The sequence below is a fragment of the Gobius niger genome (genome assembly GCF_951799975.1).
Source record: "Gobius niger genome assembly, chromosome: 12".
Taxonomy (NCBI): domain Eukaryota; kingdom Metazoa; phylum Chordata; class Actinopteri; order Gobiiformes; family Gobiidae; genus Gobius; species Gobius niger.
The window spans coordinates 29,287,322-29,431,500 of record NC_136863.1 but is presented as its reverse complement, the minus strand read 5'-3'; the positions used below and the strand labels follow the sequence as shown (position 1 = coordinate 29,431,500).

At 42.0% G+C, this 144,179-nt stretch overlaps 1 protein-coding gene across 1 annotated transcript; it reads left to right on the top strand.

Moving 5' to 3' along the window:
* Positions 1–34,089: 34,089 nt before the first annotated feature.
* sema3d (sema domain, immunoglobulin domain (Ig), short basic domain, secreted, (semaphorin) 3D) lies at positions 34,090–129,884 on the top strand (the record flags this gene model as incomplete). Its single annotated transcript, XM_079567812.1, has 17 exons — positions 34,090–34,266; positions 43,777–43,937; positions 66,291–66,353; positions 66,434–66,553; positions 66,734–66,827; positions 68,582–68,710; positions 75,728–75,864; positions 85,984–86,098; positions 86,370–86,439; positions 86,517–86,661; positions 90,219–90,441; positions 92,943–93,031; positions 94,398–94,439; positions 96,434–96,591; positions 98,372–98,436; positions 98,845–98,984; positions 129,468–129,884. Exons 1-17 carry the CDS (start codon positions 34,125–34,127, stop codon positions 129,882–129,884), a joined length of 2,310 nt encoding a protein of 769 aa, XP_079423938.1. The 5' UTR covers positions 34,090–34,124.
* Positions 129,885–144,179: the final 14,295 nt, after the last annotated feature.

Here is a 144,179-nt window from a genome sequence, read left to right as displayed (position 1 = left end):
AACATCAACAGCTTGGGACTCGATACCTAAGTTTCTATAGAAAGTCTATAGAAATGCATCAAGCCTTTATGTATTTGGAAAGAGTTACTGAGTGCCAAGCTATGGGTTGGAGAGACACGTTCGGAGGGCATTTTCACCACCTCAGGATATTTTATACTGGCTTCATAGCTCTGGAAGAAATCATTTGAGTGCAAAAACTGAAGCCAAGACAAGATAAAGATCTAGATATTGGTATTGGATATTGGAGCCGATACAGAATAATAAATACAAATTCGGAAATCAGCGTGAAGTATATGGCCTAACACTGGGCAGATGGGTTTTGTTATCGGAAGCAAAGAAGCTGGATAGGCGCATCTCTAAAGATGACACCTAAAGTGACCTTCTTCGGTGGTCTTTATCTGTCTCTGTATGATGTAATGTGGGAGTCTTACATGAAGCCATCAGCCCGTCCAAACCATTACTGTACACTTAAGTCGTCTTTGTGCTCAGACTGGGAGCACACAGTCCACAGATGTTCCATATCGCTCCCACACAGAGACCACGCGCTCACGGGAGGAGCTTGTTAAATGGATACTGTTGAAAGGAGTGCTGCCCTTCGGCTTTCACATGAAAATATACTCTCGCCAATCGGTGTCCTACTCCTAACAAGGACATCCGGGTACGACAGACTTTTAACCACCTTTTATTTGTTGGATAGGAGGATAAGACTTTCTAGCCTGGCTAACACCAGACTAAAATCACAAGTGATATTTAGTCTGGGGACCACCAATTCATTTTCTCGTAGGAGAGGTGTGGTTTACGATCATCCATAGTCGTTTATTGGGCGCTACGAATGTCTATCATGCGTCTGCACGTAGCCATAGCCAATCGTATCATCGTATCCGATGACGTATGACGTACCCGCCGTAAACTTTTGAGATAAATAATTTAGTACACGGCCTAAAGCTTGAGCGAAAAATACCATCGCGTCTGCTGCTGTCATGTTTGATCCGTAAATAAACGTTGTCTTTTTTATCCGTAAATAAACTACAAGCTTCCGAATAGGGCGTCATCCTCTTGCCATCCCTCCTCGTTCTGTGATTGGTTCCCAAATCCACGCGAAAATTTCGGCCATGGTCCCCAGGCTGTTGTGCAGTTCGAAATGATTCGAGCGCACACAGCAGCATGGCGTTAGCCAGGTTAAAGACATTCAGTTTTCAAGCAGATTCACACAGGAAATGTCTTGTTGTCACCAGTTGGGGGCCAGGATTTGAACCGCTCATCAATTTTCAAACTCTTTGACCATCATTTCAAAAAGCACCTCACAGTTGACAGCAGAGGCCACCTCACTCCATATCATCATATAATACTTTTATTGATATGACACACAATATCAATGCTACAGGTCACAATACAGTGTCACAGGTTCAGGGTGAAACAGACAGTTATTTGCCTTGGATGGAAAAGCAAGGCCAGACAGGAAAGGTGGGACAATATACTGTATTTCACACACACCAAAAAAAGTTAGATAGGATTTTGGTTACACCCATTACTTGTCCTCAAAATAATATTTATTTAATCAATTTTGGGACTGGCAATTTCCGAAGATGGGTGTTCCCTCCTCTGCTATGACCTAAACTGAACTCATCTTTGCACATTTTCTATGCAACCACAAACATTGTCAGTAATAGTTTTTTAGTTTTTGACTTACAGTCTTAAAATGCTGAGAAAAAACTAAGATTGACTTCACAAGACAAAATCACAATAGCCACCACAAGTTTGACCAGGGTGCCACTTTACGGTTTACAGGCAAATATCTTGTGCATTTGACCTTTCCTTTGGTGCTGTTGGATTAGCCTATTGTCCATGTTTTGGGTAAATCCATGAAACAAGTGCACCTAGACGCTGTTTCAGATATTTTGGTCGGGTTTGTCTGCCGAGACTTGGCAACTCTGCAGAAAGAAAATCCAAGTCTGGACCTTTCCTGTTTTGAGTACCAAGCACACAGTCCGTCATCTACGATTAATATGTTATTTGGCCACTCTATTCAATTTCTCACTTCTTTTTTATGAGCCAGCAATAACTAATGTTTTTGAAAGTGTCCATTTTTGTTTGCATCTTCTTACTCCTTGCAGTAGCTAGAAGCGCTAACACCAAGCTAATTGTTTCAAAATAAACAAATGCTTATGCCTCAACGCTTATCTTTCTAACAAATCCGAGTCATAAATAAACAGTTTGATTCACCTCTCAGCGCCGAGTGTTTCTTCCGCAGCTTCTCCGTGTAATGAGGCGACATGATTGGTGTTTACCACTAGCGTAGCCGCGGTGTTTAGTGTTTATCCTTTAGCGTAGCCGCGGTGGGGAGTGTGGGGGAGCTGATGTGGGTGGACTTGCTCTGAAGTTTAGACTGAGTGGTTATGACGTCTGGTTCTGGGGCAAACATTTAGCTAGGTGCAATAACAACAATAGTTTGACAGTCGAATCTGGGAAACTGGCAGACAACATTTGAATGAGATCAAGTTTGAATGTGATCAAAAGAAAGGAAAAATATTGAGTTTCAAAAAGTAAGTTCTTCAGCCCCCAAAAAACAGATTGGCGCTCAGATATTATCAACTGTTATGTCTAAAAAAAAATCAGGAAGGGACAATCTCATTTGTGCTGCACTTCTTACATGACACAAGCCACCCAAAGCGCTTCCTTTTAGGGATGGGCGGATCAATACCATAGTATCGATATATCGATACCATAGTATCGATATATCGATACCAAACGGCTACTTTTTAACTATCGATATTGGGCAAAAAGTATCGATACTAATTTGCATATGTAAAAGGAAGGCGAGGCAGCAATTATCAACACAAAAGGATGATTTGTTTCTTTGTTCTAAGCCAAAACAGTCCACAACAGCAAAGGATTGAACTGAGCCAGTCATATCATTCTGGTTTAGGTTCTGTTTGTCATTTAAGTATTAATTTTAAATGTTGTTTATGTATTTAATTCCACATTAACATTGTTTAATTAAATTAATATAATTTTAATTGACCAATTAATTAATAAAACAACCAGTTTTAGAAATGTATATTGATTGAAATACATTCACCCATATGAAATGACCAGTATCGCTATCGGTATCGACAAAAAAGACCCTAAAAGTATCGGTATCGTATCGATTCCAAAAAATGTGGTATCGCCCATCCCTACTTCCTTTTTCTCAGTCACTCCACACTCATGCCACTCCACCAAACCCCTGGTAGTCCGTCTCGGGGACACTAACCAGGCCCGAGATCAGACTACAAGATCTCCACCATTCACAAGGCGGTACGGCCACCACCAGCATATGTGAATGCGGGACCCATCTCCAGATCTTAAGCCAAGTTCATAGTCAGGAATATCTGAATTAACCTGTTATGCATGTTTTAGTTTTATTTAGTTTTTCTTGGGAAGATGAGACAAAAGAAGCTGCAAAATGAGGCAAGCTTCATACTTTGATTGTACATTTCCAGACTATTCATGCACTCTTGAGTGTTCTTAAAGGAACAGGCCACCGTTTTTCCATGCTGGGATATGTTCTTACCTGAGATTAGACGAGTTGATACGTACCTGTCTGGTCTGTGTGTGTGCCCGTGGAAGAGCTTGGTCGCTTCCAACTTCACCCCCGTTTGGAGCCATAGGAATATACTGGGAGAGGCCAAATGCTAACAACATCTTTCGTCGTTTTGCGTGACTGAGGGCACGCACTTCTTTCATACTGTGATATGTTCTTACCTGAGCTTAGACGAGTTGATACGTACCTGTCTGGTCTTTGTGCCCATGGAAGAGCGTGGTCGCTTCCAACTTCACCCCCGTTTGGAGCTATAGGAATACATTAGAGAGGCCAAATGGTCTTTGTGCGTGCGACAGGATATGTTCTCACCTGAGCTTAGACGAGTTGATGCGTACCTGTCGCACGCACAAAGACCATTTGGCCTCTCCCAATGTATTCCGATAGCTCCAAACGGGGGTGAAGTTGAAGCAACCAAGCCCTTCCACAGGCACAAAGACCAGGCAGGTACGTATCAACTCGTCTAAGCTCAGGTAAGAACATATCTCAGTGTGGAAAAACGGTGGCCTGTTCCTTTAAGATACCAAAATCTGAAGTTCCATTTGTTGAAGCTGGAAAATATCGCGATAAATGGTATTATTGAAGATCTTTCTCTTAAAATATTCTAGAATAAATTGCAAAAAAATGCAAATGTACAGAGGATGGGTCTTAAGGCCAAACATGTATTGTTTATCTGTTATTTACTGAATTTAAGTTGATGATTATCATGACAGCCCTAGTTGTAACAAGTGCATTTCTCCATTGTGAGATCAAAAAAGGCAAAAACAACTCAAGAATCTTGAGTTGCCTGTGAGGCAACAGCACTACACCACTGTATAGACCATATTTCTCAGTCAGGATTATCATAACAATCTGTTCTGCTTTTCTTATTAGTCAAAGTCATCAGACATTAATTCTACTTATATTCACAGCTGCCTCGGGACTGACTGATGGAAATGTGGCTGACTCCATGCAGCCACAAGACAACCCACCCGAGTTTTCCCAAAGTTTGTGCATCCAAAATAATCGAAAACCCACTTCATTCCCATGCCACTCTCCATCACGCGCTATATTTTCCAGCTTGTTGTCTTGCTGCGTCGTAATTACCGATCCTTATCCCTTAATCACAGCGACCGCCATTTATAACCTCATTATCCCTCTCCCCGCCAACTCTCAGCTCTCCCCGCGGTGGCCTTTGTTATCAGGCTAAAATCAGCTAATCAGTTCACGTCCAGCGCTGCTAGAAGGCCCACATTGACGTGATAGCGATGCTAGCGTTAGCCTCCGTGTGGGTGTTCCGATAGGAGTGGGAGGTCACGCAACTATTTTTACCATAACAGCTTCAAATTACTCACAGATTGCTTTGAGCTGCGCGTCGTAACTTTGGCCAGTGTTGCGCGATCGTGTCCAAGAATGCCATTTCCTTTTCCAAACAGCTAGCGTTAGCGGCCTTGCTAATGGAACCGTAATGTCCGACGTCCCTGAGTGAATATTGCAGCTCTAAAGTGTTGCAGCTCGCCGCAAACCATAACTCAGGCCTTTTATGTTGGGGCCACCTCTTTATGTTTGGAGAAGCCCAGACGGTGGACCTGATGGATTGGCCGTTTAACCGCCCCAAACGTATAATAAAGTGGGGAAAGTGTTTTGAGCTAATCCTTGGGAAAAAAATAAATAAAAAAAAGCGTTGTGTTTCCGTGTCGCCGTGACAAATTCCCCCACCTGCGCTATCATTGCCATCTTCTACTTACTCAGTGGAGATAGTGGAGTGCCATTATCAAGAAAATAAAACACTTTTTCAGCTTCCCGCCTCGTATGCTTTCATCATATGATAAAATATGATCAAAACGACGACGATGGGATATCCGTTGTTTCGCTTTTTGCTACATTTGTGCATTTCACAGGCGTGCTATATATCACAGAGTATAGATCAAGGTTAAGTGGATAACCAGGATGACGCACGAGGAGAAGAGAAGGTTCTGCAAAGCAATGGTTTTTGCACTTGAACTACTTGGTAATGGATTTCGGGGGGAAAAAATGACACAGTGTCTGGGTTTGTCATGCATATTTCATGAACTCTCTGTATCTACCCAGGTTAACATGTTTCAATCAAATATGAGCGGGACAAGAACAGACTGAACAAGCTGGTCAAGAGTCTGCAGAGGAGGTGAGGGACAGGAGGGTGTTAGCCAAGCTCACCTCCATCATGGACAACACCTCCCACCCATTTCACGGGACTGTAGAGGAGCTGAGCAGCTCTTTCAGTGGAAGACTGAGACACCCTCAGTGCAGGAAGGAGCGCTACCGCAGGTCTTTCATCCCCACTGCTGTCAGCCTGTACCACACTACTGTAAAGTAACTTATGTGCAATAACTACTATGCTAAACTATGTGCAATAATCTCTGTATGAGCGTCACTTTATCAAGCACCTGCACTATGACTAAACTTAACACTGCCAATGCAGACGCTGTGATAGTCTACATTTTTATAATCTGTCCTCATTTTTATTATTTATACTTTCTGCCCCTTAAAGATTTGTATTCATTGTATATAGGATACTTCCATCTACGATTTAATTGCTTGCACACTACCCTGTCTTGATTGCACAATTTGCCTGTCTATTCCTGTCGAGTGTTTCTTAGGAGCTGATGTAACAAGTACATTTCTTCATGGTGAGATCAATACAGGGTTATCTTATCTTTTCTTAAAAAAGTAGGAACTTTTTCAATCTTCAAGCATACGCTTCGATCAAAGCTTTACCATTAATGTTAAGTGTGGGAAAACTATTTCACAGTGACAACACTCTGTGTGTGGATGAGGTTTGACCTTGTGACCCAAACATTGATGGGTATAGGTTTAACATAAGATGCTTTCGAGGGCCTCTGAAGCGCTATTACCCCCAACGTGAGAAACAGGACACTGTCACTAGATCATGTATCTTCTGTTTGTTTGTGTGTTCCAGAAGTTTTCCGCCTGAACACGAGCGGAGCCAGCAGGCAAGGAGGACCCTCACTGACCCCTGACCCAAGCCTAAATCCTCTCAGACCCGTCGCATCAACTGTCAATCAACTGCACCATGCTAAGGAAGCGGCAACACTCAATACAGATCATATGTTATGCCCTATGAGCCATTTCTTTACTAGTTTTTATTCTTTGTACAGGTGTGAGAGTGTGGACCCCTCAAATCAGCAACATAGGATAAATGAACTGTTCTGTGGTTCAAAGCAGTGCAGTGTCTCACCTGCATTACTGCCCTATCGTGTGGTCAAATGCTTCACAAAAGCATCTACAGCAACTTCTAATGTGCTCAGACTCCACTGTCCTGCTCAAAGTAATGTCTGTGAGATGCACAAGAAATTGTCCTGGTTAACGATAAAGCCAACATTACAGGCAAGTAATAGATAGATAGATAGATAGATAGATAGATAGATAGATAGATAGATAGATAGATAGATAGATAGATAGATAGATAGATAGATAGATAGATAGATAGATAGATAGATAGATAACTTTATTACAGACTCATGGTCCAGATCAACACAGACAAAAAACATACAATAAACTTTTAAGAGGCAGTCATACCAGTGTTTCCACAGCTGCGACGTGTAACGTACAGCACTGCACACACTGGACAACAAAACAATCACAATATTCTTGGAATCATTCAGGTGACATATAAACTTCAGGTTCCTCAAGACAGCTCGCAAAGTGTTCACTCGATTTGACACAAAGAGTTCACTGGCACTTGTCCATCGGGGCTTTTTTAATAAAATTCTCAATGCATCCTTGTATGCAACTGTGAGTTTCTGGAAACTCGACTTTTTATAATTCACCCACAGATGTGCGGTGTACAGAGGTGAGCAGTAGGCTCGAAACAGAGCCAAGTTCACTTGTACAGAGCAGAAGGAGAATTTCCTCTACTTACTCTAATCTGACTGCTTTTTTCAGTAACGAGTAATCTAACATATTTTTTTCCAGACCAGTGTCAGATTAAAGTTACTTTTCCAAGTCTCAGACGTAACGTCTGTGACAAGTCACTTATTCAGCATGAAGAAAACTCACGGCATAAACGTGGACTATAAAAGAGGGCACACCACACCACAGATTGTCCAAAGTGACAGAACAATTGTAATGTGTCATTTGGAAATGTGCTTTATAAAACAGATGTTGTCGTTTTATATGTCAATTATTAAAAGTTACGTTAAGTTATACTTTATTAATTCCCCTAGGCAAATCCGTGCTCTGCATTCCCCCCTCCTTAGTGCCACTGGGGTGACCTGTAGGAGCAGTGAGCAGCTAGTGTTGGCCGACACTTGGGGACCCATCTCCAGATGTGGAGCCAGGCTGGTGGTCAGAAACACCTGGCTGGAGGATTAACCTTGGAGTACCCAGATGAAACCTACACAGACACAGGGCGAACATGCAAACTCCACACAGAAAGGCCCCGTCCAGAAGGGAATTGAACCGGGACACTCTAGCAGTGGAGCACGAGTGCTAACTGCTGCGCTACAATGCTGCTTTTGAATTGTCTTTTCCCTCTTGACCTCTCTCATGTGTCCACCCTTAAGTGAACATGACCCCTGTGTTACTGATGGCTCTGAGCCGCTGCGTTTGCCAGGACTCGGAAATACTTGTGCATTGGACTGAGTTTGTTTAGACATGAGTAAGAGCGCCACAGACGGCATGTTTACTGCGAGAGAAAAGAGCAGGGCTGTGCACATGACCGCGAGTCTCAGCACAACACAGAGACGACATATATAGGCCTAAAGTCACTCGTGCTTCGTCAAATCCACACAACATAAGTTTCACACGTTTCCCCGTAAGACTACAGACACACAAATCAAACACACTCTCACTCCAAGCCCCGTCAGAAACTGGCGTATGGTCAGTGCACTTCTCTGGCAGTATGTGTCTAAGCCTGTGGGAGCTGCTATAACGGTACCAAAACTCCAGTAGAGCCCCACTGGAAGCATGATATAATCATTACGCACACATGGGCGGACAAATGGGGTAAAGCAGGCCAAAACCTGCAGCAGAACACAGTAAGGGAGTCTTGTCCCATACACTTCAGATGCGCGTGCTCTGTTCATAAAGTAGCCCACAACTACACTGACTGCTACTCGCACACCACTCACATCAGCTGTGTGGAGATGTTTTACACATGCCTCACCATCTCGTCTGACAGCTTCATGCACACATATACAGTAAAGTCGATGTTTCGAGAAGCGGCGGTAAACTGGCGAAATATAATACTACCAACCTTCTAAAGCATCTGGGAACACACCCCGTGACATGCAGAGCATGCAGAGTTTGTGCAACTTGACAAAACAGCTAACGCTGGATGTTTTGTTGTTGAGAACATTGGATTTTACCTCCTGCTTGACCACTTGGAATTGAAGTACAACATGCCATCACATAAATATATTTTTATAGTTCCACAACTATATACATGAAGACCTATTAGATCAACTTAAAGACTCTAAACATTTGAGCTTTACTACCGATATCTGGATGTCGGATGTGTCACCCATATCATTATTAAGCCGAACTGCACATTAGAATGACACCAGTTGTAATCACCACAGCACAATGCTAGGAGCATAAAACCTTTCCGACACATACACTTGACTTCATTGAAAATGCGCTAATGGACTAAGTCAGTGCAAAATCCCACCTGAGAAAGTGCACGTTGTGTTGCGTGATAATGCTGCTAACAAGAAAAACGGAAAAACGGATACCCTGGGGTGTGTAGCTTGGGCTGTTTTGCACACTCTTTTGTTGTAAATGACTGTTGTCCCAGCCAAGTATCAGTGATGCCCTGGCAAAATGTCGGCAGATTGTGGGACATTTCAAGCATTCTCAGTTGTCCTATTCAGGTCTGCATGACATCCAAATCCAAATGCAAGCACAGCCAAAACGCCTCATGCAAGATGTAAAGACACGGTGGAACAGCACCTGTTACATGATCGAGAGCCTCCTGGAGCAAAAACGACTCCTCAGTGCCTATTGGCTGACCACGACCTGTCTGCAACACAGACCGCTCTGCAGTGGGTGTTGGGTTCTGGCTCCATTTGAAGAGCTAAAAAGAAAGATCATCTCCTCTTCTGCTTCATCTGCTGATGTCGTTCCAGCTATCACAGTCCTCAAACGTCTTTTGGCTAAAGAAAGTGAGGCAGACACAGGGATTAAAACCATGAAAGCAACTCTTCTTCAAGCCATAAACACCCGCTTCAGTTCTGTTGAGGATGAACCACTCTATGACCTGGCAACTTTACTGGACCCACACTATAAAGACGGGTATGATTATAAAAGTACTATTTAAATAAAATGTATTATTCTTTATACGCAGTTTATACTACTTACAAATTTACAATGGGATTTAAATCTAATTCTGTTTAGAGTTTATGATATATAATTGCTAATGCACAAACCTTTCCTTCTGTTTCAGATATTTCACTGATTCTGCAAGGAAGGCAAAAGATGAACTGATCAGAGAACTCGAAGAAGAGGAGGGAAGCGCCATCTGTGAAGAGGAGTCAGAGCCGCCGGAGAAGGTGACTCGTGTGGAACCAGCCGCTGCAGAATCAGCAAAACGTAAAAGCAGCTTCTTATTGGGGTTTGAGCACATTCTGGAAGAGAGTGAGGATCCAGAAGCTCCAAGCAGCTCAAGCTCAGCTGTCCAAATACAGACCTTAATATAAATAACTGTTAATCCAATAGATGACCCATATACAAGTACTGGGGAGTTAACAAGCAAAAGTTTTGTGACCTCGCTGATGCAGCCACAAAGTACTTGTGTACTCCCTGCACCAGCGCTGAAAGCGAGACTCTTCAGGACTGTGAACAACATCTTGAACGAAAAGAGAAATAGACTGACTGCAGAAAAGGTGCCTTGCCTTCTTAAACAAGACCTTGCTGTTACTGCTTAAGTGAGAGGAGACATTAGTATATGGGGTTGTTTGCTTTACTGTATTATCAGGTCAGTGAGTGTTTTGAATACTATTTACGGGAGTATTTTGAATGTTATTTACTTTTACTTAATGCAGATTTTATTTTTGTTCGGATTGTTTGTGATTTGCACTGTTGGAGGTTAATTTGATCTGTATCACTTTCTCAGGGAATGCTCCAGCTGCTACATTTTACATGGCTTTGTAAGCACATTATGTTTGAGATTTATTTGTGCAAACTTAATCAGAATAGTAAAAGTGAATATTTATTATGATCAAGTTGGTCCTTTTTACATAGAAGCTTTTTACAGATGCATGTTTATGGTTTGAACATTGCATGTTTGAAAAGGTAAATAATGAATGCTGCTGTTTTATATGCATACAAATGTTTACAGTGTTTGAAAGTTTAAGATGAACATTCAGCAGCACAGTAATGTTTGATACTTTTGATTTGTATTGCTTGCACTATAGTTTATCGGATGCTGTTGCAGTTACTTGAATTATAAATCATTCAGAAAGGTTACACATCAGTTTTGATATCGGAAAATGATAAACACTCAAACCCCTGGTATTGAAAGCAAAAAAGCTGGATCATCTCTAACGGTGACTTCAGCGCTGTCCTGAATCTAAAGAAACGTCCATGGGGTTGTCAGAGTCCGCATGTGTCTCATGAAGTCACCGTGAGCCCCGGGGCAATTTTGAGTTATTTTGTTTCACTACATTAGAAGAAAAATGCGATGTTTTTGGCATCTTTCGACTGAACACGGCTCTACTGTGCACGCCATGGTCTATGTGCTCGCATTGTCACGTATCGACTCTACTGCACGCTTGTGTTTCCACTACACAACACAACCACAGTTGTTGTGGGCGGCGCCTCCACAGATGTAAACATAATAAACGTTTTGTAAGCCGCGATGCGAACAAATGTGGACAAATGCTGCCTTCGGGTGGGGGTTATGGAATCATTCAGAGGTGCCAAGGCTAATTCAACCTGAAAAGACTCACAGAAACGGAATGACGGTATGAGTGTTTTGTTAACGAACATGAATCATTATTGGGGCTCAGACCCCGGCGGAAGACTGAACCAACGAAATGGAATGCATGGCTTTGACAAATGATAGCCATGACCTTCCCCGGAGCCTGGAGCCTGGTGGTGGTGGAAGAGACCTGGGTTGGCCACTTGATGAGCGGAGCCGAGGAGGAGCCAGCCGGAGAAAGGGGTGGAGGAGGGTCGTAGCACGGCTGGCAAGCGGCTGAATGATTGACCAGGGAGCTTAAAAAGGGGATCCTGAGTGATGAACGGCTGCTGAGGGGATGAGCAGCTGCGGTGATTGGCTGTTGTGAAGGTGCGGCTTGAGCGGGGTCCGTGATTGGATGATTGGAGTGCGCTGCCGGTGATGAGGTGATGAATGAATGCAGCTGGTAGGTCTTCCAGGTTGAATTTGCGCATAAGCTTCATTACTACAGGAAAGAAGCAGCTAAAAGACGAACTATGAAGGTAAGCAACATGCAAATGTCATGCTAACACCAGCTAAAGTTGCGTTAACAACGGCTAAATGCAAATAGAGTTCAGGAATGTGACGTCATGTCGCTAAGCATCATGGGATTAGCAGAAATCATAAACTAATGGAGAAGTTAAAATACTGTTATTGTTCACATTAAAACACTTGGACAGGGAGTTAGGTGTTATATACCAGCAGTCACTCAGCAGCTAACGGAGTCGTTCCATGGCTTTTTTCTCCACTTTTTATACTGTTTTTAGCTAATGTTAGTCTATGGAAAATGTATCCTAACAGCTGCAAACATAGAACAGCCGTATGATGTTGTGAAGTATGAAATCCGTATGACCTGCTTGTTAATAGAGCTGTCCTGTCTTTCGATTGTTTTGGATTTTAATTCAAATTGTAAAATGTATGTAATGTATGTATGTAATGTCACAAACCTGTCACCCTTTACTTTCTCTTTACCTTTATCTCTGGTAAAGATGAGTACCACAATTCTGCTGCATATGTCCTTAGCTAACAAAAAAAAACACTTCCTCTTTTTGCCTTCGTTAGTTTTATTACTCTGCCTCAGGTCTTCTCAGTTACGTCGCATATTATTCCATCTCGTCTCCCTCCGTCGTGGCACGGGCTGATGCGCCCTCGGCCCCTCCCCTTTCGCCTCTACAGTCGGCAACAGGCTGCACGAGGAGCGGCTGCCCCGCTCTCCCGCGCGCACGCACAACCACCACTTGAATCCGGAGTGCACGTAGAGTTCAGAGCGCGCCCACAGCCCGTATCGGAGCGGACTTACCAAGTCACCGTGTCTGAGGCGCAGGCTCACCTGACTTCATCCATGCTCACTGCGCGCTCCGGACGTGTGGAACTTTCCCTCCGTGCGTAAAGAGCGACCCTGGAGCGACTGTCAGCCACGGCGTGTGCGCACAGGTAAGACAATAATGGATAGAAATACTTCAGCTACGTTTTTAAATCAGCTGTGTGCCGCTGCTGTGGAGACACTGGAAGATAAACAAGTTAAGTGCAGTGCTGCGAAAACTTCTTATGTTGATTCTAATTTTGTGGTGTTCTATTTGGCTCGATGTTGTTTTTGTAGAGAGGGCTTGGTTGCGCGTTTGGCAAGTGCTGACGAAGAAATTGGCGTTACAGATTTGTTTGTTTGTTTATTTGAGCAACAGATGCATACAAGTATAGTATACGTGTAACATACAGAATTCTTCACAACATAAGAGGTTACTGCTGCTCAAAGGGAGTAGGAAGAAGTTAGTTATAACTTATAAGGCCCTACCCCTCCTTTCAGACTTACACAACTTAAACTACTGCTCACGGCACAATATTTTTAATGTATAATTAGGCTTTAACCATGAGATCTATGCGGCAATTCCAGACTGAGGAATTGCCTTAGTAGCGAATTAAATCAACAAAAAATTTAATTCGCTACTACTGATTATGTTTCACTAGAAACATAATCAGATAATTCCAAATTCATTAACCGTCTTGAATTGCGATGTTTCACTAAACCTTTACATTCAGTAGTGGATAAAGTAGGATTGTCTTTAAGTTTTCTGTTACATCAGTAAAACACAGAAGGAAAGTAAATGTATCAGATGAACTCAAAGTTATCAGGCAACTGAATGTGCCACTGGCGACGGCTTTTCAGATGTTTCTGAGCAATAAATCAACTGGAAAGTATCTCAGGAAATACTAAAGCGTGGGTATGAAGGGTGGAAGTAACTCTGATTAAAGGGAATGTGATAAAAGTACAGCGTCTTTATCTGTTCAATTCATCTTTATCAAATCACAGTTGCGTTTATCAAAAGGACATCATGCACTGATGGGTCAAAGAAACACATTTTTTTTGATAAAAGTATGTCTGATTTGAAAACTGACACATGCAAAACGACTCATACTGATAATAAAACATGCTATTTTGACTCGATGAAGATGACTTTGTGAATTGATGAAAAGACAACTTGTTTTTTAACAATATGAGTCATTTTGCATTCACGTTTATCTGAGATTTTTTGTTACTTCCTCCCTTCACATGGGCAGACCTGGGCTGGTTGTCCCACTTGTTTTTTTTGTAGCGTCCACTGATCAACACAACAATCCACCAGAGCCACACTTACAATGAAAGATTGCAGTGCACAGGGCGCGCTTCTCCTGAGGTGAGGTCGTGAAATAGTTTAACACAAGTGACTGTACTTCTACAACGCAGTCCTAGTTTAAACACGGATAAGTGACCAGGGCCGCTGTGAGCCATTTTGGTGCCCTAAGCAGAAATGTTTGATGGTGTCCCCCGGGAACCCCTTAATTTTGGTTTAGTACCGACATAAGCAGTAAAAATCTTCAAATTAGGCCTTAATGAGGAAAAAGCCCCGAACCAACTTCACCAGACACCTGCAGAACGCTTTAGGCTTCCATTACTTACAACTCCAAACATACATTTGGTGGAGGGGTGAAAAACTTTTGACACAGTAATATGGAGCCTCAGCTTTGACTGCACGGCCGATTTGGATGAATGCCCCGAACAGATATAAAAGCGGAACTCTGCGACTTGTTTCCGTGCCGTTATTGGCTCATGTGTTTGGGATTTCCGAGATAAGCCCGACCGCTAATACTGACTGCAACTGACTTCTCGTTTACTCTGCGAATCAACAAATGTTCTTTTATTAGGTCACTCTGCCACACAGATAAAAAAAAAAGAAGAAAAGAATCAGGATGCAACACTCCTGTGGCAATACACAAGGTTTTTGGGATGGTGTATTTGTGCCCCTCATACTTGCAAGTGTCTTATTTGTAAAGATGTAAGAGTTTGAATATTTTCTTACAGACTTACACTCAAACATTTGCCAGTGGAGTTAGACAGTTTCACACACCACTTATTATGTTGCAGCCTGGTGCTAAACGTTCTGTCTTCTCATCCCTTGTCTATCAGTAAAAATTGCATTGATTACCTGGCAAAAATGTGACACATTTCAATGGGAAATAAAATGATACATTTAGACACATCAATACAAAACTTACTGACATGAATATAAATTGACACAGCATGGCATTTCAGAAGTGATGGGCGAGGGAAGCCTTGTAACACTTTGAAGCTTTCCAACAAAAAAGTGTCGAAGTTCTGTTTGCACACTGGCGTCTTGTGGACAAACTGTATTATATTGTGACTTCTCATAAACACGACTGAAGAACCAACACAATCATGTGAAAGAGAAGTTTCAAACAGACGTGTGGAGGTTTTATTATTTGCAGCCTGATATTGAGGTTTGAATGATCAAATAAATCAGAGGCCGATAAATTAGAGTCATTTTCTTTGTAACGTGGGTCTGAGCTTCACGGAGCTCCAGTGGGCGGGGCCTCAGTCACCTGCTGCTCTGCTGCTAAAGGCAGGACATCAATGCGCGATATTTTTACTTCATTCAGTCAGAGCTCATTTCAGCACTATTTGCTGTAGATGGCGCTCCTTACGTTTCCATCGCCTGATCAGCTCCACGCCTGCTTTTGTATCTGTTCAAAAGCAGGACTTTGTAAAGAATAAGGAAATATACAACATATAAAATGTATTCTGGCCCACAGCCACTTTCTCCACATGAATGCGGTTAAATGGGTGAAACACAGCACATTTATTTATCTATCACTAATGATTTACATCGCTATATGGATGTCGTTTAGCGCCTCGCAGCGAAAAGCAGCTCAGTGAGACGCTCTGAGCCGATGACCCGATTTAAGACACGATACGCAACTCACAGAATGAAGCAGTTTTCGAGACAGTCACGTGACCAGGTGTTACTGAGAGAGGCTCTGACGCAGTGTTTCGAAGCAATCTGCTTCAGGACGAGCGATACGAGTGTTTTGGCCATCACTACATACGTTGTGTATTTAATAGAGGTTGACCGATGCCGATATGCACCGTCGATATTACTGGCCGATTGAAAAAAATGTCTTGTCTTGTACTAGGATTCTAAACTGTAAAATATGCCAGTGTTGCCTGTGACGGCAGGGGGCGCTGTAAGAGAGGCATAGGGATGATTAATCAATCAATCAAATTTTATTTATAGAGCCCTTTACAACACTCAAGGCAACCAAAGTGCTTTACAATAAAACCACATAAAATCCATCCAGGACATTCATGTGTAGTACAGTCGGTACTTCAGATTCCAGATGCAACTTCCAAAACAAAAACAGTAAGTCTCTGTCTCTTGTGGTTAATATATAAAATAGGTGTACAAACTTGTGACTGATTTTCACCACAATGTTTCTCTGCTCCCCTGAGGCCTAGGAAGTTGTGGAGGGCTCTTTTTAAGGCCAGACAGGGCTATTTCCAGTGCAAAACTCTCTTATCACTTTTGGTTCTGGAGATATTGGCCTCTTAGCGGCATGATATCGGCCAATAGCCAATATTGTGAAATACCCAAATATCGACCCGATAAATCGGTCGACCTCTTTTTTGCATAATAATAATAATAATAATAGTAATGTTGTGATGACTGTGCAATCTTCACACCTGTGCATTCGTTGGAGTTCACAGCTTTGCTCCTTTTGAAGAAGAGAAACTGAATTGGAAACTGTCGAAACGTTGGCTGTTTAGTTTCAAAAATGTGTGGATTTGGGGGACTTTGTTATGTGTGATCCTAGATGATTGAGAAGTCTTGTCAAAGGAGACATATTATTCTTTGTTCTGGCATTCATTTCTGGCCCAAAACCTGCGAACAGTTCAAAGCTTTTATAAATCCTTCCAAATATTATTAAATCAAGTGGAAATATTGTCACCGCAGTGTGAGAAAAACGCATTTGGAGAAAAGGACCGTTGAACTGACAGTACTCCTCTATAAATCTATGGAGTTAAACCAGTGCACCGATTAACCGTCTCATTGTGAGGATAACTACAGTACATCAAACTTCACTGTGTCTTGCTGTTGAGCTGCCAAAACAGTGCAGGGAAAGCGGCGCGGAGAATGGTCCATTGTGTGGATATTGATTTAGTGGCAGGAGGTCGATTTCTGGCAGAACGCCGGTAAATGAGTGATCCGTGCCTTCGCTACAACAAGAACTGTCCAATCATGACATCACTGAGCTGGTATCCGTTCACACACACTCAGGCAGTCGGGTGGTACACATTAAAACTACTTCTCAGCTGTATTTGGCAAGTTCATGCACAGTGCTTCTGCTTCCACTGTCGATTTCCAAGAGCCCAGTCGTACAAAGTCAGCGAGTTTTAAGATGTACTTTTCCACACGCTTGAGAATCTCTTCACAAATGCATTGTAGCGGTAGATCGATTAATGGAACTTGCGAGAGAAGTTTAGATATGAGCAAGGCAAAGCAAGGCAACTTTATCAACTTTGTCAACCGTGTACCCCTTACCTCAAGGGTGTTATAGTTTATTTTGAAAGTAATTACTTAAAAGTGGTATTTGTAAGAAAAAGGACAATGTTGCAGTCAAAATAAACCTAAAATTCTCCCGAAGCAACACATTTTACTGAAAAATATAGCCTTTCCTATAAAAAATGTTACATGTTCCCCTTTTTTCAATCTGAAATAGTTCCAAGTACCCCGTTCTAGGTCCTTGAGTACCCCCAGGGGTCCCCGTACCCCTGGTAGAGAAACACTGCTCTAGATTACTGATATAATTACTGATATAAATATGTATTGAAAGTTATTTTATGCATCAAAATGGCACAAAAATACCCCAAAAAATTTCAAAGCTCAAGAAATCAGGCAGGAATTAGAAATTGAAAACTACACAAGTGTGGTGCCTGTAGACGACGGTGGCCCAGAGAGCAGAGCGGCTCGTCTTGTGATGGGCGGATTGGCGGTTCGAATCCTGCAGGTGTTCATTGTCGTGTCCTTGGGCAAGACACTGCACCCACCTTGCCTCCAGTGTCTGTGTACATTGGTGTATGAATGAGAATATAGGGCAATTGATCGAATTTCAATCTAATTGTGATTTTAATAAAGGTCAATTACGTGGTGCATTTTAAACGAGGAGAATTGGCCAGTCCTGATAAATAAAAATATAAATTTTTATAAATAAAATATGGCCTGTCAGGTCAATCCCAGGGAAACACTCGGCCCAAACAAACAGGAAGCGCAGGATGGCACATGCGGCACCAAGAGGAGAGGACCTGGTGATTTTATGTGTAAAATCAGCTACAAAGTTGCGCTGACTCATCTAATGGGCGAAACAAAAACACACGGGAGCCTCAGAGGACCAGGACATGCGCACAGGGATGAAGAGTTTACCTTCGAAGATGGAAAACTATCGATCGCTATTTGGACCATGTGGATTTGTTTTGAGGCTGCAGCGGTGGATTTGCTGGACTTCTAACACTGAATTGTAAGTTTAAAACATTACACTTTTTTTACGTCTCCTTTGCAGATGCTTGTGTGTTGTTGTGAGGGGATGTTGTAAAGTGACGCTAGAAGTGTGGAGATTGTTTTTGCTGCTGAGTTAGCTGCAGTTTTCAGTTTGGCCGCAGCATCTGTTTACTTGCTAGTCCAGGAAAGACCACATTTATTGTTTTTTTTCTTTTAAACGAATCGAATCAAAAATCGAGATCGATCAATATGGGGAAAATAATCATGATTATTTTTTCCCCAAAATTGCCCAGCCCTAAATGAAAGTGTGAATGGGTGACTGGTTCCTTGATGTAAAGCGCTTTGAGTGCCTAAAGCAGATAGAAATATGCTATATAAATGTGACCAGAGGCCACATTTCTCATGTCTTTGTCTCCAAGAAAGGAAATGACCATCAACAGCAATGATTGCAGGGAGCTATTGGTATCCATTAAACCCGGCGCTCATGGAAAGAGGCAATAAAAATACTATAATAATCAGATTGCATAAATTTGACCGCCCAAATAAGTATATTTTTTTCTAAAGTCCTTCTCTTTGCTGATCTCAGACACTAATCAGAATCCCCGGTGCCATCCCTTTGACCAATGAAAAGAGCTTTCCTGTGAACCGGCCTGTCAGGTCCAATCAGATTTAGAATTAGATCGATTTAGAAGAAAGTGTGAAGTGATTCTCATTGGTCTGTAACAAAAGTGAAGCTGACCAAACAGGAAGAAAAAAAAAAAACCTGGTCAGAATCGAAAATAAGTTAAGACTAAACAACAGCCAAACCACATTACCTTCCAGACTAAACCTGGTCCTAAAACGGGTCACCACAGACGACTAACTCTCCAAAATACTATAGGGATGCGTCCGGCAAACTCATGCTTTTTGAGCATTTAACCTGTAGAGGGCGCTCCAAGCCAATCCGAAAGACCTAACACAACCAAGCCCAATATACAGTCCGAATCAAAGTTGAAGACCAGTTGAAAATGGCCAAAGTTCACATTTTGCATTGTTTCTGACTCACCATACAACAATATTTACCCCAGGCTCTGTTGTACTCGTTCCAAAACTCTTTCCTACAAAGTGATGAAAGCTAAATGAAGCCTCTGCGTGCAGGGGAGTTATTGTGGCCTCTGCTGGCGTCCGCATGGCTCTGGCCTTATATGGCGAGGACTTGGCTGCGTCTTGGAGCACCTCTACCTCAGCTGCTCATGTTGGGAGTGTTTACAGTCCACAACAGCCAGGTGCCAATGACGCGCCGACAGACGCGCAGCACTGCTTGGCTCGGCTCGGCTCGGCTCTCGTTAGGCTGGGGTGTGTTGTACTGTAATGAGGGGACACAACTCAGCTAAGCCCCCCCTTCATCATCTTCAGGGAAGAACATCGCAGACAAATATAATCCGTCTAATTCTCCAGTGAACGATTAGCCAGAACAATAGTAGGGATAGAAGGCTTGTGTGACTTGGCTGTGTGTCTTGCCCGGATACCTCCTGGTTTGTCCCTTTTTTGTTTCGCCTCTTGTGACGCTGCATGTGTGGGGGGCTCTTGGTGCCTTTTCAGTGTTTCAGATAAAGAGATTTGTTGGCCTCAAACATGTCTTTTGCTCATAAGCTAGCTGTTTGTTTGCTTTTAAAAAAACCTGGGTTTTTCATGAGTAGTACGGACTCTCTGCAGTAAAAAATCCACTGAACCTCACAAAAACACAGCAAAGATGTACAAAAGTATCTAGTAAATCGACTGTAATACTCTGAAATTACTGCCATTTTTGTGCTGATGTTAATAATAATAATAATAATAATGCATTGGTTTTATATAGCGCTTTTCTGGACACTCAAAGACGCTTTACATTGCACTATTCATTCACTCCATACCCGGTGGTGGTAAGCTACTATTGTAGCCACAGCTGCCCTGGGGTAGACTGACGGAAGCGAGGCAACCAGTCTGCGCCATCGGCCCCTCCGACCACCACCAACCACTCACTCACTACATTCGCTAGGCTTCCTGGTGTTACTAAACGGTCTCCCATCCAAGTACCGACCAGGCCCCTCCCTGCTTAGCTTCCAAGGTCTGACGGGATTGGGCATCGCAAAGGCGGTATGACCACAATGAAAATGTTATGCGAACACCAGCTAAAGTTGTGCTAATGATGACCTGCCTGTTTCGGTAAAGGCGGTCCTCTCTCAAGCAGTCTGTTCACGTCACGTTAGTATCAGTTCAGCACTTTGACCCAGGGCTGAGCTCGGTCCCAAAACTTGTGCCTGGTCAGCCCGGATTGGTCCTGTCCAGGTGCTGGGCTGGGTAGGGCCAGTGGAAACAGGGCTCTCTTGAACTACTTTCTCACACTGACAAAGTAATCACTTGAGGGGAGCTGACGCGCACCATTGCAGAGGTGTTCCCTTGTACCCTCGGGGCCTCGGAGTGGAGTGAGTGCACTTACTAATGTCAGTCAGTGTTTACGCACCAGCGCTCCCATCTGCCCTAGTACCTACAGAATATGCAGAGACCGGGGTCACGGCCCCCTTAAGTGGCTAGAGTTACCTGTTGTTCCCGTTCGATAAATATGTTTATCTATAAGCACACGGCCCGGCTCACATTCCGCCGGCGAGAAAGACTAATGCACAGATCTAGTTACGCTTTTTCCATTGTTTTGTCTCAGACCGACAGGAGGCCGGAGGTTTCATCCACCACTGTTTTGTGAATGTGGAGATTGGCAAATTTGCTTCTCAATGTTTCTGTTGCACTCAAAAATGCATGTTTTTTGTTGGATTTTTTACTATCGAAGTTAAGGTAGAGTTTACTGTATGCACATATAAAGAAAGTTGTGGGCACCATTTTCCAAGAGGGTTTCTAATGATGCTTTTGCTACTGAATGGAGCAGAACCCATCAATATATTCTCTCTCTCGGGACATGTGTTTCATTCACAGTAGGAGAAATAGTTTGTAGGTTGTCCTGTGAGAACTTAATAAGATACATGATTTTAATGTAAGAGGAGAGTAAAGAGGAAGCAGCACAAGCTTGTTGTAGTCAGCGGTGTTTGTAGCCCACCACGTCTCAGCCCTGACCCCTGTTTTTCCTCTACACGACGCCCTCAGGCCACTGGCAAAAGCACCGGTGCACCGTTGTTTGTACGCAAGATACCCACTTTGTCTTGAGCAACGCTGTTGTTGCGCTAGGTGGAGTATCGGGCGCTACAAGCTCATAATCTTTTGTTCAAAACGTCCCAGAACCAGAAACCTTTGTTGTCGGGCCTGTTTCATTCAAAGAACTAAGATCACTGTGACAATGAGTTAAGAAAGTTTGTTGAAAATATCCTGAGATGATCAGGTTAGTACTTCAATCGATTTACAGGCTCTGGCGGATTTACGTTTTCCAACATTAAACATGTTAGGAGCAAAAATAACAACAAGCTAACAGACTTTTCTGATAGCAGGACCCAGAGGGCGCTCGTACCAGTTTGTATCACAACAGCCGTCATTCCACATAGTGCGACCCGGCCATGCACGTCACGATCTACGTGCACGTATCGACTCTACCCCACACACACTTCTGTTTCCACCGTGCACACACACGCATTTGTTGTGGGCGGCGCCCCCAATGAGGAGCGTGTTGTACAGATTGTCATTAAAAGTGTTTAGAGCCGCCATGAGAAGAAATGTGAACAAATGCTGCCCTCTGGTGGGAGTTATGGATTCATTCAGAGGAGGCAAGCTGGATTAAAACAGAAAAGAAACCGCTAAATACAACTATGAAGGTAAGCTAAATGCAAATGTTACACTAACACCAGCTAAAGCTGAGCTAACAGCGCCTAAATGCTAATATCGGCAAAATCCCCTTTTAGCACAGCCGTATGATGTTGTGAAATATTAAATCCGTATGGCCTGAGTGTCAATAGTGAGGGCTGTCCACTCTCTCGTTGCCAATCAGAGGCCAGAGTCTGTTCACGTCACATCAGACACGGGTCAGCGCTTTGGCCACAGCCAAAGGTCGTTCCCAAAACCTATACCTGGTCAGACCGGGTTGGTCCTGGCCTTTGTTATGGAAAAGCTCGACAAAGCGGGTGAAAGCGCCATTCGGCTGATACGCGGCTGCATGTGGAAAGACACCTAATGTGAATGGTATTTGGCCTAATCTGCACTGCCAGTTGGCCCATCCTTCGACATCCCTGAACTTTCTGTTGGAGCGTTTGGGTCCCTGCTCAGCCATAAGTTTGGTATTGATCTAATCACACAGAATGCGGAAGTCGCTCAAACATGGGATAATTCAGACTGAACTTTATAACTTCTCTCACCTGTCAGTAACACAGTTTAGTGAATTGACAGAAGATGGCGCTGTTTCTCAGTCTCAGCACTCCTCAAGACTCCTCGAACATGCATAAATGACTCAAAAGTCAACTCTAGCCATGTTTTTGGTAAGGAAAACAACAGTACAAGCTCTTAAAAGCTGATATACTTGTTACAAAATGTGCAGATAGTAATTTAGTTGAGTCGTTTTTGTAGTGGTCAGTGTTTGGTTGTGGAGCTCTGCTGCGGCCTCATGAAATGAAACACTGAAACCTTCTTTAAGCCGTCTGATGTAGTGGATGCATGAGTGCTCGGCCTGTGGGCTTCTTTATGGTCACTGACTGAAAGGCCTCAAACAGACAAAAGGGTTTTAGCTAACTTTCCTGTATCAGGTTTCTGTACCGGCAGTCTCCCTCGTCATGGTACTGTCGGACTGTAACAGTAGACTGTAGCGGCACAAAATATTACAGATAGTTTCAATGTGATATTCTTGGATGTCAATACACTAACGCACCATTACTTCAGTGAAAGTGCTGATGTGTTTTTTGCTGTAGAAAGTACTGAAGTAAGAAACATTGAGCCGGGATTGACCCCCTGTATGGCAACACGACGGGGACATGATTCTTCTTTGTCATGAGTTAGTAACAGACAGCTAATTTAGCTTTGAAATGAGGAGTAGTGGAGTCAAAAAATGCTTAAGTTAATATGCTTGGTTGCGGACCATCTCCTGTCTGATGGCGCAGACTGACAGCCTTGCTTCCGTCGGTCTACCCCAGGGCAGCGTGGTCATTGAAGGAGCAATGCCATGTATTTTGATTGTTTGCCAAGGAAGATTCAAAGATCACTCAAACATGCATCAGCGGTTCAGCTTGGAGCATGTTGTAAAGGGCAGCCACTGGATTTAGCTGTTTGTTATGTTAGCTGTAGATTGACTGAGGTTTTCTTCTATTTAATGTGAAACACTAAACATTTTTGGTGTACAAAAGTACTTACAGCCACAGATCCGAGTTTGCTTTGTTGATATGTTGGTCACAATATATTAGTTAGAAGGTTGTTGTTTTTTTCAGGAGAAATAATGGAACACCTTATTTAGTTTTTGAGCAAGTTTGTTGTTAGTGGAAACAAATCAGTCACAATTTTATTTTCATCTTGTTTTTGTTTTTTATTCAAAGCTCAATTATATTCAACACACAAAAAACATCTTGAATCTCTTGTTAAAGGCACAATACCTGACTTTGTCCTCCTTTCGTATCTCAGACATTTGTGAGGGTAAAAGCCACTGTGCCTCTAATAATAAAGCATTTGAAACAATGTTATGAACTTACAGGCCAGTTTTCTTGTTTTTCTGTGACCATTGACAAGTGGCGCTGCATGTTGTGAAACGTGCCCATAAACTCATCCCAGTGAAGAATTGGATTGCTACGAATATGTGAGGAATGAGTTTGGAGCACAACTAACGTTTTAATTTTGTGGCTTCCTCTTCCATTGTTTGCCATAAAATAAATTCTGTATTAGGCCTTGAAGTAACAGGCTGCTCAATTTGGTGTTTGTATTCCCATTAAAATGCATTTTGAGCAAACGGCCCGTGAAATAACAATTTACCACATGAATCTGTGGGGAAAGGGTGACTCATAACAATAATTAAACAAGTATTTGTCTCCAAGGGGAGTTCTGCCTGCAATGCCCGCCCCTTAATGAGGAAAGAACATTGCATAATATGATAAATCTAGCTCTTAATAAGTCGACTTTGCGTATTTACCCCCCTCAAAAGGCAGTTGTATACATTCAAGCGCATGCATTGCAGATAGACAGTAGAATAGTGTGAGCGTCATGTGAGTGGGAGAATCAGCTGAGACCTATAGATAGAGCCACCCTCTGAATGGTGGCTTGTGCTGCTGCTGACCCATTACGAACTCTAGCATGACATAAAATAGAAGTGTAAGGCGTGAGAAAGCTCCGAGGAACAGCGCCGCGTGGATGATGTGTGTCATTGATTTTAGCCTGTGGGCACACCCATACATCGAAAGCAAGAACACAGCTGTGGGTGACCCAAAGGTTGAAAGCTCGTATCCTGAGATTGCAATAGCACGTTGATGTCGTTGTTCATCCGCCTCGCTGCGTGTGTGATACAGGTGGATCCTCATGTCTAAAAATGGATACTTAGCGTTACATCTCACCAAGTAAATGGAATAAAATACAAGCATTTATTTTTAGTAAGGATGTGTTTATTGTTGAAAATCTTAGGAGTAGGACGTCTCCAGCTTGTCTCCATGGAGATGTTGACTAAAGGCAGCCACGTGAGATTTAAATGAATCCATTTTTTGATTACCCACTGCCAAAATAGACTCGTCTGTGTGCAGCTTCTCATTTGGACCATGTAATGTAATCCAAAATGTTTGACTGTGTGCTCTTAAAGGTGCATTATGCAACTTTTTAATGTGAAAAGTTTATATTTGTGTGTACTTGACCTTGTAGTGACCCAGCAGCTATAAGTGGCGTCTTTACTTTAAATCATGGTGGTCTCTAATATGCTCCAGGGTCAATTGTTTTGCAGGTTGTCTGGTGAGAGGGTCCGTCAGTGGTGAAAACCTTCCAAACGATTGTCCAAGAGACCACTGTGATGGACAGTAAAGGCGCCGTGCTGACCACTCATACAGCCGCAGGGTTAAGCTCTTGCTGTAGTACCTCCATATAGTGGCAGCAGAACAAGCTAGTTTTACATTGTATAGCATTGGACTTGAGACTTGTTCTAAACAGCTGTAAAGCCTGGAGCCTACTTTTTTTTACTTTCTATAGCTAGATGTTGCTGCTGTGATAACGCTGGGTTAGGCACAATTAAAGGGACAAGGCTTTCGTAAGAAAATGTTTCTCGTGTACTAATGAGGGTCGGATTGTTAGCATTGGAGCTGCACAGGTATGACCGAACTACACAACATTCAAGGGCCGAGTCTACAGTGACGATCCCGCCCTTATGCCCTTTTTAGGGACATGCTTCGTCAGCGCTGGCGAGGAGGAGTCGCCATGATTTTCCTCTCGAACATGGTCATTGTGGTAAACGGGGAGGAGTGAGGAATGACGGTCTATTAAGAATATGTCTATGCCCTCAACGCCTCACACTCTTCCCGGTGCAAGTAAGAAGGAAAAGCAGCCGCCTGTAGATATTGGATTATTAAACAAAGAGACTTTTCATGAGGATTTCAGCTGCATCAGAGCAGGCCGGCTGTAAACTTCTATCATAATGCTAAACTCTGACTGTTAGCCGCTAACATGTTGCGACTTCTGCTGTTTCAGATATTTGCGATCTTTGCATGTGTTTGTATTTATGATGGGGTCAGATGGGGGTGAGGCGCGTGTTGGGGGGGGGTGTCCTGTGAGGCGAGGGATGTGCGGCGCTCGTCTGCTTCTGCGGGACAAAGTTAACCCTCTGTTTTTCTAAGGTCTTGCATCTAGTGATGCGATGTGGGCATGCAACAATTCCGGGCCTTCACTTTCCATCCCAATGGCCTCTAGGACACTCCAGAATAAATGTTTTCAGAGTTTTCAGGTTTTCCCTGCTGATGGAACCATCTCCATGGTTACGCATACGTTCAGCACTGTTGATCGAGCAGAAGATGTCACTGTTTCTCCGTCCCTCGTGTGATTTTTTTTTAAACTTTTTAGCTGTTAGCCATTCAAGTCTGGTTGTGCCTTGTTTATATCATGAAAAATTCTCTCCTGCAGCCAGCGGAGGGCGCTCCAAGCAACATACAGCAACCCAAGTCACACCCATTTTCACAGACATTACGTTCTAAAATCTAAAACACAAATTCTGAAGACTCCAAAAGCAGGTTTATGTACTGTACGTCTACTTTTCCCATCTAAATGAAGAGTGTTATCTTTATTTTACGCTGATTATGTTTGGTGTAAGTCGATAAGGCCCTGATTTATTTTGCGCTCATTGCTGCCTGATGTGTAATGTCCCCGGGGGGTGTGAGTGCGGTGCTGACAGACGCCTGTGTTCGGAGGCTCCAGGTCCAAATGGAACAGAGCCTGTAGCCTTCGTGTTTACCTTCCGACTTCACTAAACACATCCGTCCAGCTCCGACCAGGGGCTGAGAGAAAGTACAAAACCCTCCAGAAAGTCAATGGATTATGGAAATATAGGGTTTGGTCCGTGGCGCATGAGGATCACATGTTTCATATTTGTCCTTTGGCAATAGTTAAGACTTGGCGGACGGCAGACATAAATCGGCGTGAAGCGTATGGGCGACGGAGGAACGCATTTATATACTTAGCTTTTATTAGCAACAGGTTTCCAACTGTCTTTTTGTTCCTAAATGTTTTGAAGTCTTGTAAGAGTTGGATGTAAACAACTTTCCAGCATGTTAGAAGTCCAGTTCTGTGGGCTAAAAACAGTCGTAATGAAATGTCAAAACACACTGCGTAAAGTCGATGGAAGATTGAATATCAGACTTCTAGCATATTTTGTGTGGGTTGATGGCAAATCCATACAGCTAGCATCGGAAATGCATCATGTTGGCCCCAGGTTTGATTCTCGAAGTGTGTGAGACCTCCTGTGGATGTGGATACGGGTAAAGTGATGCAACCATGAAAAGGGCCTATACCACACGCCAAAAAGCAGAAATAAACATTTATCATATCTAACCAAGTGCTTATACCTGCTTGGTGAGCAGTAGATGTATTCTGTGACATAGTAAGTTAATGTTATGCTAATGTTTAGCAAAAAATAACAAATGAAGGCTACATATCTCACTTTGCATGTAATGAATCTATCATATATTAGTTTCACAGTGTAAGTTGAATAACAGAAGTAAATGCACTTTTTCATGATATTCTAATTTTATGACGAGCACCTGTATTGTCCAAAGGAAAGCAGCTGTCGCTAATGGGCTATCTTTGTTTTGCTACACATTAGCATAACATTAACTTACCATGTCACAGAATATGTCTCCTGATCACCAAACAGGTATAAGCACTTGTATATATGGTCACTTAAAATGTCCTTTTTGAAAGAAAAGCACAGCTTTCTTCAATGAGGACATTAAATTAATCAGGAATACAGTCTAGACATTGTTAATGTTGTGAATGCCTAATCTAGTTGGAAACAGATTATTTTTAATAGAATACCAACATAGATCACATTGGCACATCGCTCCAGCGTCCTAATGGTACATTGTGTTAGCTTAGCGTGTTAGAGTGTCAGTGATGATTAGAAAACCCTCGAGCAATTATGCTAGCACTGCTGAAAACTGTTGTGCTGATTGGAGAACTGGCCTGAGTGACCCCAAACACTAGTTATACCAACTAGTATATGGATGATGAGTTGTTAAAATAATGGAGCAGACAGGGGGAATAACCTAAATACAAGTGTCCAATAAGCACTTCTTACTTTTATCCCACAGTGCCAAAGGTTGGTCACTCCCACAGTCACAAATAGATTTTAGATTCATACATTATATTTGGGTGCCTCAGCTTTGATTTTAAGTTTGATCATTCTTAAAGAAGGTTTACTTCGCACATCTCCTTTGTTTTCAACAGGTGCGTAAGAGAAGGCACAAAGGCCAAATATAAAAAAGGAAAAATCTCTCGCACACTGTATACTTGCAACACCAGTGTTGAAAAAGAACACTGGTGTTGCAAGTATACAGTGTGCGAGAGATTTTTCCTTTTTTAAGTTTGATCATTCTAAATTATTTTCTGTAAGAATTAAAAAGTAACAATAATAAACAGGTCTAGAGCTGGTGAAGACTTTGCCCGGGGCTCCTCCTACTGGCAGCTGTTGGAATAAGTTATTTAAAAAGCAATAGTATTCAGGAAGTAGAGAATGAAGCGCTGGAACTGGAGAAGAAACAGCTAACTCAAAATGTGTGAATGAAGTGAAATACGACAGGTATGTCTTTGACAAGGGAACCACGTTATAACATGGTCTAAAGCTCAACAAATTCATATTTGCATGATATTTTTTTCTTTAAGGCACTTCAATGGGATGCAAATCTTTGTGCTGCTGCCTTCCTTGATTTATTTTATGAAAAAAATCCAAATCATTCAAGCATATAGCCGGATTGGCTTTGATCTTTGAAAGAAAAACTTGTATGTAAATGAAAGAAACGGGGACTGCTGTCGTGCCAAATACTGCTCACTCTTACTCTGTTGTTACACTGTTTCCTAAGTTTGTTCAGTGTACATTTGTGTTAAACAACAGATCAAGATCTGTCTCTTTCCCCACATGAGAACCATTGAAACCATTCACGTTAAGGAGTCGGTGAAAACCGCCATCCCCCATCCGCTCTCTGCTGTCAACATGAACTGGAGTTGTGTCCTACTTACATCAGCGCTAAGTCATTCCAAATCATTCAAAGTTCCTCAGTGGCAAACACAGAACATGCACATCTTACAGAGGTATATCAATTCTTCATTGTCTTGTACTCCCGAGCAAGATCCTAAAGCTCCTATCTGCCACCAGTTTCTCAAATAGAGGATAAATCCGGAACTTTTGTATAAACCTTTCAATATCAGGCTTGTTTCACAACAGTGAGGACAGTCAGGTCCCCGGCGGGGCTTTGGGACGCTGAGTGCAGGGGAGGGAAGGACTCTCCGCAGGACCACACACTCCCCTGCTGTATAAAGCTATAATCACTGAGACATGGGGATTGTGTCAAGGACAAACTCCTGCCAAAATCAAACCTTGTCTTTACGGAGTAATACTATAATTCTATAGTGCTAATAAATGGTTAGGCCAGAAAAACTTTAATACAAACTGTCTGAAGGCAGTGATTCTCAGTTTTAGGAAACACCGTTAATGTAATATATCTGCACATTGTCCCTTAAATAAAGATTAAACTCATACAAAGTACAGCCCAAATGAAGATATTACTTTGAACTTCCACTACAGGTCAAACATTCACTTTAATTGAACATGTTGTAGTTTAATGCCTAATTGTACTCTGAAATGATAGCATGGAACACATAAACATAAATGTATAACAATAAAAATAAATGTATAAGCCAAAATGTATTCCAAACTTGAACTCATCAAAGTAGCCATCTTTGTTATAATAACTGAACACCCCCATGGCATTCTTTCTAATTGAAATCAAAGTGTCTTCTGAAAATTCTCTTCAATTCTGTTTCAGAAGTTTATGGGAGTGACGCCTCCGTTCAGACTCCATAAACAGCGGAGGCAGACACAGGTCATGAAATTAATACTAAAGCGCTTTGTGGGTCGACCTGAGGACTATGTAGTTTAATCTTAATTTACCTCACTCTTAGTTCAATCCACATTCCCATCTACTGTTTACCACTCGCTCTAAACTCCCCACCATCAGCCATGTTACAAAAATCAGCTGTTCCATGACAACAGCCGTCAAATGATCAGAGCTCTATAAATGCGGCGTAATGGTACTTTGATAATAATTGACCTCGTCAAAGTTATAGTCCTGCAGCGGGTGTCCATTATAATACACTCCAGGCACTTTCTTCATTAAAAAAGGCGTGGGGTGGGGGACTTATTGATAAAAAAGAGGAACTGAATTTTATTGTACTCTGAAATTTGTTTAAACTGTATGTTCTTCTCAATAAAAATGTAATGATAAAAAAAAAAAAAAAAAGGCGTGAAGGTGGCAAACCTCGGACCAAGCTCGTTTCAGAGGCAACAGAAGCCGCTCCAAGAGAGACGGTATCCGCTGGCCCGAGAGAGATTCACGGTTTAGGTCGAGAGCCTCTTTAGGTCTACCTAAACCGTGTCAGTGTGAGAACAGTCTTCAACAAGCAGAACATAAACCTCTAATCACTGTCATGGATGGATCAGTCCAATTCTATGCTCCTGTGGGGGGTGTCTGTAAGCTAAACAAAGACGGAAGTCAAATGAGTGTCAATCGTCCCAGGGAAGGCATCAAACTGTCCATCTCTAGCCAAGGGAAGTTGCCTGACATTCCAGCAGTTTTTGATACAACTCTTTCAGGTAGTGCTGACATTCGCACTGCCGCTTCAGTGGGACTTTTACCAGGTCGCCAAAATGGTTTGCAAAAGTCCGACACCACATCTTCCTATCAACATCTCTGTCACCTCGACTCACAAACATGCCATAGCGATGGCGACCTCACGCGACCTCCCGCTGTCCACTGATCAGTCGATTTATCACGCGCACCTCTGTATCTGTGATCCTCAGTCCCGAAGGTGCGAGGGGTCTCTATTTGTCATCGTCCATCTTTGTTTATCTCAAGGACGTGTGCCTGGATTGGAGCCACTTGGCCGTCGGCAAACTCCAATTTCCAACAGCAGATTATTGGCAAAAATACTACACGACGCTCTGACTGTCAGCAACTTTACAATTACGCTTTGAGCATGGTCAGCGTGTTTAGAGGCAGGAATGCACTCAGTTGAGTTCGAGTGTGAGTTGCGTCGATAATTACGGCTGACATTGTTTACGTTGGTGCACGGCAGTTTGATGCATGTTCGGGTAAATGAAGATGGAAGGCTGTAAATGAGGGAGATGTTGCGGTAAACACTGCAGGAGAGATGGGACATACTTGCCATGCGCCCATTTGGGTTCACATCAGCTGTCAGAGGGATCGGCTGCCAGGATGTGAAAGAATGAAGTGGCAAATCCGTGACGCTCAAACGGTGTTAATAAATAAAGGTAAATAAAGGTGCTTGAGCAGTCGTTGCATAACGGGAAGGTTGGTGGTTTGAATCCTGCTTTGGTCATGTCATGCATGTTGAGACACTTCACTATCGTTGCAGACTTTTGATTGTGATCTGCATCTAGTGAAGAAAATGAGGAATAATTTTTGTTCAAAAATAATGGGGGCAGAAATAGTGAAAAAAATTAGGGGAAATGTTAATAACATGATAAATAAAAATAGCTTTTTGCACACTCTTCAGGAGTGAAAAAAAAGTGTGAAAACAAGAAAAAACTTTGTGTTTAAAAAATGGGAATTATGGGGCAAATATTTGGCAAAGAAATTAGTTTAGTTTTTAAAATACAATATTACATTCATTTTGTCTTCCAAAATTCATACAGCTATAAGCTTATAAGTGCCTACCCCATATTCAATTCAATATACATTTACTTAAAGAGGGGGTATTATGCTTTTTTCAGCCACATAGCACCAGTCTATATCACACTACAATGATGACGAAACCTTCTGTTGGTCTGTCAATGCAGTAAATTAGAATAACTGCCTTGTATAAAATTGCTCTTTCAAAATGGCGGTAGCGGATGACTTGAAATAGGCCTCTGTCTCTTTAAGAACCTCTGACCCTTTCCGACACGCCCCCTCCACACGCTGTCTGTGGCATCACAACAACACTGCGCTCGTTGTCTCAAGTATTGAAACTACGATCGGTGCATTTTAATTTTTATTGTTGGAAAGGAGCTACTGTTTATCACTTTGTGAACAATGGCCACACAGGATATTATTTGGAGACGAACCTTCCACACCGGACGCTTGGAAGGGGCTCTTGCCTGACAAATAACTGCTGTTTGGAGGCTATCTCTTTGCATCTGCCATGCCCTATGGATCTCTAACTATACCCCATGGACGACACCAGGATCTGCAGGAGCCCATACGATTCAAAAGACGGACATTATCTCCGCAGGTGGACAATGTTTTTTCGAGGTTACCCGTTAGCTTGTTATAATCGACTACAGCTCATTGTTGATGAAAAGTCTGCAATAAACCATAAATGTGTAAAGCCAGGCTCATTGTGTGATCATCGTAAAGGCTGCTTCAAGTAGTTGCTGCTTTATTGACGTTATTTGTGCACAGTATGCTGCCTGTTTTCAATGAATGTTGTGAAGGTGAAGGTTGTTAGCCTGTCGCGGCTAATAGTGCCTTAGCTCCGGGAGAAACCACTCGGCCACGACTCACTGTAGATGAAATGTGAGCAGTAAACTACGAAATCAACAAGCCAGGCTCCGTGTGTGATCACCATAAAGGCTGCTTCAAGCAGTTGCCTGTTTTAGTGACGTTTTCAATGCATAATATGCTGCTTGTATTCAGTGAATTTTCCCGTTAGCTTGTCGCGGCTAGCTTGTTAGCTCCGGGAGAAAGCCACTCGTCTATGACCCATTGTAGATGAAATGTGAGCAATAAACTTCCAAATCAACAAGCCAGGCTCCGTGTGTGATCATTGTTAAACGGTTCTTTATGTGTGTGGTGGTTTTATTGACTTTATTTGTGCATATTTCTCGTTTTCACGTGATGACTCGAGGTTTAGCTTAGCATTAGCTTTCTCTGGAGGCTCTGTGCATCATCAAGGCCCAGCGCAGAACCAGACACTGAAATAAGCGTTCTTGTCACCGGTTTTAATCCTGGGTGTTTCGGTAACAGAAACACTGATGTGTGTTTTTGTAAAAGTCTGCTGTGGCTCCGGTTCACAACACATGAAGCTAATCCTCCATGATGACTCTGTTTACATCTTAGGGCTAGACACTGCGGGGAGGGGGTTCTGCTGAGGGGCAGTGGTTGGTTACTCGGCTGGTGACGAAAGGTCGGAGGCGTATCCTGGAGGTCGAGGGCGTTTCCTGAAGGAATCAGGCGTTTTATCCCTAAAATGGCTGCCATCAGAGTTTCTACAGATTACTCGAAAATACGTGAATGTGCCCAGGCAACACTTCAGGCATGGTTTTAATGAGGGAATGACTTAATAACATGATGTAAAGCTTGAAAAAGTCATTTTTGCATAATACCCCCCCTTTAACATAAAAAATTAAAAGGTTCAGTTACATTGACTTCAGATACAAACATGTCCTTCCTGATCTGAACAGATACAGAGTTTAAATTTAAATTTAAATGAATTTAAATGCACAACACATCAGCTTGGTGCATTTGTTATAGATGTTTATAGAATAAACCAAAAGAAACAAAACAATTGGTAGAACGAAGTATACCTAAAAAAGCATTACTGAGTCGTTAATCTTACTTTCGAAGATGCAATTAGAGATTTATCACAGGTTTACACTGTAATTCTTTCTGGTATAGGTTCGAATACCATCTATTGTTGTTTCTAATTAAATTCAAAACGATTGTCATGTTTAATCATGCGTTTGACTTGCCTAGGGACAGATTATAAGTATAACTTTTTTTCTGACACCAACCTGGTATCGTTTAACAGTACCCAGCCTTAACTGTGGCAGGCCACACAAGCCACGCACCATTAATTTGAGGCCAGAAAAAGAACTGCGGACACGGCCGTCAGCCAGCTCTTAAGAAAACGCCGCTATGTGTAATTCGCCGTTGGATTAACAGATTTATCAGTTTGAACAGCCAATGTCGGTGTGTGGGGGGCGACAAACAGATTTGGATGCGGCACAAAGGGAAGAGGGTGCAACAGCTGATGTAGAATGACTTGAGAATGAAGGGGGACATTCTTGCGAGGCTCCATGGTGAAGCGAGTGAAAAGGCAACCTCGGGGATCACTTATGACTGCTCCTCTCTTGCAGGGCTGAGGACAGACAGAGACACTGGGCATTCGGACAACGACAGTCGGGACCATGTCCAGCTCTGCAGACGTCCACCGGAGGATGGGACTGGGACATGTGCTGCTGCTGCTTGTAGGAGTGACAGGATGGGGAGTTTTATCTGCAACGTCAAGCCTCAAACAGACCGTCCCAAGGGTCAAGCTGAGCTATAAAGGTAAGGACTAAAGTGATATGTTTTTGGATGATACAGTTTGTGTACAGGGATGTGGGACTGGTTTCACACAGCTGTTCGGTTGGTTGCAACAGAATAATTGTTTGTTTTTGCTCTGGGACATATCATTGCTGTCAGCCATTGGAAAAGTCAGTTACAGTCCGAGGCGAGTAGTGCTCAGTTACTTTAACCTCTTTATCCCACCTGACCACCAGCCTGGCTCCACATCATGGAGATGGGTCCCCGGGGGCGGCACTGCCGTCGACCGCTGCTCCTTACGGGTTGCCCCAGTGGCATCGAAGGATGCAGAGGACAAATTGCCCTACGGGGACAATAAAGTATACAAACAAACAAACTGACTCATTGAGCTTTGAACACAAAAACAAGGTGAAATTTGAATTTTTATTATAATAAATAGCTTATTCAAAAACTAAGATCCAAAATCCCGTCTTAAAGAAAAAAAACATATAAATGAGCAAAATAAAACCATGGCTCTGTCCATTATTTAGATTTTGTTGCTGAAAATATAGGCAATTTTGGCCATTTTTATGCATAAAATGTCATTTTCTGTACTCTGTAGTTGAAGTGTCAAATGTTTTGGCTCTCTGCTAATTACTTAAAAAAATGCTTCTTCTTTTTCTTAAGCTTTAGCTTGAACAAGGAGTCAAAGAAGCATTTTTTGTAAAGAAGGAGAACCCCTCCATGAACAGGAATGGAGGACTTCCATTTCATCTTTCTCCAGTGTACAGAAATCTCTTACGGCCCCTATCTCGAGGGCTCTGTCATGTTAATGAGGCTGAAACTCAGCCCAGGACAGACCAATAGGCAGGTAATTCGCAGTGATCAGCTGAGATTAGGGCCATTAAGACTGAAATTTAGGGGTGATTTTGGTCGTTAGGACTCATAACTACAAAGATATTTATCTACAGGTGAGAGTAGCTGTTAATAGAGGGGAGGGGCTGAGCCAAGCTAAACTCCTCCTTGTGGTCTTTATCTGAGCTGCGAGCTGAGCTGAACTTTAGTTTGCTGATGAAGTCTTTAGGATGAGTAGTTTTTATTGGTTGCTCTTTTCCCCTTTGCCTTTTGTTCTTTAAAAAGATTCCAAGTCAGGGATGACCAAACATTTTCTTGCAAAGCCAAAATGGAAACAATAGCAGCAAGGGGCCGACCAAATTGTCCTAGCGCGTGGGTCAGCACTCGGTGGTGCTTCTGTGCAGCCAGGCTAAGGAGCAGACCCAGCTAAATCAAAATCATGTAAAGAGAGACTGATCGTCGACACATGAGTCATAAGGCTGCATAAAAGCATTCTTGAGATCCCAGATCACTGGTTTCATGGAAATGTGCTTCATATTTAGGGTGGAAACATGTTTTAAATAGGCGTGGCTTACTACAATGGTAAACGAGGACACCAAAGATGAGCAAAGGAACCCGCCCGGCAATCAAATGATCATTTAGAGACCCTAACCGACATTGACTGGATTTATTTTAATTGTCTGTTCTGCTACATCAACACTAAAACAAATATCACACGCTTAAACAGTTCAGATCGGAATCTCCTTTCCCGCGGAGTCCAGGCCCCAGAGGAGAACTTATAGGATCCAAGTCTTTAGTGGTAGTGGAAACCAGAGAACCAGACGTGCAAATTCCACACACAAGAAAAGGCCTCGGGACCTTTCTGCTGTGAGACTACAGCGCCGTGCTTCCCAAATAGATTGTCAACAGTGAGATTTGCTTCAAAGCAGACAGTCCTGTAGGTTAAGATTTCAAAAGCTTACACAACGAATCCTCGACTCCCCTGAGTAATCTGCTATTCTTGGCTAGAGCCTGGATCTGTGGGGTTTTAGCGGCGCATGGATCATTCCGAATAACGGCGGCGGCATGGCAGCGATATCCCATAATTCCGAGATCCATCTATCAGACCCGGGTTTACTCAGTCTTCTCTGCATTAGCCAATCATCCCTAAATCAGCAGCCTGGGGGTAAATTACCGCCCCTGGTCCTGAGTCGCAGTGGAAACGGTGCTTCAAAGTCGCTATTTATCACCGCTAAGAAAGCACACTAGCGTCGCGCCCCATAAAATCCCAATCCCCGCCGCGAGGCAAAAGCAAACCCGCTCGGACTTCAATCTACGAAATGGCTTCTTCTGAAAATAGATGTCCGTATGTGTCTCGGGTGTCCAACATAAATACGTGTAATTAGTGCTAGAGATCATGATCGAGACATGGTTTACTTAGCAGTTAGACCGGCGAGGAGGTTGTTCCGCCACGGGCCGCTGATAAAATGAATGGGTGTAGTTTCTCTGACAGAGGGCCAAAAGTCGTCTTTAAACCTGCTCTTAAAGGCTGGAGCTTGGCGAGGGTCGGAGAGCGGATAACATTTCTGCTGCAGGTAAAAGCCATCTTAAATCTTATCTGTGACGGTCTTTGCAAATATATCAGCTAATAACACGAGGAGGAGCATTTGTTTTTGTTTGATAAGATGGAAAATCTTGGCAATGTAGCAACTGTGAAAGCACTTTGTCTCCAGGCAGAGGTAAGGTGTAAGTTCTTGAAACTTTCTTACGAGGATTTTTGGCTTTACAAAATGTGTCCTTCGCTAGAAATGTTCCTCTGGGTGAATAAATCTTAAGAAGAGTCGAGAGGACTCTTGCGCACAAAAAGTGTCTGCATTTTAAGAATATTACCACGGTCAAAATGGACCCGAAAACTGCAACTTTGTCCTCAGGTAAATTTTTCATTATTAGTTTATTGAGAGAATAACAGTATCAATTGTGGTGCGGTGAGCTCTTCTATTCTCTTACTCTCTTCTACTTAAAAATGAAAAACAGATGGATTATTTTTTTTTTTTTACTGGAGTAGTGTACTTTCACTATAAAATAACCACACTCAAGTAGAAAGTTCTGCGTTATAGTATTGCGAGTGGAAAAAACTACAACACAGGCTTTAGCTTCTGAAGAACACTTCATGAATCTCACATACAGTTCTTTACAAACCTTGTAAAGTATGTATGACAATAAAGTATGTATACTTGATTGTATGTATATTGTATGTATAAAGCATGTATGTACTTTATTGTCTCCTACGAGGACAACAAAGTATTAAACCCATCCTTCAATGCCGCTGGGGAAACCCGTAAGGAGCAGTGGTCGACGGCAGTGATGCACTCGGGGACCCATCTCCATGATGTGGAGCCAGGCTCATGGTCAGAATCACCTGGCTGGAGGATTCACCTATTGCACATGGTTTTAGTGGTAGGGGAAACCAGAGTACCTGGAGGAAACCTACGCAGACACAGGGAGAACATGCAAACTCCACACAGAAAGGCCCCGTCCCTGATGGGAATCCAATGGCCGCTGTCTGCCCTGCTTTTTGACCACAAACGTGGGGGCCGCCATTGCTCCGCCGTTGCTGCAGTACCTCCATATCGCCGCTAGGCCCCCATTGAAAAGCATTGGACTTTAGACACGTCAAAAACTACTTTAAAGCCTGGTTTCAATTGTTTCAACACTAGACTAGGCTAGATATTCCTCCTGAGATAACGCTGGGTTAATAACAATATATGAAACCAGGCTGGTTTTCGTAATATGAATTTTTGAAATCTCGTACTTAATGAGGCTCGGACTGTTAGCATTGGAGCAGCGCAAGCTACACGTCACGCAAGGGCCGAGTCTACGGTGAAAATCCCGCCCGTATGTCCTTTTTAGGAACATGCTTCATCAGAGCTGGGGAGGGGGAGTCTGTAAATCCGCCATGAATTGCCCCACGGCCGTGGTCATTCTGGTAAACGGGGAGGAGTGAGCATAAGACGTCCATTTTTTCTACAGTCTATGTGGGAATCGAACCCGGGACCTTCCAGCTGATCTACCATCTACCAGTTGTTACTTTCACGAATGAGGCCCATTGTCCCTCCAGGTCATCGGCATTTGACTCATTGTTTAATGCCGCTTGGGTAACAGGTCATAGTGAGTGAACCTGGAGACCATTCTCCTGAAACTCAAATCTTGTGACACTCCAGTTTTGAAACTAAACCATGACTGTCCAGATGGAACATTGCAACACTCCACCAACTTAGTCTGGTTTGAACAATGTTTTCACAATGAAGTAGTTCCCACCTTTAGCTGCCTCTCACCTACGCCTCTAAAGAACCCGTGTGATGTCCACTTGTCCAACTCTCTACAGTGTCTCATCATTTGTTCCGAAACACCAATCTCCCCCAGATCTTTCACATCTGCCCTCACTCAAACCCTAACCCTGGATCAAAGCCCCCTAACGCCCGTAACGTGATTCAAATGCCTGGACTTTGAAGATCTTTGCTGGCAGATATGGAATGAAAATTTGAAATAACACACTGGACTGTGCTGGAGGTTCAGAGATATTAACAAAGTTAAAATAAATATGGTGATAATGAATTGTGTGTCATAGAGCCAAATCTATGAGAGGATGTTAAAAGGATAATTGTTTCTTAATGTGGCTGGAGATGTGGACAACGTGCCTCCTGTCAAACAATATCCAACGAGGATTACTACAACGTTGGGGTATGCTGTGAAAAAAATTGCAATATTACCAAGTGTTTTGCCTAAAATGCTAAGAAATAATTAGCAAATGGAGCTAGTTACACAATGCTATATAAAAAGTCTCAGAGCAACTGAAAAATAGTGCTTAAAATGTTTCAAACTTTCCGTGCGTGTGGAAGTGATGCTGACCAAACGGTACTATGGTTTAACCGTGTAATTTAGAACTTTAGTTTTAGAACTTTAGTCTCGATGTTTACCAGTGTCTGCCTAATAAGTGAGTTATCAGCTGCGTTACATAGGTCTGTATGAACCAATTGAGGTAATCAGTTTTTGCCAGTCACGGCTTGCTATTTTTGCTAATATTGAATTTAATATTTAGTCAAATAGGGAGGCACCGATACCACTTTTTCTAAAACCGATACGAGTACTTTGATTTAAGTACTTGCCGATACCGAACACCGATACGAGTACAAGGCATTTTCTTCAACATACTTACTTTTTTCACAGCAGATTGGTTTGTAATTTGTTAATTTACTCATTTACATTTCCTTGAGTAAAGTAGACTACACTTTTAAGAGAAGTTTTATCAAAATTGTAAAGATGCCATTTTATTTATTTATTTTTCATTCAATATTATTTTACATTTTTATTGCACTGTCCATCATAGACAGAACAGCTCATGTCCAAAAGCTCCTCAATGCTTGTGCTTTATTCATTTATCTATTTTTATTTAACAATAGTATTGTAGCTTGTTACTGCAGATAAATGGTCTCTTTTCTCCTTTACTTCAGCTCCGTGTGGATTTTCTCGTGTGTTTATAGTAACTTCTCCAGTAGCTTCAGCGTTTTGATTGTTTTGCTGCAGCTCATTTTCGCTCAATATAAACATGCTGTATGTCTTTATTTTGGATTTTCTGAGGACTTTTTAGTCGCTGAGTTAATTTTTTGATGAATAAGCCCCTGGGCATAAAACGTCGTAAGACTCGCCAAAACTGTTAGCCGCGAGTTAGCGGCTAGTTTAGCAACATTAGCCTGTATGTTGTAAACACTGTAGGGTTGGGCGATGTCCCTTTAATTGGCCGTTGACGATGTTTACAGTGAACCATCGTGATGGACAATGATATCGTCCATTTCTCATTATAAGCATTTTTAAAGATATTTACATAGCCTATATATATGCTGCATATTCCAATTTATGTTAGGAATGTGAGATTGCAGATAAATGGATCTAAACTAAACATGATCTGACCACAGTCATGGAACACGAATTTTGCAACAGAAATGTGTTAAAACTCGTGCGTAAAGTCTGGGAGGAGAACGTCATCGGCTCCTCAATACCAAGGCTCTTATCACACTATACAAATGTAAATCGGAGCTTATTATTTGCATTTGCTAAATTTTAACGAAATGTTTAAGAAACCGTGGGTGAACGGGACAATATGTACACGTTTGCGTCGTAGCTTACGTTTTTGAAGCTGCTCCACGCGCCGCCCGGTCCGTGAGTTCGTAACTTCGTACCTCCTGCACCGCCTCTTTCCCTCCTCTCTCTCTCCTCTCTCAGTCCTGAGAATAATCCAAACCCATGCGCGCTAATGCTAGCTCCAATGTGAGAGCCATCTCGTCATTTTAAAACGGTTTAAGTTTCTGTATGAAGCAAAGCAAAACCACGCGCTGTTAAACTCTGAGCTGTAGAGAGAGAGAGCCCCGCGCGTCAGAAATAGAGCAGCTGCGTATTTACTTTAATAATATGGCTTCTGGCAGGCTACTAAAACTAGCGTGCATATTAGTTATATTCGTGATTTGATTTACAGTGCAATCCCTGCAAAGTTTGTAGGTTTACAAGGCCTACAGAAGACCAGTGCGTATTTCTGACAGGAGGAGGCGTGGCATCACGATGGTGGCTCTCCATCGTGATGGACGATGATATCGTGCATCGGCACAACCCTAAAACACTGCAGACTCCACGCTGCAGCACTAACAACATTTAGCGCTGGTTAAATCCAGCACAGACTCTGATTTAGGGAGTGTCGTCTGTCATAAAGTCAGCTCGATGTGGAATATTGGATTTCCACTAAAGAATTCTACAGTTTGTTGTTATTTTCTCTCCTCAGTGGAGCTGCGTCCTGTAGTAGCGCCGGCCACACGTCAAGTTGTATTGGTTTCTGGTATCGGGACCTCATGAATGAGTACGAGTACAGATACTGATATCGGTATCGGTTCATCCTTAATGTCAAATTACAAAGAACACAGGTATAAACGGCTCAAACACGTAATGTTCTTGTGTCAAATGGTGCAACAGGGTTACTACAATGGTTGTACTGTCCACAACAGTCCAGCAATATTAAATGTTATGCCCGAAACGCTAGCCTGTGATTAGCTTAGTGGTCCATCAATACACTGGTTTGTAAAGTCTATTTGTCTGAAACCTTCTGAACATGTGGGATAGTGCTACGCTAATGGTTAGCCAAAATTTTAGTTAATGTTTGGTAATCTCATACGTCTGTGAAAAGCTAGCAGGTACAAAATGGCGCTAGCTGCCCTGTGCTTAGCGCGGGTGTTGCCTCATTTAGCATACACTGATATTACAATATTTGACCAAAACATTTCAACACAGCATGTGAATTTAAACAAAAATATGAAAATATAAACAAATTGTGGCACAACAAAACCTAAAATACACTAAATCAGGACCAAAACAAGGCTAAACTAAATGAGGAAAATCACGACTAAAACTAACAAATTCCACATGTTCACCTCAGACGACACTGGTTCATCTGCAGGCCTCTCCATCACTGCTCCAGTAACGTCTTCCTCCACAGTCCCAGGCTCTTCTGAAGCTGCCGCCCGATTGAATGGCCCCATAGTGCGCCGTGTTTACCGAACAGATTAGCGTTAGCCGGGGCGCTAGCGGGCCTAATCTCTCCGCCGTGTGCGTGATGTATTAACCGCTGTGATGAGGGGCGGGGTGGGGTGGGGGTATCTAGGAAGAGAAACTCATAAGCCGAGATTGCTGGCCGTAGAAAGGGGGGGGAAGCAAGAGTTCAAATATTGGCGCTTGCTAACCTCTTCACACCAAAAGGGTAATCACAGTGTCAAGCCTTTCAAAGGGGCGACTCCCGCGGGACACCCCCACTCACGGAGCCGCTGTTTACAGAGGGCGCCCTGCAAGAGCCGGAGGGGGAAAAGAATCATGAAAAGAAAACGGTGATTTCCTTGGAACAACCTGGATGAAGGCGAGAGGCTGTGTTTACGTCCTGGTCAGGGAGGTGGAGGCGAGTTTATTTCAGTGAAACCTCCAGAAACACCTTTCAACCGCCCTATCGCATCAAATCTATCACGCGGGACTAAATAAAAAACCTGCTTGATTGTGAGGAGTAAATGGCTTGCCGTGAGGTGAAGAAGGTTGTGGTTGTGATGTACTTTATCGCCCGGAGGATGAATTTATACCCTGCGCACGCTGCGGCTGAGCGAGGGCATTTCCAAACTACCTTAAAAATGGCCAGTATTCTGTATCCGCAGCATTGTGCGGGGCAGGTTTTCGTTTCATTTCGGTCTCTGCTCTTCTTCCATCTGCGCCCTGTGCGCCCTCAGCGAGCAGCTCGATTTGAAAAGGAAAATGCACCCAAATCAGCGGTCCTCTTCTTGGTGTCAGGACCCACCGGACTTAAAGGGTATTTATATGAATGATGATCTGCTGTGGTGTTGGGCTTACATGGTTCCTCAAAGCACGGTCATAAAGTTTCCTATAAGAACCTTGCATTATGCTTTGGCCTCCAGAAGATGATTTAGGAAGAATGTGAAAATATGTAATGGTCTGTAAGGTTAAAATGTAAAAAAAAAAAAAAAAAAAAAAAAAAGGAAGTGAAAAAGTACCCACAGATAAAATAAACCAAGGCTGTCAGTTGTGGAAAACATTCAAAAGCCTTTATTGTAGCATGGCCTTCTATTAAAATACGCACCCACGTGTTTCAGCCAACGTGTCCTTCATCCTGACGGAGGAATAAGAATCAAATGTTGTGTAATGTAATGTAAAATACTGTATTTTCTCCTAAAATGTTAAAGAGGGGTTATTATGCTTTTTTCAATCACATAGCACCAGTCTATATCACACTACAATGATGACGAAACCTTCTGTTGGTCTGTAAATGCAGTAAATTAGAATAACTGCCTTGTATAAAATTGCTCTCTCAAAATGGCTGTAGCGAACGTCTTGAAATAGGCCTCTGTCTCTTTAAGAACCTCCGACCCTTTCAGACACGCCCCCTCCACACGCTGTCTGTGGCATCAGTGGGGAGGGGGTTCTGCTGAGGAGCAGTGGTTGGTTACTCGGCTGGTGACGAAAGCTCGGAGGCGTCTCCAGGAGGTGGGGGCGTTCCTAGGAGGACTCAGGCAAACCTATCCCTAAAATGGCCGCCATCAGAGTTTTTACAGATTACTCAAAAATACGTGAATGTGCCAAGGCAACACTTCAGGCATGTTTTTAAGGAGGGAAAGACATAATAACATGATGTAAAGCTTGAAAAAGTCAATTTTGCATAATACCCCCCCTTTAAATGAAGCTGCAACTATGATTAAAACAACAGATCCTGGTGTTTATTTCCTTATCAATAAAGCATCCAGGGAAAATCTTCAAAGAGTGGAGTAGGAGCATGAATCGTGGAGAAAGTTTTGACAAAAGTTTGATCAGTTGGTGATCCGGCGCAGTCAGAAAAAACGGTGGATCGTCGGCAGTTTAAAATTGTTGTACACTTGCGTCACAATTACATTTTAGAGTTGCTTGTTTAGTTTCGGGATTGATGTTGCTCCTGCCTTTGCTAAATAGACATACGCTGACAGTTAGCCCCTGGAGGCCCTGAATCTATGTCCAGAAATATCTCAAATGAATTCAATCACCTCGTAGCCTGCAGTAGAGGCTGATGGTAGTGGCAGAAGTGGTGAGGAAAAGTTTGAGACGACTTGGTGATATCCAGCACAGGCTTCTCAGTTCCTTCTCGTGTTGCAGATCTGGCGCAGGCTGGCAGTGTGTCCATGTTCCTGGGCCCCTCGGACGGACTCCACTCCCACACGCTGCTGTTGGACGAGGAGAGGGGCCGACTTCTGCTGGGGGCCCGCGACCACATCTACCTGTTAGACCCCGAACTTCCTGACAAAGCTCCCAGGAAGGTATGTCACAAAGATGTACGAACATGTACTGACAATTTTTGTTCTCAAAGTTTCCCTTTCTTGGCCTTCAGTTTGGAACATGTTGCAAAATCTCCTCTGTTTCTTCATAAGATCCTCCTCCACTCGCTCCCCATTTAAACAAACCTCCGCTGCCTCACTGTGGATGTCGCTACTGTCGGACATCAGTGCTAGTATTAGTAGGTGGTGCAGGATGTTGCTTTGTAGCATCAATTCTCCAGTGGATTTTTATTTTGTCATGGATTTGGGTGTGAGTTATGCAATTTAAGTTATGTCACTGTGAATTATGGAATAGATTTCATATTTTCAATATTTTTCAGAAATCCTTGATACCTGAATGGGAGCCGAGTCTTTGGGATCCGTTCATTTCAATGAACATCAAAAGACTGACTCTTTAAAGTAAAGTTTTAATAACGCCAGCCAGGATCACAATATCAATAAAATTACAAAGGGACTGATTTTTATGGTTTGAAAAACAAGTTTGTGAATAAAATCTATAACCACAACTAATAAAAAAGAGGTTGTAACTGTCTGTAGCTGTCCATCCATCCATCCATTTTCTTCCGCTTTATCCGGGGCCGGGTCGCGGGGGCAGCAGGCGACCAGGAGGCATCCGGAACAGATGCCCGAGCCACCTCAGCTGGCTCCTTTCGACGTGAAGGAGCAGCGACTCTACTCCGAGCTCCTCCCGGGTAACTGAGCTCCTCACCCGATCTCGGAGGGTGCGCCCAGCCACCCTGCGAAGGAAACTCATTTCGGCCGCTTGTATTCGCGATCTTGTCCTTTCGGTCATGACCCAAATCTCATGACCATAGGTGAGGGTGGGAACGTAGATCGATCGGTAAATCGAGAACTTTGCCTCCCGACTGTAGCTGTGTGACAAATCATTTTAGTGCATTTAGCTTTGAATTTAGTGCAAAAAGCTTTCACTTGTGTGGCCTGCTCCATTGTTGGGATGATTCTTGTGTCTGTTTGGGGGAGTTCTGGGTAAAATTGACTGGAAAAAAAGATCTGGCTCTTTTCACAACTGAGATCCAGTTGGAGCTGTTCACTGTAAAGAGCCGTTAAAAAGAGCCGGTCAGTCATGAACGTCACATCACCACTAGGACGCTATAAAAAGGCCGATATCTCCAGGGAAAGTGATAGAGACCTTAGGGGAGCGGAGAAACATCGTGGTGAATTGTTTGTATACCTATTTTACATGTTTTAGTCTATAAACTTGTGTATAATTTCGGAACCATAAGATATTTAGAGAGACTTACCTTTTTGTGTTTTGGAATCTACTGATTTTTGTCTTTCAAACAAGCTCCCTCTGAAGTAACTACTAAACATAATTATGCAGCGCCCCCTGCTGTCACAGTTCAACACTGACACATTTAGAAGCTTCATACACAGGAATATAGACAGTTCAAAAATATCAGTGGTGCATTCCGGCATCGGCCAATCAAAATACTCAATAATTGTTTAGTAGTTTAGTTTAGTTGATTGAAAAGACAAAGGAAGCTACATTAAAAAGATGGCTGCACCAGATTCTTTTCTATGATAGAAACCTTTACTTTAGAAACAAATGCTTAACTTTAGGCTATCAAATTAAATTACTTAAAATATCGGCCTTTATATCAGTTATCGGCCATGCCAACCCCCTTCATATCGGTATCGGACGCCGAAAATCCATATCGGTCGGGCCTTAATCACCAGTGCAAATGGTTGAGCAGTTGCAATGTTTTAACTTTAACAATTGAAAAAGCTTTTGTCTGGCACATCCACTTTTTCATATGTATCAATTCTAAACTTCACACACTCACTATTGGGTTTATCAACAGCAATCAGAGTTTAAGCCAATATGAGATTGATAACACAAAGTTATTATTTTCCCATCAAAGGTTTTAAATTGGTATCACTGAATTTCAATGTTCCCCTCTCCGCCAGCAGTGTCTGGCCTTAAGCGGACCAGAGCGCGTACGGATACAAGTCTGTGTTTCATTTCGTTGCTGGAAGATTTACAACCGTCCTAAGCCTCCTACTTCCTATGTCAGAGCGATCATCCCGGAGGACATTCAAGTCTCGACATCACCCGAGAGCAGTCCTGACATGACGCCTACCTGCTCCCCTTTCCCTCCCGATTGGCCGGTGGGACAGGAATGCACCAAAGAGGTCACACGTCAGTCAAAGGCTGATCATACTAGGCTTCAGTGGGTACATTAGCGGGGTCAGGCCTGCAGAAGAGGATCCCAAACTAGTACTGTACGAGTTAAAAGCAATTCCTCAACCCAAACCTCTCCATCGGTGAGGTGTTGAGGCTGAACAATTGTATCTTTCATGCTGCAGTGCCTAATGTAGGTGGAAAAGCGCTAAATAAGTTGAGACCATTTACCATTTACCAATGATTTATACATTTTTACATTTCATACTGAATATTGTGTCGTGTTATCAATAACAATGTACCTGGGTCCAAAAACACTCCGATGTGAGAAAGATGCAATAACAGCTCCCAATCCAAAGATAAAGTTGTGTATGTGTGTATATATTTTTTTACGTTTTCACACCTCAAACCCCTAAAATGTCAGGTGGTGCAACCGTCTGACCAAATGACCAGACTAATAAAGCTTCTGAAAATTGTATTTTCAGGGTAACAAATTAAAAATAAAACATCATGGCATAATTGTATGTTTAATATCTTTCAATTATGCCATCATTCGTGAATATTAATAGTTTAAAAGCTTTTGAGATCACTAAAAAACTTTTGCCCTGACAATTTGTAATCTTAAAATGTCGGAGGGCGACAACCGTAAGAACAGGACTGTTATTTTGAAATAAAGAATAGTAACAGCAAACAGGACATGACATCAGCTAGAAAAACAAGTCGTCTTTATGTCTGAGTGAAAAGGTTTCAAAATTTCGATCAAGAATTGTGAAAAGATGTATGTTTTCCGACTCAAAGGTAAACTGTCACACTTTCGGTGTCAGGTGGTGCAACCGATGTAAATATTGGAAAATATTATTTTATTCCTAAAAGTTTTTCATTAGTTTTAAAAGAAAATGTTTACCCATGATTACAAATGCTAAAGCTAATGTAGGAGTCCACATAAAACACCATTTATATTTAAATCTGTTGCTAATGTCAGCTGGTGCAACTGCAAAAAAATGTCAAATTATCATGTAAAAATTATAGGGATGCACTGATCCAATAAGAAGTTCAGAGGAGAAAGGCTGTCTAAGATATACTTGGTAAAGATTTGATTTTGTACAAAATATTGGAAACTTTTTAAATTTTTGAAAAATCTCGGTTGTGCCACCTGACATTTTTTATAATAAAAAAAAAATACATTTAAATACTTTTAAATGTAATTAAAGAAACATAACTTGTTTAAACACAATAGTTATTGACTCAAAAATATGCATGCCATCAGTTTTGAAATCAGTGTTTTTAGACTAGAATTAAAGCAGTACTAAGTAACGTGTTTACCTTAATAAATCCTTTCCGTAGTCCCTGTGGGGGTAATACAAGTGTTTATGGGATGATTGGAGGGTCTTTCATCTGCCCCTGGTGTCTCTGGCCAGAAAACCATGTTTGCAACCGGAGCCACCAATACACACTAATGGAATCACGAAGAAGAAGCTAACATGCTAACGGGCAAAGCTAACTGCGGGCTAACGTCACTTTAAACAGTATTTACAGCCAAGTTTGAGTGAAAAAAAATATTTCCATTGTATAATTGGATGCACAGTAACCCTCTCTCCCTTCGCCTTTCCTGTCAGCGTAGTATTTACTCTCCAAGACAATTAATAAGTTAAAAAATCATAAATTGCTACTACACCTTCAGTTGCACTTATGGCCTCTAGGGGGAAGAGTTAGTTAGTACTGCTTTAAGTTGGTGCAGATTGCATTCAGGTGCGCTCAAGTGTCTGAACATGATGGCACTATTATAGGGTTTGTGCTTTTTTCCGTCCAAATATTTGATTTAATCTAAAAAGAAAGACACAGTTTTGGAAAGAAATCTCCAAACAGAAAATGTCAAAATGTTTTCCCTGATCAGTATTTGGAAGTGATTGGATTACTGGACGGCTGAACAGTTTTTGTTTCATGTGGATTGGTCCAGCTCTTATCGAGAAACCAAACAAAGTCCAAACTTTCAGCATTTTGATGGTTTTCATAGTTACAATAGAATTTCTTGCAGCATCAACTCAACTTTAAATGATAGGCTGTTTAGAATGTTTAGCGTCACTCTCGCTGCTATTGTGTATTGATTTTTCTTACTTACAAAGTTAACTAAGTAATGCCCCCCTTTGCCCCCAGCCCTGCCCATGTGTAGACTAACAGAATAGCAGTTGGAGCAGAGCCGAATGTGAATGTGTGAGTGTTTATTTGGAGTCTTTAAACTCTGCACGCGGCTCTCAGACTGTTGCCTTTCTGCCGCTCCTCTGGACACCGATACTGATGTGTGGAGATAAGGCGGCGTTCACGGTCATCGGGGAAACGAGCGCTGACCCTCGCCACCACACACAGACATAGCAGTGTTTGACCGAGATGTGGAGTTTGTGTGTGTTGTATATTATGGTATATATAATCTACTCTCTTGACCATGTAAGGTTATTTCCTTTTATAACGCCAGCCCACTCTCCGGTAAACATCATGAGGCTCAACTTGGGTGACCTTAAAGAGACTGGATGCAAGTTGGTCATTTTATGCTCACTACTGCCACCTCAGGTCTTATGCGTAACTGCAGGTTCTATATTAAGAAGTGACACCTTTTTGAGTGACAGTGCAGGATTTTAGAGGCAGTTGTGGTGAACAGGTCTGAGCTCATTCTACACATGAGGACAAGGCTGGAACATGTAGGGGGAGGAAAATACTTTTAACATTTTTAAACTCCGTGTAGTCCCTTTAAGCCGAACATGGAAGTCGCAAGAAAGTTTCAGTATATGTGAACATGATATTCCTTAATTAAAAGCCAAAGAACATTAGGGTCACTGAACTTTCCCAGTGACTGCACTTGCGCTTGGGAAAGTCAGTGGTGGGTTTTCAGGAGAGTCGGGATGTTTCTTGGTGGACTGCGGACATTTTGGTCCAGAGAAACATGTAATTGATTAATAGCTAAGATGGGCTAATATGGGCCTAAGCAGCAAGTTGCCTTTTATTCTAGTTTTAGTCTTTTGACTAAAATGTAATTTAATTTTAGTCAAGATTTAGTCAAAAAAAAGTTTCAATTTTAGTCTAGTTTTAGTCGACTAAAATTGCATGTCAATTTAGTCGACTAAAATGAAGACTAATTTAGTCGACTTATATTTATAATATTCATTATAATCATATTTAATCGTGGTCCTCGACTTCATGGAGCTGCTCCACATGAACAAAGCACAGACCTGTTCATTTGGCGGTGAATTTAAATGATATGAGGCTTTTTCAGACTGTCAATAGAAGTTTGGATGATTTTAGTCTCTCCTTTTCATTTTTATTTAGTCTTATTTTAGTCGACTAAAATATCTGGACATTTTAGTCATAGTTTTAGTCTCATTAGAAAACTTTCTCATGTTTTAATTTAGTTTTAGTCCTATTTTAGTCAGCAAAAATATCACTTTGACTAAAATTAAGACTACATATTTTAGTCGACGAAATTAACACTGGTGCTGTTCCATTTTTCCTCCTCACATGACGTTGGTCCAATCTAGCATCTGCTCGGCTGTCCAAGCAAGTGTGAGTGGAAAGAATAGATAAAGTAAGGCCAGGTGGTGCTGAGAAAGCCAGGTTAACAAACGGAAAAACATCAGCTTCCCATATGTGTAGCGGCCCTGCGATGTGAAAAGGAAATCTGCCCTCACCCTGAAACTACCGACTCATTTCACGTTTTAAAGATGAGCTTCCAACTGTTTGTAGCGCCATCATTTTAGCAATCGATTTAACCTCTTAACCCCCACTTTAACCAAGCATGTTTTCTTCAGTTCGGCTTTACCCAAATTGAAAAGTTTCTCGGCTGGAGACTTTGCAGTCTTTAGGTGTAAACGCCTCATTTGAAAGCCATAGCTTTCAAATGAGGCGTTACACCTACGTTACACCTACAAATGTGAGAAAAGATTTTTACTTGCGTTGTTGCCACATTGTCGCTTTCTGTCATATTTTTGACTCACATAAAACATGTTTTTGTTGCATTTTTATAATTATTGCTCGCATTCTTGACATTTTTTGTTGCTTTTCAGCACTTTTATGTCGCCTTTTTGTTGCTTTTTTGTCATGTATGAGTAACATTTTTTTGTAACTTTTTGTGCCTTTTTTGCCATTTTTGTCTGTGTTTGTTGCAATTTGGAACTTTTATGTCGCATTTCTGTGACTTATGGTCACTTTTAAGTAACTTTTTGACACTTTTTTGTCACATTTTTGTGACGCCTATTTTGGAATTTTTGTGTCCCTTTTTTTCTTTTTTGTCACGTTTTAGTAACTGTTTTGGTTGCCTTTTCATCCTTCTTTACTTCTCGTTTTCGTCACTATTTTGACTTTTTTCAAGAAGCTTCTTGAAGCATTCTGAATTGTCAGTGTTCCCAAAACATACAGTGGGTTGCATAAGTACGGGCCCCCCTTTAACTTTTCAACATTTTGCCACGCTATGGACCATAAACATAAATATATTGAATTGAAATATTATGTGAAAGACACACAAGTGACACACAATCGTGAAGTGAAATGAAATGTAATCATAATTTCCTTTTTTTTTTATATTAATAAAAATCTTAAAAGTGGGATGTGCAAAAGTACAGCCCCCCTTTCATTTTAGTGAAACCAATTGCCTTCAGAAGTTGCCTGATCACCTGATCATCTCATCACATGTTGACCTGTGATGGTCTCAGAGGTCTGTTAGGAGACTATTGTGGAGCAGAAGCATCATGAAGCCCAAGAACACACCAGACAGGTCCGGGATAAAGTTATTGAGAAGTATAAAGCTGTGTTATACAAAGATTTCCAAAGCTTTGAACATCTCTCAAAGTACAGTTAAATACACCATCCAGGAATGGAAAGAGTATGACATCACTGTAAACCTACCAAGACCCGGCCGTCCTCCTCAACTTACTGACCAGAGCTGTTACCAAGAAGCCTATGATGACCCTGGATGAACTGCAGAGAGCTACAGCTCAGGTGGGGGAAACTGTCCACGAACAACTATTAGTTGTACACTGCACAAATATGGCCTTTATGGTAGAGTGGCTAGAACAAGCCATTTTTGAATGAAAACCATGATACAGGTAGACTCTATATAGTCATTAGGTGATCATATATTCATTCAGAAATCATCAGGCAACTTGTGAAGGCAATTGGTTCCACTAAAATGAAAGGGGGGCTATACTTTTGCACATCACACTTTTCAGTGTTTTATGCATAAAAAAAATGAAAACATCTAAATCATGTATACATTTCATTTCACTCCACTTAGTGCACTGTAATAAATAAAAAGTTGAGTCAACTTAAAAAAGTAAAGCAACTGGCTGCAAAGCTTTTTTGAGTTTACTCAACTTCTAAGGTTTTTGTTGAGCCAAATCTTATGTGGAAGTTGGTAAAAATACCTAGCTTGTTTTATGCCTACTTTTTTCTATTATTACAAGCAAATGCAAACTTTAAATAAATCCCACTTGGAAGAAAAACTTTACCAAACATAGAATCAAGTGTTTGCTGGACTTAATGCAATATGTTTGGTCAACTCCTAATAGTTAATTTCTTTAACAAAGACAAAAGAGTTGAGTCAAGTGCAAAGTGAACTTTAAAACATATGTTGGCACAACTTCCTTCATGATCAAGTTGAGTGAACTCAAATAAGCTTTGCAGCCAGTTGCTTTACTATCTTAAGTCGAGTCAATTGATAAAGGTTAATGCTTACAATTCACTTTTGCAATTTAGGGAATAAATTGAGATAGAACATGTCATTCTTGAAAACAGAATGCACAATTGGGCTCAACAATTAAAACAAGTTAATTGATGGTACAAACGAGTTACAAATTATATACAAGACGCTATTAATATCTAATGTATGTTAATTGCATGAAAATTCTTCTGATTTGACATCAAGATGCATCAAATCTGGGGTCCTGTACCTTGTATCATTTCAACATATAGCAAATAATGAAAGGAAAACAAAATCAACATTTGAGACATTTATTAAAAACGTAAAAACTCTTAAAATATTTAACAAATCTGAGCATTACACTGACCAATTAACTTTTTTCAAGCACTGTGTGACAATACATGCTTAAAAAGATATTTTCAGTTCAACATTTTAAGCGTTCCAACATATTACTGTGCAATTATTCAACAGCTGGAACAATAAAACTTGTTACGGTCAAGTGTTTAACATGGTAAAGTGCAAGTATTTAACAGCTGCAGTAGAATCTAGTTATGACCTGAACATGTGCAGTACAACTAGCACTTAAACTAGAAGCTAGAAAAATCTTAAATTGAAGTTAAGCTTCAATTGTCAACTGGACTGGTTTAGTCAAATAAGTTTTGCTTTTAATTCTGCATAGCTGCTGTGATCAGGACAGTGACAGTACATTATATAAAGTGGCCCTATATGCAGGTGAAACCTGAAAAGTTAAAATATTGTGCAAAAGATCATTTTAAGTTGAATATAAGTCTGTTATGTCACATTGGTTTTAAGTTGAATTACAAAGGTGAAGCCTTTTTTTTATGGCTTAGTCCATTTTCAAAATATTCTACTTTTCTGAGATTAATTTGGGTTTTTTATCAGCTGTGAGACATAATAATCAAAATTATAACAAGACTACATATCTCACTTTGCATGTAATGAGTATCGTATATTAGTTTAACATTTTAAGTTGAATTACAGGGGCCTGACTACCATTATTAACCATGTTTTCAGCATCACTCGATGGGGTCAACAATTTCAGTCACTTAAAGGAATAGGCCACCGTTTTTATATACTAAGATATGTTCTTACCTAACCTTAGCCGAGTTAATATATCCCCGTCTGGTCTTTGTCCGTGCGCTCACACATACGCAGCCTCTTCCACATGTCATATAGCTCCAAAAAAGCTCACGATAGAAGCTCCCAAGCTCTTCCACGTGTTCCCTATTTAAATAAAGTTACGTGAAGTGTTTTCATGCGAAGTATATTTACACAGAAATGTAACATGTCGATTTTATAAGCAGATAAAAAGGGGAACTATATTGTGAGGCGTAATGATACAGGAGCACAACGTCCGCGCAGTAACTCCTAAAGACTTCCCCCGCTCACTTCCGTCAATAGAAGCTGCGTGACTTGTAGAGAGCTCACAGAGAACAGTTGTAGAAGCGTGGATAACTTGTGAACGATGCCTTTTACGTGCATCGTGCCGGGCTGTGATAACAAGCAGAAAGTATATAGTGCAGTAATGTTTCACAGATTTCCAACTCACCCCGGACGACGACACAGGACTCAGGACCTCGACCATGAGGTAGGAATGTGCCAGCACTTTCCCAAAATATATTTTCTGCTTGTTGAAAAGGCTCTCTACAAGTCACGCAGCTTCTATTGACGGAAGTGAGCGGGGGAAGTCTTTAGGAGTTACTGCGCGGACGTTTTGCTCCTCGTATCATTACGCCTCACAATATAGTACCCCTTTTTATCTGCTTATAAAATCGACATGTTACATTTCTGTGTTAATATACTTCGCATGAAAACACTTCACGTTACTTTATTTAAATAGGGAACACGCTTTTTTGGAGCTATGTGACATGTGGGAGAGGCTGCGTATGTGCTCCGTTTGCCTGGCAGAGCGCACGGACAAAGACCAGACGGGGATATATTAACTCTGCTAAGGTTAGGTAAGAACATATCTTAGTATATAAAAACGGTGGCCTATTCTTTTAAGGACTGACCGAAGTTTCAGCCGTCACTCAATTTATGACCTAATGAGAGAAATGAAAGGACCTGCCTTTGTTCATTATGTTGATATTGGTGCCAAAGTAGAATAGACTTGCTACTTGAGTGATACTGTGCACTTGGGAGACCTTGGGAAAACCAGGAAGCCTAGTGAAACTGGCCATGGACTAGTCTCCATTAACTGACGAGGCTCTTCCCTTCTTAGCTTCCGAGGACTTACGGGATCGGGCATTCACAAGGCGGTGTGGCCACATACCTTGGTTTTCATATTTCTTATAAGCTGTCAGTTGTTTCAAAGCAGGATGGTGGATCAGATCCAGGCTACAACTACAAAGCTTTTGAGCGCTAAAATTTGCCTCACCATCACAACTTTGGTGAGCTTGGTTTTGTTACTGTATATTCCCTTCTTTAACTGCTGTTCACAACTAGCCATTGAGTGATACTGAAAACTTAGGGATTGGCCAATTAATTTATTCTGTAAATAAATTTCTTATCTAAAGTCAGAATGAATGTGGTCAATTGCGTGCATTCTATGACTCTACAAGCTTCTATGATTTGAAGCAAAACATCCTAGTTTAACTACTGTAACCCAGAACAGTAAACGACTGAAGCTTCACATTGAGGTATAGTCCCTGTACAAATAAGAGCTTTCACAAACAGAACTTTTTTTCTTTTGGCCAGTTGAACAACCAGAACTCTTGGAGAAATCTATCAATATCTTAATATTTTGTTTTTGAACGACTGCACTCTAGCAGAGCATTTGACATCCAGACACATGAACACCTTCTGAATAGTTTCAAACGTGTATTTAAGTTCCTTTGGGTACTCCATGTTCAGCGCATACACAAGTCCAAATAGGAGCGCAACAGCAGTCGGCAGGTCACTCACTTCATCGACGACAATCTGTTCCTCAAGCACAACCGCGAAAAACCTGATGTTTGGGTTCGACTCAACAGTCCCGACATCATCCTCGACGATGGTCAAGACTCCCATCTTCATTCCACCAACAAGATTTTCTGGAGGTTCCGTCTCCTGGTTTTATCAGAAGGAAATGGAAAAAAAAATGTGCAAGTAATTAAAGAGGCACCAAGTAACTTCTTTGGTGAAAAGAAAACTTAATATTAGTGTGTATTTAAGCTTTTGGTGGCCCAGTGGCTGTGGCAATTGTTTTAGGGTGTGGGACCCAAGCCACACCGGATTGTAGCCTTGGTCTAATTTCCATCCGTCATCCCCCATGCGCACTCTCATTCATCCTGGCCTGTTGGACATGTTTTGTTTTTCTTTTAGTGGTAGGGGAAACCAGAGTGCCCGGAGGAAACCTAGGAAACATGCAAACTCCATCCAGGTAGGAATCGAGCCTGGACCTTCTAGCTGTGAAGCATAAACGCTAACCGCATTGGGCTGCTACAGTGCAGCAGTTGGGCTGCTACAGTCTTCACAGTTTTATTTGGCTTTACCCAAATCTAAAAGCTCCTTGGAAAAAAAAGTGTCAAACTAGCCACAAAAAGCAAAAAAAAAAGCTATTAAAAAAAACAACTACACGGCAACAACGCAAGGAAAAGATCCATTTAGATCAGTTTTGTCGCTTTCAAATGAGGCGTTGCACTGACCTATAGGCTGTAAGCTCCAGTCAAAAAGATTTTAGATTTGTTTAAGAGGTTAAAAAGCACCGCACAATTATTTATTATGCCCCCATTTGGCAACAAATGTTTCTCAGAAGGACTCAATTTACAAAAATGTAATACAACCTGGGACTTCGCAAATGATAACTCACCAAACATGTTCTCAGGAACTTTTGAGAGTCCTCCCTCATGACCAATGGCAGACCTTTCAGAGCAGCAGATTTTCTTTGGGCAACCATTCCGGAGGCCTGAAAAACACAGGGTAAAAATTAAGAGGGAAAAAATGGAGGAGGCAAAATGACAAAAGACACTCACCTGATCATCAAGATGCCCTAAGAGGCTTTTCATATCTTTCCCATATGAAGCAGTTTGCGCCCTGTACAACTTTATCATCTTGGGTGCATAGTCGTCCAAAGATGAGAAGAATCTGTTCATCAAGTGAGCTTGAGTAATGCGGAAAAATTCTGCACTAATCTAAAAAAAACAAACAAAAAATGCACATTTCTACAAATTTTAAGCCATTTTCAAATGAACAGTTGAAACAAATGAACTTACCTGTTCAGGCAAAAACAATGCAGGCCATTGTTTTAGGACATCAAAGACAAGAGGTTCTTCCATAACAATCTCTTTTCTTCTTAGGGAAAAGGTCATTTCCATTTTGGACTGCACCAATCCCAGATTTGGATTTTTCTTTTTCATTTCATCACAGAGTGCCTCCTTTTCTTGTTGGAGAGATGAGTCTGTCTGTCCAGTTGGTTTGTCTGGGAGGAAATTGGCCTCACCACGCTTGGCTTTCTTGAAACATCTTGTGTCATTACTTGAACTCCTGTGTCTTTTTCTATTCACAGCTACCTCTGAACAACCGGCTACTCGTAACTTTTGGCGATAATTACCCATTTTAAACTTTATGCTATTAGTCCAGCTATCGTAGCCGCTTCCTGGGCCTGGATCCTTAAGACTAGGATGTTTTCCGGTCAAAGCAGCAGCTACTGACTCAATTTGCTGTATGCTTGGATAGGCAGTGAATGCAAAAATCTTCTGAGCCAGAGAATCCAGTATTTCCATCTTCATCTCTCTTGACATTGTGAGGAGAAGCTTTCCATTTTCTTCAAACTCCTTATTTGCTTTATCAAGACGTAATTCTACATCATATGCAAACTCAGGAATTTCAAACATTTGTGGCCATTGTGAATTTTCCCGTTGCCTGACCGACACAGATGGTGAATTCTCAGTTGAGGTGCTGGAAGAGGACGGCATGCTGGCTGTGTCTAAAGAGGAAATTGTGTCGACATCTGAATCCGAATACTTCTGAATGATCTTCAGCACTGCTCTCTCTGGTGGAAGTTCTGTTATTTCTGTCAGATTACATACTTCGTTCCCAAACTCTGGATCCTCAAATTGTATTACAAAGTCATCCGTGATTTCAAACTTTTCCTTTAGAATGTCTTTCAATTGTTCAACTGAAGTGAGAACTTCTGAAATATCCAGTCGTCTGATGTTGTCTGGGGCAAAAACCACACGAAGACGCACCATCTACAACACAAATAGAAACATCTTTCAAAAAACATAAAAATGTAGTTCAATTATGTTTAATATTTTTCTTGCCTATGGCAGCCTGTTAATAAAGGTCATTTTTAAACCAAAAAAGACCTCTTCATCGCAATCATGTTCTTCCCATGAACAACATAAAGAGGGAGCGGATGAAAATCATTCAGGTCTTCTGGTTCAAGGACTTCAGCTTCACTCATTTCAAAAGCCTCATAGCATCTGTAGTGCTCATTGTACCATGAAGAAAGCCTCTTGCAAAGGAAAGACACCTTATTGGGATTCACAATCGCACTGACTATTTGAAAAAATTCAGGTAATCCGCTCAACTGGCCAGAAGATAAAATCATGCCTTCACTGAAGTGAATCCCGTAAACATCGACATCAGACGCAAGCATCAGCACCTCTTTGTTGGGATATTTTCTCCTGACTGCTGCCCTGTAGGTTTCTTCTAATGTACAAGTTCTCACAGTTTTTACTTTTTGCACCGACAGTGGTGGTGAAAATAGACTTGGACCATTGAGAAAATGGGCAATCATAAGCTGATGTTTAGTTGCCAATGTAAGCGGGACGTTTTTAAAATTACGAGCATCCTTCATCACACTTTTAAAATAGCTGTGTTTAGCCTCAAACCTCATTGTCCAAAGCTCAACCAACGGCCCAAAACAGCGGATCAAGTGTGGATAATGCTCCACAAAGTGATGCTTGGGTTTCAACTTCAGATTTGGAAAGGTCTCTTGAAGAAGTTGCCGGTGTTCTAAAATCTTGCGCTGTAAATAGCATAGAGTTTCTTCTGAAAACTTTGAAGACATAACCAACTCCACTATCTCTCTTAAGTCCATCAAAATTTCCCAAGCAGGTTCAGAATGGGGAACAAAATGGCCAATAAGCAATGGCAGTAAGCGCAGTAGCGCCCAATTTTCATGGCCATTTCCACCTATCGTTGTTTTTGCAAAGCTCGACTGGGAAATTTCTTTCGGTTTGTTGACTTTGTCTGAGTCCTTGTAAGGAAAGGATTTAATACGACTGTTTAGTGCATTGAGATCAAAGTATCCTTTTTTGATCAGCTCTTTCAGACACACAGACAACTCAAAAGGAACAATCCCTTCTAAAGTGTCATGCAAGGCATCAGGTGGAAACCCAGTTACTGGGTGAAAGAAAGACAGGTGTTTACTGAGGACACATTCTCTTTTGACACCCAGTCTGGTCTGTTCAGGGTCGGTTTCCAGCTCTTTTGTAATGGTGTTGTGCTGGCTAATGGTCCGAAGTGGAAAACAAGTAGCATCTTGAGCTTGTATATCTTTTTTGCTCACTTGACAAAACCTACACAGATACTCTGCTTGAAAGCTTTCTTGAAAACCAGCAAGACCATGAGCACCAAGATTGTCAGCGCATACACAATACACTGTACCCTTCAGATGTGTTTTTAGTGCTTCAACAAATACACCTTGCTGCTCCAGTCGATTCAAGTCTTTTAATAAAGGATCAAAAAATCTTTCATAGCCAAACTGTTTTATATCGTTACTTTTCCCCAACAGAGCTAGTTGGATTAGGGGGAGTGTAGATCGAAACTTGGCAGGCAAATTTAGAATTACCCAGTAAACAGCTGTTATTTTGTGGATCTTTTTTGACGTTCCAAGAGGGTTGCACACCTCAAAGTCATCAATGACAGAGATATGCTCCCATTTTGGACACCTAAAAGTTGGTTCTCTCTGTAATACTGACCACTTCGAGTGGACGTATATTGGCCAGGCACGTCTTCAACAAAAACTGCTTTTTCCAAAACATCTGATCTGCTAAGTAATATTTCAAGAACTTTTAATATTGGCACATAAGCAAACGAGTTTGGATGTAGTCTATCAAAACAATACTCCACAGGATCTACAACTTGGAAATGCTCTTTAAAATAAACATTCCTCTTGTGTTCTGTTGAGAGTGAGCCCTTGTCTGCAGTGGCTGTAAAAACAGGATTTGTTTTAAGTACCTCAGTGGATATTAATTCAGCCAACTCGTCCATCAGCGACTCTTCAATGTGGTTTTCGTTTTTGAGAAGAATAGCCTTAATTGACTGCTTCGCTGTATACTTGGAACATGAAACAATGTCATTCATCCAATGTAATATTTCCTGAGTTGCGCTTTTTGAAACATGCAATATGGTCTGCATATATAGAACTAGAGAAGCAAGTTTCAGCTCCAGTTGTAGATAACTTATGGGCTCTGAATAAGCGGTAGTTTCAGGTGCATTGCTTTCTGCAACATTGGACTGTGAATCAGGTATGGGTAACTCAAGACTGGCATCTTCAGACTGTGGGTCTTCTGCATCTTCTGAATGTGGATTTTGACATGTCACACGAGTACTGAAATCGCGAAACTCATATGACTTGTGTTTACGTGATATGTGGCTGCTAAACGAACTGAGAACATTGGTTTTCAGATTACAGTCCTTAAATGGGCATTGAACTGTGTCACATGCTTTCAAATGATTTCGTAAATGTTTTATAAACTGTGATGGCTGGCAAACATTTTTGAAATCGCACAACTCACATTTAAAAGTAAAGTGCCCTCCATCAGAAACAGGCTTCCTATGTGCCCTGCTTAGATGTGATTTTAACGCACCTTCCGTTTTAAATGTGCACACGCACTCCGTGTATACGCAGGGCTGCTGCCAAGATCGACCTCGATAGTGATGTAGCCTGTAGTGCTTCAGGAGGACGTCTTGGCTGCTGTGGTTGAATGTGCACAGCTTGCACTGCATTACAACCTGAAAAATACAAAAACAACATTGGAAAATATGAATGGTTGACAATATTTCAGAGTAGGAATTAAAGGAACAGGCCACTGTTTTTACATATTGAGACATGTTCTTACCTGAGCTTAGATTATTTAATTTGTACCTGTCTGGTCTTCACGCGTGTCCTCAGTTAAGTAAACACAGCACAGATGGCATTAGCATTTAGCCTCTCCTCCTCAGCTCCAAACCAGGTGAAGAAAGAAGTTACCAAGTGTTCCACTACAAAGTATAATTACACAAATTAAACAATGTGGCTTTTCTAGGCCAAAAAAAGGGGGAACTATATTGTAAGGTGTAAAAATAATGCCAGGAGTAGTTCGAAATCCACACAGTAAAGTGAAGATATTACTGCGTGGATTTTTAACTACTCCTGATATTATTACGCCTTACAATAGAGTCCCCCTTCTATTCGGTTAGAAGATCCACATTGGTAGCTTCTATCTTCACCTGTTATGGAGCTATAGAGGAGAGGAGGAGAGGCTAAATGCTAACGCCGTCTGTGCTGTGTTTACGTGACTGAAGGCACGGGGGAAGACCAGAGAGGTACAAATTAAGTCATCTAAGGTAAGAACATATCTCAGAATGTAAAACCGGTGGCCTATTCCTTTAATAGAAGATAAAATACATCACTAGCATTTCAAAATCAAGGGACTTAATCCAGGACCACTATGTGTGTAAACTAAGTGAAGACCAAACTTGGCCTACACCAGGGAAAAATTCCAAACATGCACAACAGAAATACATGTAATCTTCCTGAATTTAAGTGGTCACATTATTTTCTCACAAAAGGTGACCAAAAGTGGTGACAATATTAAAAACCGCTTGCATGATGTTGGCCAGTAGAAGGGACTTTCAGCCATAAGAATAATATGGCAGAGATCTAATTGCTAACAAATAACGATTTGGACATTTTATTTTTGAACATTTCTTTCAAAACCTGTTTATCACCCATAGCGTTGTGTTGGCACCAGCCCTCTAAATGAAGTACAATTCTATAACGTGAACGTAAACTATTGACTTACAATGCACTACTGCAAAGTTGGGCTAAACATCTTCAATAATAGTGAAATAATGGCACCACACCTGATGTGCACCCTAAAACACACCTCCATCCCTTCCTCGCTGACAGAGGTGTCCTGCAGCTTACCCTCCTCTCTACTGAAAGTCAGTGCCTTTAGCCAAACACAGACAATGTTTAACCAATAAATCAGTTTCTGCCTCCACTTTGGTATATCTATAAGCTTAGCATTTGCTCTCAGGACTACAATTAAATATTAGCAAGGACGTTGCGTCATTCAGCCTGATAAGATCCATCATCAAACTTTACCTCCATAACGTGAGCGACTGACACGCGCGCGCGCCTCACTGGATGTGTTCACGTGCACACACAACAAACAAAAAACGTATCGACAAGATCGTAAAAACAGCTAGACCAACTTAGCATAAACGTATCACAAACGACGGGCATAACTTGCGTTCCGGTGGGGACCAAGCTAGCTCAAGTTTTGGCACACGCGCACGCGCACACACACACATACCGCGCTAAATCGTCCCGGTTACCTCACAGTCAATGCAACGTTTCGTGCAGTTTGTTCTCGGTGATCTGACCGGTTGGAGGCGGGTTCGCCAGGAGTCTGTAGGCTCAACAACCAGGTTGTTGTCTCCTGCACAGGTGAACTGAGCGAGTTCGGCGCGCACACTGCCTGCAGCTTACCGGAAATGGGTACTTTAGCATTACGGGGCTGGCGCCTCCTCGCTCGATTTAAATTTTCATTTATTACTCAAACTACATCCATGGATTCACAGGAATGTTGTTCTCAGATGTCAAAATCAATTTGTTTAGCTATAACCACAGATAACACAGGAGCAGACTGAAAGGTTTAGCTAAATTGGCAGGACTAAAGTATCTCCCTCATTACTCAAGAGACTTCAAATTCATCTAGTGTGACCCGGAACGGAGGGTAGAAGTGTGTTTATTAATTTACACAAAAAAACATTTTAACGAAAATAATACTTACCTTTGATTTCACTTGTGCAGCAGGCGACTGTCTGGCGCATGGTAGCGTGGTGGGGCCACGGTGGGGCGGAGCAGAAATGGCAAGGACGGAGACCCCCTACATTTTAGTGACAGCGCATGCGCGAACAAATTGCGGTCAAGGCTTGAAATAAAAAAATCATCAGAAGAAGTTGTCTCAACTTTTTGTCTTGCAGTCACTGAACACGACTATATTTTAACGTTGATTAGTAGAATTTGCATGTTGACTGAACATTTAACCAGTTTACATGTTCACTGGACTAATATCTTTATATTCTGATAGCAAATGGCAAGTTGGGCTTTTAACAGTGTGTGTGTCTTTCACATAAAATTTCAATTAAATATATTTGTGTTTATGGTCCAAAGTATGGCAAAATGTGGAAGAGTTAAAGGGGGGCCCATACTTATGCATACCTCTGTATATTATAGATCCTATAGAAGACCTTTGATTTCCACTTCATTCACATTCTGTTGCGCCCATCCTCAGACCCCTCCCCTCCTAGGTGACCGTTTCACCTCCTGACCGATTCCTAACGCCTTTTCGCCTTGCGTTCGCTGCCGCCCATTTCCCAAACCACGGGACGCCTCTTTAATCCTGCTCACAGACTCTTGACTGTACTCCGCCGCGGCGTCACGTTGAGCTGTGCGTTTCTGTGTGATTTCCCCCGCGGCATGCTTTGGTTATTATTCATAAACTGTATGATTTGAGTTGTGTGCGGGGGGCTGGAGTGACCCGTGGCTAACGCTGGCGATGGCTCTCCGTGGTATGGGCCTTAGGGGAGTAACGCGATAAGACCATAAGCCTGTTATCACACATGTATGAGCATCGGGTGGAAGGGTCGGGACGCCTATACGTTGTTACCGACCGATGTGCGGATGTTTGGAGGACATCAAACATGAGGACACAACAAGTGCACTCCCTCTTTCCCCATTATCATCCTGCGTGATCAGCCTGCTGCCCCTTAGCTCCCCGAATTAGAGGCAGTTCACTGGTTTGTCAGTTCAATCAGGTTAGGAATTAGATATTCAAAAATGGCCACGATGTATTAGATGTAAAATCAGTCATGTCTGCAAAACCGCTGCGATTCATCCTCCACGCCTGTGTGTGGCGCTGTGGCACTTCCACCGGTAATAAAACAAGATGTAGATGGCGCTTTCCTTTAGTGGAATGTAAACAGTGATAATGAAAGGGATTTAGGATCTACAGACCCCTAAAACAGTGGTTCTCAACCTTTTGGAGCCGCGACCCCCATTATAACAGGTAAAGGGGTTCGTGACCCCCCCGGCCCGGGTCATACTGTGAAAAATAGGAACATTAGCCTACATAATTCTTAAAAAACAAATGGCTGAAATAAAATTCATGAAACTACGATCAAATAATGGCACTCTGGTAAAATTGCAAACACTTGCTACAATAAAACATAAGATTATATGCTAATGAAATTATGTATATTTTATCTAAATGATCTAGCGACCCCCCAAATTTGTCTCGCGACCCCCATGGGGGTCCCGACCCCCAGGTTGAGAACCACTGCCCTAAAACGCTGGTCCCGTGTGGAGAATTGATATGGATTGATAACATATTTTTGCGTTTATTCCTGAGCTTGACTTCGTGCGGACTGGGTCTTAGTTATTTCTGGGAAATCTCCGGCTTTCTAGTGACAGAACGTTACAAAATAAACGTAAAGTAAAGGCTGAGTTTCCCCTTTTTCTTACTCTGACATCGAAACTGATGTTAAAGGAATAGTAATGTGAGATATTACGCCTCTTTCACACCGCACAAATCTACGTGCAAGCGCCATCATTCGCAAGCCTGCGCTTCAAGTTGTCCTGTTGTGCAGATGGGAAAGCTCTTGTGTGTACCGACAGCACAGAAAAATGCTGCAGTTTAAGTGTTTAAAATCACCTTGACGTTCACGATAAGTGTCATCCCAAAGCAGGCGCTGGAGAAAGCTAGCAGACAGGCTTTGTTCAACCATGGCTTATACAATGTGTTCTTGAGCTGGAGGTATCTGAAGATAGCAATGACAAATCCTGAAAAATAATTAGTGATCATTATAAATGATTGTTGATTTTGTTTTTACATGTGGCAAGGCAACCTGTCCCTACAAACCTGCAAAGCCTCCCAGGTTCATGATTTGACTGAAGACACAGCTGGCTGGTGGAGAGTTGCCTGCAATGCTAAAATAATTCTACAGTAATACTAAATCACTCCCAAAACCAAAAATGGAACTCGATCGCATCTCTTTTGCGTGTGGGCTGTGCAACGCAGCGGCTTTCAACACCAAAATGTACAAAAATCACTTTTGTAAAGTCATTTAACGTCTATCCAATTGTGGACTTGGAATACATAAGGAAATATACTTAAATATAACTTTAGGCGTATTAATAACATCATTTTCCATGCCTACTTATAAAAACATTTTGCACGTTAAGGAGACATATCAGTTGTATTCCTATTTTATAATTATAATAGTGTTGCTTTAGAATGAACCTTGAGGAGTTGCTTTGAGTCCAGTACTACTCTAGGCGCTCCGTCCCTGCTCCGTGGCGGTATGAATACATGTCGCTCGCCGCGAGGTTGTTCGGCCGCAAAGGGCGCTCGGCTCTGAGCTCGGCGTGCGGTGTGAAAGAGGCCTTACTGCATTAAGTGCTCCTAAGGTGTTATTACGCCTTACAATATAGTGCCCTTTTTGATTCACTTAGAAAATTGACATGTTTAATTTTGTGTAGCTAGACTTGGATCTTGTAACTATTCACGTAACTGTTTTTAAATAGAGAAAACGTGGAAGAGCTTGGTAGTTTGTTTGTTTGTTTGTTTATTAAGATCCCCATTAGCCATTGCCCTTGACAATGGCTAGTCTTCCTGGGGTCCAGATTATAAAATCACATTTTCATACAATGATCACAGATCACAACAGCATAAAAATATAAATACACAATTACAACATATTACATTTGTTGCAGTGGGACAACAGAGTCTTTTTAAAAATGTTTATGTCTGCGATGTTAGAAATGTCTTTAGGCAGAGAGTTCCAGGATTTCATCCCTCTGAACATAACAGCCTTCTGTCCAGTCTGGGTTTTACATGATGGAAGAGTAAAATGACCGTTTACTGCGTGTCTTGTGTTAAACTTATGTATAGAACAGCTGAATACAAGTACATCATACAAAACCTTAGGGAGTTTTAACACAAGAATCTTTTTAAAGAAGCAAAGAAGGGCAAAGTGCAGTCTATTCTTCACCAATGTCCAGCCTAAAGTTTGGTGCAACCTTTGAATATTTGTATATTTTGAGCACCGTAGCGCGAGACGTGCTGCCTTATTTTGCACTAACTGTAGCTTCTCAATATCTCTTTCGGAGGCACTGGACCAAACCATTGGGCAGTAATGTAAATGGGACAAAACAATGGTCTTGATCACTAGTGAAAGAACATTTTGGCTTAAATAATTTGAGCATCTTCTGATAACCGCCAATTCTCTTCCCATGACAGCAACAGTACGATCAATATGCTTGGACCACTTAAGTCTGCTGTCCATAATAACTCCGAGAAGTTTTGTTTCTTCTACTTGAGTGATCACTGTGCCATCGACTGATAGTTCTAATTGTGGTTTTTCCTTTAGTTTCCAACTAGATCCCAGTATAATGCTTTTTGTTTTGGATGTATTCAACACTAGTTTGTTTGCATGAGCCCACCTTGCGACAGACTTTAGATCGCTGTCTAAGGAGCTGGACAGAACATCAGCTGATGAAGCAGGCAGGTATATCGTGGTATCATCTGCATACATCACAGCTTTAGTGTCTAACTTTACCCCAGTCCGGCACTATATCTATGCTGAGAGAGGCTAGATGCTAACAACATTTGCGTGAATGACCGCACGCACAAATACCAGACAGTTACGCATCAAATCATCTAAGCTCAGGTAAGAAGAACATATCTCAGTATGTAAAAATGGTGGAGAAAACTGGACACAAATCTTTAAAATGGCCACTTTGTTGAGGCCTCGGCACAACCACGCAGAACATAATAACAAAGATCTAAATGATAATCCTGAACCGCACATGGTTCCGGGCTATTCTGACCAATTTTTATATGAAGAGTGCAGCAGCAGATGTCAAAGGTTTTGAGGGTTATATGTTTGAAAGTTCAAGGTGCAGTTGAATATTGCTGACATTTCTGCAATACCACCCCCTAGAGGCTTGGAGCGACCTCAGAAGGAACTCTGTTTTTTTTTTTCTCACAGACCCAACCTATAATCTCCACTCATTGAGAACTAATATTTGATCACTGATACTACGTGTACTACCAATTTAATTAAAAGGATAGAAACACTGATGACAAATGAAAACGAAATCAAAACAAGATCAAAACGAAACTCGCCGCCATCGCCCATCACTACTTCATCACGCCTCCCTCAGTGATCATACTGCGCATCTTGCTTTACTTTCATACTAAATGTATTTGACTATTTCTTTCAGATCCACTGGCCGGCCGCCAAGGAGCGTGTGGAAATGTGCAGACAGGCCGGCAAAAACCCAAATGTAAGTGTCTTTAGCAAAGCGAAATCATCCGAGGAGATTGTGTGTCTGATATTTTACACGGTGATGTTCTCCGGCCTCAGCTGGAGTGCGCTAACTTCGTCCGTGTCCTGCACAACTACAACCACACGCACCTGTACGCCTGCGGGACCGGGGCCTTCCACCCCACATGCGCCTACCTCAGGATCACCGGGACCAGGGAGGTGAGGGGCACAAAGAGCACCCACAGAACACACAAGCACACATTCTTATATTGCTCTTCACATGGAACATTATGTGTTATTAGTCTTTGATGCCTTGAATTTGAATGTCTTTGAATATGTTTCTTCCCACCGTGTCTTGCCTAAACATTGAAAATGAAAAGTACACGTGTTTAATCTCAGGATGGAGTGTTCCAGCTGCTGTCTGACACTGAGGAGTCTGGACGGCTCAAGTGTCCGTTTGACCCTGCACAGCCTTTCACCTCAGTGCTCACAGGTGAGACCCACAGACCCACACACTGCATTTGACCCATCTGTAAACAGGGCCTCAGGGCGACCATTGTTGCTACATGACAGTTTTTAAAGGGGCTAGATGCAAGTTGGTCATTTTATACTCACTACTGCCACCTCAGGTCAAAGGTGTAGCTGCACCTTCTATATTAAAGGAATAGGCCACCGTTTTTACATACTAAGATATGTTCTTAGCTCACTTTAGACGTGTTAATATATCCCCGTATGGTCTTTGTCCGTGCGCTCTGTCACGCAAACGGAGCACATACGCAGCCTCTCCCACATGTCACATAGCTCCGAAAAAGCTCACGATAGAAGCTACCAAGCTCTTCCACGTGTTCCCTATTTAAATAAAGTTACGTGAAGTGTTTTCATGCGAAGTATATTTACACAGAAATGTAACATGTCGATTTTATAAGCAGATAAAAAGGGGGACTATATTGTGAGGCGTAATGATACGAGGAGCACAGCGTCCGCGCAGTAACTCCTAAAGACTTCCCCCGCTCACTTCCGTCAATAACCTTTAGGAGTTACTGCGCAGACGTTTTACTCCTCGTATCATTACGCCTCACAATATAGTCCCCCTTTTTATTTGCTTATAAAATCGACATGTTACATTTCTGTGTAAATATACTTCGCATGAAAACACTTCACGTAACTTTATTTAAATAGGGAACACGTGGAAGAGCTTGGTAGCTTCTATCGTGAGCTTTTTCGGAGCTATGTGACATGTGGGAGAGGCTGCGTATGTGCTCTGTTTGCGTGACAGAGCGCGCGGACAAAGACCAGACGGGGATATATTAACTCGACTAAAGTGAGGTAAGAACATATTTTAGTATGTAAAAACGGTGGCCTATTCCTTTAAGCTTGTGCATGACGGCACTTCAGACCCGAAGCATCACCTTTTTGAGTGACAGTGCAGGATTTTAGAGGCAGTTGTGGTGAACAGGTCTGAGCTCATTCTACATCTTAGGGCATTGTTAAAACATGTTGGGGAAGGAAAATACTTAATTTTAGCATTTTTAAACTCTGTATAGTCCCTTTAATAAACATGATAAATATGAATAAAAACTAAATCTTAAAAAGTACAATCAACAGTTTATATTTCTGTTTCCAAGAAATGTTTTACTCCATGTTAATAGGAGAACTTCTTTCATTTAATATTTTCAAATGAAAAAAAATAAATAAATATATATATATATATAGAATAATACATAGTGCTAGGTCAGGCAACAGACTAGATACTGAAGAATCCTCCTGAAAATAAAATTAGAATATTGTTGACTTTGTTGGTGCTGCTTCCAGAAATATGCATTTTGAGAAAAAGGTTTATGGACAATATTGTAATATTGAAACAAATAGGCTTTTCATAGAACAAGTTGTGAGTGCATGTTGAATCCTTCTTTTATGAAGATAAGATCAGTTTGGTGCACATTGGTCGTAGGTGGTTGATTTCTTCTATTTCAAATGAAAGAGATGTCGTCTGCCAGATGGATAAAAGCAGACAAAAAACTGCATGCACTCTGACGATTCAAACTTAAAAAGTCTTTATTTTGACATGGCTTATTAAACTACAAAGCGCACCAACGCATTCCAGCTCCTTTGAGCCTTCCTACTATAGACATGAATGTACTCCTGTAACTGCCATCAGAGACAATAGAGCTCCACTTTTGCTGCATTTTACTATGTTGTTTCACTTTATTCATTTGCAGATGATCCAACTCCTCTGTTATTTCACAGATCAGTTCCTGTACTCGGGCACGTCCTCAGACTTCCTGGGCAAAGACGCGTCCTTCACCCGCTCCCTGGGCCCTCCTCCAGACCAGCACTACATCCGCACAGAGGTCTCCCAGGACTACTGGATCAATGGTACACGCACACAAGGCCTGACGAGATTGTAGGGGGGCAGTTAATCAAAATGTAAGCAAAATCACAATAATAATATAATGGTCAATCTCAATAATCGTCATGGGACTTTATAAGAGTTTGGTTTACAGACATTTTTTTGGAATTTGATTGAGACAATGGTAGATTTTAAGGATAGGATAGGAATTTACCAATATCATAGGAACAAGCCAAAGAAATCTGACTCTTTTGAGGAGGTGTATTCTGATATAATTTCCGATTGTGATTGTAATCATGAATAATTAAATTATTCATGAAGAATTTGAGGCTTATATGCTGATTTCAGGAGCTTTTAAACATTAAACCGAGAGTGACTCTTGACCTCTTTCTTCCAAATGGCTCGCTGTAATCACTTCATATTCCATTGTTTTCCCCACACTGTCCGCGCAGGCCTGAGTGATGTCCGCGTTGTTTTGCTTCTTCCATGCTCGGTAAAATGTGCGTGTACAATCGCCACTCGCCACAGTGTGCAGCGGTAATTCATAACTTCCAACAGGGCAGACTTTAGTTCAAGATGAAAGAGAAAGTAACAGGTGCAGGTGTGTATCTGCGGCCGCGAATCTGCGGCGGCTCCAGTCTGTAGGTTTCAAACTCCCAAGCGACTTAACTTGAAAACATATCAAAGTTATCTTTCTTTTTTAAGTGCCAATCAATAGAGAACTATTGCCTAAATATTCAAAATATCACAAGATTATTTTATACCTGGACACCAAACTTTACCCATTGAACAGTCTTGAGGGAAGAGGGAGAATACTGATGGACCAGCTGTAGTGCTTTGGTATCTCCTTGATCATTGGATTTGAATTTCGCTGGTATCATTTCTAGAGTAAAGCAACAAAAGTCTAAACGTCTGAACTGAGATATCAATCCTTTCATTTGTACGCACAGAAGTCTCCTCCAGTGAAGTATTAACATGTGAAGCCATGTCAGTGATTATCCACCAGCTGTGCATAGTGTTGATATATACAGGATGTGGTCGGGACCGAGCTAATTCTCTATGACTGGAAAAGGTACAGGAAGCTGCTCTTCTCACACAGGAAGTTAGCAGAAACTAGCACAGCACTGCGGTGAAAACAGCCAATTCCATCGTCCTCAAAACTGCTCTCTTTGTGATTTGCTGATACCGAGCATTCAGCTCATTCTTGCACCGATCTGAAACACACTTAACTGCCTCACACCGGCCCATCCCTGCGATCTGACTCAGCCTAGGCTGATCCAGAGAGCACTTGAACATGCCGCGACTGTTGACACAGCAGAGCCAGTGTGTGCCCTCGCAGCGGTGGTTATGGGCATTCCAGTGCACAGGAAACAGCACACTTATTCATATTCCTCCAACTTTTATATGAATACCACGGGCAAGTCAGTACCACACCTACCGGTGAGATTTACAGCGTGTCAGAAGGTCATGACCTCACTAAACATCGCCAGCCGTCTCCTCACAGGGAGTCTGCCTCTGGATAGGAGTCTGCCATGAGAATGGTTAAGAACAGTAACATTGTACAAACACAGAACAGCTGCATGAGGCTGACTAATATTGATCTAATCACAAGACATGGGTTATTTGACATCTGTTATTTTTTTTTGTGGTTTCTAGATTTTCTTTTTCTGTGAAATTGCCCGCAAAGTGTTGTCTGAAATCAGCAAATTATCGCGACTGGCACTTTCTGTAGCTCCTGTTGCTTTACCTTTGAGGTCCACATGGGGTCGACCATAAGGTCCCTCTGTAGTCAAAAGCACAGGCTTCAGCTGTGTTTTGACAGAACACATAAGTGCTTTATTTGTCTTTGTACAACCGTACAACCAGGTGTTAGTCCTGAGCCGCTGCGACTGAGCTGCCCAGCCCCTGTGGGCCTACCTGACCAGTGTGTCTCAGGGAAACCATAGCACCGGGAGGAACCCTGGCTGGCTGCTTTCAGTGCAGTTCTTCTGAAACGATGCATCCCTATTTCAGAGCGTGGTGTCCTGCACTGGTCGGCTCCTCCACCTCCTCCCTCCACAACAGTCTTTCACAATCTTCCCTTTGTTTATCCCTTGCTTGTTTCCTGTAGCGCCTCTTGTGATGCCTCCACTGTGATGCCTCCACTGTGCTGCAGGTGTGGAGGGCTCTTCTCTTTAGTGTTTCAGATAAAGCTACTTTCTTCAGCACCATTATGGACTGTCTTCAATTGAAAAAAATGCACAAAAACGTACAAAAAAGTTGGAGACCCTGATGAAGATGACGACCTGCAGTCAGGCGGAAACCCTGATGAAGACGACAAGCTGCAGTCAGGTGGAGACTCTGATGAAGATGACGAGCTGCAGTCAGGTGGAGACTCTGATGAAGACGACAAGCTGCAGTCAGGTGTAGACCCTGATGAAGACGACGAGCTGCAGTCAGGTGGAGACCCTGATGAAGATGACGAGCTGCAGTCAGGTGGAGACTCTGATGAAGATGACGAGCTGCAGTCAGGTGGAGACCCTGATGAAGACGACGAGCTGCAGTCAGGTGGAGACTCTGATGAAGATGACGAGCTGCAGTCAGGTGGAGACTCTGAAATGAACATTCAATGCGCTGGCAGCTGTGGCATTGTGCTGTGTGTAAAATTTAACATTTCAAAATGGACTTTTATTGTAGACAGCCTAAGGCCTAACACTAGTGTCATATTCAGCATCTTGTTATGCCACACCTGTGAGGGGAGATGGACTCTCGGAGACAGATTTGTGAACAATATTTGAGATCTTTTATGTTTATAGAAAAAGTTGAGTTCATTGTGTTATTATATTTTTTGTTCAGTGTCTTATGCACTCAAGTTTAAACTAATCAGAAGGTCTTTTCTCAAGAATCATAATCTGAATTCATTTCAACTTCAATAGAAAATCCAATATAAAGTTTGTACACATGGCCTCACTATACATTTCACATGACGTGTGATTATGGCCTTCATCCTCTTCTCCTCCAGTATCTGTCTGCAGCATGTGTTGGCCCGCGCTTAAAGAAAAAAAAAAACAAAAAAAAAACCTTCGTGCCGTGGTGTGTCTCTGCTAAACATCCCCCTCTCCTCGCATCAGGACAGCGTTCCACCTCCAGAACAAACGTGGTTAAGCTCTTCCAGCCGGGGAATCACCCATGTGCCTGGCTCGGCATCCAGGGGGCCGGGTCGCTGTTGATGTAATGTCGCTGCAATAGCACAAACTAGGTCTCCTCTGAATTAGGGAAGCACAAACAACGCGCAGAAGGGGACGGAGGGTTGGGAGAGGCTTTAGGAAACATCTTGCTTTACTCTGGCTTAAATACATTCATGTGACACTGGTGCTACACTGCAGGAAAAAAAAAAAAAAAGTATCTTACGGCCAATTTAGGAGAAAGCAAAAAGAGAGCCTCAACGCAGGGTGCCTCAAACACATTACGTTTTGATTAGGGGAAGCGGGGAAAAAAAGAGGTGGGCGATGTACTCTATTATGGCCTGGCCTGACTTTGTGCTCTTTCTGGCCAGTGTCAGAGTCTTATTTCTCCACTACTGAATCCTTATTTGCCGATGTAGCTCCATAAATGAAACAATTTGAGCGTCATTTCTTTTACTTTCAGCCTCATTTAGTCGTGTGTTTTTAAAGAACTACTGCACGAAGAACAACATCCCATACGTGGACAATTTCTTCACATTTTATAACAGGCCTGGACTTTTCTAAAAGGACACACTTCACCCCAACCACCGGATCCCACCTGTTTTCACAGAACAACTTAGAATAGAATCAGCAGCATGAAGGTGTCCCTCCACACCCACCACAACGGATATTCTTGTTTTTATCAGCACAGAGCGCACCAAAGTTAAGACCATTAGCACTGTTAATGCGAATAACCTCAGACTTCTTTAATGGTTTTTAAATGTCTTAATGGTCTTGGTCCTTCTTTCAGAACTGCTTTTACCTTATGAACCTTCACGCTCCTCCGGCAGGGGTCTCATAGTTATTACTAAAGTCAACAAAAAGGCTCTGGAACGACCTGAGGAGGAGCTCAGGGCTGCAGAGAATGTTTTTAAGAGCAGCTCAAGACCCACCTTTCTAATCTATTTATTTAGCCCTAATATATAATTATATATATATATGGGAGGTTGTGCCAGGCGTATTGTTTTAAATGTTGTAATCTGTAAAGCACTTTGTGATACCTTTCGGTATGAAAAGCGTTTTATAAATAAAGTTTGATTGATTGATTATCAGAGTCAGAGGCCTCACAGCCACAGGTGCCTGTTTGCTCCGTCCAATATCCTCACAAGAGCTGAGCAGAGGAGACAACGCTCTGTTTCATAGATGATCAAGATGTTAAAGAAATAAAAGATATATTCATTTTTGTCAATATCACCTACTCTTAGTTGTCACTTTTCCGTTAACCATCAAATCGCTGAACTTTCGGTAAAAAAAAAAAATGCACCTAATTTGAATGTTACTTGAGAACTTTTCTTTTAAATGTGAATAAATAAGCAGGAAAGGAAGGAAACATAGGAGCTGGGCTCTGTGGGGCATTAGCATTTTGCAGCAGCACACATTTTCTCCAAAGTATAGCATGCCTTTTGGGATTTCAAATTTCCAAACAACGATAAAGTTTTTCCCGACAAGTAGCCTACCATTTTCCAAAAGTGCTTCATCCCTTGCCTCTCCCACGAGCAAAATCCTCTTTGCTCCATCGCTTCAGTAAGACGATGATATGTGGTCTTTAATGGCTAATGATGAGCACTAGTGCTACAGGAGAAATATGACGTATGACGCTGCATTTAATGATTGAAAGAAACTATTATGTTTCCGCTTTTACAAATATTAAGTTTTAATAGAAACGTAGCTCAGGTGCCGGTTGACGAATGGGCAAAGGATAACTAGTCCATTTTTCTAACTTACTTTGTCACGCTGTTTGACTTAGAAAGGTAAAGATAAGCATCTTTGATAAATACAATCCAGCACATTATGCCCCTTAACGACAGCCGCAGCCAGTCACTGTGGCGGCTCATGAAGAGGGTCAACAGATTATGATTATGTTAGTGTTTATACCTTCAAACAAAGTGTAATGCTATTACTTAACCACTACTATAGCTCTGTGGTACTGAGGGGCGACTGGTGAAAGCGGCCTAAAGGAGCACTGTGCCCAACCCAACAGCGCACGCAATGCTGCGTTATAGCTACATCGGAAATCTGAGGATGTTTTTTTCTCAAGTTGCTCATTGTCTCCAATTTTCTTTTAAATATATAGAAATATCCAAGTTTCTCCTCACTCCTCTGGTTGGTAGAATGTTTGGAAAAAGCAGCGATTTAAATTTGCGTGGCTTTGTAATGGGTTCTCCTGCTGATGACCAGGCTGCGCTGAATAATAGATCCAGTGCATTGTCAGAGCAGCAGACAAAAGTACAAGATCCAATCTTGGTCAGAATCCAGGTTCAAAAGCTTTGTCTTCAAAAAAGTACAAGTAGAATGTTGTCCAGGAATCAAATGTCCAGCCCGGTGTCCTCAAATCAAACGCACTGCTCTGTGCGCGTTTAAAGCCAGATGCGCGATTTTGGCCGTCTGTGTTGAACGATCACTCGACATGAGGAAAATCTTAGCTCATAGGTTGTACAGTGGGACAGGTACAAAGATTTCAAATTAAACCATTGTATGACCAAAAACGAGCCGCGACGATATCAAGCAGAGTCTGATATTTTGGAATAGATGGATTTCCGATGGCGTCACATTTCTCCCACAACTCCATACTTTGTGTCAAGCGTCAAGCGTTTGTGTTACGGATCATTGATCATATCCTGAAGCAATGGTTCACACCTGTGTTGTGTGGGGCTGTACAAATCGTGCTGATCCCAACACGACGAAGAGACAACATTTCAATATCCCAAAAGTGATTTATCACCAAGGAACAGAGACAAAGCCTTTCGTACGAGAGACCTAATCTATGGCTGAGAGAACAAACAGAGAGGGCTTCGATCCTGACCAAAGACACTGTAAAGTCTGCTCCCAACGTTTTATCACAGGTAAACAGCGTATTTCCTTTTTTCTAAGTCTTTTATTGTCATGATTATGTTCGCTTATACCCATCGATTACATGGCTCCTTGTCAGTGAAAAAACACACGAGCGACTACAGTAGCTCAGAGCAGACACAATCACATACATTATGTGCAGAGGATTAAAGAAACGGAAACTCATCCATGCTAGCCGCAGAGTGAGCCTCCTCCTCGCTGCAGCTAGGATCACTGTCTCGTGTCTCGTCAACAGAATACATCATCAGAGCACGCTGCCAAGTGTCGCGAGCAACACAGGCCAGGCATGGACCGGTCCACCTTTTCCTTCGTGCGTATCCATGGGAGTAAACACCGCGAGCATACCTCTGGAGCCTGAAAGTCGCTACGATAAACTTTGGTCGCGGCTTATTCTCTTTGAACCATCGCACAGTGGAGGCGACAGCAGACTTTCCATTCCCTACGTCTTGCAATAGAAATCTTGTAAGACAAAAAAAAACATACCATTTTGCTCAACGGATAGACAACCTTTTAGAGCATGTGACATTAGAGCTTTGGGAGCTGTGTGCAAACCATAAACTGTGTTCAAGGATTAGACAAAAAGAGAAATGATTGAGAAATGACTTGATTCATTGCTGGGTTAGTGCAGTCAGTGGCCTTCAGTGTCCCATCATCAAGAACAACTGTAAAGCACACATCCAACGGCATTGTGACTAGAGGCAAGGGAAAGTGTTATTGTCTTAATATATGAAGTTGCTTCAAGCTCTTAAGCAGTAAAAGGCATCGAAATATCCCGGGGCTGAAGTTACGACTCCATGTTGTAAACAGCGGCAAAGTGATGACTCCACACAAGACCTGAGAGTGCACTCCACACACATTAAAAAGACCACAGATGTTGATGTCTGTGCTGGAGGAACCAAGTTGTAAATAAACATGCAGATGGTAGAACTATCAGGAATGGGATTTGACTTTGGGAATTTGCTTTTTCGTCTCGTGTGTGTGTGTCTGCAGAGGCCAAGTTCATCTCTGCTCATCCCATCGCGGACACCTTCAACCCCGACGACGACAAGATCTACTTCTTCTTCCGCGAGGTGTCCCGGGACGGCAACGACAAGAGCATTGTGTCTCGCGTGGCTCGGGTCTGCAAGGTCAGCTGTTCTCCTATACGGGCTGCAGTCAGAGAAGGGGGCGGGCTGGTGCGTTTTGGGAAATGGGGAAATGTACAGCGTTCATTTCTGTATTTTTAGCTTGTATGATATAGTCTTTTTTATGTTTTACTTTTCATTCAGTATTTATTTTCTGACCCAAACTAATAGAATTCTATCCCAAACTGCACTCATAAGACATAAACCTTTGGGAGCTCGTGCTGTAGCCACTATACTACATATAGAAGCAATGTAAACCGTGCATTTACGTGTAAAAAGTCACATTTATCTCACCTTTGCCTTTAATCTTAGACTCCTCCTCCCTGCATCACTCGCATCTGCTGCTGTACATGTGTTGTCCATACATCCATGTAATCCCAATAAAGCGGTAGATCATCGTCCCTGTTCTCAAATGTCCTCCGGACAAGACACAGAGCCCCTGATCTCAGCTGCGTATCCGCACGCAGGAGAGAGGCTTTTACCCCAAGGTAAAAGATAGAACTGCCCCGGGCCTCTGGTGTTATGTAAATTGAGAGCATCTTAATTGTTGGTCGACCATGACAGCATCGACCAATTAGTCGACAAAACGACCAAAGTTTGGCCGCCCTACAGTGCTTGAATGATTGACTGTTGGAGGAAAAGCTTGGGGAGGGGCCACTGCTGGGCATAATCTCTGATTGCACGGAGCGCCCCCATCTGCACAAACGTCTAGTCTACGTTGAGAAACACAAGATCGGGATCAATAAGTCTGATAGGCAAACATGTCTATCTCTCAAACAGTAGAGGCGTAAGGCTTTCGTGGTCAGGTACTGTAAGTAAAACCTCAATATGTATACGATAAAGGTTAATTGTTGCATCCTATAGACCAGGGATAGGCCACGTCAGGCCCGGGGGCCAAATCTGGCCCTCCAGCATAGAACCTTTGGCCCTCAAGATGATTGAGAAATATTATTATACAAATCAGAAGTACTTTAATCGTTTTAGAGTTTAATAATAACCTCTTACCACCCGCCTAATTATGTAGGCCTGTGTAACACCTCATTTGAAAGATAAGACCCACAAAACTGATCTTTTTCCTCGCGTTGTTGCTGTGTTGTGTCACCTTTTGTATGATTTTTTTTTCTTTCTTATTTTTTTCATTTTTGTGACATTTTTGTGACATTTTTGTCACTTTTTGGTTGAGTTTTTTGTCACTTTTTGTTGAATTTTTGTCATTTTTTGTCACATTTTTGTTGAATTTTTGTCACATTTTTGTTACATTTTTGTCACATTTTTGTTGAATTTTTGTCACGTTTGTTGCGTTTACATCCTTGTTTTTCTTCTCATTTTTTGTGGCTATTTTGGTGCTTTTTTCCCCAAGAAGCTTTTTGATTAGGGTAAAGCCAAACTGGAGAAAATGGGATCCGTTCAGGTGGGAGTTAAGAGGTTAAATGAGGCTGTAAGCTCCAGTTGAGAAGCTTTTAGAGTTAGGTAAAGCTGAACTGGAGAATGTGCTTGTTTAAGGCAGGGGGTTAAGTAATGTAAAAATGTGAGAAACTCTGTCAGTTACTTAAAACTTTCCAAACAGGACACCAAATTAGGTCATAAATTATGCACAGCACTGGCAATTGTAGAAAATGGTGCTTCACTTTTGGCTAAAATTGTCAGGTTCGGCCCTTGGTCCTTTTACAATAAAGAAAATCGGCCCTCCACTAAGCAAGCTTTCGTTGTTGTCAATCAGGAAAAGGGCCTTGAGGTAAATCATTTCGAATATGGCAGGTGTTTCTCTTAAAACTGTCCTGTTACTCATCAACATTCTCCTCCGCATAATTCTTTCGTCAACTTCGGATTCAGAAAGAGCCTTCCATTTCCTCACTGCAACCATAAAACTGGCTTTTACCTCCACTTACTTTTACCGCATCAAAGCACTCCTTGCACAATATATCCTGTCTGTGCAAATGCCTCCTTTTTTTTTTTTATAGGCACAATCCTCTTTAAGTTTACCTTTTGCAACAGCGTATTTGAACAATATCCAGTTTCACGGCCTAATAAATTCGCGGCGGACAGCGTTTCAGCACTACTGGAGCTGCTTGGCTGGTAGCTCGGCGGGCGGAATGGGGATTGTAAGTGCGTGACGCGGGACCATTTGGGGAAGGGATGCTGGGCTGTAAGTCATGGCAAATGGCACCGGCCCGGACAGCGGCTCGCTATTAGCGTTTGAAAGGCTGTTGATACATTCTTTTGCGAGCGGCTTTCGGGGTATTTATGAGCGGGGAGTTGAAGCTGGGAGGCAGGAAGAGCGGACATGGCTACGGCGCATCGACAGGGAACGGGGGCACCGGGCTGTACGTGCTTTGAAGATTAGAGAGGAACATGGTTATTAATGGACTGCTTTCAGTCAACAAGTTGGAGGTCTTTGTAGTTGATCAAGGTGAGGCTACTTGTTTCAGTTGACTACAAAAGAAGATAGGGGTTTAAATTGAGATATTATTCTAAGTTGACCTTCGGTGAATGTTTACTTCTTTAAAAAAATACCTATCAGTTTTGCATTGAGGGAGCGTGACCACTGCACGAAACCTTCTCCAGCCCATCCCAAAGAGTCTCAGTGGGGTTTAGACCGGGACTCTGCGGCGGACGATCATCTAGTCATCTTGGAACATGCCTGTGCCATCAGGGAAGAAGAAAATAAGAAATCCTGATGAAATAACCTGGTCATTCTGGATGTTCAGGTCGTCAGCTCATTCTTTGGGCTCAAAGTGTTGCTGAACCTAGACCAAAAATTCTGGGATATTTCAACATGGGGAAATTTCCATGGGAATCAATGGGAATGAACAGGGAAATAACAGTGAATTAACACAACTAAAGATCACTTCTGGACAGACAGATTTAAACTGAAGCATAAACATTTGATAAAAAGTCTCACATGAATCATTTTTGCGATGTCTGACACCAGGGTTTGAAGAGTACAGTGTTTCAGGTCTGTTCTGTTTACTGCAGCTACAGACACTCAGTACTGCAGGGGTAGGTAAGTTTGAGTCAAGGAGGGCTGATTTTCATTATTATGAAACATTCTCATGTAGCCATTATCTGGTCACATCAGTGGATCTAACGTGGTCCGGCTCCGAGACCCGCCATTACCTTAATGACAAGCTGCGACCCAAATAAAACTATAATTTGTCATATATCGTATAAAATATTGTATTTACTAGACGTTTTTATTGAGCAAGTCGTAGATTTGCTTTTAAAGACTGAAATTATGATCAAACCAACCCAATAATATTGACTTTAACAGACTCCAGTGTGTTTCCGTGTAGTTTCAGATGGAAAATATTGAAAAAAAAGTTCCCTATAGGCTCACAACCCACTTTTGAGTCCCGACCCACCAGTTGAGAATCATTGTTTTACATTATATATGACCAAGTGGGATATTATGCAAGGACATTTAAAAAATACACTATTTCTCACATTTTAAGAGTAATTGAACAGGTGAATGATCCCTTATAATATTTCTCAAAATCATATTGGGGGCCAGAGGTTCTGTGCTGGAGGGCCGGTTTTGGCCCCTGAGCCTGATGTTGCCTACCCCTGCAGTACAGTATTGATCACCATTTGACATTGTCAGAGTTAGAAACATTTTGTCCCAGCGCTTATTAGAAAGAGAATAAGGCAGAATGTAGGTTTAGGAAAGCTGTGTTCTGTTTTAACGGCATGTCCTCACTCTTCTTGTACGGGTCGAGTGTGACATCACCCAAATGCATGTTTTATGGTTCAAAAACATCATTAATGAGTAGCAGTTCACCACTTGTTTATTCAACAAAAATGCAAAAATATCATGTTCATGTTCAGAAGATTTCCGAAAATGCTTCAGTAATTTTCCGCCCCTTTGCAACCCTAGACCTGACCAACTGCAGTAGCCCCAGATCATTAACAGTTAAATCCAGGTGGACACTGTTTTGTTTTGTTCAGGCCGTGTAGTTAAAGGTCCTTCATTGACAGGGACATCAACGCTCTTCCACCTGAGTCGGTCTTTGTCATTTGCTTTCATTTGCTCTTGAGCAGTAATCTTGTTTAGTGCGGGATTAGTTATGCTTCTCCATCTATCCGGCTGAGTGACGAGAAAGGACAAACAAAGCTGCCCGGACGTCTTTCACCATGTGTCCAGGATTTTGTCTTTTTGATCACAACCCAAAGCTCATGACCATAAATGAGAAGAGAGAAATGTGGACCGTAAATCAGACGAGTATATGATGAATATTTTAATGTTAGGTTTTAACCATGTTAGGTTTTCGGAAAAATACTATTTTCTTCTTTTCTCCGTTGTCATCATGTCTCTTCCCTGTAGATTAGTATGTTTGCGGCCAATGGATGCCGTTCATCAGGACCCAAACAAGGCTAAAATGGAAATAAATCATTAAGATCACCACTTAAACTGTACTTTTGCACAATTTTAACTTAAAGGAGCTATATCATGCTATTTTAGCCATTCCAAAGTTAAGTATAGGCATGTAAATGATATATTGTACCTCTACCACTATGGAGCACTCATTTTTGTGATAAATATAAGTGTTTTCTGGAGGTATTTTTCAAACCCGGAAGACAAAACGCTTCAATTCAGTTAACTCCGCCCCCTCTCTCCGCACATACAACTTTACCGTAATATAAATAAACAACAATAAGTGAAGTCACTTCACAATGCAGTTATACGGAGTTGACATCTGCAACACAGCTTCATAAATGGCTAACACACATGCTAATATGCTAACACACAAGCTAACCCGCGTTTGGATTGACTCACCGCTCTGGTCCATCGCTGTTTACATTGTGGGACTTGCGTTGGTTATAAAAGTGAATCCACTTTGATTCTGGCGAAGGTTCCCCAAACATCCATCAGTGACAGTCACAGAAAAACAATATTTTGGTGATAGTCGCTGAATCCCGGAGAAAAAAACAGCTGAGTGGCCTCTTCTTGAAAAAGGTTGAATAAACTCGTCCTCGTAGCCAAACGCGCTTCTTTTTCTCCGTGACATTATCGTTAGTTAAGAATAAAGAACAGCTGTGTCCAGAGTAGGTTATAACGAGCTCCATCTTCAGCTGCAGCGCAAACATGACTGATCTGTTCAGACGCTCAGGGGTGTTTGTTTTGGCCACAGCTGACCTGGAAGCACCTCGGGCACATCCTTTTTTATTTTTTTAATAATTTTTTTTATTTTATTTTCTACTCTTTGTTTCTCTCTTACGACAGAAATAATGAAAACGCTGTTTAACAAATTAAAATCAGGCCGTAAGCATATAATTAAGACATTACATTACAGACGTCGAGCACTTCCGTTCCGCTGTTACGACACAACTGAACACTCAGTCGTTCACCAGGAGAGGGAGGAGCAGCTGCTCAGAGCGCAGGATTCAGGAGGATTACTGAGAACTGCGTGAATGAAGCCACAAACCACTCTGGGGGTGTTTTTGATAAGGAAATAGCATAACAACATGGCTAAAAGCTCTAAAAAGTCGATTTTGCATGATATACGACCTTTAACACACACTTTCATTTGTTTAAGTGATTTTGCAAATGAAGCCTAGGCATTAGTTCAACCTGGAAGACTAATTTCAGCATCACCGACCTCCAGCCAATGATCGATTCCGAGAGGGCCACACCTCCACCTCAGCCATCAGCGTAAGAGCCGCACCTCCGTAGCAGCGAATCATCGCCCTCGGTCCTGCTTTTAAGCCCCAGCAATCATGGTTCATTCGCTTCCCAGATGTGCTGCAACCCACCTCCACCCCATTGCCTCTTCCGTCCACGGCTTGTACCTGGTGCATCTTCACGGGTCTTCCACACCACCACCAGTGTCCAGGCTCCGGGGAAGACATCCCTAACTCCAAGCTGTTCATCTATACTGACTTTCATACATCAATGTCTACCGCCGGGGTCTTGAGTCTATCCAGGTTGAATTGACTACGGCTTCACCTAGCATTCTAGAAGTTATCATTTGAAGATACATTTGACGGCCGTAGTGTCAGACATCGACTCCCGAATTCAGTTTCCAAATACATTATTTTGAGTTATGTAACGATATCACAATTGTTTTCTTTCTTGGCCCTGCACCAATTTCTTACCTTTGTTGTCAGATTTTGTCATTTAAAAAAAAAGCTATTTGGTTGTCAAAAATCGAACCTGTCCCCCTTTTTGTCACATATTCACAATTAAAGTTGACCTTAGACAACACCATCAAATCATAATACTCTGTGGACTGCACGGATTGGCCTTTTTTCCATTCACAAATGATTATTTTTGCAACGTGTAAAAGGCCATTGAGGCTAACTGAGCCGGACACATAATCTTCTTACTGTTATTGTACTATCCAAGCATCCATCAGTGCCCTGGGAAAACGCTCATTATTGAATCACTGCACTGTGTGGCCCTCGAGAGCTTCTTGACATGTACAAGTCGGCCCTCTGCAGGCGTCTTAATGAAACAAGCCCATTCATATGCTAACGCCAACCCGGGCGGATTAATGCCATCTTGATTGGAGTGTTATTTTCCCAGCATGCACCTCTCCTTTCATCTCCTTTTCTTTTCATCCCCCAGAAGGTTCAGCGGGGTAAATGAGCAACACTGACCGCCGGCCTCCTCCTCATCAGATAATTGGGAACAGTCCAGTTCTGTGATCTTGGGCTGCACAATTTTGGAACAAATCTATCTGATTATCTGCTGTTACGGGATGTTAGAGTGTTTAAAAATGATTTATAGTTTAATATAATGAACCCGTTTCATGTGACGTATTCATACTAAATTATGTATAAAAACATCACTGTGTCATGGTGTTGTGTTGTAGATTGCACAGGAGTACCAACAATCCAGGACTTTGACTGTATAACAAACCCTATTCAGAAGAACAGACGCCACCATAAGTTGTGTTACCATAATGTCATCATTATCATAAACCTCCCTTTTAAAGAGAGCTGCATTGATATGGGCGATTATGAGGAGATATTCCCGTTAGCTTCATACATGCTGTACGTTGCTAGCGTTAGTACTTGTTACATGCCAAACACAAAATGCCTTAAATTTATCCTGGTCCTTCATGACTCTGCACCCCTCCAAACTAACTAACTTTAAAAAGTAGGTTACATTTACATTGCTAACATTGGCGTGCATAGTTGTAGACATCAGGCCAGGAGTGCATATCGGATGACCACCACTCGTTTTCGGGATCGTTCATTTGTTCTTAAAGGAACAGGCCACCGTTTTTCCCATACTGAGAAATATTCTTACCTGAGCTTAGATGAGTTGATGCGTACCTGTCTGGTCTTTGTGTGTGCCCTCAGTCACGCAAAAAGACTAAAGATGTTGTTAGCATTTGGCCTCTCCCAATGTATTCCTATAGCTCCAAACGGTGGTGAAGTTAGAAGCGACCACGCTCTTCCACGGGCACAAAGGCCAGACAGGTACGGATCAACTCGTCTAAGCTCAGGTAAGAACATATCTCAGTATGGAAAAACGGTGGCCTGTTCCTTTAAAGTGAGCTTCTTTAACCTGTTTCCTGCCGTCTGAGGGTTAGGTAAGGTTAGGTTAGAGCTAGGGTTATCAATTATGTGCATCCAAATCTCAAAGTATATTGACAGGACATTTTACAGCCTTAATGCCAGTGTGATACCTCGTTTGAAAGGCAAGACATTCTAGTTTCTAAAATGATGTGTAAGATCTGTGGGAGTGAAACACAACTTACATGACATTTGCCGTTCATAACCCTAGTCCCTGACCCTAACCCTATAGCCCCCTGATCGGGGGGGGGGGACGGCAAGTAACAGATTAAATAAGCGGCCACGTCCTCAAGTGACAAGCTTTCTACGTACTTTGAACTATTTTCAAGCCTTAAAGGAACAGGCCACCATTTTTTCCCATACTGAGATATGTTCTTACCTGAGCTTAGACGAGTTGATGCGTACCTGTCTGGCCTTTGTGCCTGTGGAAGAACTTGGTCGCTTCTAACTTCACCCCATTTGGAGCCATAATAATATACTGGGAGAAGCCAAATGCTAACAACATTTTTGGTCATTTTGCGTGACTGAGGGCACGCTCAAAGGTACAGGTACACATCAACTCGTCTAAGCTCAGGTAAGAACATATCTCAGTATGCAAACACATTCATTGCCATTATTTGAGCCCATGTAAACATAAACGTATGATATCTAATATAAATAACAGACGTGACATTGGTCCCGCCCCCGGTGTTGGAAGCTGCTCTGAGCTGGGTCGGGGCTGTATCGCTCGAGGCTTTTGATTAATTTAACCCGTCATTCGCTTAATAATATTTCAGCGGTGAGAAACACATTTATTTTGCACTCGAAGCCCTGTTACAGTGCGGGAGGGCGTCCTGCTGCCCCCCCCCGCCCCGGTGTGCAGTGAACATCGCAGCCAGAGGTAAAGGGAGACGGTGATGGGGTTTGCACCTGTCTGAGTTATAGTGCAGATGAGTGGGGCACGTCCGAAAGGAACCGCCTGAGCTCTCCATCGTCCCCACAACTTTATGTTTGGATTTGGAGCCTGTTATCGCCTCTTTCTCACGTCACAGTTCTTTCATCAGAAACAGACCCAGGTGCATTGTTCTTGATCACATGACACAATATTCAGTTTGAGCGTTGTATAAGCCACAAGGTTCAAAACGTGGGAAGAAGATAGCGGCTTATAGTCAGGAAATTTAAGTATTAACATATTTTGGCAAAGTTGGCCTAAGGTGGGGGTGGGAGGGGCTTAGAGTTAGGTTGCTTGAAAAAACAGGAAGTGAAACTACTGGATATTTTACCAGTTTTAAATCAATATGGCATTTTCTAACCAACAAAGTGAAAGTTAGTGACAAAGATGTGTTTAAATCAGGGGTGTCAAAAGTGCGGCCCGGGGGCCAAATGCGGCCCTCAGACCTCGGCCTCTTGCTGTATCGGTACACATCACCAGAGATGGACCTTTATATTTGAAATGTAATAATTCTATACAGTTCTAACCTAACAACTAACATTTTATTGTGAGACAGAGCTGGCATGAAGGTTTTAAGCTAAAATATAGGTATGGGGCACAATTTAAACCTCTGCTAGTCGAAGGTTTTGCAGCACTAACTACTGATCTATGGCCCTTCACCCCGTGTACACTTCAATATGCGACCCCCCCTGGTTTAAATAGTAACATTCATACAGTGCTTTTCAACCTATATTCAGCATTAAAAGCACTGTACATCCAGGAACCACTCACCCATTCATCCTCTCATTCATGCACCACTGTTCCTTTTTCATGCCATTTTCCTGCTCTGTGATGAGCCTGCCACGCACTTCTTTCTTTTGAGCTTGTTGGCAAGTTTTCTGTTTTTTTTCACATTTTATATTTGTCACTCTCTCTGATTGTAAATACGTTATATGAGCCATGGTTTTAAGCTCTATTTCTATCTAGTGAACAGCTGCCCTTGGGCCTCACCGTCTGCTCTGGTCCAACAGTTCAGCTCGAGAGCCATCTGAGAGCGCCAACCATCCAGACCAGTCTTCATGATATTTGTTTGCACCACAGCTTATTCTACTATGTTATAGCTATGGACACATGCTATGGCTCATTTGAAAGACGAGATTCTAAGCTTTAATTCTATATGCCTCGGTTTCTGAGAAATCCTAAGTTAACAGAGGCTAGTTTTGATCAAAATCACTTTTTTTTCTAGAATCAGAGATATCCATGTTTTATGAAACACAACCGTCGTCCTCATTTCACTCTTTTCACTGGGCTTTGGCTGAAAACGGGGGCTTAAGAAAAGAACATTGACTATTGAGAATGTCTGGGCATGAGTTTCACGTTGTTTTAAGAGAACATAGAGCTGAAAGAAGTGGGCCGAGGATGTGGTGGTGACCTGCGGTAAAGGTTTATTTTTAGATCATACAAAACTGTCGGCTTCTTGACCTCACTGGTCGTCTGATTGTGATTCAATGCCCAGATGAAATGTCCAGATGGTGATTTTTCACTGATTTCAGTTCTGTTCATCACAGAGCTCCCCAAATCACAGATAAGGTGTATTAGAGTTTCGTAATAGTAATATACTTTTTTCCCGTTTTTGGCACTCAATGTGTTAAGAGCACTGATCTATTTCCTGGATCCCGGTGTGTTTTCAGAACGACGTCGGGGGGCTGAGGAGTCTGACCCACAAATGGACCACGTTCCTGAAGGCGCGGCTCGTGTGCTCCGTCCCGGGAGAGGACGGGGTGGACACACACTTCCACCAGCTGCGTACGTCTCGCCGAATAAACATCTGCTTCGAATAAAACATCCACTGTGACGACAAATTAAAGGAAGATCCAAAGAGTCCATTTCTCCACATCTTGCGAGTCACGAGGTCACATCGTTTACACAGAGTCAGAGAGACTTTAAAGACTGCACGAGCTTGTCAGGACCAGTTGGAAGTCATGTGGTTCATCTTAAAGCGTCTGCTGTTGAAGCGATGTCCAGCTGTCTCAATTCTTCTCAATTTTCCTTGACTATTTTTTGTTTTTTCTTTCAGAGGACATCTTTATGCTTCCGAGCAGAGACGGCAAGAACCCCAAAGTGTACGCCGTCTTCACCACCTCCAGGTACCATCGTGTTCAGCCCGTTTGATAACAGAGCGCTCCGCCATTACTGAGCTGAACTCTCCCCTTCCCCCGCGCAGCTCCCTGTTCCCCGGCTCGGCGGTGTGCGTGTACAGCATGGCCGACATCCGCGCCGCCTTCAACGGGCCCTTCGCTCACAAGGAGGGGCCCGACCACAGATGGGTGGAGTACGAGGGGAGGATACCCTACCCCCGCCCCGGGACCGTACGTTTGGGACGACTTTACTGAATAATGGGCCTGTAGTTTAGGAATCGGTCAAAATCTCACACACGGAGGGCAGGGACTTCTGTAAGGGGACACTCAACAGAAAAGTGTTTGTTAACTTTAACTGGCAGCCAGCTCGACATTTATCCGTCAAACACCCACATTATGAACGAGCCAGATGTTTTCAGCTGTTGTCAACACATCGACCACACTGAGGTCAAAGGCTCGTTCATCATTAATGAATGTACAACCTTTTGAGATTTTACTTTAGTTAAGAATGACGTAGAAAAGTGTCCTTTGCACTAAATGCTGAATCATATTCAGTAGAGGTCGACCGATATATAGGCCAGACGATATTTGGGGATTTTACAATATCGGCGATCGGCCAATCTAATGCCGATAAAGGACAGAAAGAGATAGAGACTTCCCGTTTTTAGCATTAGAAAGAGCGAAGTCAGGGCTTTAAAATCACAACTCCCTCAGGGGGCACAGAGAAACATCGTGATGAAAATAGGCTAGCTACACATTTGTTAAATATAACTTTCACTAAATCTCAGTGAACATATATATATATATATATATATATATATATATATATATATATATAATTTTTTGAAGCACAGAACTTGGAGAATTCAATCACTGAGTTAGCTTTAGCCTCTGCAGTTGCGTTTTTGATCACCGTGCAAAATACCGCAGTTAGCAACAGTATGCTAATGCTAGCTGCAGGATGCTGATGTTAAACACAACTAATCAAAGCTGGGACAGAAACTATGACTGAATCACCTGAAGTAATCAAATAAAACGGGCCACTGCAGGAGCGGCAGACAGGATTAAAGACCAGACATTTGGAAGAATTGGCCAAAAATATCGGCCTTAGAAAAACCCATATCGGTCGACCTCTACTATTCAGTTAAATTTCAGTTTTTTTGTGGGAGTGGATTCACATCCAACAGCCACTAAACATCTTATATGTAAGATATTCACAGTGTTAGGTAGTAACTGAATACATGTATTTAGAATACTCATTTTGAGTAACTGCCCTCTGTTGTCGTGTCCTTGGGCAAGACTCTTCACCCTTCTTGCCTCCAGTGTCTGTGCACACTGGTGTGTGAATGAGAGTGTGGATGGGTGAGTGAGTGCCTAAAGGAGGTAGAAAGGCACTATATAACTGTGTTTTCATTTTACCCTTTCAATTGAGGGTATTTAGAAAACCTTATCAAAGGAATCAATCACAGTACTCAATCATTACACTACAGTTTCATAATCAGTTTGTAAAGGTTTGTACATTTCAGATAGTTAGTTGTGTTTAAACTCTTTCCTGACATTTGTTGTCAGTTTTCAGGGTCACTTTTTTGGGATCACTGTCACAATAATGGTGAAAACAATTGCCTGCCAGTTCTTGAGAAAAAAAAAGGGGGTTTAATGAAATATACAGCGTCTTTCACAATTCATTTAATGGGGGAAAGACATTTCATCCCATACCTTGAAAAATATCAGGTGCAGGGCCTTTAACGTGAATAAGAAAAGCCGGGAAAAGTTAAGCTCTGTCTGTCTGGACTGTGGGCGTTTGCAAAGTGCTATTTTTGCTTTCCAAATTAGTGGTAAATAAGTTCGTAACAGGCGAGTGACAAATGTAGCCTAAACAACTTCTTAATCATTCACCGCTTTTATGCTTTAATATTACGCATATCAACGTGAAAGTATTCTCAGTATTCAGAATACAGAATGCACATGTCCACTCTATAATTAATACTGGCCATCATTGCAATCCACCTGGAATTTTACCAAACACTTTACAACAATGACCCCTTTGAAAGTAAAGCCAGACCGGAGTGTTTAGAAGAGCGTTCAGTGCCGTCACTGGGTCAAAAGTTAACAGTAAATTGAATCATTTCGTTTAGATTATAATTAGGAAGTTTAGAAAAGAAAAGGTCGTGGGGATGTTGAGAGTGAACTGGGGCTTATGGAAATCCTCAAAGAGGCTGCAGCAGTTACCCAGATGTGCCAGATGTGATGTGCAGCGTGTAATGCTGGGTTCTGCCACCAGAGGGAGACACACACTGGTGTTTGAATTCCCCATAGCAGAGCGAGAGCCCTGTCTGTCCAGTATGAGGGAAAATACATTCAGAGCATGTTGGTCGCCTTCACTCTGTTCTAGATTATGGTTACAGTTCTAGTGGATAATTTCCTACTTTAAGGTAATATCACTTCCACCTCGTCTTACTTCTTATATGTCAATCAGAGTTCTTTGTACTGATGGCTTAAAATGACTTTAATGTTCATAATCTTGAACTTGATTACAAGATGTCATCACAGTTGTCACCGTCGAACTAAAATGTACACGAAGATAAAACATAAAAATACCATTAGGTACTACAAGGTAAAAATAAAGACATAAAATTGTATAAAATATACAAACATACCTCGCTGGCTGACCCATACAAGGCAGAAATGAGGTTTTATTTCTCAAACTTTTGGTTAAGTCGTGGCCTTGACACGCCATGCTTGTTTTTTATGCTTGGGGGTGTGCAACACACTAAATTGCCCCAGCGGAACCAACATAACAAAAAAATATTCAAATAAATGTCCTAGTGACATGAAAAAATATGCTTAAGGCAAAATAAAATATCTTAAACAAAAGAATGGCAGTAAAAGGTAATATGTTTCGTTTTGCACTACAGAAAACATCTGCAATTTTTGCTGTTTATTATTGTTATTGATTGTCGCAAAAATGTCAATCATAGATGGAAAAATTGCTAAAGAATACTAAATACTACTACTAGACTATTTCTTAAATGAGAACTTGTGGGTTATAAAAAGGCAAACGTTTCAAGTTTCGATTAACACAAACAATTATTCAAGAGTAACATTACTTTAAAATAATTTTACTCAAGTACAATCTCCCAAATAATTGCTCATACAACAGTTAAAAAAAGCACAAAAGACATACATTTTGAGTGCTACTGAATAACTGTTGAGATTGCAGTTACAGAGACTAAAAAAAATGTCTTCATTTTCATAATGTTAAGCTTACATGAGTTTATTAGATCACAGTTTGATCCAACTCATGCATTTCAGTCAGTAATAGAAATAGGAATAGATATCATAGTCTGAATATTTGTAAAGTTATTACAAGATTGAATGGTTTGCACCTACAGCACTTGTGCCACTAAAAACATGTACAACAGGCCATGATGATTTGTAATAAAAATGTTTAAAATAAATCACGTATAGGGCCTTTCAGCATAGGCATGATTTTGGTGTGACACTTACAAAACTATTTCACAAACTACAGAAGAAAACACCAACTCCAGACTAGACGCTCACGATTGGGTTTATCGACAACAGTTAGGCCAAGTTTGGTGCAAATCCAAGATGGAGCAGGTTTTATTGGTGAAAATGTATTGATTTACAGGAATGACCGTGATAACAAATCACCTCCTTACATTCTTTGTAGATTTAAGCACATTTATGAGGCTTTATATCAACAAAAACTTGTGCTGAAAAGCAAAGTCATTTCCAATCGTGACATCTCCCTCTTGCTGTGCCCCCAGTGCCCCAGCGCGACCTACGACCCCCGCATCAAGAGCACCAAGGACTTCCCCGACGAGGTGGTGAGCTTCATGCGGCTGCACCCGCTCATGCACCGGCCCGTCCGGCCCATCACGGGACGCCCCGTGTTCACGCGGGTCCGGGCGGACTACAGGCTCACGCACGTCCGAGTGGACAGGGTCACGGCGGAGGACGGGCACTACGAGGTCATGTTCCTGGGCACGGGTGAGACGCCCGCACTGACCCGTGATCACCACCAGAGGGAGGGAGAGGACTGGAGGTTTATGGTGATGGTTCTGTGGTTCAACAGCTGAAGCAGAGGAGACACATGTTAGTTTAAGCTGGAATAATGTCGCTTTGTATTCACTTTGTTCAAGTAAAAAGTGAGCGGAATAATTACTCAAGTTAAAGTAAGAAATAACTGATAGATTTGCTTCTTCTTTGAGTTTTCTGTCACTCCTTTTGTGGCTTTTTTGTCACTTTGTTGTTGCGTTGCCAAACTGCAGAAACTGCTCGGTTCAGGTGGGGGTTAAGAGGTTAAAAATACAACATAAAAGCAGATTAAATAAATCTTTATAAACAGATGCAAGAAACACACGATGTCACTTATAGATGAATTCACAATGGGAGGAGTAAGTCATTTCTTTACACAGTGAATATTACCAATAGTGTCATTTCATCACAGAGTAGATTAGCCATACGAATGACTTCAAAAGTTGCTCAAAGTTACTGATTAGTAGGGGTGTAACGGTTCACGGGGATGTATTGAACCGTTCGGTTCGGCCTGTTCGGTTCGGTCCACTTGCGTACCGTTTCGGTGTATTATTTTCATTAAATAATGTAAATGTATTATTAGCGTCATATTAAGTGCCGCGGAACAAAGTTCCTACGCGAGTTTCCGCACGGACGCTATTGAGTGACGTACATTGAAGCTGCATGAGTAGCCGAGAGAAACTACAGGCGCTGGCTTTAAGTATTTGATTAAAAGTCTTGAGCCTCGCTACAATATCCCGTCACGTCCGCACTTCAGCCAAAAAGTTACACCAGCGCTCAGAGCCGGTTCTTCCTCGGGGACAGGCTCTTCCAGCGCGCACTCACTCTCCGCCTACTTCGCCACATATAACACCAAAACGGAGTAGTCTGGTGAAGTGAATGAGCAGGAGAGACCGACCGCCTTCCCCCTGTCTCTTCCAAAGCGCGAGTGCTTCTCCGCTCGTGTCCCGCTCGGCCGTCTGTCTCCCGGTGCTCGCTTCGCCTCATGCGCGGCTCCTCCGCGGTTGCATCATGTCACCCGTGTCCCGGGCGCTGCTCTCATGTTTTCTCTGCGCAGACTCTGGGCCTCACTCACATTTAAACCCTCTTCTTACTGTGTCTGGTGAGTCTAGAGTATCAGGACAGTAGTTTGGCGAGTAGACGAGAGTAAAAAGCCGTTCACTGTGGCCTTTTTGTTGAGTTGAATCCACATGGTTCTCATGAGTTACAGTAACTCTCATTATAAGAGTGCAATTTATTTAAAATATCACCCAAATGGGTCACTTTTATTTATTTTATGCAAGAATTCTATTGTGTATTGGCAGCTTTTCAAAAGAAAATTTTTGTTAGTTCTTATTTATTTGTACCGAAAATTAACCGAACCGAGCCCTCCAAAACCGTGAACCGAACCGAATACAATTTTAGCGTACCGTTACACCCCTACTGATTAGTGTTAGAGGATAACATTAAATCGCTATTTATCATACTGGGTCAAGCTGTAAAGTCGTACTATTTAATGTTATCCTCTAACAATTGGTGCCTGCATCTGGTCTCTAGTTCCTGCCCAGGCTTTGTTTACGTTTTCTGCCTCTGCCAGAGTCCTGTGACTGTACAAATGCATTTCAAAGGATAATGTTTATTGTTCTGTTTGTTATTTGGATTCCCGATAGTGACTCAAACGGTAGCAGCTAGCCTTCCATCACACTTTGAAGAGCGGGTGTTTTGCTTTTTGCAGGAAGTTGATAATAATCTCACATGTTAATCACTATCTTACCAAATATCCAGTAGTTTCATTTCCACACTGAGATATTTCCTTACTTAAGCTTAGACGAGTTGATGTGTACCTGTGGTAGAGCGTGGTAACTTCCAACTTCACCCCCGTTTGGAGCTATAGGAATACACTGGGAGAGGCCGAATGCTAACAACATCTTTGTGCGTGCGACCAGACAGGTACACATCAACTCGTCTAAGCTAAAATCTGACCCGAGTTGCTCATGACTCCTTGTATTGTTATGTTTTTGGGGCAAAAACGACATAAATCGTTCACATTTGTCTCTGCTCTTCTGGTTGATGCTTCGTAAAACCGCTAACTTCCTCATTTACGAAACACGCCGATTGCGTCATATCCGTCTTCTCTCTAATTGGTTTACACGCTTCTCAATCACGGATCGGGAAATCACCCCTGATCTCAGACTGCATCTTTGTAAAGAAAAGGAAAAGCATGTATTCTGCCTGGTCAGGCTAATGGTCCTTTGCCCCAAAAGGAAGATATTCGAAAGCTCCAAGTATTGCAGAAAAAATCCGCATGACTGTCCTTTTGCTGTCCACTATGGACCAGCATTGAACTCTCTCCAGGCTGCTTGTTGAGATTTTTGAAAAATCTTATAGCATCTGCAAAAAGATTTAGGCTAAACCCTTGTCTAGAATACGACGTGTGAAGAAAGTCTTATAGTCTCTTTTATTTTGTGTTCCAGAAGTGGGCTCAGTGCTGAAGGTGGTGTCCATCACTCAGGAGAACTGGGCCAGTGAAGAGGTCATCCTGGAGGAGCTGCAGGTGTTCCAGGTGAGACAGGGTCACGCTATGATGTTTTTAGGAGTAATACACATACATAAGACATCCTATTATCATGAGAACATTGTGCTGGGAGGTGCTACCAAATCCTCGGGTTTAAGGCCATGTTCACATTCGTGTTACTTGAAGTGATTCCTGGGAATTCCTGGGTTCATTATGTTTGTGTAGATGAAATATATTTCGATCCAGATGTGTTGCTAGAGTCACATAAACAAACTGCACTGAACTTTATACGCCTTTAAAGCGAGAGACACAGCAGGTGGAAACTGTGATTTTTCATCCATTGGTCAATGTTGAGATTTTTAGCTAGTTTTCTCCCGTAACATCTTCGTTTTAATGTCAGAATAATCAAAATAAATGACAAGACTCACCCTTCACAGGCGTACTGTAAAGGGTGGTTCTTTTATGAAGCTCTGTCACACTAGCCAACCGGAAATTTCCTGGAAATAACTATCACATCACAGTGCACCGGTTGCTTTCCCACGCAAATTCATTCACAAATACTGACATTGTGTATCCACATGCAGCACAAAAGGCGACCGAGATGTTGCTGTGATCCAAATATGGTCAATTCTTGAAGAGAAACAACTGTGGCCATAGATGTGGCTACAGACATACATGCTAATGTGCAGACGTTGCAAAATTTTCAGACACGTTTTCTCCAAATGAGGTTTTATTCCACCCACCGACATCTCTGAGCCAAACTTTACAGTGTTAAGATTTATGAATATTTTGAAGGGTTTTTCAGAGGGATTTCTGTATTATCTAATTCCCAGCTTGATTTAATAAGCTTTGAAATGTATTAAACATTTATTTATTACAGACCTTTTATAACTAATTAAAAAGCTTATTCAAAGATCCAAAATGCCTCCTCGGAAAAATATTTCTAACCAATATAAAACATAATTCAAACCTGACTTTATCCATTATTTGGATTTTGTCACTGAAAATATTGGCAATTTTGGCCATTTTTATTAAAAAAATGTCAGTTTTTTATATGAAAACATAAAAGGACAGAAAAGTTGTGAAACACCTTTTCTCATAATTAGTAAAAGTTCACAAAATTATCATTTTCCTATTCACCTCTCAATGTCAATGACAAGAAAACAAAATAAAACAAAAACATTAGCATGGATACAGTATATATACTGTCTGTAATATTAATGAAAGTCGAATAAAAAGACACCTGCAGCGTCTTGCCTTATAACAAAGTTTATAAATGCAGATGACCCTGAGTAGAGTACCTCAAGTGTACTCATTCCCCAGTTTAAGAACCACTTCTCTTCTTAACACAAAAGACATAAAATGTGAGGAAGTTGCTCTTGATTGAAGTCATTAAAATGTGTTTGTGTTCCAGCCTCCCCGTCCCATCCTGAGCATGGAGCTGTCGTCCAAACAGGTTTGTGCCTCATCTTCTTTTACAGCTGTGATTGTGAGCAGGTCAGAGGTGCCTGACCTCTCGCTCCTCTGTCCGCTGTGTAGACGGGCGCGTGTCCAGGTGCACAGTCCCGCTTGTGTTGGACTGTAGTTAAACGCAGACAAGTCCCAGCACATGGGAGGAAGACATTAGGACACATTCCTGACACAGAAACATCCCACACACAGGCTGCACTTTTCTCATTTCACTTGACTCGGCGTGTCATGAAAAAAACATATGTAACATACATAGTAAGAGGAGCATGATGGTTTGGTAAATGGTTTTGCATTGGTATTAAAGGTTCAATTCATCTTTATTCCTGACTCAGGGTCCAATACAGACACAGGCACAATCAAAAAACAGAGAAAAAAACGAGAGTCACTTTAAACAGACAGCTTTACCAGTGCCTCCCCATCCTTGACATCAACCAGTGACATAATTTGATTCCTCTGTAAATATATGCCCAAAGTATTTTATTTTGTTTGTTGCAAATCCTTGTGTCATCATAATCATCATAATCTGTACTTTTCATTGGATTGTGTTTGACGTCAGGCTCCAGGCCACAGCGTGATCAATTATTAAGTAACCAGCCAGTATTACAAGCCTTAAGTCATGATGACAGTTCATCCAGATACAAGTTAAAGAGAATAGAGGATAAAGTACACCCCTGTCTGATCCCCTGCCGACCTTAAATGGTTGAGTATACCAATAAGTAAGAACTGAGGAGAATTGATGCTTGTAATTAGCAACAACTTCTTTGAGAGAATATAAATATATGTGCCTAATTTACAAAAATAATTTGGTTAAAGTGAATGCGATGAAAGTACATTTGATATAAATACTGAAGCGTGTAACAACGTGTGTGTGGAACAAAGAACTACAAAATGGCAAAGAGTGGCTCAAACTGGAAGTGACTAAATTTACTCTGAACGTGACTTGATAAATCCAGCTTTGATAAAAAGTTCATCAAATCACGTGAAGTTTATTAAAATCACACTCTTTTTTTAATCAATATGAATAATTGCTCACGTCACTATTTAAATCAAATCAAATGTATTCATATAGCACATTTAAACTGTTGTTGACCAAAGTGCTTCACAAAAAGGTCTACAGTACAAAAACAAAAATATAAACAATACACAATGTACAAGCAGCAAAACACTAACAGAACTGGGAACTGCAACAGAGAAAGCCCTGTCCCCTTTGGTGACACACTTGGAGCGAGGAACCTCCAAAAGCAGCTGATCAGCAGATCTCAGAGCCCGAGCAGGGGCGTGACGGACAAAAACTCAGACAAATACAGAGGAGCAGGGGAGACATTTGAAAACAATAACTAGAAGCTTAAACCTTATCCTATAATACACAGGAAGTCAATTTAGAGCAGCTAGCACAGGGGTGATATGCTGTTGTTTTGGTCTCTGTAAGGAGACGAGCGGCTGCGTTCAGCGCCCCCTGGAGACGACGATTTGAACGCTGACCAAGACCAATGTACACAGAGTTACAATAATCAAGTCGCAAAATTATAAATGCATGAATGGCTTTCTCAAAGTCGCAGGCTGGTAGATCATTTTTGACCTTGCTTAGAGTTTTAATTTGGAAAAAGCTTGATTTGACATGATTTATACGTTTCTCAAATTTCAATCAAAGGTACTTTCATCACGTTCACTTTCACCCCTCAATTTTAAACTTCCATTTTATAAAAGCAGCTGTGATTTTATACAAAGATGATGTGAACTCATGAAAACAGACTCTGACTTTATAAATGCATTTGGAAACTGATTCAAAAAACCTTTATTAAATCACACTTGGGTTTATCGGTATAAACAATTTTAGCGCGTCACAGTTTAAATCAAATGTACTTTCATCACATCTGTGTTACTTCCACCCCTCACACAAGCCTTGAAACCAGATCTCAGTAAACTGCTTTGAAAGTGAGCGCTGCTGACACGGGGCTGTGCTTTGTTGTCGCCCTGTAGCAGATGCTGTTTGTGGGCTCTGCGGCCGGTCTGGCCCGGGTCGCCCTGAGCCGCTGCCCGCTGTACGGTCAGGCCTGCGCGGACTGCTGCCTGGCCCGGGACCCTTACTGCGCCTGGGACGGCCACACCTGCGCACGCTACATCCCCGCGTCCAAGAGGTAACTGGATAATGAACAGACTTAGGCCCACAGAGACGTCAGTAATGTGGTGAAGGGAGAGCATGATGGATTTGTAGGTGAAGATATCTCCCCTTAGGCTAAATCAGGACATGCATGCTACATTTGGCACTACAAAACAGCTACATTTGACTTATTTCTATATTACATCTTGCAGCGTTCAGTCTGCCGTTTAATACCGTGTGGTCAAAATGTTCCAGAAAACTGTCACTGTTCAATCGAAGTCACTTTATTTCCTGTCATTGAACATAGAGTTTTTCTGGCGTGCATGATAGCAGTTCATTATTCAGTGCATGTCTGTGGTTAGGGGTCAATGCTCTTCCAGTTCATTAAGAAGTATTTCTTGGCTTCTGTTGCCACCAGAAATATAAAGTGTTTCTTATTATGGGACAGTTTCAGTGGAGCAACTAAATCCTGGAATAGAGGCGTGTGAAAAAGATTGCTCTGGCCTAGTTTAGTTTGAGTTGGTTTAGAGGCTCAGGCAGATGCACAAAAGTTTTTTTTTAAGTTTTTGTAAGTCAAGCACTGTTTTCAATGAGGAAAACATTAAAAGATAATCAGAAATACAGTCTAGACATTGTTAAAGGAACAGGCCACCATTTTTCCATATTAAGATTTTTTATTTTCTTACCTGTCTGGTCTTTGTGGAATATGCTGGGAGAGGCTAAATGCTAACAAGATCTTTGGTCGTTTTGCGTGACTGAGGGCACGCACAAAGACCAGACAGGTACACATCAACTCGTCTACGCTCAGGTAAGAACATATCTCAGTATAAAAAAACGGTGGCCTGTTCCTTTAATGTGGTAAATGACTATTCTCACTGGAAACAAGTGATTTTTAATGGAATACAGAGGCACATTTCCAGCACCTTCACTCCGGTGTTCTAAATTAGATTAGTACTGATGCATTGATCTGAAACTGGCATCAAATATCGGAGCCGATACTGGAAAAAATACAATATTGGGTATCGATTCCAAATGTCTGCTAGTGAACCAATACAATTTTTTGGCTCCCTCCATTTTACAGAATAAATCTACATGCTGTACCTCATTTTGAAGCTCTGAACCTGTAGAATCGAAATGCTGAATTTAACCTCCGCAAACGTACTTCTGATCGCTGTGCAAAATGCCGCAGCTAATGCTCGCTAATGCTAGCTTATGCTAGCGACAACTAATTAAGGCTGGGACCGAAACTATGATTGGATCACCAAAAGTAATAAGATCCTATTGACCGCTTCTGGACTGGTCAAGTGTTTGTACTTTAGTTTATGAAATGCTGTTGGAAAATAACCGATAACACAAGATGTAATGATTAGATCACTGTTCTATGTCCGAGGATATTAAGGATTAGAAAGTCCTTGGATCCTTGTTTATTCTTGTTCTGAGAAATTAAGGCTATTAAAATTGTTCAGGTGACCCCAAACCTTTGAGCAGTAGTAAGTGGTTCCTGGGGTGCAAAGTAGGAAAAGCGCTCTTATATATTAACTGCAGAAGAAAAATAAGTTTTATAGCAAAGTCATTTGTTAAGTGTGTTTGGCAGCAGACACCAACTTATTGATGGCGGTTGATCAAAGCCAGTGACTGTCAAACATTTGGGTGATCTAAATGATCTGATATTCAAAAGAGTTCCAACTTCGAGGACACACGCTTTTTCCATCGCACCAGACAAATAAAATTATGATTTAATTCAAAAACTGCATGAAAATGAATGAAATACGTTAATTTATCGATAACCTCTGATTATATTTTTGTGAACTTTTCAGACGAGCCAGACGACAGGACATCAAGAACGGAGACCCGGCCACTCAGTGCTGGGACACAGAGGACCGTGAGTGTGACTTTTATTTTTAAAGTCAGACGCTGCAGGTGAAGAGGGTAAAAACATCATTTTGAGATAAACATTTGAAACTTTGAACGACTTTCATTCATAAAAATGGCCAATATTTTCAGCGACAAAATCTAAATAATGGATAGAGCCAGGTTTGAATTGATGGTTTTTGTTTTTGTCTTGCATATGCTAAAAAATATTTGGATTATAGCGTCATCTCCGTCAATATTTGTGAAATGTGAAAGCTTCGTCTTTGGTTACTCTGGCATTAAAGCTAAGATGAGGGAGGAGACTAGCTAAAAATCTCTACATTGACCACTGAAAAATCGATATTTTCTCCCGCAGCGTCTCGCCTTCGTGACCAAACATTGAAAAACTCAGTCCAAACTTGTTTCCGTGCGTGCGCAGGTCTGAACGGGAAAGGCTTGGGGGAGAAGCTCGTCTTTGGCGTTCAGAACAACTCGACGTTTTTGGAGTGCGTGGCCAAATCGCAGCAGGCCCAGGTCCAGTGGTACTTCCAGAGAGCGGGATCTGAGCGCAGAGAGCAGGTCAGTGAGCGCGACTGACCCACACACACACACACACACTCGCACGCACACACACCTGCAGCCACGCCTCTCCTGTCAGCCAGCTCTGCAGGTGAGATGCAGATCAGTGTTTGCTGGGCTGGACATTTTGTGGCGTCAGCCCAACACCAGCAGGTTGTTACGCCGTGATTTCTCATTACGATTTATGCAAAAATCTTTTCTGACAGCCATTATTCAAGTCATCGATTCTCTATCCAGGTCTTTACAGTCATAGGCTGACCGGATAGGGATGACCACACTGTGCAAAAGCAGAAGCCTCAAAACACAACAGTTTTAACAATAGGCAAGGCAAGACTTTTTTTTATACCTCACATTTCGTACACAAGGCAACTCAATGCATCTTACAAAAGAAGATATGGAAAATTACAATCAGGTTAAAGTTAAGTCAAAGCACGCACATAAAAACATCAAGACATGGGAAATACACAGTACACGAGGTCACAGGATTGGACTGGGACACATTTTGTTGCAGATGTTGCAATAGGAGCCAATATGATTCGTACTGTGATACAGTAATACCAGGCTCACATTAAATCCGGTACGGCCTCCGCAAGAATGAAAAAGTCATTAAAATCAATTTTGCGTAACGTTGGAAATGTAAACATTACATCATTACCGATGACAGGGTCCAAAGTGTGTTGCAGAGCATCTACGTCACTGGAGAGAGTCGTTGTACCGGCAAATATGGCTTTTTTTTTTACAAACACGTCCCATGTACAGGGCTACACATCACGCGAACTCGCACCAAAAGCGTGAACCCACGTGAACTTCTGTTCTCGCGAGCACCGTTTTGGTGGACCGAACCCAGACTGCAGTAAATGTGAGCCGGGGGTATGTATTCAATAAGGAAAAGCATTACTTTGCCCACAATGAAAAGAAAAAGAAAGAAAAGAAAGAAAAAATCTTAACGGTAGTTTTAAAAATGTGCAAAGGCATTCAGAGTATCGCTTGGTAATCTTCAATTAAGGTTCTTGAGTCGTCTTCTACACTCTGTTATTGAAGTGTCGAACGTTTCGCATCTCATCCGAAAGGCTTCGTCACCACACTAAAGTTTCAGCTCAGTCTGCAGACTAGATAAAGACCACAGAGAGGAGTTTCACTTGGCTTAGGAGTTTAAAGGGACTATACAGAGTTTAAACATGTCAACATAATGTATTTTCCTTCCTCTACATGTTCCAGTCGTGCCCTAATGTGTAGAATGAGCTCAGACCTGTTCACCACAACTGCCTCTAAAATCCTGCACTGTCACTCAAAAAGATGTTAATTCGGGTCTGAAGTGCCGTCATGCACGAGCTTAATATAGAAGCTGCAATTACACGTGTGACCTGAGATGGCAGCAGTGAGCATAAAATGGCAAATTTGCATCTAGCTCCTGAACAGTCCTCATCTCAGCTAATTACCTGCTTATTGATCTGTCCTGGGCTGAGTTTCAGCCTCATTAACATGACAGGGCCCTGCCGGCTGGGCGCGAAGAACATTGTTATAACAGGAGGACAAATGAAATCTAAGACCACCATTCCTTCACAAAAATAGAGGGGAGGGACTTAGCCGAGCAAAACTCCTCCCCATGGTCTTTATGTGGGCTGTGGGCTAAACTGATCTTTAATGCGCTGACGAAGCCTTTTGGATGAGAGGTGAAACATTCGGCACTTCAACAACAGAAGATGACTCAAGAACCTTCATTGAAGATGGACAACTCCTGTACGACTGCGAGCCTACACATCTTCTGATGCGTTACGTGAATCTCAACACATTTTTGGGTCTTAAAATGAGTTTTTTGGGGGATTTTTTATGAATCACGAGCAACGATGATTAGTAGACTTTTCTGTTGGTCTGAATTTTTAGTCGACTCTTTCTGTTCTGATCTCATGCTTCTCCTCGTTGACCTTCCTGTCCGCGGCGGATTTATCACATTTGTAAAAGTATTTAATAGATCCCCATCTTTTAAACACTGGCCTATTCCTTCCAATTCTTTTTTCCACAAATCACCTCCCCGGCGCCGCGTGCGTGCTGCGTAGGACGGGGAACGAAATACAGCCCTGCAGATTCTGAAGGCAGAGCCCAATACCCAGAGGTCCCATCTTCAGCACATACGGCAGCCCGCACAGTGGCGCTTTTCTTTTTTTCCCCACACATACAGACGTTATTGATATTTATGAGTGGCCAGGGATTTGTGGAACTTTTGTGAAGAAGGTGAGAAATGGGAGGAATCACAAACGGGACGGGCCCAGGGGGGAATTCCGAGGTTTAGAGCGACCACCGCAGAGGAGAAACTGAAATGGCAGCTATGAATGGCATCTTTATTGACATTTTTAATACTGTTGGAAGCGGCTGCCCGGTTTTAAACGTCCAAAGAAAACATATTTGCGCTCATTCCATTAGCTACAGATCACGTTTCAGGGCGATGCCGCGCACATGAAGCTGTGGGATCACGTATGCGTTGCTTTGAGTGGAGCAGATTGGGCAAAAGGTTGTGCACTTTGTGGTCAAATATATGAAAATAAATTCAATTAGGCAAGATTGCTGTCTAGGTTCTATTTAAAAACAAATTTTATAATCATCTCATAGTCCTTTGATTGAGGCAGGTCTAGGGATGAGAATCAAGATCCGGATCTGAGCAATCCATTGGAACCATGTCTCCTTCATTAACGATGCCTCTTAATATTATATCCATGACTGCAGATCCAAAATGATCCAATATGTTTTATAAAAGCTGCGTACTTAAGAACCTAAACAATGTGCATGTTCTTCTGCATCCGTCGCTTTGCATCATTCAGAAACTATGGCTCAGAGGAGTTGACAAGGATATCCTTCGACTCTCGTTCAGAAAAGTAAGAAAATCCCTCACAACCCGTTTGTGCGCCTGATGTAGCTCCTCCTCTGTGCGCCTCTTTCAACACTGTTGCCAGGTAAAGGGACTAGATGGAAGTCGTCATTTACTTACTCGCCACTGCCACCTCAGGTCTTGCACGTAACTGCAGTCTCTATCTTATCTAAAGCTCATGCTTGATGCACACATGCTATTAGTACACGCACGGATAAACACAAACAACAGCATTTGCATCCCGTTTTGCACAGATTTGCAGACATGACTAGCCTGGCTAACACCAGACTAAAATCACAAGTGATATTTAGTCTGGGGACCACCAATTCATTTTCTCGTAGGAGAGGTGTGGTTTACGATCGTCCATAGCCGTTTACTTTTTATAAAAAAAAGTCTATCATGCGTCTGCACGTAGCATAGCCAATCGTATCATCGTATGAGATTACGTTTGACGTACCCGCTGTAAACTTCTGAGCTAAACTATTTAGAACAAGGTCTAAAGCTTGATCGAAAAATACCATCGTGTCTGCTGCTGTCATGTTTGATCCGTAAATACACTTTTTTTTTTTAAATCCGTAAATAAACTACAAGCTTCCGTATATCGAATAGCGCGTCATCGTCTTGCCGGCCCTCCTCGCTCTGTGATTGGTTCCCAAATCCATGCGAAAATTTCGGTCATGGTCCCCAGGCTGTTGTTTTTTTTTTTGTAACTTTCTTTTTATTGTTTTTAAGTTTTGAACAATACAAACAATACAAACATGGGATACTTGGGATATTAAAAGTAAAACTTTACCAACAAAATGGTTTTAACAATGTGAAGTTGAAGTGAAAATTGTCCATTTCTCCCATTTTTCTTGACACTGCTCTTCTTGAGTCCTCAGTCTATGGGTCAAAATCTCCATCTCCAAAATTCCTTTCACAATTTGTAGCCAGTCTTTAGTTGTAGGTGGATCCATTCTGTACCATTTTTTGGTAATAGCCTTTTTACATGCTACTAACAGTATTTTAAGTAAATATTTATCATTTTTTTCCACATTACCCTCCATGAAATAACCAAAATATAACAGTAAACATGTTTTAGGAATTATATAGCCCAATATCTTCACAATTGTAGAATATACCTCTTCCCAAAATGATACGAGTTTTGGACATGACCAGAAAACGTGTGCATGGTTTACATTGACCTCTCCACATTCTCTCCAACAGGGTTGAACCCTAGCTACATATTTGGCTGTAATTTTAGGAGTGATAAAAAATCTAATTATATTTTTCCAGCAATGTTCCCTCCAAATTCTCGAAGAGGTAGTTGATTGTTGTGTTCTCCAGATATATATCCATTGCTCTTCTGAGACAGCAAATCCTAGTTCTTTTTCCCATTTCTCTTTTATGTCCAAAGTGTTACAAGCCCTCCTCCCCAGCAAGTGCTTGTAAATGGAAGATGTAGTTCTATATTTTTTAGAATGGTATATTCCAACAATCATTTTAATAAGATCATTGTTATTGTGCTCGACAATGTGTTTTATTTTCTTACCATAAAAGTCCCTTAATTGTAAGTACCTGAAGTGGTCTTGATTTGTTAAGGCATACTGCTGCTTTAATTCTTGAAAACTTTTAAAGTAGCCATCCTTAATTAATACGCACCAAGATGTTATCCCTTTATTAACCCATTGTTTAAATATCAGATCCTGAGTACCAGGAGTAAAATTTTTATTATAAGCAGGCCACTGTATTACACTTAGCCACATTCGTAACGTAAAACGAGTCACTGTATCTACTTGGTTAAGCATATTCTTTATTGTATCAGTCTCTGCAATAATACTTGAGATTTCTCTTCCTTGTATCACTTGTTCTATATTTTTCCATTTCGCAACATAGTTAGCATCACACCAATTTAATACTGGAGTAATTTGAGCTGCGTAATAGTACTCTTTAAGATTCGGCAATGCCATGCCTCCCCTGTCCTTTCCTATTTGGAGTTTTTCAAATTTTATTCTAGGTTTTTTACCACTCCATATAAATCTTGATATGAGTTTGTCCCATAATTTAAATTGCTTCTCCGGTATTTCTATAGGAAGTGCCTGAAAAAGGTAAAGAAGGCGAGGCAAAATGTTCATTTTCACGATGTCAATTCTGGAACTAAAATCCAGAGTGAGAGTGTCCCATTTTCCTAAATCACATCTTATTTCCTGATCAACTTTGGAAATATTTACCTCATACAGTTTCTCCAGATTTTTTGTTAATTTGACTCCAAGATAGGACATAGTGGTAGCGTTCCAATTCAAACTATATCTACCCCTAACAGTTTCAGATGGGGAGTAGTTCATTGTTAATATTTGTGTCTTAGCCAAGTTTAATTTGTATCCAGAGTAAAACCCGTACAACTCCAAATTATGAAGAAGAATGGGCAAAGATGTTTCTGGGTCGTGTAAATAACATATTACATCATCTGCAAATAATCCCACAACATGTAAATCATTTCCAATCTGTATACCCTTGATTTGTTCATTTTGTCTAATAAATTGTGCTAAAGGTTCTATATAGATAGCAAATAATGTTGGAGATAGACTACATCCTTGGCGCGTTGAGCGTTCAAGCTGTATGGTTTTGGTTAAATTACCATTGACTTTTACACGAGCCGTGGGTGATTGGTAAAGTGTCTTGACACACTGTACCGCCTTTGCATTGAATCCGAATTTGTTCAGGACTTCGTATAAAAAGACCCAACTAACGCTATCAAACGCTTTCTCTGCATCAAGACCTATTAGTACTGCTCTATTTTTCCCTTTTTTAATGTGGGTCCCCAGGCTGTTGTGCAGTTCGAAATGATTCGAGTGCACACAGCAGCATGTTAGCCAGGTTAAGACATGACTTCAACTGAGCTCAGAAAAGTTTTTTTGTGCATTATGTCACCAATCACCAGGCCACCATACACTACAGGATATGCAAAATAAGCAAAACAATCACTCAACCATTGACTGACTGAACAACAACTTGATCTGAAAACGTACTGCAGGCTAAAGCAGTGCTACCTTGATAGCTTTTACATTCATTAGCTTTGGATTTAGGGCCATACCGCCTTTGCTCTGCCCGATCCCGTCAGACCTTGGGAGCTAAGCAGGTCGATACTTGGATGGGAGACCGTTTGGTAACACCAGGAAGCCTGGCGAATGTAGTGAGTGAGTGAGTGGTTGGTGGTGGTCGGAGGGGCCAGTAGCTCACCAGTCAAGTAAAGCGTCTTTGAGAAAAAAGTATAACACTTGAAGGGTACATTGAAAGGGGATGTTTTTAATGGCATGAAAGCCAACTACTAATGGCAACTACTCCAGGCGAAAAATCACCTAAAATGGCTGTTGGGGCTCTGAGGGTTTAATGAACACACCTGGGTCTCATGCATGTAAACAAGCCACACCGGATTATATCCATGGGCTGATTTCCATCCGTCGTCCCCCGTGCGCACTCTCAAACACACTCTCATTCATCCTGGCCTATTGTACATGTTTTTAGTTGTAGGGGAAACTGGAGTACCCAGAGGAAACCTACGCAGACCAGAAAGGAGAGAAAACTAAGGTTCTTGGATGCATCACCTTCCTAAATTACACTCTCCATACTGTTTCCCCCTCTTGATAAAGTTAGGAATCGAAATAAACCCCATAAATCCCACTTTCCGCATGGACGTGCCCCTCCGAGGCCTGTCTGAATGCTGCCCTTGTTCCTGAGAGCCAGAAGCGTTTAAAGTGACACGGCCGGACGGAGCAGGTAATGTGTTTGTGTTCGGAGGTGTGGACAGGAGCTGCTCGAAGATGACACTTCGTCTTCTGAATGGGACACATGCAAACTCAGCGCCCCCACTCCCTCTGAGCAAACAACATTCAAAGGCAGCGTCCCGCTCATTTTCTCTCCCACAGATGTTCTGGTCTGTGACGAGGGGAGTGTAAACAGACAGACAGGTGTGGAGCCAGTGTTATTTTCCTATTTGGATGTTTTTAAAGTGCTTATTTTGCAGACGTTTCCAGTATTTCGGGACATCTGAACATTTTGTCTCTGGTACAAAATTGGGACTTTAACTTTTATTTACTCCGACCTTGGGCGTTGTGTGCGGAGACACTGCTCCGCCCTGGGACAGATGTGTGAGTGTGTTTTGGGGTAGGGGGCGCCACAGGGTGTTGCTCTGTTTGTGCGCCTGCCTGACCTCTGTTATGTGACCTATTGTTCTCAACAAAGTGTTGATGGAAAACTTGCAGGGGTCCTTCCTCCCACAGGAGAGGCACACAGATGTGCAGGGTAAGGCATTACAACAGCACAACAGCAAATCAATGTTCTCACTCAAGCCCTGCTTTAGATTTTCTACAACTTTATCCCACAGTCCTGGGACTATTTAATCAGAGGAATGTGAATGACGTTGTTTGCCATGGTGTTTGTCGCAGTTATCTTTTTCTTTTGCATTGCTTCCTTGTTCTTCCATGCAGCACAGATGCACACTTCTGGTCGTGTACCATGTGATTGGTTCTATCCAATCAGCCCATAAACTATTCTCAACACTAGTAACAAACAAGAGTCTCAGGACCTGCCGGCAGCATCTAATGGTAACATCTTGACAGCAGATTTTGACATTAGTTTGAGGCAGATGATAAGTATGATGCAGCTTTTCTGTAGCTGAAGAGGGAGACAGCGCCATGTTTATTAGAGAATTATTAAAACAAAGACATTTTTTTCTGACAACTCCTTTAATGCCTCTTTGCCTCTTGCAGATTTGCGTCCTGTTGTTATATGAAGCTGAAATGTAAAACATGAGCACCATGATGTATAACAGCAGTTTTAGAAGTATATTTGCAGCTCAATGCTCAATTGCATCAATAATAAAACATATGATTTATATAAAATCTTAAAATTGCGAGACTTTTTTTTGCCAAAATAGTGCCCCCTTGAATAGATTGTGAATTACAGAAGAATCAACACCAAATCCAACCTTTGTGAACATCGGCGGTCCTTGTTAGCTAAACACAAGCAGTTTGCGGGGGCGGCAGGTCGTGGGCCACGGCCACAGATAATGGTCGGTGCAGTGAAACATTCCCACCACTCCTTTTTTTAGGCTTGGAACCTGAATGCAGCTCTGTTTCACATTCACATTGTTAAGTTATTGAGTTTGTAATTGTGCAGAATTGCTTTTTTTAATGCAGTGTGCCAACTCAGCAAGAGGCCTGAGCCGCATCTGGCCCCTGGGCTGAACTTTGAGCACCCCTGATCTATGGAGAGAACTCTTTTTGGACTGTGCTGCAGTACCATGAAGCGATCAGTAATCAAATAGGCAACAAGCTTCAGATGTTTATAAGAAGGTCCGGGAATCGATAAAAAAAATACATTAAATTAAATTAAACAAAAGACAAAAGACGAATTAATCGCAAATCTGGAAAAATTCAGCCAGTCATTAATCACAGTTATTCTGAAAATCACTTGTCAAATTGTGTATCCTATATTAGCCTAATGTAAGTGAATGGTTTAATTTTTGTATTGATTTAACTAGCCTATGATGAACAGTCAAGTGGCTTTGTTTAATGCTGAACTGAAGAATCCTTTGGTACAAGAACAGGTCCTTGTGGCACCATGTGCAGTAAACACACATAGTAAGTAAACTATGGACAAAATTGTCTTGTCCCTCTGTATATTTTAAAACCAGACATTTGTGGATCTTATTATGAAACCTTTTTAACAATAGCGAACTAATAGATAGTTAAGAAATGACAAATGAGATGTACTTGGGAAGTTAGGAATGAGTTCTACCATAACTAGGGCTGGGCCATATCGTACACCGTAATACTGGTATAATCTTTGGACAGCGGTGTAAATATATCGATGTACAAGATGTACAAGATGTCATTTTCATATTCACTACAGCTGATGTTGACGGGTCAGGACCAGAGGCAGACGGAGATCACAGCTCAGCGTTGCTCAAAACAGCAGCACAAACATGACTGTGGAGGCTTTAGGGGCAGGCGCTTAAACAATCTAATGATATGAATGAATATATTGCTTTAGCAGATCATATTTGTGAGGAAAGCTCATGATTTGTGTCTTGGATGAACTCCGTCACATTGTAGCATTGCCTAGTTGGCAGTTAAAGACCTGATAACGTCCTCATCTGAAGCTTTGAAAGGAGGGTGCAGAGTTAATCTATCGAATCACAATCGAGGTTTTGACAACTGCAATAACCAAAACCTTTGTTATTTCTGTCATGTCAAGTGATAAATGTTCAACAATCAGAAACTTGAGCCTTGCAATGTCAAGCTCAGCTGCAAACGATAAAAGCAGATTCTAAAGTGTTTAGAAAGACGCCATGTGATTCTATCTAGGACTTATTTAAGTCACATGGCTGTCCCCCAGAGGTACTCTCTGAATGTCGGGGAAACTCCTCCAGAAGAAGGCGCGGTCCAGATAAAAAAAAAAATTCAAAATTTAAAGCAGATTATTGTGTATTGTGCTACAGTGGGGCAGTTTGAGCAAGAATATGTTGTTTGACAGTCTAAAAGTAACATGACTCCCATCACTCATAACTAATGCAGTTTATGTATTATTAGTAATGCATGAACAATATTAAATATCAAATATTTTTAAAAATCCAAGCGCAATATGTGTATGAAAAATGACTTTTTTTTTTTGTCAAACGTTTTCAGCCCTAGTTGAAAGCCACAATAAATATGAGGCCTGTTGCTGCCAAACACATGTCACGCGTTTTTACCCACAGCTCTATCTCCAGTCTCCTGACTATAAAACAGCACAGAGGCAGGTGAAACTTACAGAGCATCATTTTCATTATCATTATTTTAGGTGAATTTAGATGAATAAAGAAGTGAATAAAATAGCTTTCATTTGCCCCACCGGCTAAAGGCTGGGATTTTGAAGTATTATGCCAGCCATCAATTATATCGCCAAATACATCGTTAAATAAATATATTGTTTATACCTTGGTACACACTTTTGGCCATATCGCCCTGTCCTACAACTAATAATTTCATTACATTATTAAAAAAACAAAACAACACAACACAATGCTCCCTAGCAGAAAAGTTCACACATAAGCTTCCTCTGGATAACTAATAGTCACAGGGGTGAGAGCTTTCTGAAGCCATTAGTGCAATGTCACCTTATAAATCCCACAATTTACTCTTGTCGATAGAAGTTTAGCCCATACTTCTTTTAAATTACTACTAAGCCCACATGCATGGAGGGCTAATCTCCGTCACTTATTGCATATAAATAACAGTGGGTGATGAAAGGAGTAAAAGTGTGAGTGTGATCCATGGAAGTAAATGAGCTTTGCGTGATGCGGGTCAGGAACGGTATGGACCGGGTCAGAGTGGCCAACTATACGTTAAGCTGAGATTGGCACATACGGGACCTTTGTTGTATCAATCACTCTTTTGTGTCGAGTAATCTGCTTTTCTTGGCTCCAGTTTGTGGCGTTACAGTGACCGTGCGGAGATGTGAAGGTGCTAAGTACTTTGGCACAGTGAACTCCAGTAATAAAACATGTAGAGATAATAAACGAGTCAACCTTTTTCACAAGAAACAGTCATGTTTGGGATGGAGTTTGCGTGCTCTTCTGTTGTCTCGGTGACCAGTCAACATGCACAGTAGGCTAAATCCATGAATGCAGCAAACAAGTCTCCATACAGGAACAGTTGAACGACTGCACTCTGCTGTTTAATTCACTGACAGTCTGTGTGCATGAGGCCCGCCTGTTCAAAAGGCTTCAACTCTGCGTGTCCAGACTACTTCTCTGTGCAGAAGTCAGAGAGTTGTCTGGCAAAGTTGTTGGGCAGCTTTCATCATCTGCACTTGAAGTAGTACCTACAGACAGACATTTCCCAGTCTTGTACCTTAAACGTTTGAAGCTGTGACCCCCAAAATCTCTAAACAACTCAACAAGGAGGGGGTCCTACTCTTTAAAATGAAATTAGCATTTACAATTACTTAAGATGCAAAACATCTGGTTTAATTATGTTAGTTTGGATAATGCAGATAGCTTTCCCCACCTGCTAGCTTCTTCTCTGGATTCCATTTATGTGTATTGGGGGCTCCGACCCAGTGCAGGAAAGCTGCAATTTTGGTTTTCTGGCCAGAGACACATCTCTTGCACCATTTAAAAAGCGTTTTTTTTTATTCTTTTGTATATTTGCTCCTGTTGGCTCTTCAGTTCAGAATATGCACCAAGTGTCAGTGTGTGTGCAGCAGCTGCACAAACCAGGCCGACTTTCCCAGGAAATGCACCATTTGCTCCAAGTGGACCAAAAGTGAACACGGCCAAAGTCACTGCTGTCATGTGACAGAGCAGCGTCTCAAAACCGAAATATTAATATTAAACCTGATGTTTGCACGACCATAATGTTTATTCTCTTTGGACGCAGGACTTCGTTTTCATATTGACATTGTATTTGAAAGTAGGTAACAGAAGAACCTCGTTGAAAATCCTGGCAGGTCACTCCGGACTTTCTCAATTCCTGTGTTAGCAATAATAAATCGGTGACAGCTATTGCAAGTTAACTGCATCCCCTTCGTCATGCGCTCGGGGCTCCATAAACGGGGTCAATGTTTCTTCGAAATCTAATTCAGGCAATATTTTGTTCTGCATTTTTGACAAAGGAGAAATGAAATACAATAACTGTCTCGGTGTTGGCTTAAGATTGTGTGTTGACATTCTGGGAGAGGAATCACTTTATCATTTTATGAAACATTTTGTCTTTTACAAAATGGAAAACGTTTTGGCTGTTAAAATTTGGCAAATGTGTTAGATGTGCACATGCATATAATCTTTTTCAATTATTGCTCCGTGCATGATTTAAAGGCTAAAATAATGTCCAATAAGCTGATGGTGCCTGCTGAACTTTTGTCACCAGATTGAGTTCTGTCCTGAAGTAATTGTAAACTGTCAGCGGATTTAGCAAAACATGGAGCATCCAAAAAGAGGGATCTGGGGGTCGTCCCCAAGAAAATGTTTCATTGAGCAGACTGAAATTTGGTGCATTTTAGAGGTGTCCCAGCGGGTCAAGGGTTGAGTTGTAGATTTGTATCAGCCTACATGCAGCCTATTTAGTATTTTAAGGGAGCAGATCAAATTTTGTTGTTTGTTATTGTATTGTTGGTTTGTTTTTAGTGTGGGAAACAATGTTAAAATGTGGTTAAAAGCTCAAAAAGTTGTTTTTGAATCCAGGTGCAGCTTTTTTCTCATCAAACAAAGGCATGCGTCAGTAGATTCAGTAGGTGCCGCTCTTGACCGGTGCTTTCGCTGTAGAGACAATGACTCAGTGATGGGCTACTTTACTTTGTATGCACTCTATATGTAGATATTTGAACAAAAATATAGGCTACTTTTTGTTTTATTTACACTAAAGTTGGCCTTTAAAATGCACTCCTTTTGCCCGGGATACAGCAAATTGTTATTAAAGTGATAGCCTTTAAATCTAAATGTATTTTATAAAATGTGGAAAAATCGACCACCTGGTTTTGCATTTTTATATAAAGTAAGTAGCCTGTTTTTTCCTTCCCAGATCTCAGTAACTAATCAGAGTCTAGCATCCTCCCACAGTGACCAATGAGACAAGCTTTTCCTGTGAACCAGCCTGTCAGGTCCAATCAGGAGGGAGGGGGAGGAGCTTTATCGTTTACTTTTGAGATTTCCGTTCCTGCTCTCCTCATTTTGCAAACTAAGAAGGGCTTTCTGGTTAAAAAGGAGAGGAATTCGATTTTTTTACTTCCAACTTCACTCCATCTCTCCTCACTTTGCAAATGATAGTAGTAGAAAATGTATTGTCCCCGTGGGGAAATTCTTTGCAAATGATCACTTTAAAGATCCCTCACATGGACATTTTTAGTTCTTTCACAGAAGGAGGCCTTTGTTTTATAAATCGCTGAACTGGTCCGGGAGTAATCTGCTGTTCTTGGCCACCGTCAATGTTATTGGAGAACATGGATTTGGAAATGCAAGGTTTGAACAATGTCACCGTGCACCATCCATTTACTCCAGAATTTCCGTCAGCGAACCACTTTTTTTTTTAAATTAATAACCTTGCACATGATTTTATTCCTTTTTTTTTGGGATGAAATAGCGGTGAGGTGAACAGAAACCCATGAATCAGCTTTGAAGCCGCCGTCCAACTTTGGCCCAGACTAGCACCTTGGCATGGTACAGTAAAAAAAAAAAAAAAAAGATAAAAGTGGTTGCTCTGGCCTTTAGGCTGTAAGCTCCTGTCAATAAGATTTTAGATTTTGCCTGGCCAAAATAAAAAAAAGCATTTAACAAATTGATCTGGAGTTGCTGCAGTTAGTCAGGTCTATGCACCCAAGAGTGAGATCAGCTGACCTGAACATCCTGAATGACCAGGTTACTCTTCTTCCCTGATGGCACGGGCATATTCCAAGATGACAATGCTCGGATCCGTTGTGAAGGAGTGGTTCAGGGAGCGTGGGATGGATTGGCCGCCACAGAACCCAGATCTCAACCCCAATGAAAGTTTTTGAGATGTGCAGGTCACTCTGTCCCATCATCAATACAAGATCATGGTAAAAAATGAAATGAATGCAGCGCTGGATCTGTTCGATTTCAGAAGCTCATTGAAACAATGCCAGGCGAATGTGTGCTGTAATCAAAGCTAAAGGCGTCCAACGAAACGCAACACATTCTGAATGCAGCAGCGACCTGAACACGGTCATCATGTTTCTTTTTCTTATGTATTTTTGTACTGGGAATGTTAGTATTGTCCCTGGTCTTGTGTTTCTATGTGTCGGTGAGCCGAAGGTGAATGTCTACCTCGGTGGACAATACAATTCTATTCTATTCTTCCTGAAAAATGTGTCAAAAATAGCAATGAAAACGAGACGTAAATGAGGATGGAAAAGCAACAAAAATGTGATGAAAATGTAGCAAAAACGTAATGAAAACATGACAAAACAACGAAAAAGTGACAATAATGCGGCAACAACGCATTACACTACAAAAAGTAAATATCAAGTATTGGCTCAAATGACTTGAATTGAGGAAATACAGTGAGGAAAAAAACTTTTGGTCAGTTTCCCATAGACTTTCTATTGGATTTTGGCCAAATACTTTTTTTCCCCACTGTATATCTTGTTTGGAGGGGTTTTCACTCATTTAGACCTTTTTTCCTGATCTGACCAAGATTATTTTGCTAGTTTGATGACATTTTAGTTCTATGGTAAATCTCGCTTGAAATAAGAAAGCAAAACTGCCAATGGGACAAGACCATTTTTCTTACCCCACTGGCAGAGAAACTTACTTGAAATAACGGCGAAATGTATTGAAACGAGTCAGAAACATCTCAGAACAAGTGAAATAACCTAGGCCAAATGCCCAACTACATCTTAACTAGTCAAAACAACAATGAAATGGATTATTATGCTCAAATTGAGACATCTAAACTAATCTAGTAAATTACTTTTTGCAGTAAACACGAGGACAAATCTTCACTTTTGTAGGTCTTAGCTTTCAGATGTGGCATTACACTGGCCTGTAAGCTGTACGAAGTTTTTAGTTTTGAGTAAACCCGAACTGAATAGAATTTGCTCTTTTAAAGTAGGTGTTCAGAGGTTAAATGGTCCGGGAAGTCGGGAACAAAAATGGCCTTTGGGACTGTCTGTGTCTTTAATGGGTAAAACGCAGCAGCATCTATGATACAAGAGTATTTTTTCTTGTTTTAATTGAGTAGGAGGCAACAGAGCAGCTCTTTATAGAAAAGAATGGGTTTCGTTTTCACCCGCTGTGAGCCTGACCATGATCTGTGTTTTCCCAAATCTCCAGCCTGACGCTGAGCAGGAGCTGTGGCCCGGCGTTGTGTTTCGTGTCCCTCTCACCTGGCTGTCAGGTCCATCTCTCTCACCCCGCTCACTCTCCCTCTTCCTCTCTCCCCGTGGCAGTTTCCCACACTCCTCTGAAACCACACATTCGGTACCTCGGACCGTCTCTGGACTCTCCCCCGCAGCAGCTGCTCTTTGCACCTGGAGCTCGGGTCACGTGGGGCTGATCCTTCCCATAAAGCGCGTGGATTAAAGATGTTGTTTGGGAGAGTCGAGGCACGGCATGCCTGCGTGGGTCCGGCCGGGCGATTGAACTGTTTTCACATCCTCAACATGGGGTCTGGAATTTCAGGCCCATTAGGAAATTGGTAAAAGGCAAAAAGTCAGTGTGATCCTGGACGGCGTCCCATCGCTTTAGAAAAACTACAACTGCTGCCATCATTGCAAGCAAACGTTGTCTTTGTATGAAACAATTTAAAGTGTGTGGATGTTATTCCAAAGGTTTTTGTAATTGTGATTATTTCAGCATTATTATCGGGGCATAACTGGTTAAGAGCCCTATGCCTGGTTAACTCCAAGTGTCAAATGTTAGCTCTGCTCCGTGCGCTTCTGATGTATTCTTTATCCAGGAGTGTCTTTCAAGTCTACTTTTCTACAACGTTATGTAAGCCTTTCCCCAAAATGTGTGAAGTTTGGCGACACTTTTCCTCTTCTAATCAGCGAACACTGACTGACAGTCGGCGTCTCCAGCTTCACTCGCATCAGAGCATCAGAGCGCACCCACCTCCTTCCGCCGCCGCCGCCCAAAGCTACAGACAGATCCATTTTAACACAGCGCTGGATTCATCTTCAAGGTGTTTTAAAAAAAAGAAGTAAGCATGAAACAACGCCGAGTGGAAGCAAAAACACGTTTCACTTATAGCTCGGTGTAATGATGGCGGTGGAGGGATACACGTTTAGCGCACAGTGATGAGGCGGCGTGATAAATGTCCCACATATAAACAAAACAGGGGGTGTTCGAGAAAGTCCTGCCTTTACAAACGATTTAGTAGATCTGCCATTAAAAACATAAAGCTGACGAAGAAATGACCCGATATGTCGTAGTCAGGGTGATATAATCGTTCATGTGGTCACATTATGTCCACAGTCTAAAGCGCACACGAACAAACGAGAGAAAACTCAATAAATCCTTTCCGTAGTCCCTCTGGGGGTAATACAAGTGTCATCTCCCCCTGGTGTCTCTGGCCAGAAAACCACACTTGCAACTTTCCTGCACCGGGTCGGAGGCCCCAATACACACTAATGGAATCACGAAGAAGAAGCAAACAGGCTAACGGGCAAAGCTAACTGCGGGCTAGCGCCACTTAAACAGTATTTACAGCAAAGTTTGAGTGAAAAAAATGCTCTCCATTGTATAATTGGATTTACAATATCCCTCTGTCCCTTTGTCTTTCCTGTCAGCGCAGTATTAACTCTCACGGACAATTAATGAGTAAAAAAACGTAACATGCTACGACACCTGCTGTAGCACTTAGTTCTGCTTGAAACAGCTGACTGTAGCTCAGCCATAGAGCAAATGTGGAGGGGTTTGTGCGTGAATCACAATCAGGTGCCTGGGTCATGACAACGTAGACAAACCTTCCTCCCTGCAGTGACATTGACAGTACATCCACCTATTGGAGAGTGCATTACTAGGCTTTGCAAATAAACAAAACACATGGCCACATTTACTTTTTACTTTGAAGCCTTTATAGAAATGCGGTGGAGTTGAAAGTACAGTATATTTATCTTTCAAATGTAGTGGAGACAAAGTAACAAGATTGTCCCATTTAAAAGACTCATGAAGTGTACTCCAAAACTGTAGGTGGCGCTGTGCAGGCGTGCTGTCAATGCTTCGGACTGATAAGTTTCCTCCACAGAGAAAAAAGACGGTTGACGTTGCTTAAAAGTAACTTGGTAATCAAATGGCCAAGTGAATCATGGTCATGGATTACAAAGGTGTTGCGTAGGACTTTACCAAACAACTGGAATCAATTTGAACCTTTGTTAATTTGTATCAGAAAGAGTCGAGCAATTGCTTACAGATACGAAAGCACAAAACACTCTTCTGCAATAGTTTTTTGTTGTTGTTGACTCATAAATCCAGCTGAGTCCCTCATTAAAGGTTGAGTGCGTGCTTGGAATGATCCATGCACCTGCAGACACAGGTGTGAAAAGACACTTAAAGCTGCTCTGTGCTTAATAACACGCTCGGACAGAATGAAGTCAGCCCATCTGGCCGGCTTTAGGCGTCTGGCATCGGAGCCAGTCACACATGTATTTGTTTTCCAAGGCTGGGAGACACACGATGGGCGCGCACCTTGCTATTAAATGCAGATATGTTGCCGGGGTGATTTACTGTTTTTAATAAATAGACCCCTCTGGGTGAACTCCCCCACATGTGGGACGGGGTGAGGAGGAAGTAGAGACGGGCTCTGCTTTAGAGCAGACGACACGTCGTCACAGTCACAACATGTCCACGCTCTCTTAACATCTGAGTTTTAACCTCTTAACCCCCGCCTGAACCGAGCACATTATCTCCAGTTTGGCTTTACCCAAATCTAAGAGCTTCTTGAAAAAAGTGTCAAAATTGCGACAAAAATAAGACAAAAAAACAGATAAAAATGCGACGAAAGCACAATGAAAAGTAACAGAAAAGTGACAGAAAAGCCACAAAAGCGTAACAGAAAAGTGACAAAAACGTAACAGAATAAAATGTCAAAAAAGTCAACAATGTGAGGGAAAAGATCCTTTTTTGGGAGTTTTGTAGGTCTTATTTTTTTTTATTACTTTATTTGGTTGGGACAGTGCATGTTAATCCGTCGTCCCCCATGTGCACTCTCAAACACACTCTCATTCATCCTGGCCTATTGTACATGTTTTTAGTGGTAGGGGAAACCAGACTACCCAGAGGAAACCTACGCAGACACGGGGAGAACAAGCTGAACTGGAGAAAATGCCCTTGGATACGGTGGGGGTAAAGAGGTTAACTTCAGAGTGAACAGAAAGGCCAAACTTACCCTTTGCTGTTCTTGTTTTAGCGAGCCAGAGATTTCCAAGAAGTAACTGCAATATCGTGTCGCAACGGCCTTTTCCCCGACGTGTATTCATTCACATATTGATATATTCTGAATCCACATGTACTGCGCAGGACTGTGACCGAGATGACGCTGTAATAAAAATATTGCCATTTCCTTTGTGGGAGGCAGCAGCGGCCAAAGACGGGCGAAATAAACAAGGCCCGGTTTCTCCAAGGGGAGAGTTTTCATTCCACTCAATATCACGCAATATTAACATTTATCTCCACTTTAGCAGCTCCAACAGACTCCAAACTTTACAGGCTCGGACTCAACTATCTTTTGAAGGGGGATTCTTTAATATCTACTTTCCTGCCTGATTTATTGAGCTTTGAACCCCCCAAAACAAGGCAGATTGATTTCACTTATGAATAGCTGATTCTAGAACTAAACAAGATCCACAAGCCCTTCTCCATCCATTACATTTCTTATTTATATCTCTAAATAATAATTTAAAAAGTCCCTATTCACCTGCAGTGTCTCTCCTTATCCTTTGAAAACCCTGATGTCCACAATAACAGTGTGGTGAAGATGTACTTTTCAAATGTGTTTAGTGGTTCAGAACAGTTTTTATCCCCCCACTCCTCCTTTTTACGGCTAAAAACACATACAATAGGGTCCCCTTTGACACCAGGAGATTCCTCAAACTCGGTGGGTCTTTCCGGTTAAAATAAAGGCAAAATAAACACATAAAATGTTGACATTTTAAGCTCATGATGTGACAGACTCTCAAACTGCTGCTTTAGCGAATTTAGTGAAAATGCTTCTGCTTTGTTCTGTCCACTGTGTTCAACATCTTGACATCAATTTGGAAACAGACTTTTGCGCCCTCATCTCAAGGCATAAAAATATTCTGAGATATCCATTTGAAGCCTTAAAGGAACAGGCCACCGTTTTGCCATACTGTGATATGTTCTTACCTGAGCTTAGACGAGTTGATGCGTACCTGTCTGGTCTTTGTGCCCATTGAAGAGCGTGGTATCTTCTAACTTCACCCCCGTTTGGAGCTATAGGAATACACTGCGAGAGGCCAAATTCTAACAACATCTTTGGTCGTTTTGCGTGACTGAGCGCACGCACAAAGACCAGACAGGTACGCATCAACTCCTCTAAGCTCAGGCAAGAACATATCTCAGTATGTAAAAATGGTGGCCTGTTCCTTTAACTGTAGTAATATAAGGTGACAACATATTTGTATTTTCAGCTAAAACATCTCAATAATGGATCGAGCCAGGTTTTTATTCACAGTATCATTTTATTTTGTTGACTTTGGATCTTGTTTAATTTTTGAAGCAGTTAGTGGTGATTCAAACTCAGATTGGATGTTACATATTCAAAAATCAGTACATCACATTGATAAAAAACCTGTGACTGGATACGCGTGAGAAACATGTAGCCAATCAATGTTTTCACCTGCAGCGTATATTAAACAATGACAATAATCCTTTCGTAATGCTTTCTCTCCTTTGACCCTGAGCCTGGAGGTTTGCGTCTGAATGGCGCATGCTCCGGGGCCGCACACTGTTCCTTCTGCAGCTGTGTTGGTTTAGGCTCGTGCCACCTGACCAATCACGCCGGATGCCGTCGGCCATTAGCACGCCACGCCACATACTGCGACACACGTGCTCAGCGGGCTCTCTCCTTTGTCTGACACCCTCCCCGGGCCCGAAGCCTTTTGACCCCAGCGCGATGGGTGACACTCAACACACCCATTTGAACGCGCTTCCTGCTTCAGGGGTCGTTAACATGTTCAACTCACCTTGGCGCTAACTCAGGCGTGAGCTTCTCTGTGGTTCAGCAGCGCGGTGGGAGGTAGCGAGGTGAAGGAATGCCAAATAAGGTTCATTTCCATCTGGTATTGCTTTAATTTTTCACCAAGATCTTGTATTGATTATTTTCATTCTGGATTTGACGAAGTTGAAATCCTGGATTGCTGTGATCGCTACTATTAAAAATCAAGCAACTTCACCCGCAAAACTATTCTAATGATCCACCATTTCCTCCAAGCTATTCCTCAACTCCACGACTTCCCTGCAAGGAAAAGTTAGATCAATTTTACATGTTATATTTGAGCATCGGAGGAGGTGTCTTACCCCGAGACAAAATGGCTCACGAAATCAGGCATTTCTGTAAAATCCCTGGAGGAACTGCTAAATTATGGTAGAATGTGACCACTGCGCAAAGCCTTCTCCAGCACATCCCAAAGATTCTCAGTGAGGTTTACATCTGGGGCCAGATCTTGTTCCAGGTGCAAGGACTGTGCAAATTCTAATTTGATGGCTGTCTTCCGAGAGTGCGTCGCTTATAAAAAGCGGTTCTCTGATGTTGCCTTACATTCATTTCCTCGTTTACGTCGTGCTGCCTTGTGTTCTTCCTTAACCTGTTAAGGACCACCTATTTTGATGAACTCTCGCCTGGCTAAATTAAACAGTCCCCTCTCCATATTAAAATGACTGTTAAAACAACATACTTTGTCCAAATTGCTTATGTGAACCATCATAGGAATCAGGACAAAAAGTAGCTTCTTTGTACATTTAGAAGGACATTGTGACAAAAACATGTAAAAAGGTTCTTTAGTTATAAAATTAATAAAAATATAGCTTTTTTATATATCGAAAATTACACATAAACTGAAATGTCTTTCCTGAAAATATACTTCATAGCACACACTCCAAATTTAGTACAGTTGTAACCTTACTGGTGCTCAGCATGTGTGCAAAATTTCAGAAATCTAGGTCCAAGTATGTTGGATTTGTAAACCTTTTAGTGTTTTGGTGCTATATCATATTAGCATTGTGCACAAACCTCTCCAAAGTGCCAAATGTTATAAAAGCAAAAATATTTTCTCAAATTTGTCAAACAAAGTGCAGCAGCAACAACAAACCTCCCAAAAATGGACTAAATCAAAGCAAAATGAAGTGGGTGATTTCTTTTCCATATTTATCTCAGTGCACAAAGGTGCGTCAGTCACACCTTCCCCCGAAACAAAATGGCCGCCTTGTTTACTCAGAAAAGCGCCTTTACACGTCTTCATTCACTGTTGATATGGACTATGGCATATTGTTGGACAGAGACAATGGACCCCTACTCAGATGCACCATTGTCAACTGTGAAATCAATGGCCCTGTGTGTAGCTGCCGCGGTCGAAAAGATGGTCTCTCAAACTGATGGTTCACATTGTTTTTAATTTAGCCTTGCCTTGCATGTGAACTACAATACAAACAGAAAACAATACAATCAGTAACTCATACAGCATGTAATTTACCTTAAACCTTTTTAACCATGTGACAATCTCTATTTTGAGTGCTATAATTATGTAAATTCCATGTAAAATCATTAAACATTCAAACCTGGTCCTTTAACCTTATATCTGTACCGTGAAAGAATTATCATTGCCTTTTTACAATACATTGCGTTACTCATGGCTTTAACCGAAGAGCGTTGGCACCCTCTAGTGGGTAAAAGTTACCGTTACGCAACAGTTGTAAATATAAACTCCGCAAAAACGATTAAAATATAAAATGTCATGACAAAACACTAATACCAACCTTGTTCCCTCATCAACCGGGCGCTAGGGAACCGTAAGCAATAAAGCAATAAATCTTAGATAAATCTTTTGTCCATCTTTTTACAGGACGCGCACCTTTCTCCGCCTATAACGTTAGCAGCAGGACTTCCCTCTGGTTACCATAGTTACATCCGCACGCTGAGCCTTCTCTAAGCTCCTTCAAAATAAAAGCGTATGAATTATAATGCAACAAAATAACACCTTAGAAGCAATTTACAAAATCGGGGAAATATTATTACGGTCATTTACACTCCCACCAAATCATTAGAGCTAGCTGAACCAATGGTATTAAGAATGATTTCCTAATGAAGAAATGACTTGTAACCCTTTAAAGAGTCTCTAATAGAAGAACCAATTTCTGCGCTGGGCGTTCTACAATAGAAGGTTTTCCAGAACATTGTGCCTTTTCACTCTTCTTTTCTCCAAAGCGAAGCTTTGCCTTTCTTACTAGTCCATCCTTATCGACTACTGTTTCAATTACTCGCGCTAATCTCCATTCATTGCGCGGTAGATCATCCATCTTCTCCATGACAACATCTCCAACTTTCAAGTTTCTCCTTGGAGTGTGCCACTTCTGTCTTGTAGCCATGCTGGAAAGATACTCCTTTTTCCAACGAGACCAAAACTGTTCTGATAAATACTGCACCTGCCGCCATCTTTTACGTGCATAAATGTCTTCTCTGATGAATTTACCTGGAGGGGGCAGGGCTGCCTTTGACTTCATAGTAAGCAGGTGATTTGGGGTCAATGGCTCTGGGCTGTTTGGGTCACTTAAGTTGTCCACTGTAAGAGGCCTGCTGTTCACGATCGCCATTGCCTCATAAAAGAATGTTCGTAGGGATGCGTCGTCTATTCTGCCTGATGAAAGGGAAGCTGTTGAGCGCAGAATGTTTCGAATTGTCCTGATCTGTCTTTCCCATACACCTCCTGTATGACTTGAATGAGGCGTGTGCATTTTGAAATCACACTGATTCTCAGCAAGAAATGTGGCTATGCGTTTGGAGTCCACTTGCTTTAAAGCTTCTTGAAGTTCGTTTTTAGCTCCAACAAAGTTACTTCCTTGATCACACCTTATCTCAGTGACTGCTCCTCTTATGGCTATAAAGCAGCGGAGTGCATTGATAAAGGCGTCTGTAGTCATGTCATCCAACATTTCTATGTGAACTGCTCTGCAGCAAAGGCATGTAAAAAGAAGTCCATAGCGCTTCTGCACTTTGCGAGCTTGTTTGGTAAGAAAGGGACCGAAACAGTCCATTCCACAAAATGTGAATGGTGGCGTTGGATCTAAACGTTGCGTTGGCAGATCAGACATTTTCTGTTCTTCTGTATTTCTCCTGAGTCTGCGACACTTTACACATTGGTGCACAAAGTTTGCCACGGCTTTGTTGATGCCTGGGATCCAAAATCCATTTGATCTGATCTCATTGATTGTCAGTCCTTTTCCTTGGTGTTGCACTTTACTGTGGAAATGAGCTATTATCAGCTGAGTGACATGGTGACCTTTGGGAACTATCACTGGGTGTTTTAATGTGGAGGAGAATGATGCATTTTTGAGCCTTCCTCCCACCTTAAGGAGTCCATCACTATCAAGGAATGTGTCCATTTGAAACAACTGACCTTTGTGAGGAAGTGCCTTTCCGTCTTTGAGCATCTTGATCTCCTTGGCATATTCACATGCTTGTATGTCCTTTAGAATAACACTTTGTGCGTTTTGTCTTTCTTGTACTGTACTGTGACCTGTTGTTTTGTTTTTCTTGGCAAAGCGAATGAGCCGAGCTATGGCTTGAGTGGCTTTGTACCATGAAGAAAACTTTGTTAACTTGCCCGATAAACCTTTGTGTTGTGTTTTGAGCGTGTTCAGCACATGTACCCTTTTTACCTCTGGATCACCGAGAGGAACATTTGTGTCAACGTCAGCAGCCGGAGGTAATTCTCTGTCCCATAGAAACTGTGGCCCTTTGAACCAGTCTGATGTGATGAGCTCGTTTGCACTTGAACCTCTGGAGGCTATGTCCGCAGGATTTTGTTCAGAAGGTACATATCTCCACTGCTGGGGTGAGCTGTAAAGCCTTATCTTTTGAACTCTGTTGGAGACAAATGTGTGAAAACGACGTGCTTCGTTACTGATGTAGCCTAAAACTACTTTAGAGTCCGTCCAGAAATACTCATCTACCTGTGACAGTCCAAGCTCATCCTTTAGCATGGTACTTACAGTAATGGAGACAACAGCAGCTGTAAGTTCGAGTCTTGGTATTGTTGTTACCTTAATAGGAGCAACTCTGGTCTTCGCTGTAACTAAAGCACAATGCACATTGTCATCTTTGTTTACATGTCTCAAATATGAACATTGACCGTAACCATAGGAGCTTGCGTCAGAAAAATGATGCAATTCTGTTTTTACTACTTGGCCAAAGTCTTTGGGAACATAACAGCGTGGTATTGTGATTTTCTGTAAGTTCTCCAAATCACTTTTCCAGTTATTCCACACTGGCCTTAATTCACTGGGAAGGGGATCATCCCAGTTTGTGCCTTGTTTGCAAGTCTCTTGAAGCACTCTTTTGCCTGTGAGCACGAAGGGGGAGATGAAACCCAGCGGGTCGTACAGAGATGCAACCATAGACAGGATGCCACGCCTTGTAGCAGGTTGGTCGTTGGAGTGAAAGCGAAACCTGAGTGTGTCTGATTCAATGTGCCAATGAATGCCTAGCGCTCTCTCAAGTTTAGAGTCATTAAAGGCTAGGTCACATGCAAGCTGTGGTGTGGCACGTTCGGATGCAGGAATGCTTTCTAACACTGTTTTGTTGTTACTTACAAACTTGTGCAGTCGGAGGCCACTTAATGCGCAGAGTGTCTGAGCCTCCTGTGCAAGCTGAATAGTTTCCTTGATGCTTGCAGTACTCGTTACCCCGTCATCCACGTAGAAATCTTTCATTATGAACTGTGAAGCGAGGGGAAACTGTGTCTCGTTTTCTTTAGCAAGATGCTTTAAGCCGTAATTGGCACACCCTGGCGAGGACGTGGCGCCGAATAGGTGCACTTTCATTCGGAACTCTTGTGGCTCAGTACTCAGGTTGCCATTTTTCCACCACAGAAAGGTTAAATAGTCTCTGTCTGCTTCATACACATGAAATTGGTGGAACATTTTTTCAATGTCACACAACAATGCAACCTGATGCCGTCTAAATCTGATGAGAACGCCGTTGAGATTGTTCAGCAAGTCTGGGCCAGACAGCAAATGATCATTGAGACTGTTACCTTTGTATTTTGCGGAGGCGTCAAAGACCACTCTGAGTTTATCTGGTTTTTGGGGATGATATATCCCATGGTGGGGAATATACCACCTTTCTCCTTCCTTTGCTTCACTGTGGACTTCCTCAGCATCTCCCTTTTCTATGACTTCACTCATAAACTTTACATACTGCTCTTTGTACCTTTGGTCCTTTGACAGCTTGTTTTTGAGGCTTTGAAGTCGCACAGTGGCCATTTGCCTATTGTCCGGTAGGTGCGGTCTCTCCTTAAATGGAAGTGGCATTTCATAATGTCCTTCTGTATTTTTGTAAATGCCTTCCTTTAACGTGTTGAGAAAGAGAATGTCATCTTGAGACACTGACCTGTTATCCTTGTTATCATCCTTGAAGTCAGACTCGAGAACCTTGAGTGCATCTGCTGGAGTCACTAGTGGGAGCTCTTTGACTGTGACTCTGTGACACACTGTAGATATGCTTAAAGAGTCGTTGTGAGATGATGTGGGGCCTACAATACTCCAACCCAATGCTGTAAGGACTGCGTAGGGTTCATTCTCTCCTCCTAAGATTACTTGCCTTGGAGCCAGCGCCTTTGAGCAACTATAGCCGATTAATAAGCCAACTTCACACTCAAACTGTGGTGGAATCTCATTCACTATTACCTTGAGATGATTCCATTGCCTTGCCGTTTCACAGGTAGGAATGTGGGAGCGGTTCACTGGTATACAGTCTTTAGTGTATGCAGGAGGGAGTTTGATCATTTCTGAGGAGTTGTAGCCTCTCACTTTGAGACCTGAGACACGTTCACTTGGCACAACTGCATCTTTACCAAGCATTGTAGTGAGCTTTAACTTTATTGGAGTGGACTTAGCTTTGAGATGATGAGTTACATCTTGGTCAATGAACACTGTGTCACTTTGGGTGTCTAAGAGTGCATAAACAAGCTTTTCCGTAGCTGGATGTTGCTCTGAAGAAACCCATACTGGCACTATCATTGCAGTGTTGACACATTGATCGTTGGTTTCTGCGTTGAGAGACAGGGTAGTTGCAGCCTGTTCTGTATTGTTCTGAGTTGTGTTAGTAGCTGATTTGTCTTTGTTATAACTGAAGTCGTGCAGACAAGTAGGGTGCTTTTTCTTGCACATTTCACATACGAGCCTGTAACGACAGTCCTTTGCACTGTGTCCGGGTTTGAGACAGCCATAACACAGTTTATTCTCTTTTATGTATTTCCTTCTTTCTTCAAGTGATTTGCCTTTGAACTGCGGGCAACTGTGAAGTTTGTGTCCATTGTCTTGACAGAGTATGCATGGTGGTTTAACATTTGACTTTTGTTTTGTATTTTCAGTCTCTGTTACAGCTTGTGTGTGGAGAACATTGAAGGTGGGTCTTTTCTCCTTTTGAGAATCTTTACCTGTGGTCGTGGTGAAGTCTCTTGAGTGGAGTGCTTGAAACGATGTAATCGGGTTGCACACAATCCTTGCTTCAGAGGACATGAATGCGACAAAGTCCCTTAAGCTTGGAAACTTCCCAGTTTCATCCATGAACCGAGTAGCTTGACGATTCCACCTTGCAGCTGCCCAGTCTGGTAACCTTTGGACAAGTTTTTGGTTCTCCTCACAATCGTTGAGAATGGTTAAGCCTTCGACGTGGGGCATGGCCTCATAACATGTTTGAATGAAGTCAGCAAATTCCCTAAATCCTGTAGAGTCCTTTGTATGTATCTTTGGCCATTTTGCCAGCCTTTCTCTGAACGCTTTCTGTACGACGAATGGATGTCCATACCTTTCACCGAGTCGTTCCCATGCGTCCTTGTATGCATCGCTGTCATTTCTGTAGAAGATGCCATCGAGGGTCTTTCGAGCTGCACCTCCTATGTATTTCTTCAGGTAGTGTAGTTTGTCAGCGGGTGAAATGTTCTTGTTATCAATGAGTGCAGTAAATGAAGCTTTCCACTCAATGAAATGTAGTGGGTCACCCGTGAATGTGGAGGGCTCTGGCATTGGCAATCTGTTCATGGCAATACTGTCCTGTACTGCTTGTGCTAAGAAAAGTGCGTCTGCTTGCAGAGGTGAGGAGGACTTCACATTACTGTTTGGAGATTGAATGGGAGCAGAAACTGTTGGGAGCTGCTGAGATACTTTCCTAATGCTTACATTTTGGACACTACTCTCACTCTTTATCTCTTGATCATAAGTCATTAGTCTAGCTCGTGCAGACTTTACATCCTTTTCTGCCTTGAGCCTTTCTAACTCACGCTGCAACTGATCAATCTTTTCCCTTTGTTTTTCCTCTTCAATTGCAATTTCATACTCTGCTTCCTTGGCTGCTAACTCTGCTGCAGCTTCTACTCTTTTTGCAATGACGACTGATGCCGCAGAGTCTGACTTACTGACTGACGAGTGTTTACTTGAGTGTGAGACTGAGGAACTGTAAATGGATTTAGCGTAGTCTGGTCCACGAAGCTCACGAAGACGTATTTTGACTTGGACACTATCATAGTCATCCATGCCTGATAGCCTTTCATGTGAAACTTTAATAATGTCTCTGGTGACAGCTTCACATGTGTCTACAAATCGCCTTGTATCACTGGATGGAGTAATGTGATCTCTTATTTCTGTGTACAAATTAATGACACTGTCTCTTTCCTTCTCTATGATGTTCATTAGTGATATAATTTCACTGTTTGATATGTCTCCCTTTAATTGCTCTCGCATTGTACGTACTTCTTTTTTCCATTGATCATAAACATGAAGAAGCCGTTTTTCCTTTCTAAACGCTACCTCCTCCTGATACACTTGCATCCTTTCTGTGGGCCTCCTTTGACGAGAAGAGTGTGGAAGCTCCTCTTCCGCTGTGGCCTGAAGATCCTCGGTGTGATCCGTTTCATCTTCAGATTTCGACATGTTGAGGACTGGAAGATGCCTTTGACCATCGGATCCCAGATTACCTTGATTGGAGCCGTGGAGATGAAACCTTTGAGCGGCTCTCACTGTGACCTCAGCGCTGAGTGTTGGATGAGCTCTTCCTCGGCTTTGGGGGAGCTCTTCTCAGCTTGGGTCAAGCTCTTACTGTAGCTGCCGCGGTCGAAAAGATGGTCTCTCAAACTGATGGTTCACATTGTTTTTAATTTAGCCTTGCCTTGCATGTGAACACACCGTAAGAGCTACAATACAAACAGAAAACAATACAATCAGTAACTCATACAGCATGTAATTTACCTTAAACCTTTTTAACCATGTGACAATCTCTATTTTGAGTGCTATAATTATGTAAATTCCATGTAAAATCATTAAACATTCAAACCTGGTCCTTTAACCTTATATCTGTACCGTGAAATAATTATCATTGCCTTTTTACAATACATTGCGTTACTCATGGCTTTAACCGAAGAGCGTTGGCACCCTCTAGTGGGTAAAAGTTACCGTTACGCAACAGTTGTAAATATAAACTCCGCAAAAACGATTAAAATATAAAATGTCATGACAAAACACTAATACCAACCTTGTTCCCTCATCAACCGGGCGCTAGGGAACCGTAAGCAATAAAGCAATAAATCTTAGATAAATCTTTTGTCCATCTTTTTACAGGACGCGCACCTTTCTCCGCCTATAACGTTAGCAGCAGGACTTCCCTCTGGTTACCATAGTTACATCCGCACGCTGAGCCTTCTCTAAGCTCCTTCAAAATAAAAGCGTATGAATTATAATGCAACAAAATAACACCTTAGAAGCAATTTACAAAATCGGGGAAATATTATTACGGTCATTTACACTGTGGACATTTTAGACACGTTTGTGCCTAAATGCTAATGTGGCTAACATGTGGCTAACATGTGCTTCTGGCATGCACTGAGCACTGCCAGCTCAAATATCAATGAATTTCTTTGGGAATTGGCTCATTTTGAAGAGAATAGTCATTAGGATTAAGGGAACAGAAGTGGAATTGCCAAAAAGTTTGTTTACAGGAACATTTTCTCATTTGTGGAATATTTTTAGGTAATTTCTGACCGTGAAAATTGAAAATAATGGGCCAAATTCTCCAAAAAGAGTATTTTTTTGAAATTTTTGTTGAATTATATTTTACTTGAGTATTTTGGACCAAAAAAATCCAGTCAACCTATGATTGGACCACAAATAATTTAATATGGATAAGAAATGCTTAATTTTAATGCTCGATTTTCATGTTTTTTTTTATTTTTCTGTCCTTAATTAATGTTTTGATTTATGTGATGGTGTTCCATGACTTAAGTAGATGTTTTGGGCAGAATTGTCTGTTTAAAAATCTGCGCCACATGTCTATATTGGTCGAAATATAATTTGCCTAAATACTGTATGCAAGTAAATGGAACTGGAATCAGTCCCTGATCAGGGACGGCGGTCCTGAACAGGTTAAGCAATACAGGCTCTCACAGGTAAAACTAAAAACTTTATTAACCCCATCGTGAGCTAAACAGTGTTTGTGTCCCGAGAGAAAGAGCTACAGCCGTTCCCGCTGTGTTGCGGGTTGGCACTCGCTCAGCCGTAATCGTGACCAAAAAGCACATGTTCATCCCCCACTCTCCCTCGCCCCTTCCCGGCCGTGGAGTCTGGTTGGAGGAAAAAGGCTGTTGTACAAAACATCTCCGTTGGTCACGGGTGTTTCTCCACCCCAGGTACTTCCCATGTAAATGCGCTAAGTCTGGGAGCTGCAAGGTCTCACAGTGTGCTCCTACTAAACGCTATAGTCTGCGTTTAAAAAGAAGATCTGGCCCCTGGATCACTTTTCCACAATATGAGCCTTATGATATCAAACAATCCTAGCATTGTCGTCTTAGAGTATACTTGCGCCTTTAGGGAAGAAAAAAGAAAAAAAAAAACATTGTGTTTTGATGGTTTTTGAGAGCCAGACTTTATAAAAGCCACACAGCATAACATTCCAGGTTATATGTTTCAGCAACACAAAAGCCAGTGAAACATAACCATGCCAGTGACAACAACAAACATTGTCCTGATTAAAAGCAGGGCCAAAGGTCGCAAAGAGGGGGTAAGATTATTTTAGGATGAAAAAAAAAGTTTGGGGGAAATTCAGTCATCAAAATTAACGGTTTAAGTCCATGTGATAAACCTGATTCCAAAGGTTTTTGCTGCCATAAAGAGGCTAATGCAAGTTTGCCATTGTATACTCACTACTGCCACCTCAGATCATACGTGTAACTGCACCTTCTATATTAAGCTCCTGCATGACGGCAATTCAGACCCGAATTAACACCTTTTTTAGTGACAGTGCAGGATTTTAGAGGCAGTTGTGGTGAACAGGTCTGAGCTCATTCTACACATTAGGACATTACTTGAACATGTAGGGGGAGGAAAATACATATTTTTTACATTTTTAAACTCTGTGTAGTCCCTTTAAGGCAGTGCAAGAGGCATGGACTTTGTTGGGGATGGTCCTGGGTTATTTGTGTGGCAGTTTTCTAGGGGCGCGTCAAAGAAAGTTAGGAAACCTCTAAACTAGACAATGCTTTTTGTTGCAGTTGGTTCAATAAATACAGCACTTAATAGAATTGAATGTATTCAAACCTCTTGTCTGGTTCTCCATGAAGATGAGCTGGCGATATCCCGCTCCCAGCAAAGTTATAAGCCAGGACTGATCCAACTAAATAAACTTATATAAAAACATCACAGCTAATACAAGCAATCACAGGTGTTGTTGTTTAATTTAGCAATTTTCATCATTATACAGATGTTTCTTCCTACCAGGTGTACTTTAAAGCCTGTGAGATGATCATTTCCCAGTTTCCAGTCCATGCATGTGTTTAGTTCACTAGTTCTGTCCAGTATATTGTTTTTTGTGCTGCTTTTATCAGTGTTTTCACCTCCCTTTTCGTGTCTTTCCTCCCGTCAGCTCCCTCCGGACGAGCGCCTGCTGCACACGGACCGCGGCCTCCTGATCCGCTCCGTCCAGCCGTCGGACGCCGGCTCGTACACGTGCCTCGCCCAAGAGCACTCCCACTTCACCCACACCCTCCTCAGGTTCAAGCTCCAGCTGGTGACGCAGGCGCAGCTCGCCGCCAAGCCCGCCGAAGAAGGTCTCCACCGGGCGGAGGCCAACGGCAAGCAGCGCTACAAGGACTACCTGCGGCTCATGGGCGCCCCCTACGGCTCGCTGGAGGAGTACTGCGACTCGCTGTGGCTGGAGAAGAGACCCCCGAGGGCCAAAGGCGGGCGGGGCCTCGGGGCTAGCAAGTGGAAACACATGCAGGAAATGAAGAAGAGCAGAAACAGGCGACATCACGGGAGGACGGAGGAGGCCACACGCTGAACGGAAACCTACTGTTTTTTTTTTAGTTCAGGTTCTCGTTTTCTCATCAAAAAAACATACCCGGAGTAGTATTTCACTTCATTCACGGAGGTCTGAGTGGATTACTGAGGCCATCTTACATTTGGCATCATGAAGAACGCTGTTTTATTTGTTTTTTGGAACTCCGACGATCTCCAGAAACCATCACCGTACCCGCTCTGAGGAGTTCTGCGTTCAAAGTTTCTAGCTGATTCACACTGCTGCCTGCAGAGGGCGCTCTAGGCCAGTTCCAAATCCTGACCACACAGTCCTCTCTCTTTTGGCCTCTCTTCACACATAGAAATGATTCTAAATTAGGACAAGTAAAATATCAATGCTGTTTCTACATGTGGCGTCAAATGTAATGCTTTTTAATGCCATCTTTCATTTCATAAGATTTGTAAACTTTTCAAACTAATATGGACACAACAGGCAACTTTTGAGCACAAGAGAGTAACAATTCAGTCAGAATTGCTTTTGAAGTACTTTACGACCATGTGTTTTTTATTGTTTGCAGTAGAAATGGTTGTATACAGTGGGAGGAAAAAGTGATTACACCGCGTGGAATTTCTTACATTTCTGTCTGGATTGGTCACTAAATGTGATCTGATCTTTATTAAAATCACAGGAATGATTAAACAGTGTCTTCTTGAACAAATACCACAAACATTTACATTTAATCATATTTTTATTGGCCAGAACATGTAAACATTCCAAGAGCAGTGTGAATAAGTAAGTACACCGCCTGAATCTCACTGAACTGCAGCAGTTTTGTAATGAGGAATGGTCCAAGATTCATCCCGATCGTTGTGAGCGGCTAATCTGCAAAGACAAGCAGTTATTGCTGCAAAAGAAGGATATTTAATGCAGGGGTTCACTTACTTATTCACGTGCTGTTGTGAATGTCTCTGTTTTTTCTGCAACATATCTTGATGAACTTCTGACTTTTTTTTTCCATTGATGCGTAATTGCATTGTCCAGGCCCTGAGGCAACAACACAGCCCCACACCATGATTGTCCTGCTCCAGACTTCACAGTGGGGAGAGGGTTTTGATGTTGATGTGCTGTTCCATCTTTCCTCCACACATAACGCTGTGTGTTCCTCCCAAAATATTCAACTTTGGTTTGCGAAAGAGCATTTGGATGCTCCACAGCACTACTGGACATATATCCAGTGGACTGTGGGAGCAAAATTTGAATAAAAATATGATCAAATGTAAATGTTTGGGTGATATTAGTTTAAGCAGACACTGTTTAATCATTCTTGTGATTTTAATAAAGATCAGACCACATGTAGTGACCAATTTAGGCAAAAATGTAAGAAAATCCACACTCACTTTTTCCTCCCACTGTAGTGGGTTCTGTCTCCAAAGAAAAAAAATAGATTTTCGAAGAAATTTAGATTGAATGCCAGTTTGAATCCAATGTAATGCTTTAAAAAAAAATAACTTTAAAGGCATTTGGCATAATTCATTTAATGATTTTTGATGCCCCACAGAAACTCTGTACACAACTTTTGAGCAGCCCACATCTCACATCCATGAACACACTTTGTGACCACTCCCCTACTATAATGTCCCAGAAGGAAACCTCCCCCGCATTTGACTCATCCTTTAGAGTTACTTTGACAATCTGAAAGGAGGATGCATCACCAGGCTCATGGTAAGAAACACCTCACTGGACCATTTGTGTAAGTTTTAGTGAATGGGGGAAAGCTGAAGAAAACTCTCCCAGACACAGGGAGAACATGCAAACTCCACACAACAACATCTCCACTTCAGCAGCACCTACAGACACCAAGGCTTCCACTCTTTTACCAAGATTTAGAAGCTTTTTTTGGTATTTTTCACACTTGAACTTTAAAATATTTCTGATCAAGCAAAGACGACATTTCTGCTAAATACAAAATGCAGTTTCCTAACAATCACATTTATTACGGGAAAGAACAATGATTTTTTGAGTCAAGTCTGATCCCCACCAAGTTTGTTGCATCAAGGAAATACCACTGCTAGACCTGTCAGACAAATAAAGTAGGCTACAAAATCTCTAAACAGTGCAACAGTGACTCATCCAGGAGTTCACCAAAGAGCCCAGAGTGACACCTGAAGATCTGCAGCTTCACTGGGCTCAGTCAAAGTCAGTGTTCACGACACAACTATAAGATAAACACTGAGCAAAAATGGCATCCACGGAGAGTTCCGAGGAGAAAAACCACTGCTGACAAGTGAGAACGCAAAGGTTTGTCTAACATTTGCCAAAAAGTGTGATGGTCTGGGGCTGCTGGAAGAGAAGGTCCAACCGTCAGTTCTTGGGTCATGCTGCAGCACCATGATTCCAAACATTCAAGAAAATCCACTTCTGAACAGCTCAGTACAACACAATTAAAGTTTGGAGTGGCCAAGTGAAGTCCGGACTTCAATCAAATTGAGATGCTGTGGCTTGACCATAAGTGGACAGCTCATGTACAAAACCACTCCAATATGGCTAAGGTAAAACAATTCTTCACCAGTGATCGCAAATGCTTGATTTCAGTTACTGCTGGTCCAAACATTTTTTGATCCCTGAATAAATGTAATATTGATTTGGAAAGTGCATTTTGTATTTGCTGGGATTGTTTCTGTGTGGTATAAAATTGTCTTGATGATCAGAGAAGTGTGATATACAAAAAAAAAGGTCAACTTCAGTGGAGATCTATATGAATGAAGCTTTTCATCATGTGATCACTGTTGCAGGTCACTGTATTTTCAAGTTTATGTTTTTTTCTTGATTTACATTTGTTGAGCATCAGCAGTTAGGACGTAGCTGATGGGCCTCCAGCGTGCCTTTAACCTCAATAGAATTTGAATTCCAACCCCCCACCCTGATAAAGGTGTTTGCAGGACTGTTATCTCCATAGTGACGGTGTGAGTAAAGGACTGTATATACTGATGCGACATGTACTCAAGACTGTTACTTTTACCAGTTATTAATCTGTACAACGCTTGTTTTGATAAAAAATATTTTTGTATAAACTTTATTTGATTCTTGGTCAAGTTGTTGGATTTTTTGTATGTATAAATTAATAAATTTGTAATTTTAAAGAGTGTCTACCATATTTATGGCATTTGCCCGTTGTTGATTATAATCGCTTGACTTTATGACACAATACCAACTATCAGTACAGCATTGGTGATAGCTGAGATCCATATCCAACAAGGACTGGACATCAAGACGGTCTTCGGCCCTGTCTGCAGAGAGACTCCCATCAGCCCTGGGTCTATCTTCCTGTCCGTCCATGGGAGTGGATCTCTCCTTCTGTGGTTGTCCTTGAGGTTTCTTTTTTCTCCCACTGGGGGAGGGTCAGTATTAGGATGGGAGAAGAGGGTTTTAGGATGGGAGAAGTTTCCATCGGCTCCTGACTATTGATTTAGACACTACATTTGCTTGGACTTGGCATTGTTTTATGTTTCGTTGTTTTAATGTTTGGGGCAGCCCTGTGAGGTGACTCCTGTCGTGATATTGGGCTAAACAAAACAACTCGATTGACTGATCTGTGCTTTGAAGAATCAGTCTTCAAAACCGGTGGCGAGGTTAATTGACTCTGTGCATATCTTCAAATCACAAATACAAATTCAAATACAATATTTAATTTATCTGTAGTCTGTTCATCACTATTCACATGGTGTCTCCTGTCCCACTCGGAGGAACGGAGGAACCTGGGTGAACGGAGGAACCCTGCATTCTGGAAGCTGAGGACTGGACGGTCTGTGATCTTGGCCCGTCTGCTGAGGGATCCTTCGGCCCTGGGTCTCTATAGCCTGCCCGTCCATGGGAGTGGATCTCTCCTTCTGTGGTTCTCCCCAAGGTTTCTCTTTTCTCCTGCCGGGTTTTTGAGTTTTTCCTTGCCGGGCTGGAGAGTCTATGGACGGAGGACACTCACGCCGCTCGTCGCTACCTCCTATTGGACATTATATTTGCCTGGATTCACCTGAACTTTTAATTGTCATATTTATTGCTCTGTTTTATTGCCTTAATGTTTGGTGCAGCCCTGAGGCGACTTCTGTTGTGATATTGGGCTATACAAAACCATTAAACTTGAAACTTGAAACAACGCCGCCCAAGAAGTGACTTCCTGCTTCGATCCAGCACGCCAAAATAAAAGCACACAGCTCGTCTCATTGATTAGTTCAGCGGGTACTTGCAACATTACAAGAATATAATTAAATACACACATTGTAAGAGTTTTGTCGGTTAATAGTTAGGCAGAAAGAAAGTTGAGCTAATGAACTGCTGAACTAATGAATACGATGGTGCTTTTTTTTTGGTGTGCTGGATTGACACAGGAAGTCACTTCTTAGGGGGCATTGTTATGACTCGAAGCTATGCACAAAGTCAATTGGGAGAGTCGGGAGATTTGATTGGTTCGGGTTGAGGGTGAGACTGACAGAAGTGCTCTGTAGGGCTCGTCTGCAGCAGCTGCCTCACTGGGCGCTTGTACTGCCCGCTCACAGTGTCCAGACTGGGCCTTTCTCTGCAAATGAACCCAGATTGTGGACATTGCACTCATTATATGTGCGCTCTGAAGCCCAGTGAATACAGACCATGGCCCGCAGGAACAGCTGATCCACTGAATGCTAACTTCATTCCACTCTTAAATACAGCCGCTTCTGTCAGGCTGACTCAGGGGCAGCTGCCTGCAGAGTCGGAGAGCCAGACCGAGAAAGTTGTGAAAAAGCGTTGAAAATGGGAGAGCTTGTGATCCAGCTAACCCGGTTACAGCTTCCACGAATAAACAGATAAGAGCGTATTGTGTCGAGCGTCATCGGGAGCATGAGAGGAAACGCTGACGCAAGCTCCTGTCTGACCCCAAAAGTGTCTCCATGCTTACGCAACCAACAACACACATACGAGTCTGTTCACAGCTTTGGATTTCACCTTTGGAAACAGTAAGGTCGATCAAGGTGAGAGTTTCTTAGCACTGTATTCAGCAACACTGTGAGCCCAAAGAAGGAGATAAGCTGACGACATGAACATCCTGAATGACCAGGTAATTCAGGTATATTTCAAGATGACAGTGCCAGGATTTATGGGGCCCAAGTTGTGGAAGAGTGGTTCAGGGAGCATGACATGGATCGGTCGCCACAGAGTCCTGATCTTCAAGGAACAAGCCACCATTTTTACATTCTGAGATATGTTGTTACCTGAGCTTAGACGAGTTGATGCGTACCTGTCTGGTCTTTGTGCTTACGCTCAATCAGGCAAAAAGATGTTGCTAGCATTTGGCCTCTCCCAGTATATTCCTATGGCTCCAAACGGGATGAAGTTAGAAGTGACCAAGCTCTTCCACGGGCACACACAATGACCAGACTGGTATGTATAAACTCGTCTAAGCTTAGGTAAGAACATATCTCAGTATGGAAAAATGGTGGCCTGTTCCTTTAACCCCACTGAGAATCTTTGGGATGTGCTGGAGAAGGCTTTACCCAGTGGTCACACTCTCCCATCGTCAACACTGGATCTTTTGACAGAAACGTACTGAAACAACAGTGAAGGCAGCTGTAATCAAAGCAAAATGACAAAATATTTGGAGCGTGTGACCTTTATTGGCAGGTGCAGTGCATATACTGTAGGAGAATGGGGGCCCGTGGACTCGTGAAACGTCATCACACGCAGCCCAAGTCCTGCTCCAATTCAGTCCGCTGTAAATCCCCAGATGAGAACTTCCATTTCTCTTTGAGCATGTGGATCACCGCGAGGCTCCTCCTGCAGTCTGCACCGAGCCACGCTCCAGCTGATCAACAGCTGATCGGGCACATGGAAATAAATGTGGTGATGTGACCCGTTTAAGAATCTTTTATCCTTAGAGAAGTGTCTCCCTCCTCAAGACGGTTTTACTGGGTTTCTGAACATCTTTCATTTTCTCATAACGACCAGCAATAGATTAATTTAAAGCCGTAACGTCATGAATAAGTTATTTAGGACAAATGCAGCTCCTTTAATATGTGGGCTGCGTGCCTCCACATTATAGGCCATATTGTGAATATTTATCATAGGAATCTTTTTTATATTAGGCTATTCAGTCTATTTAAGAAAACAATAAAGTTTATTTTTCTTTCTTACAAATGACAAAACCACAAACATGTATGAATAGCCTATTTGTGTTCGCTTTTTTTTCCCTTTACATGTTTGTTTTTTAGAGGAATTTGGAACCCACCAAACTAGTGAAAATTCACATTTGACCTATTTGTATTATTATTTCAATTTATACATAAGAGATATATATATATATATATATATATATATATATATATATATATATATATATATATATATATATATATATATACATAAGATATATATATATATATATATATATATATATATATATATATATCAGTGGTGCCCGTGGTCGTTGGGGCACTCGGGGCAGTGACCCCCAAACTGGAGGAGTGGCTCCAGCAGATCCCAGGAAATACATCAGACATCTCGGTCCAGAAAAGTGCAGTTCTAGGAACAGCAAAGATACTGCGCAGAACCCTCAAGCTCCCAGGCCTCTGGTAGAGGACCCGAGCAGGAGGAAAAAGAGACCGCCCGCGGAGGGTGAGGAAGAGTTTTTTTATTTTATTTATATATATATATATATATATATATATATATATATATATATATATATATATATATATATATATATATATATATAATTTTGTATGTATAAATGTATATATAATGTGAAATTGCCCCTTTCAATTTCTTATGAGGTCATTGAATTGTATTAAAGCTCACAGCCTCATATTCATAAGCTACTTCCTGTGATGTCATCGAGTTCAGTCATTCCATATATAGCTGCCAATTAATAATATTGTATCCTCTCAAAGTAACATGGTTGTAAGTGCATCTTTGTATCTGCCTTCACCAGAGGAAACAATGGACAGTTTTGTCCTGGTTAACACTGAGACACTTGATAAAGTTTTCTCCTCAGTGAGGCCCACCACATGTCAACCCCGTCTTTTAAAGATATTTTATGGATGTTTTAGAGATGAGCTTTAAAATATGAATTGCTCTCTTCAGACACAGATATTCCCCGGTGCCTTTAAATGGGCGGTGGTGAGGCCCCTGCTGAAGAAGACCAATTTAGACTAATGATTTTAGACCAATATCCAACTTACCATTTTGAAGCCAAACTTTAGAATCCCTTTTATCCAACTTCATGATTTTATCAATACACAGTCTGGCTTTAGGGTAAACCACAGCTCCAATACGACCCTTTTATATTTTAGATTAAATAAGGATTTTAAAAAGCTGACAGTGTTGATTCTGGATCTGAGCGCTGCCTCCTGATGACACCAGGCTAATGGATGGATATCTAACCAGGACAAAACCCTTGCTTTTTAAAGCTATCTACTCATTGTACTAAGATACTTCCTGTTACTACTATTAGTGGATTGCACATTTCTTGTCTATTTTGCGCCCCAAGTGTTTCATGAGAGCTGAACGAACAAGTGAATTTCTCCATTGTGAGATCAATAAAGTCTTATTTTCTTATCTTACTCTGGAAAAAACATCCAGATGGACTTTGCATGTGTGTGATTAAAAAGACTTTCTTTGACATTGGAATTATTTCACTTACCCATTTAGAATACAATGCCCAATTCGCAGAATGTTTATGCAAAAATATGTATATGTGAGTCTGCCATCTCGGAAAATGGCAGCCATCTTGGATTTTTTAAAAACCAATCTTAAACACCTTGGTCTAAACTATATCCATGCGAAATTTGGCGCTTGCAGACTTTGATCTGCAGCGGCTCAGCACCTGCAAATGTATAATATTAAGAGGCTGCAGTGCAAAGCAGCATCGTTAATGGAGAGACACACTTGCTCAATCTCAATTCTCATCCCTAAAAAGAGTGAAAAATTGTGATTTCCATGAGAAGTTTTCTTCCCCCTTGGCCCCCTTCGGAAAAAAATATCCAAATACACTTCAACATCAAAAGAGAATGAGACTTTAATTCATTTATTTTATTGTTCATCAGCTTCTAGGTGAATGAGCTAAAACACTGCTCCTGGCATGTTTGTGACGAGGATCAATGCCATGACGTGGTTTAGAGCTCAGAAAAACAAATTAGCATGGTGTGTCTCCTCTAAACTGAATGGATCTTCCTACTCTGAGTTTTGCATGTTCATCTGGCTCCACGCAATGGTCCAAAAACAGTGATGTTTTAAAAGTCGTCATGCACTAGGATGTAGGCGCAGCACAGTGCCTCCGCCCTCATGTCCCATTTAGTCCTCTCCACTGTGATTTCTGTCGGTCTGGTAACAAAGAGCATCAATATTGCAGACTGCGTGTTTATAGTTTATTCATCACCGAGCAGCAGTGACGGAAGCAGAGATGCAGAGATGCCAGAAAAAGACCAGAGAGGGCTGTAGTGGGAGCAGGCAGAGTGTTCCCATGTTCAAGTCCAGCCTGCGTTAAAAATGACTGCGCCTGCTGGCAGAGTGGCTGGAATGTTCAGTTCTCAGGTCGAAATGGAAAAAAGGTATGGACATCCCTGAAGACGACTGAAAAACAAGATGACATTGAAAACACAGTTACAGGTATGCATTGGTTTGTCTAGTCTACCTACCAGACCAGAATATTTCAGCGGATTTGGGCTGAGGGTTGAATACGTGCTGGGGTTTCGCTGGTATATTCTCTTTCTGTCGAAACATGCACAGTGTTTAACTCACAGTGGGATCAACATACACTGCTTTCTAAGTTATTATGCAAATGACAAGATTTTCTAAATTGTCATTTTCAAGTCTTTAACTGTTAGAGGATCACTTGAATATGGTTATGGTTACAGCATATCAGAATAGCCTCCCAGAGTTGCTGTTTGGATGAAAACTGCCTCCCACCCTCATAGATGTTTTGCTTGTTGATGCTCCAGAGGTTCTCAATAGGGTTGAGATCAGGGGAGGAGGGGGTCCACATCATGAGTTTCTCTCCTTTTATGCCCATAGCAGCCAATGATGCAGAGGTATTCTTTACAGCAGGACATGGTGCGTTGTCATTAGGGATGGGTACCGTTTGTTTTTTTCCGATACCAAGTACTTTAACGATACCTGCTTTTCGGTTCCGGTGCCTTAACGGTACTTTTTTCGATACCTATGTAATTTAATTCAATAAAAATAACGTGTGTTAAAAGTATAGTTCAGGAAAGTCCTAAAACGGCACAGCAGAAGCTACACAGGAGCAGCAGCGTCGCCTGTGACTTCGTGTTTTAAGCACAATTTCCACTTAAGCAGTAATAAAAAGAAAGAAAGGACGTTATTACCCCTAAGCTGCAGAGACAGGACAGATCCACATCAGGACATGGTTTTCTTTCAGCTAAACTTTTCTAAACACACTGCGCTGTTCGACGAAGCGAAAGCAACTTCACACGTCAAAGATCCTTATATGGTGTGAGCGCTCACTCTGCCACTAACAATTTACCAAAACTGGACCAACAATGTCTAATACAGAGTGAGCGCTTACTTTCAACAAACAACAAACAATCTTTGATATTCCTGTCGCTGCAGCTGCTGTAAAGTTGTAAACAAGAGCACGTAAGCTCAGCCTCCGGGTCTGTCGCTAAAGGTAAAGACGTCTTTCTTGTTGTCACTGCTCTTTTTTGCTTTTCAATTTGACTAAAAGCTCAAGTTTCTTGTTCAGTCCTGGTTTAGTCCTGGTTCATAACTGATTTTGTTTAGCTCTGGGTTTTACCCGGGGGTTTTTTTGTCCACGTCCTGGCTCAGTCCTGCTCAGTCCTGACGCAGACCGCGGCTCTGCCATCTCTATTACAGAAGTTTAGCAAGTTATAGCTTTGCTTCGCTATACGTTAGGCTACATCTATGAAATATATCTTTGCTTCGCTCCATTTGCGCTGAAGCCGCCCAGTACCTGCACACATTCATGTTGCTTTTTAAGACTTGCTGAGGGTCATATATTGACGTTTGGAGAGAAAAAGAACCCGGAAGTTGGCACCGAAAGAATAAAAATTTTTCGATACCGCCTCCGACCGAAGCTTTTCGGTCGGTTCCAAGTAGGAACCGTTTAACGGTGCCCATCCCTAGTTGTCATGCATGAAGATGATCTTGTTAGGGAAAGCACGGCTCTTCTTATTGTACCATAGAAGACAGTAGTCAGTCAGAAACTCCACATATTTTTCAGAGGTCATTTTCACACCTTCAGGGATCCTAAAGGGGGCGACCAGCTCTCTACCCATGATTCTGGCCCAAAACATGACTCCACTCCCTCCTTACTGACGTCACCGCCTTGTTGGGACATGGTGGTCATTCACCAAACATCCACTACTCCATTGAGACTGTTTGAAAATGAGTTCTGAGCCCGTTGCAGCCGTTTCTGTTCATGAGCTTCAATTAACAGTTTGAGGAAGGCCCGGATAGAAGGTTTATGCACAACTGCAGCCTCTGGAGGGTCCTACACCTTGATGTTCAGGAGACTCCAGAGGCACCAGCAGCTTCAAATACCTGTCTGCTGCTTTTTAGCAGCTGTTCTCTTAATCTGATGTATTTGTCTGGCAGAGACCGTCCACATTGTGCCTTTATCTGCTTCAACCCGTATGTGCTCTGAATCAGCCACAAATCTCTTAACAGTATGATGATTAAGCTTAATCTTTAATGAAATATCAAAGGTTTTCATACCTAGTCTAAGGCATTCAACTATTTCACGCTTTTCATCAGCAGAGAGATCTTTTTTCTTTCCCATATTGCTTTAAAATGGTGATCTGTTTAATAAAGTGGAACGTCCTTTTCCAGTAGTTTTTCCCTTAACTGGGCTTAACCTGAAAACTAATCATCCCAGGTCTCTGAGATTCATGTCAGTGATTCACAGAGCCCCCAGACACAATACCATCCGTGAGTTTCATTAAAAAAGTGTTTTTTAATAATTTGTAACACAGTGTAGCTTGCGGTGTGTCCTGTGAGAGCTTAAAAAAGATGTTGCCTAAATGCTGAATGACGTACACTGCTGTCCAGAAGTTTGAGGTCACATAAAATGTCCTTGTTTTGGGAAGAGTTTGGAGTCCAATAGTAATTTTTCAGCCAGGACTTTTGGTTGGCTTGAATCTTGTTTATAATGAATTCCAACCTGCTGCTGGAAGGCTAAAGGCGGGTCCACAGCTACCATTCTCCACACTTTGTTCACTCTGGTCACATTAAGTCATTTCCAGGTGCACCTTTTTAATACTTACATCACTAAGCCCTGTCTCGCACCGGAGTCCACTTATCTCTGGAGCTGACAGACCTCACCGTCGGAGCGGATACAGCGGAATAGAGACGTCAACATGTGAGGCGTGCGGCTGCCTCTGTATTACAGGCCCTTTAATGCTTTGCAGATGTGTGACTCGGACAGGTGTTGACATCAGAATCGAGGAAAGCCTTAACGCTGTAGTGCGGGGCGGTGTATATGGACGCTCGCTGGAGGGTAGAGCAGAAAGGGCATGAGAGAGGTATGTGCGTACGAGCCAAAAAACAGTTGTTCCCTTCCCCGCCGTAATAAGTACCTGTGCTGCGAATGCGGTGATTTAGCGATGTAAGATTTGTGGCAGGATGCGGGGAGTATTATCCCAGACAGGATAGGTGATAGATGTGCTCATTTTAGAACAGCTTTTGGAAGCGAAAGGCAGATCCCCTCGTTGACCTTTCTCTCTGCGGTGTCCAGAACAATAACCCCTTTTGAAACACTGGAATAAAAGTCTATTTTCAAAGTCTCTCGCCGAGTCGTTTGGCCTGAGGTTTCGTAGCATAAATAACATAATTGAGGAATTCACAGGAGCATTCTGGTTTTAATGTCTTGTCTGGCCGTGTGGACATCCAAATGCACCACAGGACAGACTTTAAGACAGCTCTGCTTGTGACCAAATACTAAAGTACATCTCTGACGTTTAGCAGTAGTGATGAATGACTTGCAATGTGTACTTTGTTTGTGGATCGCACAGTCAAAAAGACACCCGAGGCACCGTCCCCCTGCATCTATTTTTTACATCTCTGACACGTTAGACTAGAGCAAAGGTCACCACCAACCCTATTCCCTATGGCTTTCTTGTATTTTGACTTATTGAATCAAGCATTTTTCTGTTCTTGACTATTTGTATAAAAGCATACATTTGTGATAATATGGTACTAAAAACTGTTTGCAATGATCAGGAATAATGTGTGTCCATCAGACTGCCTCAGACTTTTTGGACCTTTTGATTAGGCTACTCCACCTCCTGCACTTGCTGTACACAGCCTTAATCAAGGCAAATTATTCCTGATCATTGCAACGCTGGCCCAGTCTTGGAAGAGCACCTGTTTGTTAGCCTTCTACAACTGCACTCAGAAGCACCCACGTTTCCTGTTTTGAAAATATATAGTCTTGAATTTTTACCAGTAGCCTCCAAACAACTTTACGATCTTAAAGTAAGCCTATAGCTTAAAAAGGTTGGTGACCCCTGTGCTGGCGCCACATGAACCATCTCAGGCTCTGGTCTCCTGCTGGGCCCAGAGTCAGGACTGAACACGGCGAGGCTGCGTCTCAGTTTTATGCAGCTAAACTCTTCCTGAGGATGTGAGTGGGGCCTCAACTCTGACAATGTTCAAATCCAGACTGAAAGCAGTGTTTTAGCTGGATGACACAACATCTTATCTGCAGTCTTTGCTCCGAATGACTAAATTAATGGTTAGATTGATGCTTAATGGATTCATTTGATTAGACTTGTGTACAAATTGTCCACAAATCCACAAATGAACTTTTCTTGCCTAAATACAGTATGAATGAAGATCTGCAGATGCATGTAATTAATGTCGTCGAAAACAAAACACAAGTTATATTTTGCCAAAAGTAACTCAAAGTAACTCAGCTACATTTTTTTTTAAACATATTACATTTTTAAAGCTGTAATCACTACTAAAGAATATTTTAAAATGTTTAAGTAACTTGCCCAACACTGTCAGCATGGAGCAGAGCTTTGTTATGATGGGGAGCGAGGGGCTGGTAGAAGGAGGAGGGGCTTATGAAACTGGTATGTTGAACCAGGAGGACATTTTGAAATCGAATGCAATTTTAATATGCCATTTTAGATCTACAAATTTCTAATGCACATTTTTTTTCTCCACCTTGATGAAAATAATTTAGTTAAAATTCTGAAAATGAATGTCTCCTGGTATAAACAACATGCACCACCTGAGGTTATGTTGAACAGTCGGGGCTTGTATGGGGCCGGCCGGGGCGTGCAGGTCGCTGAGCACAAGTTTGGGGGTCAGCTCTTTGCGTGTCGTGTGTCATTTCGCGTTGACGGTCAGTGGATATCGACTTTCTCTCCCGTTTTGATCCGGGCCGCGTTATTCCCGCTGGGAGGTCAAAGGTCAGAGCTGCAGGCTATGACGAACTCTGCATTTTTCTGAAAGCAGTTCATAACACGATGTCTGGTGTCGTGTGTGTTTTTGCGCTTTGGGAAGTAATTCATCGTCGAGGACACGTGTAGCTCATATTGCGCACCATTTTTTTTCAATGACATCGTCCAGCCGCATTTGGAAGCACCACTGCAAAGTCAATGTTTCATCACACAAACCTCTCCGTGACCCACTTCATCAAAACCAATCGAATCACCATTTGTAATTCAAGGAAATCAGTAAGAAACCTGCCGCTCTGTACCGCTAACCTGTTATCTCCCACCTTAGGTTAAGAGTTATTTTCTCCAGTGATGCCTATCCAAATCTGAAAGTGTATTAACCGGAGAGCCTACAGCCTATATGCAAGTGCGATACCTCATTTGAAAGCCAAGGCCTTCTAGTTTCTCAGACTATGTAAGATCTGTGTGAGTGAAAAACAACTCACATTTGCCCTGAGCCAGACTTCTTGATCAGGGGGACGGCAAGTAACAGGTTAAACGATATGGAATCGAAAACTGTTATAGGTAAAATAAAATCAATCAAAGCTTTATTTACAGAGCACTTTTCATTCAAGGTTGTAGAGCAAAGTGCTTTACAGATAAAAAAAAAAACAATTCCCGCCCACCCAACCACCCACCGCTGCAAATTGAAGCAGACAATCACACTCATACTCACCCCCATCCTTCCTATAGACACGTACACACATACCAACACTATAATATAATGGACGTGAGGCTGTGTCTGGGTATGGATGAACCAAGGAAATGCCATCAAAGGAGCCGTCTGCACTGGGAGCAGCACCAGAGAAAACCAGAGAAAGTGACATTGTGGCTCTGGAACATGCAGTGTAGAATGGTCTACATTCAAACAAACTGTTCTGACCGAAGG